Source organism: Phoenix dactylifera, chromosome 11 (assembly GCF_009389715.1).
Source record: "Phoenix dactylifera cultivar Barhee BC4 chromosome 11, palm_55x_up_171113_PBpolish2nd_filt_p, whole genome shotgun sequence".
Lineage (NCBI taxonomy): Eukaryota > Viridiplantae > Streptophyta > Magnoliopsida > Arecales > Arecaceae > Phoenix > Phoenix dactylifera.
In genome coordinates, this window is record NC_052402.1 from 5,564,782 (window position 1) to 5,708,960 (window position 144,179).

At 39.0% G+C, this 144,179-nt stretch overlaps 8 protein-coding genes, 2 long non-coding RNA genes and 2 pseudogenes across 17 annotated transcripts; 7 read left to right on the forward strand and 5 right to left on the reverse strand.

Moving 5' to 3' along the window:
• Nucleotides 1-16,062: 16,062 nt before the first annotated feature.
• LOC113463508 lies at nt 16,063-22,158 on the reverse strand. The gene is made up of 2 exons (XR_005513843.1): nt 22,074-22,158; nt 16,063-16,367 (listed from the first exon to the last, which is right to left on the reverse strand). It is a non-coding gene; the product is annotated as an uncharacterized LOC113463508 (long non-coding RNA).
• A 509-nt stretch (nt 22,159-22,667) lies between these two features.
• LOC103718801 (pentatricopeptide repeat-containing protein At2g33680) lies at nt 22,668-26,271 on the forward strand. Its single transcript, XM_008807778.3, has 3 exons — nt 22,668-25,135; nt 25,213-25,366; nt 26,073-26,271. The coding sequence occupies exon 1, from the start codon at nt 22,699-22,701 to the stop codon at nt 24,934-24,936; it is 2,238 nt and encodes a 745-aa protein (XP_008806000.2). The 5' UTR covers nt 22,668-22,698; the 3' UTR covers nt 24,937-25,135; nt 25,213-25,366; nt 26,073-26,271.
• A 996-nt stretch (nt 26,272-27,267) lies between these two features.
• LOC103711909 (40S ribosomal protein S15) lies at nt 27,268-30,372 on the forward strand. The gene is made up of 5 exons (XM_008798228.4): nt 27,268-27,373; nt 27,468-27,619; nt 27,723-27,780; nt 29,398-29,532; nt 30,036-30,372. The coding sequence occupies exons 1-5, from the start codon at nt 27,371-27,373 to the stop codon at nt 30,147-30,149; spliced, it is 462 nt and encodes a 153-aa protein (XP_008796450.1). The 5' UTR covers nt 27,268-27,370; the 3' UTR covers nt 30,150-30,372.
• Nucleotides 30,373-34,317: 3,945 nt separating this feature from the next.
• On the forward strand, nt 34,318-37,855 carry LOC103711910 (probable receptor-like protein kinase At4g39110). The gene is given in 11 exon segments (XM_008798229.4): nt 34,318-34,683; nt 34,685-34,963; nt 34,965-35,125; nt 35,127-35,238; nt 35,240-35,383; nt 35,385-35,572; nt 35,574-35,772; nt 35,774-35,965; nt 35,968-36,267; nt 36,269-36,409; nt 36,411-37,855. Coding segments are annotated over 11 exon segments (2,469 nt in total). The 5' UTR covers nt 34,318-34,512; the 3' UTR covers nt 36,993-37,855.
• A 1,365-nt stretch (nt 37,856-39,220) lies between these two features.
• On the forward strand, nt 39,221-45,362 carry LOC103711954 (annotated as a pseudogene).
• A 112-nt stretch (nt 45,363-45,474) lies between these two features.
• Nucleotides 45,475-51,132, forward strand: LOC120103946. The gene is made up of 4 exons (XR_005513844.1): nt 45,475-45,539; nt 45,618-45,699; nt 45,777-45,885; nt 50,709-51,132. It is a non-coding gene; the product is annotated as an uncharacterized LOC120103946 (long non-coding RNA).
• Nucleotides 51,133-54,691: 3,559 nt separating this feature from the next.
• On the reverse strand, nt 54,692-76,639 carry LOC103711911 (histone-lysine N-methyltransferase ATXR7). Of its 5 annotated transcripts, none has more exons than XM_039131378.1 (20): nt 76,428-76,639; nt 73,525-73,754; nt 72,879-73,437; nt 72,548-72,670; nt 69,411-69,740; nt 68,971-69,318; nt 68,435-68,842; nt 68,017-68,104; nt 67,539-67,918; nt 66,674-67,325; nt 66,163-66,566; nt 65,958-66,080; nt 65,799-65,879; nt 64,737-64,790; nt 64,472-64,623; nt 62,049-62,095; nt 61,844-61,896; nt 57,225-57,336; nt 56,097-56,188; nt 54,692-54,909 (listed from the first exon to the last, which is right to left on the reverse strand). In XM_039131378.1, exons 1-16 carry the CDS (start codon nt 76,491-76,493, stop codon nt 62,074-62,076), a joined length of 4,020 nt encoding a protein of 1,339 aa, XP_038987306.1. In that variant the 5' UTR covers nt 76,494-76,639; the 3' UTR covers nt 54,692-54,909; nt 56,097-56,188; nt 57,225-57,336; nt 61,844-61,896; nt 62,049-62,073. The 5 variants fall into 5 exon arrangements, with proteins under 5 accessions (XP_038987306.1, XP_038987305.1, XP_008796455.2 ...); XM_039131377.1 differs by having other exon boundaries at nt 57,129-57,336; XM_008798233.4 differs by lacking the exon at nt 54,692-54,909 and having other exon boundaries at nt 55,775-56,188; nt 57,129-57,336; nt 68,017-68,098.
• Nucleotides 76,640-94,604: 17,965 nt separating this feature from the next.
• LOC103711912 (probable cellulose synthase A catalytic subunit 5 [UDP-forming]) lies at nt 94,605-101,018 on the forward strand. Its single transcript, XM_008798234.4, has 14 exons — nt 94,605-95,044; nt 95,192-95,387; nt 95,501-95,712; nt 95,803-95,905; nt 96,056-96,227; nt 97,147-97,413; nt 97,501-97,846; nt 97,943-98,080; nt 98,186-98,311; nt 98,403-98,615; nt 98,754-99,042; nt 99,708-99,901; nt 99,995-100,345; nt 100,434-101,018. The coding sequence occupies exons 1-14, from the start codon at nt 94,964-94,966 to the stop codon at nt 101,016-101,018; spliced, it is 3,273 nt and encodes a 1,090-aa protein (XP_008796456.2). The 5' UTR covers nt 94,605-94,963.
• An 8,255-nt stretch (nt 101,019-109,273) lies between these two features.
• LOC103711914 lies at nt 109,274-114,481 on the reverse strand (annotated as a pseudogene).
• Nucleotides 114,482-125,989: 11,508 nt separating this feature from the next.
• Nucleotides 125,990-127,257, reverse strand: LOC103711915 (auxin-induced protein X10A). Its single transcript, XM_008798235.4, has one exon. The coding sequence runs from the start codon at nt 126,621-126,623 to the stop codon at nt 126,249-126,251; it is 375 nt and encodes a 124-aa protein (XP_008796457.2). The 5' UTR covers nt 126,624-127,257; the 3' UTR covers nt 125,990-126,248.
• Nucleotides 127,258-130,823: 3,566 nt separating this feature from the next.
• LOC120112337 (ribosomal biogenesis protein LAS1L-like) lies at nt 130,824-132,413 on the forward strand. 4 transcript variants are annotated; one of them, XM_039131382.1, is made up of 5 exons: nt 130,824-130,987; nt 131,079-131,172; nt 131,402-131,506; nt 131,602-132,004; nt 132,168-132,413. In XM_039131382.1, the coding sequence occupies exons 2-5, from the start codon at nt 131,161-131,163 to the stop codon at nt 132,296-132,298; spliced, it is 651 nt and encodes a 216-aa protein (XP_038987310.1). In that variant the 5' UTR covers nt 130,824-130,987; nt 131,079-131,160; the 3' UTR covers nt 132,299-132,413. The 4 variants fall into 4 exon arrangements, with proteins under 4 accessions (XP_038987310.1, XP_038987312.1, XP_038987311.1 ...); XM_039131384.1 differs by having other exon boundaries at nt 130,824-131,172; nt 131,402-131,510; XM_039131383.1 differs by having other exon boundaries at nt 130,824-131,172; nt 131,602-132,023.
• A 1,301-nt stretch (nt 132,414-133,714) lies between these two features.
• LOC103711916 (UDP-rhamnose/UDP-galactose transporter 1) lies at nt 133,715-141,322 on the reverse strand. The gene is made up of 5 exons (XM_008798236.4): nt 141,196-141,322; nt 140,528-140,712; nt 140,240-140,440; nt 134,534-134,695; nt 133,715-134,441 (listed from the first exon to the last, which is right to left on the reverse strand). Exons 1-5 carry the CDS (start codon nt 141,320-141,322, stop codon nt 134,085-134,087), a joined length of 1,032 nt encoding a protein of 343 aa, XP_008796458.2. The 3' UTR covers nt 133,715-134,084.
• Between the last annotated feature and the right edge of the window lie 2,857 nt (nt 141,323-144,179).

Genomic DNA, 144,179 nt, shown 5'->3' on the forward strand with positions numbered 1-144,179 from the left:
AATAGTATTATTTTTGATTTTTTTTGCTTAGCTCTGAAATTAACAAAGAAATTAATTAAATGTTAACAGGTGAACCTGATCCGCCTACCTGAAGTAGGAATTAAGCGAGAAATGTAAGTAACTTAATGCTTCAAAGTGCATTTTTCTAAATTATTTGGTAAAATAATTATTGCTGGATTAAATTTTGAAATATGTTTTGTATTTAGTAAAATGGATCTGGCATGTTAAGTTTTATTTGAAAATCATATTATATACTCTGAAATCCGTGAAATATAACTGTACAGTTTATGAAATCTATTTTTATATATATGTATTCTCAGCATGGCTATGATCTGTTCTGTTCTGGCCCCGCCAATGGGGATTATACGTTGGACCTGTCGATTTGTAATCTGTGAGGAACCGGTTTCGACACCGCACCACCGGTGATTAGAATAGTGGTTTCTGGACACCGTTTCCACCGGTGACTAACAATAGTGGTTTCTGGCACTCTGTGCAACCCATGCCACTGGGTTACGTGGCCGTAGCCTATCATGTTGAGTTTATGATATCGGAGTTTTCTAAAAACAAAAATGATATTATTTGTGATTTGTTTCAAACATTATCCTGTATTTTGATCTGATATGCTCTGACCCCAGTCTAGGGTATTTTGTTGCTTACTGGGCTAGCGTAGCTCATTATTCTGTTTTCTCCATTTTTCAGATCCAGAGGCTTGATCGCACGGGATTGGGGAGTGCGTTAGAGTTTCCGATGATTCTTCAGTTATTGGCATTTTAGTTAGTTTAGTTTGGACATTTGAATTATGTTGGCATATGTTATTTTGGAATTTTGTAAGACCGCTTTTGAACAATTTAAATAATTATGTTATCTTTGAAAAGCTGTATCTGCTTTGATATGATCTGCTGCCTTGCGCGCCCGTGCGGCCCGCCGCACGGGCGTGCGGCGTCTGCCGCGCCTCGGGCTCGGGGCGTGACAGTTCTTGATTTCTAGTTCGGTTTCGGTTGGTTCTTATCTGTAGTTTGGTTTTTGGGTTGTTCGATTTATTTAAATTCTTCAAGGTTATGGTGATTTATTTTCTTTTTTTGAAACCATGATATGTTGACTTCAGCAGCCGTAGGTAAACATGGTTTTAGATTCCTGCCCCCATGGCAATAATATCTAAAGTTGATAGGGATAAACATTCATATGATTCTTATAACATTTATTTCGTTTATTTTGATTCTACATGTCAATTGGTGACTGAATTCTTGGAGAGATTGTAACTTCCCTGTCGTAGTGAACTGTCTTGCAAGGATTAGAGTTGGAAAGGTGAGTAGTCTCTTTCAGATATTCTTTTGGGGATTAAGGTGGGTTTATTTTCTTCATTGTTCTGCCTGTTGTATTATTTGTTTTGAAGTTCTTGAAAGGATGTTTATTTCTTGTAAGACTTTTGGGTTTTGATCATCTTTTCTTCCCTATCCATTGATGATTGGGATCAGTTTTGAACAAGACTCTGTTTGTTATTTCAGTTTGAGTCAGATTTAGAGTTCGAAATGTGTTTCTGGATCAGGTTATTTATTTGCTGTGTCCTGCAATGACAGAGTTGTAAGTAATGTTGTTGAAGGCGGGGTTATTATTTGTTACTGTTACTGTGTAAGCATTTTGAATATCTTGTTGTTTGCTTTGCGTTGGTTGCTGATACTTATTTGAAGTATTTATTTGAGTTTGATTTCATATTTTTGGTGCTGATTGAAGTAATGATTTGTGATTCACGTTCAAATAGCTATCTCGTTATAATTATTGTTGTCTAGTTATGCTGCAATCCCTCCACGGACCACACTAAGCCTGTGTGAATAAAGTTATTTATTGCGATTTTTTTTGTCTTTTTTTGTTGTCTGATATACACATTAGAGGTCTGCTCAGAGGCTATCTCTTGCCTTGCCTTGAACTCTCAAGCTTCTCTCACAAGCTCTCTCTCTCCCAAGCTCTCTCTCTATTTCAGAAGCTTCTTCTTTACAGAGGCCAACACTCTTTTTTCTCCTTCCTTTTTTCACGAGTCTCCTCAGACTAATTAAAGGCCGGGGCTTAACGAAGCTTTTCCCGCAATCCCACGAACCTGACGTGGACCACTTCCTCTGGAGTGAGCAAGACGTGGAGGGGTTATGCGGTGCAACCACATGGAATGAAGAAACTGGCTTTCCATACTACTCCCCACATCCCAATTCCCACGTTCTCCCCAATAGCCATGCGTGGCTTAGAGGTCCTTCAAAGCCTCCCGGGTCGCACGTTGCATGAGATTATGCATGGCTTGGAAACACCCCGTGTCCCACGTTGCATGAGACCCATGCCAATAGGGCTATATATCTAATCGTCGCATCCTACCCCGCTAAGATTGCCACCGGTCACTCTTCTTTTATAGAAAGATATAGGATCCACATGATGGAATCTGATCATCTCTCCTTTTATGAAAAATTTTCATCTGCTCTGATGCTAAGCCTCAGCAGTGCAGCATGTTGGTGCTGATGTGAAATCAGGGGGACCATGCTGGTTGTGAACTTGTGATGTCTCAGGCTTGTGAACCAGAATCATTTAGCAAGCTTCTTCGTGGTGGTGGTGGTGGTGGGGGGAGGCTATGAGAATGCTTTGGGGGTCCCAGTGAGAATCTAATCTTAGATTCCTGAACCAACCCTCTCAGCAACAGCCATTCATATGCGGGGCTGTGGACAGCTCTTGTCCTTTATTTGAAGCTGGAAGCTTGAAGGAGATTAGTGCCACTGGTAGGCCCTATTGCAAACTGGTAGGCTCATGGCAGGGGTTTTGGCCATTTCTGGGGTAGTCCATAGATACATTATCCATCTAATTGTCGCTCCACCATTAAGCACAACTTCTCATTTTTGCCATGGTTTATGACATTTCATAGTTTACAAGTACAATATCGAGCCCCTAATTGGGCCAGTAGACTGGGAACCTCCATTTAGAGGCCCAACAAACAACCTAGTCAGTTGCTGCAGAAAGGTAAGCCAATTGAGCCCAAATTTTTTAGACCTAATCTGACCAAATTGAGATACGGACTAATTCCCACTGCTGAAGATCGGGGCCCAAAAAACAAAGCTCCGGGCCCAAATCTCTTGACCTCATCTTCCCTATTTAAACCCTTCCCCACTACCCACATTCCTTCCAACGTCTCTCTCTCTCTCCCCTCCCAACTACCCACATTCCCTCCAACGTCTCTCTCTCTCTCTCAGCCCAAGAAATCTGAAGGCCGGGAAAAATGGCGGAGATGGAGGAAGGCCTCCGCGACCCAGAGCAGCAAGAAGAGGAGCAGCCATGGGAGGAAAGAACTCTAACCCGCCTCCAAGACTCCAAGATCGATCAAGGTCCCCCTTTCCCCGTGTTTCCACCCCCTTTCTTTCTTTCTTTCTTCCATCTTGATTCTTTGATGGCGCTCTCTCTTTCCTTTTGGCGGGTTTCCAGAGCTCTCCGGGGCGAAGGACCGGAACGAGTTGGGGGCAAGAAGCACAAGGTGAAGTGGATGAAGAGGCCAATGACCATGCCCCAGGCCATCATCGAGTTCCTCGACGAAGATCTTAGGAAGAACGACTCCAGATACCTAAGCAACTACCTCGTCGAGGTCTCCATTTCTTTTGCGAATTTTCTTGGGTTTCTTTATTGATTTTGGGTACATCTGTTTCGAATTAGATTTTTCTCTCAATTTGGGATGGATTAATGGTTATCGTTGTTTTGAATTTTTCTGATTTTTTTGCGTTCTTCTGTTACTCCTCTAAGCTGAGATCTTTTCGAGCTTCTTTCTGGGATTATGGTCGTTTGTGATTAGCTTTTCAGGAATTGGGTTAAAGAAAATTGGTTCGGTCTTCCTTATCTCAGTTCTTTTTCAATGTTTGCCCTGCTTCTAGTCTGCATAATTTGGTTCTTTCACTGAACTGCTTTGACTGAATTCGATTAATTTCTTTTGCCACTTCATGCTGAAGTTTCTGGTTTTGGAATTCTTGCAGTCCTTTTCTGGATTCTTGGTGTTTGTGTCATTATTTTGGTTGGAATTCTTGGTGTTTCGAATTCTATTATTTTTGGGTTTCTTTTGTTTTCTGTTCCTCTAAAGTTGAAATCTTCAGAATCTACCCTTGGTGATTATGATTGTTATAAATTGGGTTTTTTCAAGGATGGGTAAAATCGATAGGTTTAGTTTTTCTTTTCTCATTTTATTTTTCAGTTTTTGCCCTGAGCTGTGGTCCCTGTAGTTTTATTTTTTGATTGGATGTCTCTCCCAATTATGTTTATGATATTTAAATTAAACATATTGTTATTTCTTTGTAATTTTCTTGTATAATCTACTATGTTCCGTAGGATTTGAATCATTTGATGTTTAAGTAATTCGAGGTCTCCATATCTGTTGGGAATTTTCTTGGGTTTCTTTATTGATTTTGGGTGCATCTGTTTCGAATAAGACTTTTTTCTCAATTTGTGATGGATTATTGGTTATTGTTGTTTTGAATTTTCTGATTTTTTTGCGTTCTTCTGTTTTTTACTCCTCTAAGTTGAGATCTTTTCAAGCTACTTTCCAGGATTATGGTCGCTTGTGATTGGCTTTTTAGGCATTGTGTTAAAGAAAATTGGTTCGGTCTTCCTTATCTCATTTCTTTTTCAATTTTTGCCCTGACTTCTAGTATGCATAACTTGGTTCTTTCACTGAATTGTTTTGACTGAATTCGATTAATTTCTTTTGTCACTTCTGCAATGACTCCTTATCCATTGATGATTGGGATGAGTTTTGAACACGACTCTGTTTGTTATTTCAGTTTGAGTCAGATTTAGAGTTCAAAATATGTTTCTAGATCAGGTTATTTATTTGCTGTGTTGTTCTGCAATGATAGAGTTGCAAGGAATGTTGTGGACCGTGGAGTTATTATTTGTTACTTTTTACTGTGTAAGCATTTTGAATGACATGTATGTTTTATTCTTCCCCCTAAATCTAACCCATGCTATCGTAATGGTATCTTGCACTTTATTTCCTATCATGGCTTGATCCATTGATCTTACATCTTGTCATATCATGTACAGTGCTCTTCTCTTAAAAAAACACTACAGCAGTTGTAATCTGCAAAAGATACCTTTTGCTGGATGCTGGGAAACACAGTAAGAACTCAATATAAAGGAATCTGTTGGACAACTTACCTACATATAAGACGTTTTGATGAAACCAGATTGAGGCATTTATATTTGCTTGTCTGGCTACTGTCTCCATCAGTTCTATTTATATATGACAACTTACCTACTCATTCTATTCTGTTCGTTACTTTCCTTTTCGGTTGACTAAATGTTGATTTATATTCTGCTTTCTGTTTTTGTCTTTATGTATCCAGTCTGTTCGTTACTTTCCTTTTCGGTTAACTAAATGTTGATTTATATTCTGCTTTCTGTTTTTGTCTTTATGTATCCAGTTGTTTATATTTGCTTTGGATTTCACTTTTAAACTTTTTTTATATTTTATTCTCTTTTTTCAATTTTATATCTGCTTTTTGTACTTCATTTGTATACCTTGTTTTTTCTCATTTCAATTTTTACTAATCTTTTTTTTTTTTTGTGTTTTCATCATATATCTTTTTTAGACTGAAAAGATTCCCTGGGGGTAAATATGTTTTAACTTGCGTACTCAAACATAACAGTCATATCCTATTCTACTTTAGGGGCTTCATATATGTGTGTCTTTGTAGAGAATTTAGCTTCGATAATTTGATCTAATTTATTTATAGATAATATAGCAAAATAAATAATATGTTATAAAATAAATAGTCATCTTTCTTGTAGTGCCACTTTCATGTTCAGATTTACTAATAAAAAGAGGAAGTAATCATTATATCGCAGAGCATCATATTATTCTGGCTATGTGATGCCGGATCTTTATCTTCTATGGGTTTTGTGACATGATAGAGATAGGTCCATGATCAAAAATTTCCTGGTTCTTCTTTTTATATCAATCTGTACATCATCCAGTGTTCGGTCTCGTCCTATGAGAAGGCTGGGAGCTGCAACATCCAGATTTTCTCGTTTTTTAGGTTAATTATTTAGATCACATATACATGATGCTAGATTATCTCTTCAAAGGATTTTTGAGAAACGTTATTGTAGAGGCTTCTGGGATGGAAAAGAGGCAATTGAAGCTATATTCCTCTAAGAATGGCCTAATCTTTTTTTTTTATTTATTTATTTTGAAGGGACCTTGTAGAAGGATACGGAGAACTGAAGCTCTGACCTTGTGATAATCATTCTGCTTTTTTGTTTTTATTTTGTCACATTTTTCATGATTTTTGTTGGGACATATTAAGAGGTTGGCTAGAGGGACCAAATCCTATAAATGGATATTATAAGAAATACACTGTTTTTCTATGTATGTATGTATTAAGTGGGTTAAATGTCATACTGTGCTTATATATCGCTAGATGTGTGATTACTAGACTTACCGTAATTTATTGATCTAGTCTCTCATAGTTATTTTGTCAATCATCAAAATCTTTCTCTATTGTACTGTAATTTTATCATTACGTTGCATTGTGTTAGGTCCTTCTACAAGGATGTTTGATAATTGAAATGTGTGCCAGTCACTGCATGCTATGATTACTGACTTTCCAGATTTTATTGACTCAGTCATGAGTGATAATCAAATTCATGTTCTCTACCATATTATAATACCACTATTGTCTTCACTTGTCTTTTGTGATGTTAAATGATTAATAAATTTTCTCGTTTACTCTATTGTGGAGTGGAAATTCTTGTTTTATCTGTTGCGGAGTTGTTCATGTTCTTGATAGGGTGTTTCCTTTGATTTTTTTTACGCACATATTGGATTTTAATTGTCTTATCAGTTGGAAACAGTGATCTTTTATATTAATCTTTTAATAAGAATTTTTTTCTTCAATTGTGATCAATGGAGTTTGTATAGATGTGCTTTTGGTCTCCAGATATTATAGATTATGATGACACCAATCCTTTGCTTTATTGGCAATCAAGGATGTTGCAATTGCTCGGGTTCATGATAGATTGTACTCTTTCAAGCATAGCCTGATAATGGTAATTTTGAGAAGTTGGTGTTGTTGTGGGTGAAGTATTGTTGTATTTTACCAAGTGAGCATGTGTGTGTCTTTTTGTTTTTTATTTTTTGGCATTGTTCCTTTACATGGAACAACCATCTAGTACGAGGTGTACCGTATCATACTGGAAGAAAACCGGTACGAAACTTAACTTCAAGACAGTACAAGCCCCGTGCCACCCATACCGAGGCATACCACCCTTTACCGAGGTGTATCAACCTGTATCAAGGTGTACCGAAATGCATACCGGTTCGTACCGGGGCGTAATGACATGTACCGAGGCATACCAAGATAAAAATTGAGAAAATTAGTTAAAGAGCTTTTCGGTACAAGGGTTATCATACTGTATGGAACCGATACAATATTCGGTACCGAGATTCCAAACCTTGCTATAAATTATGTGGAGGGAGATTTTTTTTTTTTTGCGAGCAGTTAAATATCTTGATTTTATTAGTCTATTATGGTTTTTTCTTTTACTTTTACCTTAATTTTTCTTAATGTTATTCAGCAATGTGGAAATCCTAATTTCCTCTCTGTGCTTGCAACTAATGTGACTGTGATTCCTTATTGATGTGTTTGCAATAATTTTTGAGTCTCTTAACGATGTGATGGTTGGTCTATTGGAGATTGTTTAGTAATTTTTTGATTATTTTGGTTCAAGTTGATGCAGAATCTATAGAGATTATGGACGATTGATAGTGCTTCTTTTGATTATTTTGATTCAAGTTGATGCAAAATCTGTAGAGATTATAGAAGATTGATTTTATCATTTACATTTTTAGCTGGCCCAATTGTTTTGGGCAGCTATAGCAGCCTCTATTGTCATAGAATATGAAGTTTGTGATATTCCGTATACTTCCAAAAACTTGAGGTGGCAGTTTGATAAGGTTTTCCACATTGCAAGCACAAAGGGAAAAAATATTGTCCCAATTCAACAGATGTGACAATTCTATACGTAGAAATCCCATATCCATCTTAACATCCTTTATTGTTCTGGAGCCTAAGCTGTTGGAGCAGTTTATTCAACCGAGCTGCTATTCTCTTTTTTTTATCCATTTACTCTGCTCATTTTAGTACTGCTCTGAATATATGTGCTCCAATTGGTAGGTACCATCAAAAATTTTCATGTAACTTGATGCCTTTGTTACCGTTATTTGTATATTATAATGGTATTGCAAGTTACAGTTTTCTAGATATTTTTAAGATATAATACAAGAATCTTTGCTACCTTGCTCTAAGTAAACAACAATAATTTGTGGTTTGGTTTTTGATATATCTGTGGATAGCTTTAAGCAGTAGATATGCCTTCTAATTTGTTGATAATTCTTGATGGTTGTGTGTGAAGTTTGTGGTTCGTGGAACTTTGTTTGCTGAAGACATCTCTTTTGGTAAATGGGTCTGTAAGTTTGTATAGGATCTAGCTTTTATGATCTGACCCTTGTGATATTATTCAAATTTCATCCTAACACATGTATCAGTTCTACCTTGCAGGGCCTTTTTTGCTTTGTTTTTTTTCAACTCTTCTAGATATTGATGATTTTCATATGCAGGTTGCAGCGAAATCAGCTTGTAAGGAGGGTGCTTTCATTAGCATGTTACTCGGTGATTGAAATTTTACCATGATTTTTTTTTTATGATTTAGGAGTTTATATACCTTCAATTTCATGATATTTTTTGTTGTTTTAGGAGTCTATTTGCCATCAACTTGCTTTTAATAAAAAATTTTTCCTTCAATTATGATGGTTGGAGTTTATATAGATGTTTTTATGGTCTACAAATATTGTAGAACATAGTAGCACTAGTCCTTTGCTTTATTGACAATCAGGGATGTTGCAATACCTCAAGATCATGATAGATAATACTCTTTCAAGCAGCTTGATAATGGTAATTATGAGAAGTTGGTGCTATTGTTGGTCAATTATTGTTGTATTTTACCAAGCGAGCATGTGTCTTTTTATTTTTAACTTTTTGGCACTGTTCCTTTGCAATTGATGCATATAGATGATGTGGAAGGAGATTTTTTTTCTGCGAACAGTTAAATATCTTGATTTTAGCTATCTATTATCATTTTTTTTTATTTTTACCTATTTTTTTTGATGTCATTCAGCAATGTCGAAATCCTAATTTTTCCTCTATACTGGCAACTGATGTGAGCGTGATTTCTTATTGATGCGTTCAGATTAATTTTGAGTCTTTTTAATGATGTAATGGTTGGTCTATTGGAGATTGTTTAGCTGCTTCTGATTATTTTGGTTCAAGTTGATGCAGAATCTATAGATATTATAGAAGAATGATAATGCTTTTCGATTATTTCGCTTCAAGTTGATGCAAAGTCTATAGAAATTATGGAACATTGATATTTTCATTTGCTTTTTTAGTTGGTCCCAATTATTTCGAGTAGTTGTACCTACCTCAATTGTCACAAAATATGAAGTTTATGATATTCATATGCTTCCAAAAACCTGAAAGGTACCAATTTTAAAAGGTTTCTATTGCGAGCACAGAGGAGAAAAAAAATTGGCCCAATTCAGTTGATGTGACAATGTTACATGTAGAAATCTCTAATCCATCTTAACAACCTCAATGTTCAGTATTTTTTTTCTCTGTATAGTTACAGCTGATGCTCTTGCCGAAACATTTCCTATTGAATGTTTTTTTATTTCGTGAATTTTCATTGTCTTCTCTTTCTGGACGCTAAGCTATTGGAGTAGTTTATTAAGCAGAGCTGCTTTTGTTTAGTCAAGATGGTCTGGGATTTCTACATGTATGTTTTTTGTGGTCTCTGTAGATTATGGAAGATGGTCTATCTTTTGTTCTGCTGGCAGTTTGAATGTTACAGTATAGTTGGTTCATAAAATATTATTCCTTTTCCAAATGCATGATCAGTGGTAATTTTGAAAATCTCATAATTTACTTAATCTCCAAGTAGTGATTATCGAGGATGATGGTACCTCTTTCACTTCCCTTATAGTTTGTTATTTTGTGGTTTTTTGGGTTTATGATAAATTAAACTTTTTTTTTGAAGTTTTATAAATGGTGAGTTTGTTCTTAATTTTATTTTGCTTTATAGGTTTTCCATCTTTAGTTTGCCTGTGACATGAGATGCAGTTGAAAGTTTTTTTTATGTAATGATTTAAAAAAGTTAGTTCCTTTCTTTTTTTTTGGTTGGTGAATTTTTTTGAACTTCAATGAGTTGCTTTGCTGATGGAAAATGTAGTCTTGCAGTCCATAAATCCTTGCGGAGAAGTTTTGTCAATGTGAATGTAAATGCAAAACACTGATCTAGCTACCGTCGTTGATTTATTAGATTTGTGCTTCTATGGATGTCTCCTTATGGGCTAATCTTTTTTTATTTCAGCCATTTACTCTGCTCATTTTACTACTGCTTTTAGTGTATGTGTTCAAATAGGCAGGTATTATCAAAATTTTCATGTAACTTGGTTCCTTTCTTACCATGATTTATATATTATAATGGTTGTGCAAGTTAGGGTTTCCATTGGATATTTTTAAGATATAGCACAAGAATCTTTGCTACTTTGCTCTAAAGTAAACAACAATAGTTTGGTTTTTGATATATCTGTGGATAGCTTTAGGCATTAAATATCTTTTCTAATTTGTTAACAATTCTTGATGGTTGTGCGTGAATTTTGTGGTTCTTGGAACTTATTGGTTGCTGAAGACATTTCTTTTGGTAAATGAAAGTTTAAATAAGATCTAGCTTTTATGATCTGACTCTTGTGATATTAATCAAATTGCTTCCTAACCTATGTATCAGTTCTGCATTTTAGGTTGCATGTTGTCTTTTTTGCTTTGTTTTTTTTCACTCTTCTAGACAATGACGATTTTTGTTCGCGGGTCATAGCAAAAATCAGCTTTTAAGGAGAGCACTTTCATTGAAATGTTAGTCAACAATTGAAAATTTTACCTTGACTTTTTTTGTGATTTAGCAGTCTAAACCTTCAATTTTATGAATTTTTTTTTTTTGTTTTAGGTGTCTATTTACCTTCAACTTATCTATTTTATTATAACTGTGATTCATATAAATTATAATAGGTTTCAAGCCATAAATAGTATGCTATAAAGGATGAATAGAGGTTACTGAAATTATTAATACTCTAAGAATCATTTGATTTTTTATAAATGACATCCAACATTTTCTTGCAGGAAACTTTGAGATGGCTAAGATAATTAAATTTTTACAACCTTGTAAGTTTTGTTGAGTATATGTGGAGCTTGTCTACTAATTTTCAATTGGGTTTTTTGAGATGTATTTGAGCTTATCTGCTTGTCACATGGCATTTTAATTTTCTTGCAAGGATTTCTAAGATAAATCGAGTAAAAAATCGTCACCTTTACTCTCACCATGTCTACATCTCACATAGAATTTTAATTTTCTTGTAGGGATTTTTAAAATAGATGGAGAGAATTTAAGCTATAAGCTAATTGTCGCCACAAGTGTCTCACATGGTTTTTGATCGATCTTTCCTTCTTCAGTATCCTCATGCAGATATTATTTTGATTGTCTGACTCCTTATTTACCATGTGCTATTTCTTTGATTTTTTTCAGCAACATGCAAATGCTTATTTGTTCTTTAGAGTTGCAAATGTTGTTCTTGAGAATGGGCATTTTCTATAAGATATTTTCACATTTTGTGATTTTTTGAGTATTTTCTGCAATAACTAATCTGTTGGAGCAATCTTTTGGTGGGGCCTCATCCAACTATTTCAGTTCAAGATGCATCTGGGGTTTCTCACATGAATATTAGTGTTCTATTGAAGATTATGAGTTATGATTGTGTATATTTTGCTATTCCGACATATCAGGTTTTTCAGTATATCTTATTCTTTCTTATGGCAAGATCAGTGCTAAAACCCTAAACCCAAAACCCCTAAACCCCTAAAAAGAGAATAGAATAGATAATAGAAAGAGATAATATAAACATAAAAATTACAAAACTGAATTCAACAAGGAAAGTAAATAGAAAATAAAAATATTAAAGCATACCAATGAAAAATTTACTTATTGTAACAGGAAAATAAAATAAAATTCTAAGCATAAATCTAAAACCCGAATACAAATGAGATATTAATTTATTAGGTGTATTTAACATAATTTTTTATTAGTTTACTATTTTCCATGAGATTTAATTATGATAAATTGTTTTTCAGTGAAAATTACATGTGTTTGTCATTACATATAAATTTGTCGAGACTATATTTAATAAAAAAATGCTAAAAATTACCCATTACTCATCACCACTTAGTTCACCATGGGTGTGGAAACCAATGATTAATAGGGGGATCAAACTAACATTGCCAACCACCCGTATATGGCACCAATTCCGACTTACCATGTCATGGCTAAATTTAGCACAATGATATATTATGTTATTTTGAATTAATTACATTGTAAAATATATGGACTTTAAGCAAATTATTTTAGGTGAAGGATTTATTAGATAAGTTTAAAAGCCATTGAGCGCGCTTCGGTCCGAAAGAATTGGTATTCTTAAGAAACCAGTTCTAGTGTTCATCTTTGATGTGGCATAAAATAGTCAAACAATTAATGAGCACCAAATAGTACAATAACACCACGACAATGTAAACCTCTATGATATAATGATTGCTTTATCCATTTTACTGGTAAAACAGCAAGTGGAAAGTGCACTTTAGAGGTAAAATGATATCTTTTTTATTATAAAACATCTACAATATGATCATAACTAACTATTAAAAAGATTAGAAATGAGAAAACTTTACCAAAACATTGAACCTCAATTTTTCTACACAACCCCCTGGGCCCCTCCCCACCAACTAACCGAAAGCAAAATAGCATGACTATGTAATGCTCAAGAAGAAGACTCAATATAAGCAAAGCAAGAAATATATAATCACAAACTTGATATACCGTAAAATAGCAATATGCCAGAAAAGAACATTGACAAGAGTATGAAAACTTGGAAATTACCATTGATCTTGCCATAAAAAAAAATAAGATATACTGAAAAACTTGATGTGCCGGAAGAGCAAAAGAGACACAATCATAACTCATAATCTTCAAGAGCACAAATATTTATGTGAGAAACCCCAAATCCATCTTGAACTAAAATAGTTGGATGAGGCCCTGCTAAAAGATTGCTCCAACACATCAGTCATTGCAGAAAACAATTAAAAAATCACTAAGTGTGAAAATATCTTATAGAAAACACACGTTTTCAAGAACAACATTTGCAACTCCATAGAACAAATAAGCATTTCCATGTTGCCAAAAAAATTCAAAGAAATAGCGCCATGGTAGATAAGGAGTCAGATAATCAAAAGAATATCTGCAAGAGGATACTCAAGAAGGAAAGATCAAAAACCATATGAGACACTTGTAGCGAGAATTAGCTTATAGCTTGAATTCTCTCTATCCATTTTTGAAACCCCTACAAGAAAATTCAAATGCTATGTAAGATGTAAACATGGTATAAGTAAAGGACATGATTTTTTCCTCGATTCATTTTAGAAATCCTTACAAGAAAATTAAAATGCCATGTGACAAGCAGATAAATTGATATACATCTTAGAAAATCCAATTGGAAATGAGCAGACAAGCTCGACATATAATTGCCTCAACAGAACTTACAAGGTTGCAAAAATTTAATTATCCTAGCCATCTCAAAGTTTCCCACAAGAAAATGCTAGATGTCATTTATAATAAATCAGATGATTCTTATAGTATTAATCATTTCAGTCACCTATGTTCATCCATTATAGCATACTGTTTATTGCTTGAAACCTATTAGAATTTATATGAATCATAGTTATAATAAAATAGCCAAGTTGAAGGCAAATAGACTCCTAAAACAACAAAAAATATCATAAAATTGAAGGTAAATAGACTCTAAATCACAAAAAAAAAATCATGGTAAAATGTCAATTGCTAATTAACATTTTAATGAAAGCACCCTCTTTAAAAGCTGATTTTTGCTAGCGAACAAAAATCATCAATGACTAGAAGAGTGAAAAACCAAAGCATAAAAGGCAACAAGCAACCTAAAATGCAGAGCTGATACATGGGTTAGGAAGAAATTTGATTAATATCACAAGAGTCAGATCATAAAAGCTAGATCTGATGTAAACTTTCATTTACCAAAAGAGATGTCTCCATCAACCAAAAAGTTCCAAGAACCACAAACTTCATGCACAACCATCAAGAATTGTTAACAAATTAAAAAACATATCTAATACTTAAAGCTATCCATTGATATATCAAAAACCCAACTATTGTTGTTTACTTTAGAGCAAAGTACCAAAGATTCTTATGTTATATCTTAAAAATATACAATAGAAACCCTAACTTGCACTGCCACTATAATATATAAATATTGGTAAGAAAGGAACCAAGTTGCATAAAAATTTGACAATACCTACCTATTGGAACACATACACTAAGAGCAGTAGTAAAATGAGCAGAGTAAATGGCTGAAAAAAAAAAAAGATTAGCCCATAAGGAGACATCTATAGAAGCATAAATCTAATAAATCAACAACGGTAGCTAGATCAATGTTTTGCATGTACATTCACATTGACAAAAGTTCTCCGTAAGGATTTATGGACTGCAAGACTACATTTTCCATCAGCAAAGCAACTAATTGAAGTTCAAAGAAATTCACCAAACAAAAAAAAGGAAAGGAACTAACTTTTTTAAATCATTACAAAAAAAAACTTTTTAGCTGCATCTCATGTTGCAGGCAAATTGAAGATGGGAAACTTATGCAGAAAAATAAAACTAAGAACAAATTGACCATTTATAAAACTTCAAAAAAAAAATTAATTTATCACAAACCACAAAAATAACAAACTACAAGGGAAGTGAAAGAGGTACCATCATCCTCGATAATCACTACTTGGAGATTAAGTAAATTACGAGATCTTCAAAATTACCATTGATCATGCATTTGGAAAGGAAATAATATTTTATGAACCAACTATACTGTAACATCCAAACTACCAGCAGAACGAAGGATAGACCATTTTCCATAATCTTCAAAGACCACAAAAAACATACATGTACAAATCTCAGATCCATCTTGACTAAATAAAACCAGCTCTACTTAATAAACTGCTCTAATAGCCCAGTGTCCAAAAAGAGAAGACAATGAAAATTCAAGAAATAGAAAAACATTCAATAGTAGATCTTTAGTCAAGAGCATCAGTTGTAACTATATGGAGAAAAAAATCGGAACAATAGAGGCTGTTAAGATGGATCAGGAATTTCTACATGTAACATTGTCACATCAGCTGAATTGGGCCAATATTTTTTCCCCTCTATCCTCGCAATGTAGAAAGCCTTTTAAAATTGCTACCGTTTAGGTGTTTGGAAGCATATGGAATGTCACGGACTTCATATTTTGTGTTAATTGAGGCAGCTACAATTACCCAAAACAATTAGGACAACTAAAAAAGTAAACGATAATATCAATCTTCCATAATTTCTATAGACTCTGCATCAACTTGAACCAAAATAATCGAAAAGAAGCATTATCATTCTTCCATAATATTTATAGATTCTGCATCAATTTGAACCAAAATAATCAAAAGCACCACTACTAAGCAATCTCCAATAGACCAACCATTAAATCGTTAAAAAGACTCAAAATTAATGTAAACGCATCAATAAGTAATCACCCTCACATCAGTTGCAAGTACAGAGGGAAAATTAGGACTTCGACACTTTCAAATGTCATTAAGAAAAAATAAAGTAAAAATAAAATAAAAAACGATAATAGACAGCTAAAAATCAAGATATTTGACTGCTCGCAGAAAAAAAATCTCCTTCCACATCATCTATAGGCATCAATTGCAAAGGAACAGTGACTAAAAGTTAAAAATAAAAATACACACACGCTCACTTGGTAAAATGCAGCAATAATTGACCAACAATAGCACCAATTTCTCAAAATTATCATTATCAAGCTACTTGAAAGAGTATAATCTATCATAAACTTGAGGGATTGCAACATCCTTTATTGCCAATAAAGCAAAGGACCAGTATCGTCATATTCCACAATATTTGTAGACCATACACACAACTATATAAAATCCATCCAACAGAATTGAAAGAAAAAAATCTTATTAAAAGCAAGTTGATGGCAAATAGACTCCTAAAACAACAAAAAAAACCATGAAATTGAAGGTAAATAGACTCCTAAATCACAAAAAAAAAAAAATCATGGTAAAATTTCAATCATCGAATAACATGCTAATGAAAGCACCCTCCTTACAAGCTGATTTCGCTGCAACCTGCATACGAAAATCATCAGTAGCTAAAAGAGTTGAAAAAAAACAAAGCAAAAAAGGCAACAAGCAACCTACAAGGCAGAACTGATACATGTGTTAGGAAGAAATTTGAATAATATCACAAGAGTCAGATCATAAAAGCTAGATCTTATACAAACTTACAGACTCATTTACCAAAAGAGATGTCTTCAGCAACCAAAAAGTTCCACAAACCACAAACTTCACACATAACCATCAAGAATTATTAACAAATAGAAGACATATCTACAGCTTAAAGGTATCAACAGATATATCAAAAACTAAACCACAAATTATTGTTGTTTACTTTAGAGCAAGGTAGCAAAGATTCTTGTATTATATCTTAAAAATATCTAGGAAACCCCAACTTGCAATTCTATTATAATATATTAATGGTAATAAAGGCATCAAGTTACATAAAATTTTTTGAAGGTAACTACCTATTGGAACACATATCCAGAGCAGTACTAAAATGAGCAGAGTAAATAGATTAAAAAAAAAAGAGAGATTAGCCCATAAGGAGGCACCCATAGAAGCACAAATCTAATATATCAATGACAGTAGCTAGATTAGTGTTCTGCATGTACATTTATATTGACAAAAGTTCTCTGCAAGGATTTATGGATTGCAAGACTACATTTTCTATCGACAACTCATTGAAGTTAAAAGAAATTCACCAACCAAGAAAAGGAAAGGACTTAACTTTTTCAATCATTAAAAACACTTTCAGTTGCATTTCATGTCATAGGCAGACTGGAGATGGGCAACCTAAATAGAAAAATAGAACTAAGAACAAACAGACTACTTATAAGACATCAAAAAAATTATAATATATCACAAACTCAACAGACCACAAAATAACAAACTACAAGAGAAATGAAGAGGTACTATCATACTCCATAATCACTTCTTGGATATAAAGTAAATTATGAGGCCTTCAAAATTATCATTAATCATGTTTTTGGAAAGAAAATAATATTAAATCAACCAGCTATACTATAACGTCCAAATTGCCAGCAGAACAAAAGATAGACCATCCTCCATATTCTTTTGAGACCACAAAAAACATACATGCAAAAATCCCAGATCCATCTTGACTAAGAAAAAGCAGCTCTGCTGAATAAAACACTCCAATAGCTCAGGCTCGAGAACAATCAAGTCTATTAAGATGGATATAGGATTTCTAGGTGTAGAATTGTGACATCTGTTGAATTGGAACAACATTTTTTCCCTCTGTGCTTGCTATGTGATAAACCTTTTAAAACTGCCACCTCTGAAGTTTTTGGAAGTATACAGAATATCACAAACTTCATATTCTGTGACTATAGAGGCTACTATAACCACCCAAAATAATTGGGCTAGCTAAAAATGTAAATGATAAATTCAATCTTCCAGAATCTCTACAGATTCTGCATCAACTTGAACAAAAATAATCAAAAGAACCACTATCAATCGTCCATAATCTCTATAGATTCTGCATCAACTTGAACCAAAATAATCAGAAGAAGCATTTACTAAACAATCTCCAATAGACCAACCATTACATCGTTAAAAAGACTCAAAAATTAATGTAAAAACATCAATAAGGAATCACAGTCACATTAGTTGCAAGCACAGAGGGAAAATTAGGATTTCAACATTGCTAAATAACATTAAATAAAATTAAGGTAAAAGTAAAAGAACAAACCATACTTGACAACTAAAATTAAGACATTTGACTGTTCGTAGAAAAAAATGCCCTTCCATATCATCTATAGGAAGGTCCACAATCTTAGTACTGAATACCATATCAGTTCGGTATGGTATGATAACCCTTTTCTGAAATAGCACTCTAACTAATTTTTATCTCGGTACGCTGCGATAGAGGCCGTTACGCCTCAGTACGGACCGGTATGCATCTCGGTACGCCTTAATATAGGTCGATATGTCTCAGTACAGAGTGGTATGCCTCGGTACAGGTGGTACGGAACTTGTACCGACTTGAAGTTAAGTTTTGTAGCCATTTTTTTTTCAATGCGATACGGTACACCCCGCACCGAATGGTTGTTCTATGCAAAGGAACAACACCAAAAAATTAAAAAACAAAAAGGCACACATATGCTCACTTGGTAAAATACATCATACTTCACCAACAACAGCACCAACTTCTCAAAATTACCATTATCAAGCTATACTTGAAAAAGTACAATTTATCATGAACCTAAGCAATTGCAACATCCTTGATTGCCAATATAGCAAAGGATCAGCGTCATCATAATCTATAATATCTGGAGACCAAAAACACATCTATATAAACTCCACCCATCACAATTGAAGAAAAAAAATCTTGTTAAAAGATTCATATAAAAGATCACTGTTTATAACAGATAAGACAATTAAAATCCAATATGTGCATAAAAGAATCAGAGGAAACACCCTATCAAGGACATGGACAACAACCCTGCAACAGATTAAACAAGAATTTTCACTCCACAATAGAGTAAACAAGAAATTTTTTTAATCATTAAGCATCACAAAAGACAAGTGAAGGTTTTGAGTCTATATCTTGAGATATGATTATCGAGATGGTTTTTGAGATGACTTGATTGAAAGAAAGCAAAGAAGCCAAGGTTCAGCTATCTTCCTCCCCTTCTCTGATATTTTCTTTATTTCTTGGTCTTCTTCTTCCCTTTTATTCTTCTTTCTTTACACTATTCTCTTCTATTTTCCCTTTTGTTGTCTAGCTATGCTGCAATCCCTCCGCAGACCTCACTAAGCCTGTGTGTGAATAAAGTTATTTATTGCGATTTCGTTTGTCTTTTTTTGTTGTCTGATATACACATTAGTCTTTTAGGATAGTTTGAATTTTGAAACTTTGAATGTGGTCTGTCAAATTACAAGACTGGATGAGTGGCGTTCTTATTGGGTCGGGTGCTTTATTATATTCTGGTTATTTTCCTCTAAGAAGCTGGTAGTCTGTGTTTAAATAGATATTATTTGATTTATCCATAATTTTTTAATGCTTGTCTTTGATGTGTATCTGGCTACAGATGGCAAGTCAGGGCTTCAGTAGAGAATTTTGATGATTTGCTGCTATAGGAATCTCTTATTGCCTCTATCTTGAATTAGTAATCATTTTAATAAAGAAACTGAAGGATATAAAATTGTCTTTTCATTTGCTCCAATAGTTCTTGATGTTGCAGAATCTATGTACTTCTTTGTCGTATATTGTAAGTGTGCGAATATCTTATACATTGATTGATCATGAGGTTGTCCATATACTTTTGGTACCCATGAGTATCTATGTGTTTTACGTTATTATAAATGTTGTCTTGATATGTAATATTTTGATCGAGGATGTCTGGTGCACTATATTTTTTAAATGTTGAAAAGGAGAAAGATATTATAAATTTCGAAAGGAAATATTTTTTTTTACTAAGGCAACCTTACCTTTTAGTAATGAGACTTTATCCAAAAACTATTCCAGAAAAGCTAGTTTTTATATGAACTCAGTTTATGATCTATGTGATTGATTAAGAAGAAATGGTATGGTTAATGGATGTTATCTCATAATCTTATGACATGTTATCCAGCTCATGGGATCCACATAATTTGTGTAAGGAGTAACTCCTCAGTTTTGTGGTTAAGGAATCCATGTAAGTGCTCTGCTTATGGATGTCCATTGCTTTGAACTTTTGATCTTTTGTCTTCAAGAAGTCTAATGAATGATCAACTACAAGGTTTTTATTTGACAAATCTTCATTCTTGATTGTAGACTCTCCATGTGATGTAGCTTCAATTTTATATTCATCGTGCAATGATTCTTCAGTTTTGCGAGTCTTGATATGTGGTTTTGCCTCAATTTCTTCAATACCTAATGCTATTATATGTAATGTAGCATTTGTTGTCATCACATCATTACTGAAAATTAAGTGATCTAGGGAAGGCAAGATCTTCTCTTTCATTTGTGGTTCGCAAAGGCTCAAGACTTTCTAGAAACTCAGCAAGCTTGCATCTCAAGACATCCAAATTCTCCATAATTCTTTGGATTTAATTGAAATATTGAATAGAACAGTTGATTGACTCAAAAAATGAGTTTTTTCTTCCTTGGCTTCGTGACAACTTCCAAGCGTACAGTTTCTTAAGGCGTGGAGAATCCAAGCGTTACAAGTCATGAACATGAATGGCATGAAGTCTGCGAAAATGTTTGCATGAGTGAAGAGGGATCTACTTGTGTCGTGACGATCCATATATTGAAGTGTTTGCTAAGAAAGGTTAGGTAATAAGTCAAGGATGTAGTCTACGAGGCTTAAGGGAGGAGTCTATTTTCTCATTTATGAGGAGTCTATTTTCTCATTTATTTACCAAATGCCCTTTGGCTCATAGTTTGTGGAACGCCATCAAAATTCAATTAAGACTGATAAGGTGGTCTTCAAGCATGCATGATCTTTGGACTGGTTGGAGGGGAAAGAAATTTTAGTCTTCCATGAGGAACTTGGGAGACTTCTTTAAATATCAAATAAATATGAAAGAGGTCTAAGGAAAAAGGGTTTTTGCCTGACGATATTCAAGACACTGTAACATTCTGTTTGCTGTTGCAAAATCAAGTCAAGCTCCAAGGATGATAAGAGGCTCTGCAACTTCTGATTTATATTTTTGCCTGATTTAAAGAATATGGAGACATCAATGCTGTAAGATTCTTTAATTGTTTGTAGAAAGAAAAGAATTATCTACTAAATACTGTTTTCACCTGATTTGCAACTTTAGCTAGCGTGGCAGCAACTACAAGAAGACATCATCACGTAGTACAGCTGAGTTTGTATGCAGAAAAACAAATTAACAATTGTCTAAGAATGCTCTCCAAATGGCATAATTGCTATTACTCAATCCAACTACACAAGCATACTATAAGAACAAGCAAGCTTAAGTCACAAAATTGTATGCTTAAAGAAGTTATATGACATATTGTGTTACAGTGGACGCAATATTATAAGTTGATGTGAAAAAAGAAGAAATCTTAATATTACAGGTGACCAAGGTATTAAAACTGGAAGGAGAACTAGTATAGGAATTGCTAGGGTAACTTGCCTGGATTTACTATCCCTTCTAAACCAATGAAAGGAGAACTAGGTCGCTAAATTTATCATCCAAAAAGCCCCTTCATCTTTTCAACAACACAATACAATGCATCCAAGTCATATCATCCTATTAAATGGCTGCCAATTTCCTCGAAGAATAGTGATGTCATCGTTAAGAAAAGCTAGCAAACAAAAGAAGGTCCTCAGAGCTCCTCATGGAACAGGTGGCATCTGCCATATCACTATAAACATGTTCTCTCACTCTGTACCTACAAAAGAAACATCCGTATCTCCACAAAATCCTGTTTACATTATCCTGCAATACTAAAGCAATGCAGCAGCCACCCTCCCATATAAATTAACACCGAAAGCATTAGCATAATTAGAAATCTGGGCCTCAATCTTGTCTAATATCAAATCACAAAGAGTGATTTTACGCTACCATATCCAAGCCTTCTCCAACCTACCCATTCCTTAGGACACTTTTCTTTAATCCCTTCCAGAAATTGAACTTCCATTTGGACATTTCATACAAATTCCACATTTGTAATGATACCAAACAAAGGAAGAAGGTAAGGTTTCAAACATTTCCACATTCAGAAGGGAAGGCAGATAGGGAGTGGAGTGAGCTTACAAGTCAAGCTCTCGGCATCATCATCTGCCTCTGCGCTGGGGGGTTCTGAATACCGCTTCCGTACACCACCTTGCCATACTTCTTGAACAAACCGTCGAACATCTCATCCGTGTCTTTCCCACTCACATTTTGCAACTCACATAACCACGAGAAATTGGAAATCTTAAAGAAGTAATCAGTATAAGAAAGGTGTGACGCACGCGGTCCGGCGGTCTCTGGCTAAGAAAGACATGAAACCGGGCACGCGAGCGCCGGGTAAACTCCTCCTCCTCCTCAAACCGAGCCTGAGGTTCGGCTTCTGGAATTGCCCATAGAATTGGCCGCAAGAAGGAATTGCCGCCGCTATTGCTGCTAACGCCCGCATCGTGTGTCGGCGAGCGGGGAGAGAGAAGGGAGGAGGGGCGCAGGGATAACGTCCCTGGAAAAATAAGGTTGAGCCAAAACGCCAAAAAAGCCGGGATAAGTGGTGTTTGGCACTCGATCACCCGCCGTCCATTCGAACAGGTCGAGGCCCAACCAATCTTCTAACTTCAAATAGAACTCTCTTTCATTCCTCCGAGCAACGATGCATTGTCGGCGACCCCAAGCGAAGAGCCGACGAAACCTCGCAACGTAGACCACGACGATGCCATCGGTAACCTCTCGCCGCCCAAACCAAGCCTTGGGCGGTGAAGCGGCCGCCACTTCGCAAACTCTCTTCCGGCTTCTTCTCCGGTGCGCGGAGCAAAAGAACCTCCAGAGCGGAAGCTCTCTCCACGCCCACATCATCAAAAGCGGCTCTTGGGCCCACGTCCTCCTCGCCAACAGCGTCGTCAACATGTACGCCAAGTGCGGCCGCTTGGCCACGGCTGCTGCCGCTTTCGACGAGATGCACTCCAGGGACGTCGTCTCCTGGAACTCCCTCATCAACAGCTACTCCCACGAGGGCCCTCCTCATTCCAACGCCGTCTTCAGACTCTTCAAACGGATGCGGGCCGACGGCGGCGTTCATGTCCTTCCGAATGCTTTCACCTTCGCCGGCGTCTTCACTGCTGCATCGGCATCGCACGCGGTACTTGCCGGTAGAGAGGCTCACTGTGTCGCGATCAAGACGGCGAACTGTGATGACGTTTTTCTGGGAAGCTCTTTGCTCAACATGTACTGCAAACTTGGACTTCTCTCCGATGCTCGCATGGTGTTCGATAGGATGCTGCAGAGGAATTCGGTCTCTTGGGCAGCCATGATTTCGGGGTATGCTGTGGACAAGCATGGGGCCGAGGCTTTCAAGCTGTTCAGATCGATGCTGGAGGAAGGCGAATGCGACACCAATGAGTTTGTGTTCACCAGCATTCTTAGCGCGGTGAGTCTTCCTGGGCTCCTTGAAATGGGTCAGCAAATCCATGGTCTGGCAATCAAGAATGGCTTGTCCTCCTTTCTGTCGGTGGAGAATTCTCTAATCACATTGTATGCAAAGTGCGAACGCATGGATGAGGCACTACTGATGTTTGAATCGTCGAGCGAAAAGAACTCCATCACATGGTCTGCGATGATCACTGGGTATGCGCAAAATGGTGATTCAAGAAAGGCGCTATCGCTGTTTTCGCAGATGCAGTCTGCAGGGATCAGGCCAAGTGAGTTCACATTCGTCGGCGTCCTTAATGCATGCAGTGATGTGATGGCTTTGGTTGAAGGAAAGCAAGCTCATGGTTTCTTGTTGAAGCTGGGATTCGAGCTTCAGGTATATGTCAAGACTGCACTGGTCGATATGTATGCAAAGTGCGGCAGCAGTGATGATGCAAGAAAAGGATTTGATCAGTTGCATGAAGCTGATATCGCCCTATGGACCTCGATGATTGGAGGCTACGTGCAGAATGGGGAGCATGAAGAAGCTCTGGCATTATATTGCGGGATGGGGAGGGAGGGCATCTTGCCTAATAATCTTACCATGGCAAGCATCCTTAGAGCATGTTCTAGCCTTGCGGCCTTGGAGCAAGGAAAGCAGATACATGCCCAAACTCTTAAATATGGATTTAATTTGGGCATTCCCATTGGAAGCGCTTTATCTACCATGTATGCCAAGTGTGGGAATCTCGAAGATTGCAACCGTGTGTTCAGACGAATGCCTGAAAGGGATGTTGTTGCTTGGAATTCAATTATATCAGGATATTCTCAAAATGGATGTGGAAATGAAGCCCTAAATCTTTTTGAGGAAATGAAGCTGGAGGGCACCAAACCAGACCATGTTACATTCATCAACCTCCTCAGTGCTTGTAGCCACATGGGCCTGGTTGACAGAGGATGGAGTTACTTCAGATTGATGCACGATGATTATGGATTAGTCCCAAGGGTGGAACACTATGCTTGCATGGTTGATATCCTTAGCCGAGCTGGGATGCTGGAGGAAGCCAAAGATTTCGTAGAGTCGGTTCCCACTGATCATGGAATGTGTTTGTGGCGTATCGTGCTCGGGGCCTGTCGCAGCTATCGCAGTTTTGGTGTAGGCGCATATGCTGGAGAGAGGCTGATGGAATTGGGCTCGCTGGATTCTTCTGCTTATATTTTGTTGTCGAACATATATGCCGCATGCCGCAGATGGGATGATGTGGAACGGGTGAGAAGGATGATGAGGTTCCGGGGGGTGAACAAGGAGCCAGGGTGCAGCTGGATTGAAATTAAGAGCAGAGTTCATGCCTTTGTTGTTGGGGACCTGCAGCATCCTGAAATGAAGGATATACATGCAGAAGTGAGAAGATTGCTAGGCCACATGACTGATGAAGGTTATCGTCCTGCTTCTGGGTTTCCGGTTTGTGATTATTTAGAATCCGATTTAGGAGGACATCAGACTAGAGAAGAGTTGCAACTGATAGCATCAGCTGCTTCTTGACCCATTCTTGGGAAGATAGTACTTTACAATATCAGATGAACAGCAAACATAAAGTCCAATTGCTTTTTCAAGTCCACAAGTTGACATTGCAGATGAGCATTCAATAAAACAATGCAACAATGACATTCTCTCAAAACATCATGCTAGCCAGACTGCTTGCCATCAGATTCTGCACAAGCTTGTTGGCTAAGATAAGATGGTAATTCAATCTACCTTTAAGAGATCTTGGTTCTCAAGAATGACATGGATAATAGAATTACTTATATGGTTTACCAGGAAGCAGATATATAAAGCAATTGGATAGGTGAAATGTGGAAAGCTTCCTATCAGATCACAGAGAACTGTTCATGCGGAGAAGAGCAGACCTTGTCATTGTGAAAACCATATCAAAATATCTATCTGCAAGCTGCAGAAACCAGTTTTTCATAAGGTATGTCCACACATAAAATTTTGGCCCATGGTTTAGCATATGTTGGCCCTGCTGTGTTGATTTTGGCATATAATGCTTGCTAATAAAGGGAAAATCTGGAGAATAACGAGGTGCAGTTTTCTTCTAAAGGGATGTGGATTCTTGTAACAATTATGCTTTGACTTTCCTTCAACTCCTTTAGCTGTCCCTCACCGTAAGCATACACAGTGAGGAGGGTAAGAGAATTAAGGGTGACATGCATTGAAATGTCTATTGTTTTTATTTTCTTTTCTCATGGTATAATTGAAATCATGGAGGTAATTTGCATTATTTCTTCTCAATGTCGAGGCACTAGCCATGGTAGGAAGAATGTTACTGATACTAGAGTCGACCTCCAAGAAAATTATAGTTATATGTTCTCCGTGCTGCATGGCCAATCTATCTTCAATGTTGTGTTTTTCTAAATTCCAGTACACAGGGCTATCTAGCCTTAATAATTTTCTTTTTAATAAATACACTCTCATTGCCATATTTTACCAAAAAATGATAAAGGCGTTATGCCTAAACCAAGTGTTATGTTATATACATACAAGGATGGTGATCCAGTGCATATATGATAATGATATCATCATTTTACCGTATAACATGATTTATAATTTTTATTTTTAAGTCTTTGTTCTAATTTTTTTTTTCTCTGGGTGTGTGTTTTTTTTGGGCCCTCCGCAAGGAATCCATGGTGATGAAGCAACTGGGATAATGGGCCTACAAAAAACTGATGGGAATTGGGAATAGGCCCAGAAGCACCAGCCGGCAAACACGAAAGAACGCCTTTACCCCTAATCTTTGGGAAGAATAACACCAAGCAAGGGTTATCGGAAATGCTTGAGGGAGGGACATAATGGTAAATTCAGCACACAGCATGGTACCTATAAATAGGGTGGTTCTATATACACCCCCCTTATTGCTAAGGACACCCCCAAAAACCAAAAAAAAAATACCCAAACTAACCTTTAGTGTAATTACCATATTGCCCTTAAAATTTTCTCAGTACACCCCCCCTTCCTCCTCACTGCCGCCTCCTCCTCCTCCTCCTCCGCCTCACTGCCGCCTCCTCCCCTCCCCCTCCTCCTCACTGCCGCCTCCTCCTCCTCCTCCTCCGCCTCCCCCCATCACCCTCCTCCTCCTCTTCCTCCCCCCCTCCCCCCTGCGCCCGCTTCCTCCTCCTCCCCATCCCCCACCTCCCCGTCCTCCTCCTCCGCCTCCCCCCTCCTACCCCTCCTGATTCCCCGCCTCCTCCCATCACCCCTCCCCCTCCTCCTCCTCCTCCCCATCCCCCACCTCCCCGTCCTCCTCCTCCGCCTCCTCCTCCTCCTCCTCCGCCTCCCCATCACCCCTCCGCCTCGTCTTCCTCCCCCCCTCCCCCCTGCGCCCGCTTCCTCCTCCTCCCCATCCCCCACCTCCCCGTCCTCCTTCCTCCTCCTCCCCATCCCCCACCTCCCCCCCTCCTCCCCTCCACCTCCCCGTCCTCCCCCTCCACCTCCCCTCCACCTCCCCGTCCTCCTCCTCCGCCTCCCCCCTCCTCCTCCGCCACCTCCTCTCACTCCTCTTCCCCCACCTCCCCGTCCTCCTTCCTCCTCCTCCCCATCCCCCACCTCCCCCTCCGCCTCCCCCCGCCTCCTCCGCCTCCCCCTCCTCCTCCGCCGGCGGGTGTTTTGGAGAGGAAGAGCGGGGTGGGGGGGGTTTGGGGGGTGTAGAGAGTAATTTAGGTGAGGGGGTGGGAAGGGTGGGAGGTAATTTAGGAATTTTTAATTTTTTAGGGGTGTCCTTAGCAAATGGGGGGTGTAGAGAGTATTTAATTTTTTTTTAATTTTTGGGGGGTGTCCTGAGCAATAGGGGGGGTGTATATAGAACCACCCCTATAAATATGCTTCGACGTCGGGCCCCCAAACCCTAGCGGTTCTCTAGCCTTGTGTGCTGCGCCTGCTGCGAACCCTAACCCTGCCTGAGAGGACGAGCTCGGCAGCCATGGTTGATCCTCAAATCTTCTCCTTCTTCATCTGTTCTAGAGTTTTCGCTGTTCGTTTTTTGTGATCGTTGTTCGATTTTTTCCTTGGTTTTTTAGGCGGATGTTTCGGACGCGGTGGACGTGGGAGGGGTGCAGCCGAAGAAGAGGACCTTTAGGAAGTTCTCCTATCGAGGGGTCGATCTCGACCAGCTCCTCGACATGGGTACCGACGAGCTCGTCAAGCTCTTCCCTGCCCGAGCTCGCAGAAGGTTTGTGGATTCTTTTCCGTGGCCGTTGAATTTCTCTTTTTCTTCACCCCAGGCCAGCTGTTCTAAGTCTTTAGTTATGTTTGTATTCTTTTTACTGGATTAGGTTTCAGAGAGGTCTTAAGAGGAAGCCTATGGCTCTGATCAAGAAGCTTCGCAAGGCGGTATTTTTCTGTCATTTTCCCCACCTTTTTATGCGAATGTTTATTTGGTCTCGTTGCTGATCGTTGGAATGTTGAAATTTGGTTCTTTTTATTTTGTTTTCCTTGATTTTTTTTTAATGTCTTTTGAAAATTCGTGCTTTTATTTTTCATCTGTTTCTGGATTGTGCTTTTTTAGAGGGGAAAGAAAGCGATGGGGTCCCTTAATTGTATAAAAGTTTGGGTGCATATTGTTTTTTTTGGTTCCATTTTTAAGCACTGATATATATGGGGAATGCAGGAATTGTTGTATTGTTTTCGTGCGTACACAGGTGGTGTGAATCAAATAAAAATTGTACAGGAAAGGGAAGGTGGGCATCCTAGAATTGTATAAGCAGGGGCTTATTGGAAGCGTAATCATTAGTCTAGATGAAGTTTTTTGTATATTATATAAAACAAAAAAAATACATGATGGGCTGAGGCTGATTCAAGGATGTGAGAAATTGATAATAATAGGTATACTTCGTCCAGAGGAATGTAGGCTTGATAGGAATGTAATGTTAATAAAATATTTTATGTTGAAAAGAAGGTTGGAAACATCTCATAAACTGAATAATATGTCATGAAATAGGTGCACTCATGAGTGTGAGATTCTATGGCTGGTTTAATGCCTGAACTAGAAAATTCCATCTAAAATCTAAGCCACTGCAGATAATGATTTTGTCACCAATAGGTAGCTGATCAAGTTTCTAAATTTTAAATATCCAAAAAATATGGAATTTATTTTTTTTTCTAGATATCCAAGATTATGGAATTTAAAATTGTTTTCTTTTCATGAGATATTCAAGTCTGAAATTCTAGTCCATTGCTTCCTGGCTATGGAGCTCTTGGCATTGTTTTGTTTTTCTCTCCTTTCCTATCAGCGAGTTCCGATCCTTTTGTTCGAAATTTCTTCGTTCGTACCAAACCGCTTGCAGGATCAAATCCTGTTCCACAAGATCCTCTATCAGCTATACATCCTCCTTGCATTTATGCCAGAGATGTCGCCAGTGCTAGCTAGATACTTGTTTTATCATTTATTGACATTCTTCTCATGATCTCCAATATATAGCTAACTCTCATAATCATTTGTTTTTTAATTCAAAGTATTTTGGGCGACTTAACATGTCAACCGTTATCTTGAATGACCAACTATGCATTATATATGCATGTTACGCACATTCGTACCTGCATGTGGATTGAACTTGTGTTATATACATTTATATGATCATCATCTGCTGTAAGTAAATGTGTGTGCAAGGTGTATGCAAAACCATGTATTTGTGCCAAATTCTTCTTTCCCTATCTTTTTGTGCGAAATCAAATTATATCGAACCATATGGATATTGGGGTGTTTTTGGTTTTTTGATTGTACATAATCTCTGCTTTCTAGCTGAATTATACATGAAGGGGCTGCTTGTTAATTTTAGATGTTTACCATATTTTAGATGTATACCAGATGAATAGCCATGATCCGTGTTATTGTTATGCCTTTCTTATTTTTTCTTTTGAAGTCGCCAGTATCACATGTTTCATCTTCCACGCTGCATATAAGTAAACTGATACAGTGTACATTTTTTGCTGCTGGTGGAATGTTTGCAGAAGCGTGATGCTCCTCCTGGGGAGAAGCCTGAACCTGTGAGGACACACCTTCGGAACATGATAATAGTCCCAGAGATGATTGGAAGCATAATCGGTGTCTATAATGGAAAAACTTTTAACCAGGTTGAGATCAAGGTAAGCTCCTTATTTAAATTTATGTGTTAGAGGAATGATGATATATAATGGCACTCCATTGAGAGATGATGCAGATAGGCATTCATAAGAGATTGTACTATGGCAAATTCTCTTTTTGCATGTGATTGATGTTTAGCAGCCATCTTTTTTGTGGAGGTTTCATCAATTCATTTCTTTGTTCTTCTTTGTTTATTATGCAATCACCTTATTCTTTTCTTCATGGAATCCTCCAGAATCATTTAGTTTATCCATGAAAGGCTACCTTGGCTCATTGCCTTGGTCATCCTTTCATTCACCTGGCTGTAGTGTACATGCAGCTGCATTTGTGCATGTGTCTAGACCAGCATTTGTAAATGATAACTCTTGTTGTTAAGAGTAAGATATTATCAAGCTTAAGCGATTTATTGATGGAAGTTGAATGAGACATCCTACAAAAATTGTTAGGTTTTTCCTCATACAACGGAGTTTTCATATGCTTTTTTTTTGTGTGTTTTATGGCACAGCCTGAAATGATTGGTCACTACTTGGCGGAGTTCTCAATCTCATATAAGCCTGTGAAGCATGGAAGACCTGGTATTGGTGCCACCCATTCCTCCCGGTTCATTCCTCTCAAGTAAAAGCCAAATGTCTGGCAAAGGAACAGAGACCCTGCTTCTATTCTTGATTGACTTTTTGTTGCTTTAGCCGATTCAAGTTTTAGCTTTCAGTGCGTCATTTCTGGGGAGTAATTTTGACCTTTTGCTACTTGCATCACGACTTGCCAACCTGAACTTATATTGTGTTCTCGAGTTAGTTTTGTCTTTTAAATTAGCTTACAAGCTCTGATTGCAGCTTCTGTCATTTTATGTTTTACAAATATTAGTTCGGTAGGAGTCATAGGAGCCACTATCCTGCTTCTCCTATGACTGCCAAAGCCGATTTGAGTGCATTTTCCAGGCGTTGCTACGTGGTTAAGGGAAATTTTGTTGTCTGATAATTACAAACAATTGCTCTGAAGTTTTAGCAAAAGGAAAAGATAATAAAAGGTGTAGTGCGTGCTGTGGTGGTAAACTGGCAATCACCTGACAGCAGGCACCATTTGTTTTGGGGCATTTTGGATGTCAAAGCAAGTTTGTCCGTCCGTTTTTCTCGTGATAAACGGATAAATGAGGGCATGGGCAGCTGTGAAGCTGCAGGTCTTACTCCAATGCTAAGACCAGAGCTTCTACGAACTCTGGCGCTTCTGTGATTAGTGGTGGATATTGTTGCCTAGGCAAACAAAAATTACATGGGGCGGGCATTGGTAGAATTTTTATTTTGCCATTTTTCTTCTAGCACTCATCTTAAAAAAAAAATTCAATTATTTTTCCACGTTTTTTTTAGCACCCATCTTAAATTAAAAATCCAAAAGTCAAATAAGAAGACTTGTGCTACTAACGAAATTTGTCAATTTTGATAAAAAAATATATTTCAAAAATTGTGTATTGATTTATCTAAAAATATATATTGAATCACTAGTATGTGTGTATCATATAAGCTTACAGTATATATAAAAAATCGATAAGTGTGTATCACTGGTGATGGAGCGTATATTAGTGAATATGATAATATGAAAATTGTGTGTTAATTTGTTTTGAAGTGTGTATTGGATTGCTAGATGACTAATTTGCTAAGTATGTATCATTTGATCGTATACTGTGTATTAGCGAACATCATGTTCTAGAAATTGTATATCGATTTACTTAGATATGTATTTTGACTTGCTAAATAACCAATTTACTTAGTGGATATTACTTGGCCATGTAGCATATATTTTTTTAATTACCAAATTAATTGATGACTCCATTAGCAGAAGAAATCTATGATATTTGAGTTTTTTTTAAAGTTGTGCACTAAAAAAAATAATAAAATAGAAAGCTCTTTTTTTATTTTATTTTATTTTTTATGGTGTCTGCCCCATATGATTTTTGTCCTCAAGAGGCTGAGGGCTCGCGTGGATCTGCCTCACAGGTTGTGGGTTGAGTTGGACCAAGAGGTGTTGCTCTTGCAAAATATTCAGCCTTACTGTTTGGATTACCGTTGCCTGGTAGGAGCTTGCTCGAATCCAGGGTTCGAACTTGATCTAAAGGTGTTTCTCTCGCTCTGACATTCAGCATACTTTGGAGTTAAAGCTAACAATGGATCCAGGAAATGCCTATTGAAACAGACAACAAAAACATTTAGAGGCAATGCATCCAGGAAATGCCTATTGAAACAAACCAACTTAAACATTCAGTTAACATGAAGCAACCAAACAAATGTTTGCATAAATTAGCCACGGCAAGCTCATAGCACCTTTTACTCATCGTGACCAGTCGAAGAACAAATAAATAGCGAATGCAAGAAAGCGTATCTTATTTCTAAACCAGAACTCTTGCATAATATCATTACTTCCAAATGGAATGGTTCAATCCAGCAAGCAGCTCAAGCAATTGTTGGTTGTGGGTGTTAAAAAGATTGTTTCTTCTTTTGGCGCTGAGGAAGGCCCGAGGCGGGGATGCTTCATATTGAGTCGCTTGGGTGGTGGCTTAAAATTAATTTCAGACCTGAAGTCCGTGGTCCAGCCTGATTAATTTTTTTTATTTTGAACAGGTCGTATCTCAGCTGAATCTAAACATGAAATTATTTTATGTTACTTGCTATGTACAAGTTCAGCTAGATTTGAATCGAGTATCATGTTTAGAGCCTTCTTAAACAAATATTTCCTATGATCTATTGAACTATAAAATTATCAAAACTCATGCTGTTTTCTGTACCGTTGTTTTAACGTTAATTATTGGAAAACAAGGAGAATTGGGACAAGTATATATCAATTGAAATGGGTAGAATATTTCCTATAATCTATGGGGACTCTCAAATTATCGAAGTTCGTGCTGTTTTCTGTGCCGATGTTTTAACAAGGAAATTATTGGGAACAAGAAGAATCGGGATAAGCGTATATATATATCAATTGGAAGGGGTAGAAGTTGGAACTACAAAGGAGCCGTATGTTAGATGAGCGACGATTGAATCAGGAAGGATGATAGATTGCATTGCTTGAGCCTATTAATTTTGATATCTGTTCCAAAATGATTGAAACTTTCAACAGAATTTTTGGGTTGAAATTCATCGAACTATAACTTCTTTCCACCAAAGTATTGCTAAATGACTCCGATGCAGCTTGATAAATTACGAATAGAAATAGTAACTAGAGTAGCTAAATAGGTAGAATTTACTTATGTTACTTTGTCCACGTATTGAAACTAATAACCCTTCCTCTTATGAGTAATGGATTAAATAAATGGTCCGTCTAGTTTGCGTTTTCTTTCCCATTTAATTTTTTCTACTATTCAATAAGAGCGATCCTTTGGAGAAAAAAGAAATAATTGTCGCACTCTCATCCTCTGCTAAATTTGAAGCTCTTACATTGCATTCATTTTTATAACCTAACCGTCTTTCTTAATAAATTTGAGCCACCAATTCTATTTTGTGACTTTAGATAGAGTAGGTCCTCACACTTCCAAGATTAACTTGAATGTATTCATTTTCATTAATAGATTATATATATATATATATATATATATATATATATGGTTAGTTGCCACCACTCAATTTTAAATATGAGCTCCCTCATTTGAAAAAAATGGGGTGCCAACTAAATGAAGTACGGGATAATAAACAATTTCACCGCCATGGATGATGATATTAAATACTTACCCCCCCCCCCCCCCGGGGGCATTCCTTCTAGATTGGAAGTGGTCTTATTTTCAAATATAGGTGGTGTGGCTTCCTAAGTGTTTAACTCAAGTAATTTTAATATGTAGTGCTACTATTGATATTTTGAAGAAAAAAACAGACAAAAATGTTTGAAATTAACTATTTATCTTTCTCTGCACTGCTGTTAATATGCCGCCTTTAACTCAAGTAATTTTAGTATGTAGTGCTACTGTTAGTATTTTAGAAAAAAAATCACATAAAAATGCTTAAAATAACTATTCATCTTTCTATGCACTACTATTGATATAGTGTTCAACTCAAGTAATTTTAAAAAATCACACAAAAATGCTCGAAATTAACTATTTACCTTTTTCTGCACCATCTATTATCATCCATGCAAGACCAGAAAAGAAAATGTACATATGGTAAAAAAATATCAATCCATTGAGATATAATATGCTACAAGAGAACAACCTAGAATAACAAATAAATACTAATTTTTAGATGATTGATTCAGTCCATCTAATATCCTTTTTAGGAGTTAGAAGAAATACAAAGGATCAAAATCAGATAGGCCAGGACAAATGATTTATCTATCCATTTAAAGCAATTCATAGGAGAGATTCTCACTAATAAATATATAAATTCCTACTAAAGAGCATGCAAAAGAGTTGTGGACAATACAATACAAACACGAGGGATTAACTATAGAATTGAAATTTTAATAAAAAACCTAGAAAATTAAAAATCAAGGATTCACAAATATAAGCATCCCAGATAAGATCGAATATGTTGCACTTACCTTGTGGGAGCTGGACATGAGTAGGGCACCGCCCTCCAAGTATTGTATTGCTTACACCGGAGCTGTCCATGAAACCGGCAGCGCCCTGCAAGTACTGCATGCTATATCCGAATCCGAATCCGGAGGCCCCGCGCCGGAGAGGAGAGGCAGAGAAAGAGAGTTGGCTGCGAGAAAAAACTTCGCCAGCCCAATGAATCCTGCCTCGGAAGTTGACCTGGTCATCATCCTCTATATAGCCTGAGGGCAGTTCCGTCGAGGAGTACGAGCCATCAGTCCCATTGTCAAACAGCGTTGAGGCCGCGTTTCTGGGATTCAAACTCTCTCTCTCCCCCTTCTCCCGTTCCCGACTTCCCTTCCCGGGACGGAAAGGCACCGAGAGAGATCCCGTTACCATCGCCGATCCCTCTACAAGATTTCAACTCAAACCCCAAGAAAACAGAAAAAAATTAGAGAAAAACTAGGCCATGATTCGCCGTAAAATGGAGTCGCTTCTCCCCGTGGTCTTCCTCATCGCCTTCGCCTCGTCCGCGAGCGGAGACTCGTCGGCGCAGTTCACGCCGACCGATAACATCCTCATCGACTGCGGCGCCACCTCCCAAGTCACCATGCCCGACGGCCGGACCTTCAAGACCGACACCGCAGGCCAATTCATACCTCTCCGCGAAGGACGAGATACGGGTGTCGGTCGCCAACGCCACCACCGACATCCCTCGCCGCTTCTACCTCTCCGCCCGGGTCTTCCGCCAGGAAGCTACCTACAGCTTCCGTCTCAACCGCCCTGGCTGGCATTGGATCCGCCTCCATTTCTACCCCATCAAAACTCCCGACTTCGACCTCACCAAGGCCTCCTTCGGCGTCCAGACCGACGAAAACGTCCTCCTTCACAGCTTCGCCGTCCGACAACCCGAACGAGTGGGTCCTCAAGGAGTTCCTCGTCAATGCCACCAAGGAGGATCGCCTAGAGCTAAGATTCCAGCCGCTCTCCGACAAGGTCGCCTTCATCAACGCCATCGAGGTCGTCTCCGCCCCCGATATCCTCATCTCCGACACAGGCTCCACGCTCGTCCCCGTCGGCGAGACAGTGCCTCTCGACCCACGCCTACCAGACTGTCTACCGCCTCAACGTCGGCGGGCCTGGGCTCACCTCCGCCAACGACACCCTCGGCCGCCGGTGGGAGCAGGAACTCCCGGTACCTGCAGTCCAATGCCACCGCCGCCAGCGTATCGGTGTCCCCCAGCGTCGTCAAGTTCCCTGACGGAACCTCGCCATTGATCGCCCCAAGCTTGGTCTACGCCACCGCCGCCAAGATGGCGGATGCGAAAACCGGGAGGCCAGAACTTCAACGTCTCATGGCGTCTCAACGTCGACCCGGATTTTAGCTACCTCGTCCGGCTCCACTTCTGCGACATCGTCAGCAAAACGCTCAACGATCTCACTTCAACGTCTACATCAACGAGAAGATGGCCATTTTCTGGGCTCGACTTGTCTACCCTAACCGGAGACCTCGCTGCGGCTTACTACAAGATTTCGTCACCACTCCGGCGCCGACCAGATCAGCTTGCAGATTGGTCCGTTCAACCAGGACACCGGCAGTATCGATGCATTGCTGAACGGCGTGGAGGTTCTGAAGATGAACAATTCGGTGGGGAGCTTGGATGGCGAGTTCGGAGTTGACGGCAAGAAGGCCGACGACAACACGAGCCGCAAGGCGGTCGCCGCTGTTTGGATTCGCGATGATGTTCGGGGCCTTTGCCGGGCTCGGGGCCATGGTGGTCAAGTGGTACAAGAGGCCGCAGGACTGGGAGAGGAGGAACAGCTTCTCTTCATGGCTCCTCCCCATCCACACCGGCCATTCCAGCTTCATGACCAGCAAGGGATCCGGTTTCGGCTCCCACAAGAGCGGCTTCACCTTCTCCTCCACCATGGGCTCGGCCGGTACATGTCTTTCGCCGAGCTGCAGGCCGCGACGAAGAACTTCGACCCGAGCACCATCATCGGCGTCGGCGGCTTCGGGAACGTCTTCCCTCGCGACCTCGACGACGGGACGAAGGTGGCCGTCAAGCGAGCGAATGCGGAGTCCGAGCAGGGGATCACCGAATTCCAGACCGAGATCCAGATGCTGTCGAAGCTCCGCCACCGCCACCTGGTGTCGCTGGTCGGATACTGCGACGAGAACAATGAAATGATCCTGGTGTACGAGTACATGAAGCACGGGCCGTTTAAGGGATCACATTTACGGGAAGGACCTGCCACCGCTGTCGTGGAAGCAGCGGCTCGAGATCTGCCATCGGGGCAGCGCGGGGCTGCACTACCTCCACACCGGCACGGCGCAGGGCATCATCCACCGCGACGTCAAGACCCACCAACATTCTCCTCGACGAGAACTTCATCGCCAAAGTCTCCGATTTCGGGCTTTCCAAGGATGCGCCGGGGATGAACCAGACGCATGTCAGCACGGCGGTGAAGGGCAGCTTCGGCTACCTCGACCCCGAGTACTTCCGGTGCCAGCAGCTCACCGAGAAGTCCGATGTGTACTCCTTCGGTGTCGTGCTGCTCGAGGCTCTCTGCGCACGGCCGCCATCAACCCGGCACTTCCCGAGGGAGCAGGTGAACCTCGCCGAGTGGGCGATGCAGTGGAAGAGGAAGGGACTGATCGAGAAGATCATCGACCCCAACCTCGCCGGCACCATCAACAACGACTCGCTCAACAAGTTCGTTGAGGCCGCCGAGAAATGCTTGGCCGAGCACGGTGTTGACCGGCCCTCCATGGGCGATGTGCTGTGGAACCTGGAGTATGCGCTCCAGCTGCAGGATGCGAACCCGCCGACGCCGCCTGCTCCTAAGATAGCCGACGGCAGTGTGTCCGCCAGATCTTCTTCTTCGTCGGAGGGGCGACTCTCCTCGGGCGGTGGCCGAGGAGGCGGCCGAGGCCCGTGCCATTAGCCATGATGTGGTGGAGAATTCGAGCACAGCCGTGACGAATGAGTTGTTCGCTCAGCTTGCGGCGATGAAAGGGAGGTGATGGAGCCTGTAAGCACGAGTAACTTCAGCATCTTCCTCACCCTCAAAAGGATATACGAGGATATATTATGTGAGGGGTTGCCGGGGTTGTGATTGGATAGGTTCAATTCTCTCTTTCTTCGTTTACAAATGGGAGTTGCGTGGTGTTATAAAGGCCGTTTGGTTTGCTTCGGTTAGTGTTCTGATATTTAATATAATACAAAAATTATTATATGTGATAGCTAGGGGGAGTCTGCTGAGATTGAGGACAGTTTTAAGGTACATAAGCAAACAGGAGGAAGGACCATTTTTTGGGCAACCAATTTACCTGAAGAAAAATAAAGGAGAGAGACTCATTTTTCATGAAACACGCCTACGCCCTCTTCTATGTAACTCTGAAGTGCTTGCGCTTCAGCTAGCATCAAGAAAAACTTCTTGGAACGTGACAGAAGAAGTGACTTATAATCCAGCTTCTCAGGTGGAAGGGCTTGGGCTATTGCCATTCAGATGCTGATCAAACTGAACATTGATTACTTGGATTTTATATCAACATGTAGAGCCCATGCCAAAACACGAGACTGCTTTTTGTTGATTGTTTGAACACAGGACCAGCTTCTGTGTAGACGTGCTTGATCATCAGGCAGGCAAGATCGAACCCCATATATATGTTCTAGACTCGTGTCCCTGGATAATCTACAGCACACTCGATATTGGTCTTACACATGCCATGTATGTGTGTGTGCATGTATATGTATATGTATACTATGGTTGACAAAAATATTAAATATGAAGATCAACATTAAATACATCTCACGGTATCAGCCTGCAGTTTTCAGGAATACAAGCGTGCTGTCGATGCCGAGCCAATGAATGGTATGGTTTTGTTCCATCATTCATATAATAAATATCGCCTCTTAACATCAATGAAGGCAAAATAGATCAGGATCACCATGCAAAATAAAATAGAAGTTATCATAATTGTGTGTAAACTGACATGAAACATGTTTGAAGAGTTTTTGAATTAGTAAGTAAGAGCATGGAGATTTCGGTAGGCAATAGCGATTTCGGCGGGCTCTAATCCAATAGTTAAGATATCCTATCTAAAAACCAGGCTTTTAGTTGAATGGGCCTAAGTATAAATATGCAAGAGTTTTAGACCAATCTTATGTAGAACTATTATTCCTCAACAGAGCGAGCGGAAAGTTGACCTAAGATCAGAAGTGGTTATGAGCTAGATCTTGTTTTATTCATATCCAAATCCAAAGTCCACCAACTGATTCATAGCAGGCTTGGGAATCAAGTGTTCCTTCTTTTCCCTGAGCATGCAGGTAAATTGCCAAACTTTGTATCCATTATAGGAGCAATGCAAAGCATGCCGATCTTTGTGTGTTCCATAATCACTTTCCAGTGCACTAACCTCAGATGCAGGACCAAAACATGCTAATTAATATAATTGCTCCCTTGGATGCTTAGAAAAGATCATGTATTGATGCACAAAAACATGCTTAGACAAGATCATGCTCAAAGAATCTAGGTATTTGTACATGAGAAAGTAAATGAATCTAATACTATGTACCAAATGAACCAAGGGCCGGTTCTTGCAACTTTAATCATTGTTGATGGCAAAACAAGACCTCGCCACTATTATAAAAGAGGTTGGACTTGGATTCATCAATCTAGAAGTAGATCTGACGAGGCTTATATCTAATTATGGATGTAATCAACCTCAAATTCGTATACCAATTTGAAGAGATTTAGTTTGCCCAAGTCGGGTTAACGGGTTATTAGTTTCCGTAGCCACCCCCATCCGAGTAGCGCACCAAAGTTACCGCAACCCGTACCCCACCACCATAGATTATAGCGTCCGCCAGAAATGGACCGTTCCGCATTCTTCATTTCTTGCCCCGGCAAACCGCCCCCTTCCAAACACCTTCTTTTCTTGGTTTTCCCTCCCAAACCCCCAAAGCTCTCTCTCTCTCTCTCTCTCTCTCTCTCTCTCTCTAGCTCAGGGAAGCCGCGTATGGAGACGGAGGAGAGAGATCCAGGCATGGATCCCAGCGTTGGGTCGCGGCGCCGTCGTCGAGGAGCGAGGCTCTTCATCGAGGAAATGGTGCTGCGGAACTTCAATCCTACGCCGGCGCGCAACGGATGATCCCTTCCACAAGGTCTTTCCCATTCTCCTCTTATTTACTCATCATTTAACTATGAATTCCGTTTCTTTGTTTGCTGCAATATTTGAAGGCGGACAATCCTCCAGATTGTTGGAACAGATCTTCTTGACCCGTGTTTGCCAGAACCATTTTTTCCTTTTTTTTGTTTTTTGAATTTCTTTCATGTTTTCGTTTTTTTTAATTATTGAGAGAAAATTGAAGCGGGTGTCATCTGCAAACCCTAGAATCATTTTTTTTGGGGGAAATCTTGATTTCTTATTGTCCGACCTAAGATGACATTCTATTCGGGCCGAACGGGAGCGGAAAAAGCAATGTCATTGATGCGACGCTCTTTGTGTTTGGGAAGCGGGTAAAGCAGGTAAAATTTCCAGTCCACCTCTAACTGACCCATAAAATGTGGAGATCCTGAAAAGCTTCGCCTGTTCTTTTTGTTTCTGGAATCTTCAGGGTTACTAGGTTTATCACCACTCACCAACCAAAGAGAAAAATAATCAACTATAAAAGCTGAATGGTGATCAATATTATTCTTTCTGCAATTGCTTATGAATTGTCAACGACTCTAATGCCTGCTCTTTTGATTAAAGATGCGCCTGAATAAAGTGTCCGAGCTGATACATAATTCCAGCAACCACCAAAACCTGGAAAGTGCGAGGGTCGCTGTCCACGTTCAAGAAATTATTGATATGGTATGCTTTTTGCCGTTTAGATATAAATTATCATACCAGAATCTCGTTTTTGGGTGCTGTGATCATTCAGGATGATGGAACCTACACTGCTGTCGAGGGCAGTAACTTTGTCATCACTAGAGTTGCATTCCGGGACAACTCTTCTAAATACTATATAAATGATCGTGGAAGTAGTTTCACTGAGGTCACCAAGAAGTTGAAAGCAAAACGAGTGGATCTGGACAACAGTCGCTTTTGATCCTCCAGGGTCATGGCAAAGCATCTACTAAACTTTTCTTTTTGCCTCTTTTATCGAGAGCTTGGGCCTATAACTTGCAAGAATTGTTCTCAAGAGGTACTTTGCCCAGGGCTTAGGCTTTAAAAGAAATGATAGGGAAATATGGCTCATACTTAAGATCCCAAGTAATTGGGGTGATACATGGATTTTTTTTCATGTTGATACGTGGAGTTTTTTCTTCCTGCTGGACATCTATATCCATATTTATGTGTTATCTATATCTATATCCCTATCTTTATCAATCAATTTCTCTGTTCTTTAACAACTCTTCTCCGTTACGTTAAACTGTAAGAGGAGGGTATGCTCTTGTTTGTGGATATCTTATATTAGTAAATTTGCCTCGCTGTAGGAAAATATGATGTTGCCATATCAACAGCATGTTCTGGGCTTGATATCATTGTGGTTGAGACAACAGCTGCAGCACAAGCATGTGTCGAGTTACTTCAGAGGAAAATCTGGGCATTGCAACTTTCATGATACTGGTATTGCCATTTGGTTTGCATTGCACTTCCTAAAATTTTTCTGTATGTTCTTTAAGTAACTTCTCTCCTCAAGTTGCATAGTTTAGATAGCTACAGAAATAGTTTGCCTATGATAGAATCATAGAAATCTACATGGTATTTTTATCCTGCTGATAATCACAATGTGTTTGCAGGTACTGTGTAGATCAATATACATGCTGGAACTTAAAAAGTACTTTTCTAATATTGGATCATGAATGTTCTTTAGCATTTGCTCTTTTCTGTTCTTTCTTTGCTTTTACAAAGCAGCTATTTAGAATCTCTTGACATCAAACCTAGATTCTAATATTATTGACCTCTTTTTTTCTTTCAAAAATAGTCCTTCTTTCTATCAAATTTAAACTCTTATTGGTACCTTTATTTGCCATAGATCCAACTCTTATTTTAGTTTACTGAATTTTTCATCTACCTTTAAAACCGATTCTAAATGTTAAATCCAGCCTTGTTTGGAGGTTTGCTTAAAGCAAATGCAATGTAGAACTGTCCGCAGATGATTCATGCATTGGCCACAGAAAAGTGGCAGGAACTTCTGTTTGTGATTTTAGATTGCAAGCAGTAAATATTTGAATATCCAAGACTCTAACGTCTGAATGATTTAGTCTTCTTTTGTGATTAGTAACGAATGAAATTCTCTAGCACCAATTAGTCAAGTAAATATTGTGCATGTCAGCAAGGAGGGGAAAGGTTATCAGGGTGAGGCGATCATCTGTTATACACCTATCTGCAAGTATTTTTATAGACATTCTGATTAGCAGGAAAGGCATGAAGGACATGACTCTATGTAACATCACCAAGGTCACTGTAATTGATGTTTCCATTGACATAGGCAATTCAAATTTTATTATTGATGTTCAGATTATGATCTTGTAATATTATCTTGAGTCATATTATATGATGAATGAGAGAAAGAGGTCTTTGGCCAAATAACTTTATTGGTGCAAGCCTGTATAGTATATGAAGTGGGGTGCATAGAATGGGGCAATTACACGGCCATTGACCGGGAAGGGATGGAGCTGGAAATAAATGAGAAATTATGGCCATTTTGTTACATGGATGCTTGGTTATTCTCTATGGACAACATGGCAGATTGATAGTTAATGAGCTTTTAGGAAGGTTTAACATCTTAATGTCCATTTGCAAAGTGATAAAAATGGTATCCATGCTCTTCCAATGCTTTAAAACATGTAATATGTCTGAATATAGCCAGAAATAACCTCTTTGAGGTTGAATTGATGGAATAGGTGGCACCTATGGATGATGCTTAAGATTGAGCTACAGTTGAAGCAAACTCAACTTAACATTTGGCTACTGAGGTAGAGAATTTTCTTATCGAGAGGTGTGAATCAAATGGCATAGGGTTGTTCTATTAATATGAAGCCAGCAAGAGAACTTTATGCCAGTAGCTGAAATGCATTTAAGTTATTACAAAGGAGACCTTACAACATGGATTATGGGATAGGTAAGGGGCAATAGCTGCCACTTCTCTGTATAAAATGTCTGTTAGTGTGATGTGTATGGCTTGCTAGAGGATGCAATTTTGCAATAAGAAGGATCGAGCATATGAAGTATAAGACGACCTACAACATGGTCATGGTTCTCACTTGTACTGTTTTTGAAGGATTCTAGAGGCTCAACTGCATTTTGGGTATGGTGGAACTGTCCCAAGGATTGTGTCAAAACTAACAACACCATCAGCAAGAGGATCTGCTTTTCTGCTTGATATTTTTGTCCTTTCAGAGAAAATGTTTGAAAATTTATGCTTTGTTTAGTAGCAATTTGCTACACTCTGTAAGGTATAGTAAATAAATCAGAAGGGAGCTTATGCTGCATAACCTTATTCAAAAGCAAAGTCATGAAAAGTACTCACTTGACCACAAACTATGGTATCTTGTCAAAGTTGCTGCTGAGCTGTCATGCATGAAGTGTAAATTGTTGCTTTATGTAGTGATGCAGGAAAAACAAGTAGGTTATCTACACAAGTTGAAGGAGAAAGTCAAAAACCCTGAGGGAGTTCCTCGCCTTTTTGATCTGGTTACAGTAAAAGGATGAGAGGCTGAAGCTAGCCTTTTTTGCTGCATTGGGAAACACTGTGGTAGCAAAAGACCTTGATCAAGTAAGATTCTCTACTCTTTTCATGACTAGCACAATTCTAGTTTCCTTCAAATTAGTATACATGATGAGACAATTTTCTTGCTTTGTATATTTGAGTTGACATGCTGTCACCACTTGGTCAACTGAGTGTTGTGATTTTAGTTTGGCCGCTAAGAGTCATTCATGTACTTATATTGTTAAGTAGTCCCCTATTTATTAGGATCCATCACCACAATAACTCTAGTATTTATTCACTGAAGGCCCTGCTTGAGTAAATATTACCTCGCTATTGAGCTGACATTTGTTAAATGAGAGTTGATTTTTCCAGGGCTTTATTTTAGGAATTATTATGCACTTGTATGTTGCTACTTGTCTGTATGAGTTTGGTGGTTGGTCCTCTGAGACTTCATTTTACTTTACATTTTCATTCTTGGAGACTTGGCCTGTGATGTAAAATCTTCAATCCTGACTGTATAGAATGAAAAACGTTGCTCATCTTTGAACAAAGTCCTTTTCCTTGTGTTGTTAGGCTACTAGACTTGGATATGGTGGAGACAGAGAATTTTGACGTGTGGTGACACTGGAAGGTGCTCTTTTTGAGAAGTCTGGTACAATGAATGGTGGTGGAGGCAAGCCTTGAGGTGGTAAGATGGGTACATCAATCAGGGAAAATGTTTCAGGAGAAGCTGTGGCAAATGCTGAGAAGGAGCTTGCACAACTTATTGACCAACTCAATGTTTTGCGTCAAGAATTGTTGAAGCTACAAGGGGTTATTAGGCATCGGAAAAAAGCTGAAGTTCATTTAGAAATGGAATTAGCAAAGAGTGAGAAGGAGGTAGGTATTTGCTGTGCTTGTGTTCACAGCAGATAATCTCAATACTGTTTCATGTGCCTCATAACATGTGATCTATGTCATGATCTGCTAATTTTCTCTTTCATGCAGATAGACAGTTTGAATGCTCAACACAGCTACATTGAAAAGCAACTTGATTCACTGAAGGCTGCATCAGAGCCGAAAAAAGATTAGGTGAAGGGATTGAAGGAGCTGCATAGAATTATATTTGTGGAGCAAACAGAACTAGAGAAGCTTGTCAAATGCTCTAGTAACCTTGAAAAGAGAGTAAGTTGGCACACATGAGTTGGTTTTGGAGAAATCTTACTAGTTCAAGTTGCCGATACATGGAGAATGACTACTGTCTTAATAGAGCACACTTTTCCTAAAAGCTTATTTCTTTTCTTGGGCTGTCATTGTAATTATCTGTTTTCTGGATACTGTCTAGCATATAATAGTGGTTACACAAATATTTCTACTAGTGGAATGATCTTCTAACTTTGGTTACTTGTTTGCTTCTTTATGTTATTCTAGGCCTCTGAACTTCAAAGAAAATTGAAAATGTGGGCGGTGAAATGCTGAAAAATCAAAAGTTGAAAGTCACAAAAATCCAGTCTGTGAGTATATGTTTTAGTAGATTATCTTGGTCTCAGAAAACATGTTGTTGATATCTGTGATCCTCCTTTCAGGATATTGATAAAACCAGTACTGAAATCAACCGCCACAAAGTTAAGATTGCTACTGGCGAGAAAATGGTAAAAAGGTGATGAAAGGATTGAGGAGTCAAAGAAAGACAGAGAAAAACTTCTTGAGGAGAAAGAGAAAATGATGTCTGTTTTTACAGAGAGAGAGCAGAAGGCATTTTCAGGTCAAGAAAACTATGAAAAAACTCAAGAGGTATCAAATTAGCTTTTGTTAACTTGGTGCTAGTAGCTAAAGTAGTCACTAAATGCATGGCTTCATCTCAAATGCACTGTGCTAATCTTATGTTTTTTGCAGCTCATTGACCAGCATAAGGATGTAGTGGATGAAACAAAGGCGGAGTACAACAAACTGAAGAAAACTATGGATGTGCTATGAGCTGCCGAGGTGTTGTTGGATGAATCCATCCATTCCTTGTCTGCCTGCTGTTGTTATAATAAATATCTGACCTTTCCCCCACCATTTACCCACAGTAACATTTACCAATAACAGGCTGATGTTGAGTACAAATTGCAAGACACGAAGAAGCTTATGAAGGACTGGGAAATGAAGGTGAAGGGCTTCAATAAAAGGCTTGAAGATATTCAAAGGGATCTTGTGAAACATATGGACCAGTAAGTTGGGATAGTTTTTGGATTCATGAAACTCTCAAGCTGATTTTTGTTATTGAGGTCTTTGAATGAGTATATGTGGTGGCAGAATTCAAAAAGATGCAGTTGACCCTGAAAAGCTTCAAGCAACATTAAGTGATGAGACTAAGTGATGCCTGCAATATGAAAAGAGCAATTGAGACAGTGGCATTACTCGAAGCTCAGCTGAAGGACCTGAATCCGAACCTGGATTCCATTGCAGAGTACGAATATTTTATTAGTTGGACTTTTTTATTAATATTTGCTCTAAATGCTTAAAATGTATTCTGGATAAACCAAATACCAGAAGAAGTCTCTCTTGTATAATGAACATGTTGCAGAGCTGAACACTGCAACACAGGAGCGTGATGATCTGAAAAAGCAATATGATGGATTGAGAAAGAAAAGGCAAGTACTTTTTCCCCTTTCCATTGCCAGTGTAAATCCATTTATGCAATGACCAGTTAATGTACTCCTGGAAATCTTAACTTCATTGTTTCCTGATTGAATGACATTTCAGGTTAGATGAATTCATGGCAGGTTTCAATATAATATCCCTAAAGCTGAAGGAAATGTATCAGGTACGGCAAGTAACTCCTTAAATTATATTTTTAGAGTGCATGTGGCTAAAAATTATATCCTTCTATTGTTGTTTTCAGTTGTGCGGAGGGCCTGTTTGTAATGCTGGATTTTAGAGAGACGATGTTAAGATGCATATCCATTTCCATCTTCTCATAATCTGTGAGTCATATTCATAAACCATATATATGCAAAATTTTAATTTGGATTGCAGATGATCACCCTTGGAGGTGATGCAGAGCTTGAACTTGTTGATTCCTTGGATCCATTCTCAGAAGGGTGGTTTTCAGTTTTAGGCCCCCCAAGAAGAGCTGGAAGAATATTGCTAATTTATCTCGTGGTGAGATGGTATGTTCTCGCACCAGATGCATTTTACTACAGTACTCCTATTGCTTACTATGGCTTGCACTTGGGTATATTCATCCCTTTTACCTGCCATTTCACAAGCCTGGTAACTTACCTCATTTTTGCCAGCACAAATTTTGAAAAGTAGAATACAACCTTATTCTGCATCATATGTATGCATTTTGTTGAATTACAATGTCAAAGTCTGTAACAGACTTCACCCTATTTAAATATACCATAGACAAGTTCTAAGCTTGAGGAGGCAACTAAATTTGTTATTTGCAATTATTGAAGTGTTGGTAGATGAGATTACTAAATTAGGGAAGAAAATGATTTAATAAGGGTGTTATCGGTGAAAGTTTTTTGAGTATAATTGTTGGAACAAAACAGAATATATAGGTGGTTGCAACTAAATGTTTATCATGGGAGAGTTGAGAAATTTATAGCAAGAGTTTCACCACAAAACTTGGCATTGACTACCTTGAATTCTATAAAAGATAGAACAGGATGTCTCCAATTGGATCAAAACATAATGTGCAAGTAAAAGTTTTGCTTAGTCGAGACTCAAAAGAAAAACCTTACATGAAGCTATTAAGACCTGTTCTATCATATGGATTTGATTGTTGGGGACTGAGCAGGGCCTGAAAAGATGCTTGCAAAGCGGAGGGATGATGTAGATGATAAAATTAAAGGAATACTAAAAGTGTCATCAGTCGATGATAAAATAGTAAAAAATCACTTGGGATGGCATGAGATTTAGTTTGAAATAAATTGGTTAGCTTGAAGCATCTTGTGTTGACCTATCAAAATAGACATGTTGTCAAAACTATAATTTGTCAAGTTCACTCTTTTAGGTTGGAAGTGCTGGATATTTATGAGTAATTTCTTCTCTTTTCTATTTAATGACATAATGCAAGTCAATATGCTTATCGAATGGATTGATCTGCCAAGAAAAAGTACATTTCATGGATTATAACAGAGACAACACTAGAAGAAGATTGAAGTAACATAGTACATTTTTATACATTAACATTCGTCATGAATATTTCACTTTTATTCTTATTATTTCGAAAATCTTCTTGTTTCAAACTGTTTCAGCTGAAAACCATGAGAAACAAACTGAAATGTCTAAATTATTTGATGGGGTAACATACCTTGATGCCATTATATGTGACCTTGACGAAAAGGGAGAGATCATTCTAAGGTTATGATAGGAAGAAAAATTGAAGGGAGCAAACAAGTATGAAACTATTTCAATAAACTTTCTTTTTAAGGAGACACTTTTTGAAAAGAAAGCATGGGTCAAGCAGGATGCTAGTCAGTGAGGTAGAAATTGTGTACATTTTTTGTTTATAATGTAAGTGCCTGATAAGGGTGGCTCTGTTGATTTCTTGGTAGAAGGCTGGGCGGGGACTACTCCTAGGATGTGATTGCAATCCAAAGGAAGTGGCATACTGGTTTAGAAACTTAAGACCACTTGAATGTTTTATCTAGCTTCCAACTTGACGGCAATGAGCTTATGAAGGAAGTAGCACACAGGGTATTCCTTTTATTATCGGCAGCACTTCTGCAAATTTCACCTGAAAAAAATCTTGGCCAAATTAATCTCTCTATCCCATTCCCCCCTCTCATGTTGAAAATGATATTGAGGTTTGTCATTGACTTGGAATTGATAGAAAAGGATACTGAAGAGACCAATTTCAAAAACGAAGTAGGGCTTTGCAGTTTTAAAACAGATACTAAGTTTGGATATTGACTATTCAAAAGAAGGCATAACCTTAAAAAATGCAAAACAAAACTTAAACTCAAGAATATGGAAAGGTTATTCAGTAAAGAAATCGTAGATTTTTAAAAAAGAAGATATGGTTTAGAAATTCAAAGGAATGCATCAGGTTGAAAGTGGCCAGATGACTTGAAAGCACTAGCCAAACATTAGATTCAAAGGCATGGAGAGGTATTTCTCTCCACTCTCCTGAAAGCCTATCCCAGAATTAGGTCTAAACTTCATGTTATTCTTTTTATTTCCATTTACATAAGATAATAAATATAAATTAGAAACACGTTCCCTTCGGAGTTGAACAAAGATACACAAAAATTCAAATTTCTTGAGAATAACAAGTTTATTTATCAGCTTTAATTAGAATTCCTGATTTTTGAGGTTGGGATAAAAATTTAATTTTTAATGCTATGGTATTCCTCAAAATTTATATGCAAGTAAATTCTATTTTGACCAAAGATTGGTAGCACCCAAATTCCGGTGAGAAAAATCATTTCTCATTCTCCAATGCAGGTAAACCCTGTATTTTAGGAAACATATGCTCTGCTTGCAGGGTGCACATTTTGTAGTTTCCTTAATGAAATAAGATTTTCTCTATAGACCGCCAACCTTTTTCCTCAATGTTAACCTAGAAAGGAAATATTCAATGAATACTTGCATGCTTATCTAGACATCTCTTAATAGCATTTAGGCCCTGTTTGGGGGAGCTATTGGCAGTAGAGCTGTTGGAAGTAGAGCTTTTATAAAAAGCTGTTTGCTGTTTGGTAACTACATTTCTAAAGTGCTGTGGCACTTTAACATTTGTTTGGTAAACAAACTGAGAAAGTACTTTTGTATGACAAAATGATCATAAAGGACATTATTAGTATTATACAATAGTGCATAATAAAATATAATATATATTAATACATAAATATATGATATAGTATAATATTAATGTAATGTAACATAATATTATTATAATATAGTACTATAACATTGTATACTATAGGATAATAATTTAAAATAATATTAAATTATTTAACATAACATAATATTATATTATATTATATTTATAGTATAATACAATAATAAATGTATAAAATATTATAATTATTAGTATAAATTAATTTTTTACTCTTTTGATGACCATTTATTTCTCTAACAAATTTTCTAACTAGGTGAAAAAATTGGTTAAATAATTACTAATATTTTTATTTATTTATTTATTTATTATTTTATTTCATTGAAATATATTTATTTATTATTTTATTTATTTATTTATTCGTTCATTTATATACATATTTATTTATTTATTTATTTTTCTTTATTTTTCCTTTTCTTTTTTTTCTTCTCTTTTTTTCTTTCCTTTTCTTCTTTTTTTTTCTTTTCTTTTTTCTTCTCTTCTTCTCCTTCCTCTCTTTCCTCCTCCTCCTTTCTTCTTCTCCCGCGAAGCCGGCGGCGCCGGAAGGGGGACCGGGCCGCGGGAGGGGGGGCGGGATGGCGGGCCGCGGGAGGGGGGGCGGGATGGCGGGCCGCAGGAGGAGGGGGGCTCGGGAGGGGGCCGGGACGGCGGGCCCCGACGACCGCGGGGGGAGGGGGGCTCGGGAGGGGGCAGGGACGGCATGCCGCGGCGACCACGGGGGAGGGGGGGCTCGGGAGGGGGCCGGGACGGCGGGCCCCGACGACCGCGGGGGGAGGGGGGCTCGGGAGAGGGCCGGGACGGCGTGCCGCGGCGACCGCGGGGGAGGAGGGGCTCGGAGGGGGCCGGGACGGCGTGCCGCGGCGACCGCGGGGGAGGGAGGGCCTCGGGAGGGGGCCGAGACGGCGGGCCGGCCGGGGAGGCAGCGGCCATGGCGGCCCCTTCCTCCCCTTCCTCTTTTTTTTTGGCTGTGTGGTGGGTCGCAGCGGCGGGGGGCTCGGGTGGGGGCTGGGGGGCGCGGCCACGGGTGGCCGGCGTGGTGGCTGCCTCCCAAAAAAAAAAAAAAAAGAGGAGGGCCGACGGCATTGAGGAGAAGGAGATAGAGAGGGAGAGAGAGAGAGGGGGGGATGGTGAGAGAGAGGGGGGATGGTGAAATAACTGAGAAAGTGCTTTTTGGCCCTCCAAAAGCTCCCCCAAACAGGGCCTTAGATGTTACACGTGAACACCTGTAGCAGCAAGGTGCTTTATTACTAGTTTATTTGTCACATGTCAACAGTAAAATCCATGTAGCCAGTATTTATTAATCATTAATATAGTCAGATGAGTCTGATGTATCTAACAGGCTTTTTTTGCCTAAAGAAAAATATGATCAACGAATTTAATATTAATCCATAGGATCATATTTGATATTTGGCAGCTGAATCGTGGAATATAGTGTATTATAGTGCCAGTATTGTTTGCTACTGATTATAGTGGCTGCATTGGTGGTGAGTGATTTTCTCCCAGATATTGAACAATGCACCATGCCGTCTTTCATGCTATTTTGGTCTCGGGGCATGGATTGCATGCCAACCAGGTAGCATGGCTTGAAGATGCTACCCTCATGCAAATGTCGCCAACTGGACATGGCATTGCTTTGATTGTTGACACGTGTTTATCAAAATTTTTTAAAAAAAACAATTAACAGTTACGAGCCTATATTTTAGGGGGACACGTATCTCAGTTATTTCAGTTCAAAACGAGAGCATGCACGGTGGGTAGCATCATGATGGTCCTACCTGAGTAGTATCTAAACTTCACCCTTTGGTCTTGTGATTGTTTGCACTGCATGTATTGTTTATCAATAAATTTTCAGACCAGAACTAATACTTGCAGAGGCGTAGCTCGTTAGCTCTTGTATTCGCACTGCACCATTACAAACCCACTCCGCTGTGTGTTATGGATGAGATAGATGCTGCGCACGACAGATGCACGGTTTATTATAATCATGTATGCTTATGCCTCTTTTTTACCTTGTGATGTATGTTCATGTATTGATATTAGCTTTAGTGTTTTCATGAATACTAGATCTATGTTCTCGATACATATTTTATCTTTCCCTCGTTAGCATGTAACTTTGTAATACTGATCCATTTGTTTTCCACGCAGTTTGAGAAATAACATGTTTGAACTAACTGACCGACTCGTTGGCACTTACAAGACTGACAACTGCACTAAGAGTATAACCATCAACCCTGGGAGTTTCGTGGATTGTGGAAGGGCTGCTTAAAGTCCACCTCAGACAGGATACAGGGCATGCATTGCAATTTGTACAGTGATCTTTTGAATCTCTTGTGAAATCAAGTTCTTTACAAATATGGGGCTTCATGATGCAGGCCATATATTCATTAAGCGTATTCCATTGTGGGCACAAAAACGTATCCTCCCGAAATACTTAAATCACAAGATCGATATGGATACCAGTAATGGGTGGACGAGTAAAACAATGTGCACGTAAAGGAGAATTTTCTACTAATCTTTTCTCTAGATTTCTGTAATGGTGGTTGAGAGAATAAGGACCTTTGCCCAAAAATCATTTGGATGGTTCCTAGGCATACTGGTGGTGCATCGTGACTTGTCTGCAATCCTCTGATGCAGTCATATCCTACAAGTTTCTACTGTATCTCGTTCGAAGGACCCCCCGAAAATGCTTTAAAGATGCCATTAGAGCACATGAGAAGCTTCTTGGCCCCCCAAGTGGTGCTGCCTTGTCAGCCCAGTTAAGCCATCCTTCCTGACGCATCAATTCCTGCAAGCTATGCTAATCTCATTGTGCCAGGCGGCAAGGAAAAAAAAAAAAAAAAACTAGATCAGGTTCTGGGGAGTTGGGGTTATCTGAAAGAGGACCTTCCTGATAAAATAAAAAACTACTAGCTTGTTTTCTCATCATGAAACAGTGTTTGGGACATGAATCTAGGACCACATGTCGCAACTGAAGCACAAGGGCATTTTCACTCTGGTGTCAATTAGGCGGTCTGCGGACTTCCGTTGCCCTCCTTTTTTTTCAGGCAGTTAGGATAACAGCTCAAACCGTTGGATCGGCCTTGTCATCTTCTGCTGTACCTGCCACAAATGCAGCTATACCTTTTGGGATATCTATAGGCTATTATTCTGAAGTCTCCCATTACTGCCAATGGATCTTGCTTCACCAAAGGAGACATTCTTCATTCTATCTGCAATACAATTCTTCAAGCTAGCAGCAGATCGGCCTACCTTTCTATGCACAGGGTCTTGTGGAGCTGACCATGGAAGGAAATTACCAACGAAGAGCCGTTATTCCTTGGGCCCCTGCGGTCACTTTGGTCACCGGTCTGCATCCAAGTAACTAGCTTCAGCGGCTTGCCTTATGCCAATGCGAAGGCTATGGCGACAGCTTAAGCTGAATGGAAGCAGTTTGCCTTCCAGACTACTTACATAATTCGCCAAGTCATGAGCGAATGGTGAATTTGAGTTCAGCTTCATGCAACATGTTATGAATTCTTCATTCATACCATTTTGCCGAAAACTTTTCTACGATATACATATTTTAATACCAAATTATATAAATCAATAAAATTAAAGTCATGTTTTCCGGTCAAAGCAAACACATTTAGTCAAAACGCTCGTCGACTTGTAAGCCTACACTGGAGGCCGACGATTCATGCTCTACACAGAAATTGCGTGCCAAGGCCCGCAGCTGACAGCTTGGCGAAGGTGAGACCAAACTTTTGCTAGTTGTAGAAATTCATCACTGGCGATCCTCCAACTGTCATAAATTCCAGCTCCCAGATATTTTTCGACGCAACTCTAGACAAGAGCATCAATGTTTGCATTGCAAGAAGAAGCATTTTGGGGTTGGAAACACGATTATGGAGAGAACACTTTAATTTTCAGTTCAAACAACTGAACATATCCCAAGTATGTCAGTCTTTTAACCGTCATACCAAACTGAAGAACCTAACAACCGCCTACCCTTCAAGTAGTTATGCCAAAATAAACCACATAGTAGCAAATAACTAAAAATCAAAACCATTAAGAATCAATGAGGTACTATTGGGCTAAAAATCAATAATCATTCAAGATTGTATTTATCCAGAATTCGAAACTGCTTAACATGGCCTGTCTCTAATCAAATGGGAGATGTAATACCAAAAGAATTATGAAAGTGAAAAGGCCTTATAATATAGAGACGTGAAGATATATGACCTGATAATATGTTTCATCTCAATACACATACTAGTACTAGAGAATTCATTTTGTTTTAAATGTAACCTAACCGAGCCTAAAGTCACGCACGTTTTTTCCTTGTAAACCTGCTACAAGAGAAAATGACAAATTGTTACTTTGAATGAAATTTCGTATAACAGAGCATACCCCACTTCCTTTTGCTTGGAGTGAAAGACTAGGCAAAGCCCAGTCAGATCCACTCAATTAATGAATGGAAAGCAATTAAATCAAATGAAATGGATTGGGCCAGGCCGCCCGGAGTTGAACCGTGGAGCAAATTGCATAACAATCCTAAACCTACATTTGATCAAAGAAGACCAAACAACCTTCTCTGCATGCATTATAAAATCCATGCAAGTACAAGCGGGTGAAGAACAAAATAATATCAACGAAGATAAGAAATTAACGACAGGCACCTCTTAGATCCCACAAGTTACTAATAGGGACATAAGACAAATGCGGGAATAGCGGGATCAAAATAAAATCCAATGAAAATCATTGCTCAAACAACAGCATATCCCTCTTTCAAAACAGCACGAGCCCGCAAAAAGGTTTTGCCTATTGAATTGACGTCACCCCTAGGGATTGATTACGTGAGGCACTGATGTTGTTTCTTGAGAATTTTCTGCAAGGCCTATTGTTCTCTTGAATTAGAGTTGAGAAATATATAATTTCGTCGAAGCTAACCAATGACTAATATGAAAGTCCTAATATCTGCAGGAATATGTCAGTGCCATAAACATTAAAAATATAATCTTGCCCGAGAAACAAATGCCAGCATCAGTAAAAAGGGCACCATGTCCTCTTCTTGATATGGAAGAGAAAGATTCCTGCAAAACATGATTTAGTTATTCATGGAGAATATTGCTCCAATGACAAGCAAAAGCAAGTGCATGAAACACATGCCCCGACCTGCCGGATTCGAACCGGCGACCAAGGATTTCTGATATTGGGCACTACCCCTCAGCAATCCATCACTCTTCCAGCTGAGCTAAGGCCGGCCAATGCTTGTCAAAGAATCCTGGACCTACGCACAGGAAACCCAAAGAAAACGAGCACGATATGAAAACCCCATTGGGCCTAATGGTTTGCCCCACATTATAAAATCGGTGCATGTTTATAGCATGCTCTACATTCATGCTATCATGCGCATGGCCGATCAGACCTTCAATGCCATTTTACCCAAGCAACCATGCAGACAAAGCACTACTACAGGCAAAAGTTACTCCGCTCCGTGGCTCGGAGATCCAAGGTTAATACGCATTGATGGGATGGGGGTGAGAGGCACCATCTGGATATCAACTAAAGATGAATAGCATGTACGTCAGCAAATGGTTGACTGAGCAAAATGGCCAGTAACATCAGCATTCCGTACTAACATAATAAGATACCTGAACTGTGGATGCAATGCATGCATGTAATTTTTGGTGCACCTTGCCCAATATGTCTGTCCTGCATATTACTATTTACAAAGAGTTGAAATAGGACTAAAAAAAGTTTGAACCAAGAAATCTTCCGTATTTTATTAAACAATTTATGTGCAGATATATTGTTTGTCATGTTTTATATTGTTAATTTTCCTGCTAATCCAGAAGGACGCTAATAATAACTTCCGGGGTTTGTAGGTCCACCAAAAAGATACACACCTTTAGAGCCACCTCTTCCTTAAAAACCTTTATGAGGTGGCTGCAGAAAATCTTGGGTACTAGAAAGATGCAGAGACGGGGGCTGGTCAAGTAGCAGCCCGGAAATAACCATAGCGGCCGCTGTTGGTAAAATATACAAGTAGGTTTGCCCCATCCGCTGGGCAACGGAGGGTAGGGCAATAGAATAATATTTTTCTTGCTGCCAGCACCTCGCCTTTCCCATTCAGTCCATACCACAAATAACAATCCCGCATCATTTTATTAGCTTGCTTCTGATTCAATTCACAACATATTTGATTTTATTATGCAATGCGGTCACTAGTAAGGTGGATGGCTGCTGCTTTCCTGTTCCTTGTTAAAAGTGCTGTATTTCATTAGGGTGAAAAGCGGCAAGTTAGGAATGAAAGACATACCACACAAATTTGAAGCTCCGGCAAAAAATTCCCACGTTACCACACCTGCATGCAGAGGAATCTCCATAAATATGACTAGGAAGCATAGAAAATCAAGAAGAAAGTTACATGCAATCAGCAGGCAATATACTGAAAAATAGTTGACATCCAATCTTAAATATTTAGATAATGTAGTCATCTAACAATTGAAATTACTAACTTAAATTTAAAAAAAACGATGGAATTTAGGGTAGAGATGTGGCAGCTGATATTGTAGCGTCAAGGGCCTTAGAATATACATAATCCTTGCAATCATATAACCTAAAAAGCATGCTTTAGAGAAGCTCATCCATCACTGCTCGATATCTATCAAAATCTTGCGTGTTTATTACCATTCCTACGTATCACTAAAAGATTTAGGCAGACAAACTCATGCACCAATACCCATACAACAGAGGATGGAATACAGCCACGGACCTACCGCAGGAATGCAACCACCTTAGCTACAGAATCCCAAATAAGCACTTCTTTACGTACACCAAGAACCGAAAATGGCAATAAGGATTGACCAACCAACAAGGCTCAACCATGATTAACCACCACCTCTAAAACCAAAACCAAATAAATCAAGAAAAGATCTAGCTGAAAGATCATATCTCACCACCGCGATGCCCGCTGGTAGGGAACCATTTGAACAGTACTTTATTTCCATAATTCTAAAATTAAGGGGGACAATTTAGGACTATTAACCCAAAAGCCCATCATCTCCCCATAAGTCTTGCTACAAAAAGTAGTCATGTTAGTAGTGATAATGCAAGCGGATGGATATTACATGACCTCAATAGTAAAGAAATTATAAAAAGAAGATAAATCTAACATTCAACTACACATAAAACAAAGGTTTATTACTAGATCCTAGCGAGCTTCATAATAATGAAAAGACGGCTTCAATCTATTTAGAAATCCTCAAACGTATCGACAGCAATTTCACCGTTCTGCAGATACACCCATTGTACTTGTATAACTCAACAAACTTCTCCATTGCATAGCAGTGGACTACATATTCTAAATTACCCAAATATAATCATTCACAAGATTCCTTTCATTGCGATGGCTTAAAATTTCGTAGTCAAAATGCACCAAAGACTTGGTGGCTTCCCATTATATTGAATGAATGAATTCGGCACAAGCCTGTACAGAGTTATTAAATTTCAAAACCCAGCGTATTTCTAAAAGACAAGACGATTATTAACCTTGGCAGCAGAGAACTCAACTGCAGCAATAGATAATAACAGTAGAACATAGTTGTGTAAATGTCCATCGACACTCCCAATGGGGCGATAACCTGAAACAACAAAAACTTCGGCCAATCAGGTCTTTTAACCTAAAATCAAAAAAACCACATTCTATATCATATTCCAAATGGGCAGCAATGACACAAGGCTAATGAGCAAACTAATGCTGGTAATGAAAGAAGAAAGCAGGGTAAATCAATTGCTCATCGATGTTCATGGCTATGGAGGGAAAAGAAGCTAATGAATGCACACAACAGTAATGCAAACATATTCAGAGATAGACTGGGGATAGAGAGAGAGAGAGAGAGAGAGAGAGAGAGAGAGGAGAAGAGAGTTCTTTAATTTTTTGATGATACTGTCATTAGTTTTTGACCTAAATATTCATTCAAGGAAAGGTACTCTAATGCAAACATAAAAATAAAAAGAATCACGTCCAATTGCTTACTTTTCATACTAGCCTTTGACCAATCTTTCCAAGATCTGGTCCACCATGGTCATCTGGATTTTATTAAATCCTTAAATCTTTTTGTCTAAATGTGCATTTGCACATGCACAAATAAAGGATGACACAAAGTCGCTGATTTTCTTTAGACTTCCTTTTCTGTCTCAATATGCATCTCCTATAACTTTTAGAATCTCAACTTTGTAATATCATCATATTATTTCCCTTTTACAGATGACGAGTGCTCAATGATGGGAATATACTTCAGAGAAAAGAAACATCTACAATGAGGTAGCTTAACAGCATCAAACAAGATAGACTGCAGAGTCGAATCACAGAGGTTTAATATTATCCAATTATTCCTATGTTTATACATCTAGAGCACTGCTTATTGCCACCATTACAAGAAAATTGTGCCAGGAAAAATATCGTGGTCAAATAATCGAAGTCATAGCAATGATAGAAATAATGAGAACCTGGAAACAGCTTTAGATGGTACAACTGCAAATATATCGCAAAAGAGAAGGGCAAGATGATTGGATACATACAAGAGAAATGCATAAAGCACAGATGAAGATATTCACTGCAGCTCTCCATGTTACATGCCATATTAACAATTACAACATGGATGAAACTGTGGAGACCTTGGAGCGCACAGCTTTTTGAACTCTGAAGAACAGCAAGTCCACAATGCATTGCAAAGCATTAAAGAGCGTCCAGAAATCTTTCTAAGTAGCTTCGACTGCAACCAGCAACCTAGGTCAAATGGAACGAATATAAAGACTGATGAATATTTAAAATCAATAAAAAAAGTCCTATAAAGCTTTTTAATTTACACGAACTACTTTTGATTTAAAAAAAGCAGTGAATCTTTCCCTTATTGCAGCCATTTTACATGGAACTGAGAGTTTCAAACTACCACATTGGGACATAATATTGCAATTCAAACCTCGTGTAAGATTGTTCTGTGTTTTTTTTTTCTTTTTTCTTTTTTTGGGTGGGGAGAGTGGTTGACGATGATGTGTTTTTTGTTTTGTTTTGTTTTGTTTTTGTGGTGATGGTGGTGGTTTGCGGGGGGTTGGACGCTCTCCTCTTAAGAGGAGGGCATATCTGCTTCTCTCAGATCTAAAATCAATAAGAACTAAAATCAAAGATCATACCATTGATCATGATCCATACCATAAAAAATGCCTCAAAATCAATAATTACTGTTTGGTGGTTTCTAACCTATGGATCAGGTAGACACAAAAAAGGTTGATTCTTAATTTAAAAGCTTTATTATGTATTTTAGCACACTAGCATAATGGAAACTATCCTTTTCTTCTATTTGTTGCATAATTTAAAGATCATCAAAACACATAAGTTTCGTTTCTACACATTTTTAATAATATAGATCATGATCAACGGCGTTGATCTTCAATTTCAGTACCCAATTATTGATTTGGGGCCTGAGAGAAGTAAATACCTTCTCCTCTTGAGAGGAGCACAGTCTATTCCATATGTGTGTGTGTGTCCATGCCATTGTATCCTAGCCATATCATTTCCAAATTTTTCTAATATTTGTCATTTGGACTTAAAATTGTATTTTGTTGTATCTGCATCTTGTATCCATGTTCATGCTCCGTGCTTCATAGCTTCCCTCTGAGACTGCCTTAAAGGTATAACTTTTATTTGCTGCATAAATTCTCCCTTTATCTAAGCCTCTCTGAATGTCATTCTTTTCGTTCACACTCCTCTAATAGCACTTGGAAGCATAACTCTTATCAAACTATTTATTAACTAATTGAGATAGAGCAAATGACAATTGTTAATTCCCTTCGAAAAAGTCCACCATTTGAAGAATATTGGAATGCTAGGATTTGTAAGGGCATCTCATCAAACAAGGCAGATGCTAACTATGATTAAACGTATGTACAGTAGGACGAAAGTATAGGTGATTGATGGGTTTTTCCTTGGATTTTAGGATATGAGTGATGAATTGCTAATTTTGACTAAGTCAAATAAAATCATGACAGCTATACAAAAGCAACAATGTTTTTTCCATGTGAACTTGGATTTTAGGATATGAATGATGAATTGCTAATTTTGACTAATACAAATAATAAGCCTAACAGCTATACAAAAGCGACAATGTTCTTTCCATGTGAACTTTCACTTTGGATTTGTTTGGTTTGTGGGAAGAGGGGAGAAAGTGGGTTGACAGAAAATAGAAAAATGCCTCATGTTTGGTTGGAATTTCCAAAGAAAAGAGATCGGAAAGTAGTTTTCTCATGAAAATAAAATCCCCATAGTTCATGGGAAAGAAAAACTGATATGGGACATGGGAAAGTTCAATTCCCACTAATTGAAAATTGGGATATTTTTTTTAAAAAAAAAGTGCCCTTAAGCTTTTAAATAAAATGGGGTAAGGCCTTTCCCTTTATCTCTTTATTAAAGGCATAACAAGCATTTTGCACAACTTTCCCATCAAAGTAAATGCTCAACCAAACATAAGCCACTCTGGAATGTGCCATTTTTCCATAGTCAGCCAAACATAGAATAACCACTTTTCCAAGCATCAGCTTTCCTGAAAAAATATTTCAGTAGGGATAATTCTTCCCGCAAACGAAACGAGTCCTTTATGCCCAACATAGACTTCCAAAGTTCCAGCTTATTCATGCCAAAAATATAAATAGTTTCAGCTGATATAAGCCCAAAATACACATTCAAGTCCAGGCTTATTTATGACCAAATACTTTTTGCAAAGTTTCAGTTTCTTATACCCAAAATGCACCCCAAAAATCCCAAGTCCTAAGAAACCTACCAATGCCCAAATCTCAGATGATCTAAACACAACCACTTGCAACATCCCAAAGCTTAATTTGTTTACAAGATATACCCATAAACTTTCAAAATATACTGTGTGGGTTGAAAAGTGCTTCCGAAATCCATGCATATGTGTGTTTCTGTATCTTCTTTTCAATTTCTTCTGTGCATCATATCTCCTCTTCCAATAAAACTTGGCAAGCAAGCCAGAAACCCATGAAGCAAAGACTTAAAACATATATTATATAAGAGAAAGCCAATTATTTTACACTATAAAAGTTTTCAATGATAGAAAATAGGCGAGCAACATAGTCAAAGCCATCTGTTGTAATATTGTAGTATATCATGACCTCATCTACTGTCTCACCCATTAATACATCCATTCAAGCCTATCATTTCCACAGCATTAAAATTGTTGTTCATGATATTATAACAATATTTTGGTACATCTCATATTACATGACTAAGAAAATAAAACTAGAAAAATAACCAACCAACTGGCATTATATCCACCCATGTTCTACTATTTCTTAATACCAGGTCATTTATTTAAATTTTATTAGCTACAATAATTTTGAGTGTAAATGCTAAAATTAGTTTTGGGGTTTATGTGCACATGAATGTGCAATTTAACTACTGTTTACAAACCCTGATACAGGGATCTGTGACCATCTCAGAGGCACCGGTATCCAAAAAGCCTAATGGAACAATCCCAACAAATAATTCTGTTAGGTTGCAATATTAAAATTCATGGAATATCATATAAACAGTCACCCAAACCATTCGGAACACAATCCTATAGCTCAAAAATTTTGTCAGCTCAGACTAATAGACTCCATGCACCTACGATAGCTGATTCGAACCAACTGATTCCATTCCATGTAAAATATCCTATTTAGGAACAAAAGAGAGTCCCAAAAAAGTGATGATTTGAGAGGTACATTAGTCTATTCAAGGCAAGGTGCAAGGTGAAAGCCTCCCTGGTTTTCCTAAAAGGTTTAGACATGGAAAATAAGCAAGATAAAGATTATTGGTGTTATGTGTGGACTTAGTGTTGAATTTGGCACAGGTAACAAATTTCACAGGCCAAATGTGCGCATACTTTCAGTATAAATGAACAATGACAGAACCTAATATATGTCAACCACAAATATGAAAGGAGATCCATTTCTTCCCACATATTCGGTTGTGAAAATAATTGAAGCCAACTTATATGTCATTCTGACTTGAAGTACAATGTGTGCACTTCACCTGAACCTCTTAAAACTATATACCCCATGTTATAAAGCCTTCTTAATCAACCTCAAAAGCATTTTTGGAGAGCGACATAACTAACCCTGAGATGCATGTCAAGATGAGAATCAAATGAGTCTTTTAGAAAAAAATGCAAACATACACTGGCCCAAAGACTTGACAATAATGTTTTATTCAACAGAGTTAGTGAAATAATCTTCTTACTTTATTACAGGTTTTGGCTTAAAATTAACGTAACAACTCATGTTCCTAAGTATAAAAGAACTGAATGCCTGACTTCCACCTCGAGACCTTGTCTAATAAACCTAATGACTTATCCTACAAAAATAACCCAACTTAAGTTCAGAAATCACCATCGAAAAAAATGCAAAACTAAAACATGTTTTACAGTAACACAACGATAGAAATTGTTCCATAAAACCCATTAACTGCTAGTAATGTCCAAAATAAAATCACTGTAGCATTTATAAATGTGAATAAACATTCTAAGGATACACTAAAAGTTGTCATCACTGCAACCTAATGCTCTTCAATTACTAAGCCACATGTCAGATTGGTCCGCATGCATCTAAACCAACCGACCATGAAACCGGAAGCCTATTTTCACAAAAGAAACACAACCAGCCTGTGTATGTCTAGCTTGTCAATTTACAACATTGAATATCAGGAAAGCAATATATCATAGTTCGCTTCTCCCATGAGAACTTCAAATGATCCAGATTGACAATATATCACAAAGTTGTAATTGATTGATTGGTGACTGTCATGACATATAACTAGAAGAATACAAGCTTCATTACATTCTTACTATACCATCACTATCATAACTGAGGCACAATTGCTTCTCCATTATCTTTTTTTTTTTACTAAAGTTTTGCTTCATCAAAGATATAGAACACTCAAAAGATGCTAGAATAAGAAGCAGAATGCCAACTAAAAACATGTACCATACAAGTCTACAATGCAAATTAATGTATCATACTATCATCAAATAATTGTCAGACTTCAAAACTTGAATCATGAATGTAAACTGTGAACTAAACTCAACAAGCCTTAGCACATCCATTTAAAATTTACTTCTTAATTGTAGCCTAAGCCCATTAGTTGCCCAGAGCTTATCAATAGGAGAAAGAGGGTGGCGTAATTGCATCACCAACCAAGAGGAAAAAATCCAGGAGAAAGTACTGGGTATATAACCTCATACCTCATCGATTACAAGCCGATCACTGGCCCGTCCAAGAGCAACAAATAAATGACCTATAAAAATTTTAGGTTACCAAAAATGAAAAATTATTAGAGAACAAACAAGATGCACCACCACTGATTTAACAGAATTGGTAATTCAACACAAGATTAAGAATCAAAACTATCAGAAAATAGAAAATAGTAAGGCAACAAGTCAAACACACCATGAGCGATAAGAAAATACTGTTACTAATTCAACGATCCACGGCACCTACAGAAAATAACAATAGGTTAGCTCATCGCCAAAAGAAGGTAATACAATTAGCATGCAAAATATAAGTTGCAACTTACTACTGAGTCATCAAAGATTTCTCATGAACAACAAAACATGTGTCTGTCTATTACAAATATTACAATAGAAAAAAATTCTTCACCTATTTGTTACAATTTCATAAAGAGTGCATATTAAAGTTAAGCAAATATTTCCTTTAAGGACAGATCATCATAGCTTCATCATAAAGAGTGCACCCACAAAAAAATTCTAATTCTAGGTACTATTTGCTCCTTTTTCTCATCATGTGCTGAGAATATTTTCATATTTTCTAGGCATTCGCAACTCTTGAATCAATAATTAGTAAAGAAATTCCAGGTTTGCAAAAAGGAGAAGAGAGCAATCCTTTCATCCCATGACTCAAAATGATGATATACCATTAACTCTCTCCCCCGACCATATTTTGTTTCCAATTTTAAAAAAACAAGTGTTTGGTAAATGCAATGCTTGTATGATGGTCATGATTGACAGTGGTGATTTTTTTCTTTGAAAGTGGATGGGTCAGTAGGTGGGGGTGGCGGAGAGGGGACAGAGCACAATGTGTTATCATTTCATAACGTTCCATTGTTGAGATTCGCAAAATCCATAAAGATTTAATAATAAACAGGAAAAGCAGTTACCAAGTCCAACAGGCCTTGGTGCGTCCATTATATATAAAAGATTTCTACTACTTAGATCTGATTTTCTTAAACATCATGAGGATCAAAAGGTTTATACAACCACCCCTTCCAATAATTATGCCCTCATCATCTCTAGCTCCAATCTAGCATGAAAGTTTTAGAAAATTTAACCCTTCAGGGAACCCTTCCCCCCCCCCCCCCCCAACCCCACACTAACAATAAAAACCATGCCACCTTATTTTACTCCGCCTCTTAATCTCCCTCTCATTAACATCTTCCACTCACCTCCAAATTGATAAAAAAAAAAAAAGGAAAGTTAACTTAGGCAGTTACAAATTCCCCCTCTCTTTTCAACTATCAAGAACAAAATGCCCACATCTCTCTCCATCCCTCTACATCATATCATTTCCTTTCTCCCCTGAACTCCAAGACTCGCAACAGCAGTTGGCCGATGCTTTTAATATCAGAAGAATAACAAGATATTGGGAAAAGTTTGCATTGCATAATTTTAAAAATGCAACTGCCTGTATTTCCTTCCAATTGTAAATCGTATCTCTATTTTGCAATTCAAGCCAAGCTGTTTTGAATTTTCAATGCACATCAACAACTTTACTTCATAATACAATAAAATAAGATGTTTTAAAATCTGATTTATCTATTTATATTATTTATGTTGCTTTATTATGATAAATGCCTGATTGCCTCCAGTCTACTGAATATAGCATTTCTAATGTATAAAGTACCAATATAACATTTACACTAATATTTCATCTTATGATGCCCTCAGCTGTCTCACACTTTATCAAGCTCCCATCCAAATGCATTTACTTGCAAGGATTTGGTTGGAACTTGACCTTCTCAAGAAACAAAGAAGTGCAAAATGATACATTTCTTAAATTTTTGTATACTTAAATGATTATTATAATTCATCCCAAAAGAATAACAAGTGATATAACAATATCTAAAAAGACACATTATTATATGAAAATAATTATAATCATCAATTTAAATTGCATGTGTTTATATCAAAAAGCAATTTTTGCAACAAATCTATTTAACTCGTGCATAATCTTTTAATCTTTTTGTCATGTTGTGCATTGCAAATAGCTGTGCTAACTTGACAAATAGCATAAATCTACTAGAGAATGCAGAAAGAATGGAAAAGCAATGAGCTAGTTAAGTAAAGTTGTTGATTCTAGCCAGCTATTACCACAATACACAAGGGCTTAATCCCACCATTGCAGGATTTGTAGAGGGTCAGATTTATGTAGCCTTACCCTAGCATGTGGAGAGATTGTTTCCATGTTTTTTCATGATCTCTAGGTCACAATGGAGCAACTTACTGTTGCGCCAAGACACACCCTCATGTTTTATTTATTCAATTAAAATGGAAAAAGATTTACAGATTCATAGATGCTTCAATTCAACATATTACTAGATTCATTCTCCCTAATAATGTATTCATATATGTTCTTTTCCTAGAAAGCTTTGGTTGCATTCACATTGACATTCAACTAGGCAGCGTGAGCTCAAATATCACAGAGACCATCAGAAATATCAGAGCCTCAATGAGGCTTCGCCACAGAGCATAGGCATGGAGTTAGGAATTGTACACAATAAATTCGACAAAATGCATCCCAATTGACTGAATTAGAAGCGTATAATAGTTTAATAATCAAACCTTCCCCAAGCATACCTTCGAGAACCACAGTTGCACGGAATCTTTTGTTCTTCCAATGGAAACTTGTAGTTGTAAGTGAGCTCTTCACCAGCAGATATATGTTTCTTTGCATAAATGAAGATTTTCTTCTGACCATCAACAGTGATCACCTTTGTATAGCAGTTTGGCTGGGAGGAAGAACATAAAAGGAGGAAAGGAGGGGGGAGGTGAGTTAGCAAATATTAACAAGAATAGACAGAAGTTATCAACCAAATAACATCTGACACTCTTATGTGGTTACCTCACATGAGTGATTTATAAATCTTGCTATTCCACCACGTTTAGTAGCATCAACCTGCAGACAATAAGATAAAGTAAATTATAAGTGCAATACTAGCAGATGAAAGACAATGGGATGCAAAAAATATTTAGTATGTCACTTGTACTAAGTTGGATCTTTCATAAATGACAATTAGTTTACAGATTGATGTAGAGTTGTTATTCACATATTCACATCACAATATTAAAAGAGTTTATAAAGAAACAGGTCATGCAGGCAAGGACAGAGCTGCATAAAAGTATGAAACGCTGACAGGACACAATTCAATATCACCAACTAATGTGGAACTCTTCCATTTAAGTTGCTTGTATCGTTAACAAATAACAACACAGTATTTTCTTCAGGGAAGCGAAAATGAATAATTCCAGTATATGCACATGTAGACACAAGTGATTATTCCAAGTAAAACTTAAGTTTTCAGTCTCCAGCAGGGATCATCAACAACAGAAAACCATACCCCAACGTTTTACCTAAACTGAAGCATACCATTAACAACATTCTTCTGTCAAGGATCATTTCTAAGCCCTTATATCTTTATGCTTTTCAAAGATAAACAGAATCTCTGTAGCTACAAAGTAAAATAGTGTATGACATATTGTTGATTGAAGTGAGGACAACATTAACGGCAAAGTGGAAAAATAAAGACACATTTAAACAAGTCTAAAAAGTACTTACATATTAGGAAGTTTCACATCATCATAAACATGATCTAACAATAACATAGTTTACTGTACTTCAAGCAGTTTTAATGGTTTTCAAGAGAAAGTAAATAAAAATGTAAGATTAGAAATATGGCAAGTGGAAACCCAACAATGCCACACAAATTCATAGTCTGTCAAGCTGTATTTTAATGAAATTACTAAAATTATTTCTTTTAAAAAATAGATGTGGTAATGCAAACCATGAAAACTATGCAAGAATTATTCTACATGTTTCCCATGCTAGTGAAAAATTGGGGGAAAATATATCCATACAAAATACCCCTGTGAAGATTCAGAAAGGTATTGCAGTTCCTCCACTTACCACATAATCATCGTCCAATCTAAAGAGGTAACTACTACCGATTCCCATCTTTTCGTATTGACGTTCACGTATATCTGATACCTGCAGGTGTCATAATATTAAGCTGGTGTTCAAAATTAAGAAAGTCAACATACAGAAATGCAGAGGAAAAAGGCTGACCCGGCGACGGATAACTTCGCCTACATATTCAATTACAAAGTCTTCAGCCTCGACAGGCTCAAGGGCCACAAGACCCCAATCATGTATCTTGCTCCTTTGAAAGCGCAATCGTTTTTTCCTTGCCTAAGAAAGAAATAGAATGATAAGCAAAAAAATATGTGAAGAGAACGAAAATTACCTGAACAAAAACTCATATTTCAATTACCGTCAACTGAGTGACTTTTAATAAGTCAGCGCCCTCTGCAGCAGCCAGAAGGTTTCGTAGCTTGACCCTATTTGTTCTTGCAGAAGGGCCTTTAACATTTGAACTTTGAGATGCATTAGACATAGAAGCAAAATAATTCGTTTGAACACGAATTCCTCTCACACGAGCCCTGTCAGATGGAGGTGCATTCCGTGACCATTTATGCCACTCCCATCCATCAATGGAAGTCCGAGCACAGCCATCTGACTTGGGGCATGGAAGCGAGGGTTTCACCCTTCGGCTTGTCAAGTGCTTGCGCCTTCCTTTTTTCACTGAACTCATTGTTGTTAGTTTTGAAGCTTTAGATGGGATATCTGATGCTTGATCCATCTCAACTCTCCTTTTCAGACGAGACAGTCTTCTAGCTGTCAAAATGCAACCAATTAAACCAAGAAAAACAGGAAATATAGAATTTAGACAAGTGAAATGACTTAGAACAGTAAGAACACAATAAAACAGGATCTATACTTACATTTTGGAATGTCATTGGAGCAGAATACTTCTGATCCTTTCTGGACACTCAAATCACAATTATTCCCACACACAACCTTCTCATATTTATTTGAATCCTGTTCCAAACTTGAAACTTTCTCCAAGTTGGACTTAAAAACACCTGAGAAAACCACTTTAACTGCATCATGTGACTCTTTACTACAAGTATTTGCATCCCTTGGAGAAGTTGTTGCTTCAGGATTACCAAAACTAGGCAAAGTCTTTTTTCGAATCTTCCGAGTTATTTTCCCTAATTTCCGAGTTCTTTTCCTCGTTAAAGTGCAAACATCCGGTGAGGGCAGAGTTTCAGTCTTCCATTCATCTAACTCTTGAGAAATCACATCCACAGTCCTGGAATCTACTAGCTCAGTCATTGATCCAGGCATCCGCTGATCTCCTATGGTGTCCCTAGGTAGCTCTACCGATCCAGCATTCTCCGAGGCAATGCACATGGATGAAGACCCAGCCTTGTTCCTGCCTAATTTTTTCTTCCGAAAGTAAGTGTACTTTCCAATAAGTGAAGAAGTACCAGCCAACTCTGAATTGTTTGAGTGCCTCGATCTTTCTCTAAGTTTCTCTAAAGCTGCAGAGGAATCACCATCATTTTCTTGTTCGACATGATATGCTCCATCCTGAAATGGATGAACTCAAGCATGATTCGGTGCAGGACAAAAAAGAAAGAAAGAAAGAACTATTGGAATCATATAACAGAAACAGGATCAGCTAATCAGCGAAATCAACCACATGGAAGTCATGCAAATAATATGATAAGGGGCGGAAATGAAAGACAATGAGAAAAACATAATGCATACACACATGGAGAGAAGAGTACAAGAGAAGTGTACCCCAAATAAGCGATTCAGGTTTGTTTTGTCACTGTTGACACCTGTGGCATTTAATTCAGAATTCCTTATAGCACCCCAAGAATCAACACATTTGTGAAGAATGCCAGTCATATGAGAGGATTTCCACCCATTAAGAACCTCGTCATGTAACTTCTGTCGGCAAAGTGCCAAAGTAATATATTTCTGAATAACAGGAATATGCCCCTCTAATTTTGAAGGTCGGAACTTGGTTTCTTGAACTACATCCAGAGATGTAGGCCACTCCTCCAGTCCAGGGGGCGGTGGTTCGTCAACATTTACATCATCAGGGCCAGTTGTCATAGGCAGGTCCAGTTTTTCAAAGGCACTTACATAACTTGTAGAGGGCACACTTGGTGGTTCTGTTTAGAAGAATGAAGAAAGCATCTGCTTAGAAATGATATCTTTACTTCTAGGCTGTACTCAAAAAACTAAAGAAAATACTATAATCCAAAGTTACCAGGAAACTCCAACGTTATATCATTATCCATGCCAACTGATTTGGGCAAATCTGTCTGGCAATCAGATTCTCTCACATCAACCTGTTGCTGCAATCAAAAGATATTGCCAATTATGCTAGAAGCTTAACCATGAGGATCAGGTACCTGCAACCGAAGTTTCACACCAACTCTCACCCAAGATGGTGTCAATTTCCAGTATCAGCACACCCTTATTGCATGTCACTCCATTGAAGTGCCATGGAGGCAAGACCTATAGGCAGCATAGGTGTGTGACACTGGAGGCCATGTCATCTTGGATGGAGCTAGGGTGAAGCACTAGATGCAGGTTAATTCCTCTATCATAAGAACAAAGCTATATTAATGAAAATAAGCAAAATTATAAAATATTGCATAATGGGGCATCATGAGCAAAGTTACCTGATTCAAATTATCTTCTAAGGCCAAATAAAACAAATTTGTCATTTCCTCTTTTATAACCTCTTCAAAATATTCAAATAAAGATGCCTTTGCTGATATGTATAAAGCATTCTCTACACTTCGCTGAGTCTTTGTTAGAGCACCAGACAATAAATTGACATGATATATACTGTTTTGCTTTGTCTCGACTTCTTTGGCAATGGAACTAACATCTGAAATTGATGGAGAATGTGCAGAAATATCTGCACTTCCTGTTGCCGGTCCAAACCCAGGAGGAGCACAAGTATCTGCACTTCCCATCACAGGTCCAAGCCCAGAGGGAGCGGATGTATCCCTATTTTCCATTGCAGGTCCAAAACCAGGGGGGAAATCCATGTCATAACCAGAAGTCTGTGGTTCAGAGACGACCTGGGAAACCATGTACAACAAAGAAAAATGTATAAGAGGCAAAGAGAGAAACCATTATTAGGAGCAAAATAGCTTATCTACAAAGATGTGTTCTAAAAAAGGCACACGGTGTCAACTATTTTAATAACCTTTGCTTGCATCTCACTGAGGCTTGGCATATCTTGCTCATCATAAGAAACAGTAACCGGTGAAGGTGAAATTGCAGACCAGCGCTTTCTTTTAAGCCATGCACTGCAGTAATCTGCAACAGGATCGTAGAAGACAGCATTCCACAAAACTTTCATACAATCATAATAAAAGATTTTGCGGACTGCTAACAGTAACTCTGGAGAGTTAACAGAGCTACAAGAGATACAAGCACTTGTAGATGACTCTGCATGAGATGCCTGAAATGAATTTATCTCCTTTGACATGTTAGAGGAAACAGCAACCTTGTTTCCAACTGTGCCGGACTTCCTCTGAATCACAGTGTGAGTCTGTAGAAAACAGAAACCAAAAGAGTTAAAGCCTTTTCATGATATAAAGATCATGGTATGACAGTGTTCTTCCTTCTCAATGGTAGCATTACCCTTTTGTCAGATGAATAACACATCTTAGCATTCTGTTCTGGCCTACAACTTCTCTGAGCTTTCCTCAAAGAAATAAATTCCGGTATGACACCGCTAATTATTTCATCTAGCAACATCCGACGGGCAGCTTTCATTATGCCAGCATGCAACTGATTAGAGACGTCTTCTAAAATGTTAGATATGAAGCTGTTAAAAGAACTGGCATCATCATTGTTGGCGCCCTCTTCTCTTAAATCAGCATCCGACACAGTCTGCATGCTTACTCTGCTCCATTCGTCAATTAAAGATGCAAGAGTGAACGGCCCAAACTTGTTACCAACATGGTGTATCTAACAAAAAAAGAAAGAAAAAAGGAAAATGGAAAATAATTAAGCTAAGATAATGGCACATGACAACCATGAAAAGTCAATTGCTAGGCAGAGCAATACTCAAGCAAGGACTTGCTTAAACCAGAAACATCATAAAGGTTGTGATATATGTATTGACAGCTCAAAACAAGTAGACGACATAAACATGGGGAACCAGCAAAATATTGTCAACGCAACCGGTAATTTTCTCCTGATTACTTTGGAGTGTGCACATAATATATCTTTTGACATCCCAATTTAAAGAACATTTTTGAGATAATTAAGTATTGAAATGTTTGCTTTTTTGTGGGCAAATTACCAAGAACGAATAAAAAAACTTAAAAAATTCTCTCTGCAAATTGCACACATTCCCATTGCAGAAGGCCACTCTATTTAGTATAAAATTACAAAAGCATAGTTCTTCTAATGCAAAAAGTATGTTCAGGATTATGTCCTCAAATACTTAAATGATGCTAACAGCTGCAATCCATGGAGAGGATGGATCTTATCAGGAAAGGAAGAAAGAAAAAAACAAGCCGCATATAACAACAGCTAATGGACAAAAATATCACCATCGCAAACACATTATCAGGTTGCTTGAAAACAGCAGCCAATAGTAACCCGTGCCAAAGCTTTTTTTGGAGACAATTATAATTTTATGCTCATAAACCATACCAACTATCTAAATTAGCAGTGTTAAAATGGTATACCTCGCATATGTAAGGGCCTGTTTGGCTATTTCTTCAAGATTGGGCTGAAAATCCTGTAGGATCTGTGAATTAGGCCGTCCATTTAAGCATGGCCATGTATCAACGAAACTCTACCCAGCCCAAATCCTATAGAAAGAAGAAAAAAAAAAGACCTCCATAGGTCCATTTTTTCTCCCTGCAGCCCAAAAGGATTTGGGATGGGGTTGGATAGGCTTTTATAAAATGGAAGCTAGAAGGGCCAACAAGCCCGATTCCTACAAGATTTTCAGCCCAATCCTATGGAAATATCCAAACAGGCCCTAAGGGTTTTATCACATGAAACATCAGATCATCAAGCTTCGCAAAGGATGCACAAAAGTGCATTGCCATCAAACTACTGTTCTAAACTCCAATGAATCAAAATATTTTACAATGGCACGTTTTAAAATTTTCCTGCTTCGACTAACCTTCTGAGTGAACTTTTTACCTCTAAATCAGTCTGATTCAAGCCAAGCATTACAACATAGAATCAGGAGCCCAGTTTATGCAAATGAAGCCATCAGAAGCAAAGAATGCAAATCCAACAACAAGCATAAGAACAACTTTGCATATAAGCATGCCTTAGACATCTGCCAACATAACAGCACACATTAGAGGAGCATATCGCATGTGCACATTTTGAGTATTGAAATTGTTTGCAATTGTTATGATTTTCGACTGAATGCTCTTTAGAATAATGTAGATCGTCTGAAAAATTGTATGCAGTATGTTATTAATATTCAAAGGTTTAGGGTTATAGTTCATAAGTTATAGTTCACAAGTCTTTCATAACAAAGAAGAAATCTGCACAACCACCAGGTTTGTGAGAATGAGTTTAACATTTTACTTAAAACAGAAATGTTGGCATAAGAAACTCAGAAATCTTAAATTAGGTTAAAAATATATCAAGTATTCAACATGTTTCTAATCCAACGAAAACCACAACCATTTTCCTCCCAAAATTGGACACCCTCAGATGAAAATAAAGAGAGAATCCCAAGGGAATTTCAGTTTAGAGAGAAGAAATTTGCAATGCAGCCACACTTTTATCCAAAGTTTGCTGTTTTAGTACCAGAACCATACCAGTACCATCCTATTACTGTGTCGATACATCCGGTATGGGGATTGGTCTAGCATACCGACATTCGATAAGCCCCACGTACCCGTTCGGTACTGGTACGGTACCAACTGGTACAGCAAACCTTACTTTTATTAGTAAAAAGTAGATCCACGATGAATTTGCTCAAAAGAAGTTTTGCTGACGCATGATGAATCAACATCACGAAAAGGTGGTCAAATATTGTTGTATGCTTCACATATTGCTAGGATAAAAATGCTTTAGGACCAGGCTCAGATAGAGCATACATGCACGGAAAAATGAAGACTACAAGCACCAATCCTAAGCCTAGCCAAGGAGGTCCTATCCCCCATCTATCAAGCTTGAACCCAGCCTGAAAATGTAGTAACCAAGCTGAACACTTAGAGCCAGCACCTGCAAATAAAAGAAAACAGAGAGAGGTACTTTGCAAGGAAGAACACCATGTGATGTACAAGTTCTGTTTGATGGAGTAGATAACTTTGGATAAAAGAGAGAACTACTCCATTCAATCAAGCAACAGCTTTCCCTCACCTTAACTAGCAAGACGCCGGGTCCTCACTTTCCCTAGGGGTTGCCAGAGGACAAAAGGACAGATTTATTTTGGTGAGAGATAACCATGACCATGGCCCATCATTGGAAGTTCTTAATTCATATCACAAATTATTTTAAACTTTTCAAGTAACTAGCATTGTTGGAGAATGACTAATCTCAGCTCAAAGTGAATGCACATATATTGAGATGATCTAACCTTTATTGTATTAAATATTTATTAGCTTGCCTATCCTTAACACAAGTTGATCAAAATAAGTAATCCTGCCTAAAAAAATTATTTTAAGCCTAAACAGCATCGCAATGTGTAGATATTCCAAGCCGGAGAACAGCAAAACACGGTGTTTATAGAAAAAATAAGAGATTGACCAACCAGGTGACCATGATCTATCAATTCTGCATGATTTTCTTACCACCAATGAATCATGAAGATAACTGCTGTGATGCCAATAGTAAAGTTCTGCAAGTGAATGTGGGCCATGCTTTCGACCTTCCTCATCCTCAAACATCCAGCATGACTCTTCACTTGAAAGTGACTGAACCAGAAAGAACCCATCAATCAGACAACAATTATGCAGTGGACAGTCCAAAAAATAAGAAGTATGAAGGAAAAAGAATCATTACTAAATGATGTTGGAAATATAGATAAAGTAAATAAATGAAGCAAAGTTACTAATCGATGCTGGAAATGTAAATAAAGTAAAGATTGCTGCTTCTGGTTTCAGAAGGAAAAGAAGTAAATACCGCTGGAAGCACTGATGATGCACGATTCACTATTCCATCATTTGTATTTTGCACTTCAGAACCATGAGCTTTATATGTAGAAACTGGATCGGATTCTACCTGTTTTTTCGCATGTCCACGAGACCATGACCGGCAGCTTGCAAGGTTGCTAGTTTCACTCGATACTGCAGTTAAAAAATTTAAAGCACCACATGCATTGCTATGAAATTGCTTTAAATATTTCAAGGGCAGCGGATTGATGAGACTTCCATTTACAACAGGATAAACTGGAAGGTCTTCTGGCAAAAACCCTGTAGATAAGCCCTCATATAGCTGTTCTTGAATATATGGCCCACACATTTGCCCATGTTCATTGATGTACATCCATCCGCTCACAGAGAAGTTTTGGGCATATCCACCATAACTTTTGTCCTGGCCCACTAAAACACCTGAGCCATATTGTTGGGAATTCTGACAGCTATTGTTTGTAGACCTAGAACTTCCCTCCATTGCAACATATGAGTCAATTTCTCCAAGTGGATGACAGACACAGAAGGAGCCGTTTTGCTTATCTGAACACCTAAGTGTAAGAGTACATACAAAAAAAAAAGGGTAAGATGATAATTTTAAGAAACTGAATGGCCAGAGCAGCAAGCAGCAGCCATACCGATAAGATGAGAACCCTCCACTGTGTCCATGTGACAAATAATCATCAAAAACACCTAAAGAGGCTTGCCCTTCCATGCAAGACAATTCAGTTCCTGATGATTTCAGCCTTTTCCTCGATGCAAAGAGATGACTGCCTTCATACAAGTATGATTCTGCAGTATCAAGCTTGGCATCGCTACTGCAACAAGTAACGGAAACCATGTCTGGCAAAAGTTCCTCGAACATCACCTGAATGGCAAAAGAGTCATCTAGGACATCAGCTTAAGATGTTAAACAAAAGACTGACGCTGGAATTCAGGTTACCACAACACTAGGACAAAATAATTTGTATGAGGGTTTTTAACACATGATATAACTTTAACTTTAGTTCAAACTTGAATGTTAAGAAAAACTAGAATAGCTCATGAACCCTTTATTTCCTTATTACTTTGTCATGAATTGTACGAAATAAAAATTTCCAAACTGAAAATGGTTCATTGCCACAACGAAGAATTACATATCAACATGTATGTAGGCATCAAAGGCAACAATTCCCACAGTAAATACAGGAGTCCAGATACAACAGCAGTAGGGTATATGAATATGCAGATAAAAACATAGTCAAAAGCATAAAATAATCTTAGCGTCCTAGCCTCACTGTCCAACTAATATAAATGTCAGACATGCATGTCCACAGAACAGCACAAGCTCCTATGTCCACCAACTCATTGTTGGCCTCACAAATACAAGAAACATAAGTCCCGGGAGCATAAGATATTAACGCTACATGGATTACAAACATAACGCTACATGGATTACAAACACAACGCTACATGGATTACAAAGATATAGAAAAATCGGAACTATAAAATTTATACATGTAATGCAAAAGTAGAAGCATACAGTGTGTAGTCTCAGGTATAATATCCAAATCTTGAATAGCAAATTTCTTACATTTCATGCTCCAGATTTGTATGAATTACATGGTTCATATGGTGGGGTTTGCCAATTAAAATTTTTAATGCTCCCATACCAAACTTTTGTGTTTAAGTCCACATACAGCAATACAGCAGTGATGAAAGACTCAAGCTCCCTCTTATTGGCTGTCGAAATGGTCCAGGTTTTATGTGTGTGCCTCCAAATAACAGCCCCAAGGCCCCAAGGAATAAGCTGTCTACCTTGCATGAGCCTCTTCATGAAATGTATATAGCCCCTTTCATATAAATCTATAATAAACCTCAAGATGCTTATCAAGGGCCTTGCCTCTATGTGCGAGGTGTGGGTAACCTCAGAAAACCCTTTAAAAAATGCAACATATATGGACAGCAAGGCTTAGTTGCAAGACAAAGGGGAGGAAGATTATAATCTAAAAATAAATAACAAAGGAAACAACAACATTTCATGACTGTAACTTAAGAATTTGAGTGCACATAATAGGTTCCCAAGCATGAAGCAGAACAGAAATAGTAGAGACTGCACCAAAGGAAATCCACACATTGTCAGATCTAATAGAAGAAAAGTAGCATATTTCAAAAATACATTACAAAGAAAGAAGAAAAATAAGGGCAACATCTAACTCGTATACCCGATATTATTTCAAAAGTAAGAGGGAGAAAGAATCCAAGGAGAATCAACTATCAGAAACATATTATTTCAAAAAATCATAGAATAGTAGAGACCAGAGTATTTAGAAGCTCATAGAAACTGAACAATAAGCAATAGGAAATAAGGTGAAATATGCTATCCACAGTGATTTTGACAACAAATTATGCTCAACGGCCAAAGAGTAACAAATAAAGTAACAAAACGGAGAGGTAATCTATAGACCAAAGCACACTTATCAGAATAAGGATGCACGGCATTTTGAAATAACCATAATACGGATAAAACGGAGAAAAATGCTTTAAATGTCACCATACAAGGATCACCGCAAGGTGAAAAAATGAGAAAGATCCACAAAAATCAGTATATAGAGGCACAAAAATAACTAAATGCATATACATAAGGATAAAGAGAGATAAGACCATATTTGCATAATTGCATATCATGCAGCAAAGTTATATGAGGATAAAATTAAGCATAACCCTGTAATAATCACAGCACGTGTCTATAACAATTTTCTTTATGGAATGAATGAAAGGTGAATGGTGTTAAGTCGATAGAGGGGGCAATTATCAGGTTTTTGAGCTTCAGCTGACAGAAGCTAAGGCATATCAATACACAGGACGTTGGGGGGTATCGAACAATATATGACATATAGGTCCCCGGCAAGGACAGAGTTTAGGATAACAGCCATAGTTAAAAAGAGGAGTGAAAGCAGCAAGAACTTGGACACAGGTGATGAAGAACAAAGCATGAGCATCACTTATCGCTAGTGAGGTAGGTTACAAAATAAGAGAATAGTTGGAATATAAGGGGTTTCAATACACGTCTCATTATGCAAAATTGGCCTTCCCTAGGAGCTAGAGGCAAGACATTTACCAATCCGGCTGCAAATCGTTACATAGCACCTTTAAAGGGCAAATGTAAATGAGGAATAATCAAACATTAGCTGCAGATAACGGTGGCGAGTAAATAAATAAATAAACAATTCTTACTAATCTTTAAAAGCAACATTCCAATCATGCAAATTCTACGCCAATAAGATGAAATTAACGATAATATCAACGTCAAATGACGAAAGAGACCTGAAACCGTCGCCCTAATAGATCCAAAACAATATTTGACAGGTTAAACAAGAAAACTTATCACGATAATCGATGGCGATCTAGGGTTTTTGTGGAAACAGATTCTTTTTCTTCGATATCCCTATATAGGTTACCTTTTATGGCGGACTTTTCCGCTAGATTAATAAACCAAACACATATACACCTTTTTCTCGCAGATACGAAATCAAATACCAAGAATCGAGAGGGAACTCACCGAAGCCGAGGGGGAGGAGCCGATCCGAGAGTCGCCGTGCGGCCGAGAGAGGCAGATCTGCGGCATCTGGAGATCGAATCGTCCACCGATTCTGAGACGGGGAGGCGATCCCGACGCGCAGCGAGGCAAGAAGGGGGCCTCAAGAAGACATCGGCGTTAGGGTTTGGAGGAGAAAAAGGGATCGGAAGGGACGGGAGCTTCTACTTCGAAAGAGGGTTATTAGAGGGGGCCGGATATAGGCCCATTAATAGCTTAGGACTGGGCGCGGGACAGGTGGACCACACGGGCTTGGTGGCTCGGGGCAGGGTCTTGTTCATATCCGTCCGATGGGAATCAGTGAGAAAACGAGTGGCTGAGATGGGATAGGATGGATCAATTGATAAACTTACCAACCGGTCCTTGTTTACGCTTCTACGCTTGACATTCGCATTCGCAAGAAAAAATCTGAAAACTCATTAAAAATTCCGAAGTGTTTATCTGAAATTCTGAACCCCGCTGCCAATGATGGGAGCCACAGCTCCTCCACGGTACAAGGAATTCAAGAGCGAACAAAAATTATACAGATAAAACAACTATGCAATGGACTCCCTATTTTATCGTACTTTCTCTTACGCTTATAGGGGGGAAAAAAAAAAAAAAAAAGCTATAATCATTATCTTATGCTTAATTCCAAAGTTTCTGATACATACTACAAATATATTTAATACACATCTGATCCAGTACGTATTTTAAGATAAATCGATATACAGTTTTCAAAGCATGCTTTTAACTAGTACATACTAATGGCCAGATAATACACACAAAATATATTAGTTATTTAGCAAGTCAATACGCACCTCTGGATAAATTAATACATAATTTTTAAAATATGGTGTTCATTAGTACCGACACAATTTTTTAGCTTTGTCTAACATAAGAAATTATATACATATCATTTTTTAGATTTTATGAACTCTTACATGTAAAGATTCCAAAAAAAGAGGGGGATTCGAAGGAGGAGAAAGAAACTCGGGAGGAGAAGGAAGATCCGAGCACCCTTCTCCCACCTTTTCCTTCTCTTTTTGTTTTTATTTTTTTTCCATTCCATTTGTTTGTTATATTACAAATGAAATGCGTTCTAAATGATTAATGATTTTGAAAAATATATAAATATATGGCAAGTCAGAGTTATAGAGATTGGGGAAGTAATTCTAAATTTGTGTTGAATTAGAGAAAAGATATAATATGTTGATATTATATGTTCTCAAGCAAAGATATAATATTGAGTTTTTTTCCTTTTCCTCTCTCTAACTGTAGGATAGGGGTGTAAACAACAATTAGCTTGAGCTCCCTTTGTTCCATGCAATCTCTAGCTGCTTACATACCAAGATAAGAGATTTAAGTTGTAGGGAAGCTCTATGTAAATCTTTACAACTGATATCAATAGATTGCGATCTTAATCTAATATTGATACTGTATAATTAAATTAAATTACAAGTTATTATTAGCAAATAAAAATTAAATTATATATATTTACATGCTTATTTGAGCTTAATCAAGCTGAGAACAAATGGAGATAGGTTTTTCTCAAGGTTGTCTCATTTACTACTTTAAGCAAGCCCTTATCAAGGAAATATCAGGCTGTTTGGGAATGGCTTTGCTCAGTTGACAAGCTCATGCACTACAGGAGAACCTACCTTTCCCGACGCTATTTAGGGCCTTTAGCAACGCTTATAAGCGTCGGCTAAAGACCCGGCCACGCTAATCAAAGCGTCGCAAAAGCGTCGGCGATACCGGAGTGGGAAAACTTTTGCCGACGCTAAGTGCTTTTTGCCGACGCTTTAAAGCGTCGGCAAATACTAGGCCAACGGTTTTTACCGACGCTTTAAAGCGTCGGAAAATGTAATTATTTTTAAAAAAAAATAAAAATATCAAACTGCATAAATTTACATATATCATAAAACACACATTATACAATATGAACCAAACATTCAAATTACATTGATATTGATACAAATATTCAGATCATTCGAAATATTTATATTGTCATATCTGATTAAATTTACATAAAAAGTTATGAATTACAATGTACTTTGAAAATATAAAAAATATATACATATCAAACTCCATAAAAAAATAATCTACAAAGTATCAGGGATGGGATTCAGCTCCATCATCATCATCTCTGCGAGCATTTGAAGTATCAGGAATCTACAAAAAAAAAAAAAAAAAAACCTTAGATATTTGTAAAAAATGGGATACATTAACTTATACATCATAATTGATAATATGTAAAGTATTCAAAAATATATAGTTAGTTACCTGAGAAGGGAGAAATCGTTGTAACAAAGATGAAATATTCGTAAGCTGAGACTGCAAATTTTCTTGGTTCGGCACTGGATTTCGACTTATTTATCCAACTTTTGTCCATTCTATTAAAATACTAATTGAGCTGCAACTAATATAAAAAAAAATTAGACAACTGAAAGGAAGAACATGCTCAATAATACATACAATTGCATGTGACCCATATGCAGCCAGCATGCCAACGAAGCTTGGATCAGCATAAGGGTAAGGAACGCAAGCCTGTTACAGAAACACCACAATAACCATCAAGCATATGCAGAAGCATACACACGAACACAGAAATATGTGATTACAAACGGTCTAAAGCAGTCAAGACCACTTAAAATTTTAAGAATATGGCATCAACTTACAAAAGGCCAGCTATAATCGGGTCTTGGAGGTACAAAGGCAGCTTCTGGAGTCCCCAGAGATAAACCTGAGTTCATGTGACCCTCAACCCGCTTTCCTAAGTGGAAAAAAAAAAACACCCAGCATCAGATGGCTCACATCTGGGGGCACAATGGCAGACCTCATTACATTGCGAAAAAAAAGAAAGCCTAAGATATAAGTTTCAAAAAAATATATTTCACAACAATTACCACCTTATATATGCACACAAGGTTAAATCAGTGACTTAGAATACCATTCACAATTGAATAAATAATAATGACTGCCAAGCTGCCAGCTTATTGCCAATAAATTGGCCGCAAAACTTTTTTGTATCGTGAGAACTCCCCAGATCAAAACTTGAAGAACATATTTTGTACCATTGATCATCTCTAAGATTGCATTAGGCATTTAGTCAGGATTTTGTCAAGTAATGTTCTTCTAAAGTAAGTACATAACAAGAGGAAAAAGTAAAAAATGGTAAAAGAATTGGCTACACAATTATCTACACAATTTGATGCTGAACGGACTAAACTACTCTCTGAATATTTGTTGCTAAAGGGTTGCCTGTCATAAGCCTTTACATTATTAAGAGGCATCTCTCAGTTCCACAGATATTGCAAGTCCTAAGAGATGTTGCACGCTTCTTGCTTTTACTGCAATATCGTTATAATAAAAAACCAAGCTATTTAAATAATCATGCACTGAAAGGAACATAAGAAAACTGCAATCCAGAATTTAAATCATCCTAAACCATTGTCACAAAGAACTTGATATACATATTCCAGCACAATTGAATGAATTTTTATAAACAAGAGGGCAGTATCATTGGAAGGCTGAAATAAACATATTAAACCATACATCAGGAGTTACCAAAGTACATTAGCAACTAAATAGAATGGTAAGAAAAGGCCCAATAGATATCAAAGAAAATTTCTGAATTTGAAAGTTAGAATTGAACAAATACACAAAGAGAAACTAATAAATGGCATAAGTACCTAATCTGGGAAAAAACATCAAACTAGATACTAACGATCAAAATCAAAAAAAGAACATATTGCAGGTATTAGTTGTAGTTTTTAAAAGCAGTCCAGTTGGAAGCCTATACAGGCCATATAATTTTTTCTAAAAAAATTAGGAATAAGAATGACTAATACGTTATTTTTTCAAGTTGTATGTTTGAAGCTTTGATATCAAACCTCTTGATTTATTAACTTGGAAATCACATAACAAAAATTAATTATGTGCAAGACTCCTTTGCTATGAGCAAAAAAAAAATGTGGGCTCTATATTCAAAATAAGAGGAAATTAAAGGGGAGTGTGGGCACAAAATATTCATTCATTTAAATCTTAAAGTGTCCCAGCAACTTAACATCCAACATCCGGACAGAAAAGATTTCAAATAACTTGCAATAAAATCTACAATAAATCTAAACAAATCCAGCGTTGTTATCCTCGATGAAGCTGATCGTCGAGTTGATCAGAAGCAGGGTAATAATCCCCACGAAATCCTGCCAGTCTGGGGGCTTCCCTGTTGAACGGAATCAAGAACCCATATGGGTTCGTCACAGAAAAAAAAAAAACTAAAAAAGAAGAAGAAAACAATCAGATTATGGTGTTTCCAGGATTCACCCCTCCGTTCGCGAGGGCGATAGCCATGATGGCCGCCGCCTCCATCACCCACGACAGCGGATTCCACATAAACCCTAAGAATTTCAGAAACTTGCTCTCCTGCAACCACAAACAAATTCAAAAAATAAATAAATAAATCAACAGCTAGATTAAAAAACAAAAAGCACATATAAGAGGGTTGTCTCACAGATCTATATCAGTTGAAGTGGTGAGGGAAAGAACACATCCCCTCCCACGTGCATCTTAGATTATTAAACACCTCCTTCAAGGGTATGTTGTTGTCGAACCACATCCCGCCCGCCACCAGCACCGTATCCTCAGCTCGGAGGGGTAGAACACCTTTCTCGACGGCGTGGGGTCGTCCTCGAAGCTCGAAGGGGGAGGGGGATCCGGAGGGGGAGGGGGATCCGAAGCTCGGTGGGGGGTTTGGGGGGAGATGATCGGGGAGGAAGGAGGGGGGAATGATGGCGGCTGGGGATGAAAGGGTTAGGGTTTTTTCCTCCGCACGAGAGAGAGAGAGAGGGAGGGAAAAGGCAGGGGATCGGGAAAAAGGCAGGAGATCCGTGGGTTTGGTGGCCTTTTTCCTCCGACGACGCTTTGAAGCGTCGTCTTATTTTAATTTCACCCAACGCTATACAAAAGCGTCGCAGTATGCCAGCGCTGTTTCGAAATTTGCCGACGCTTTCTGTTAGCGTCGGCGAAAAAAAGAGTCGGCAAAACCCTATTTTGTTGTAGTGTCACTTGGTTAATCCTTTGAAACCAATTCACTCTTTGGGAAGACGAGGAAGGAAATACGAGTAAAACTTAGTCGGCACTTCAAACGGCTCATAGGAGACCCTGGAGGCACACCTGGGGTCTCACTTCCTCTGGGACTCATTGATCTATTTGGTGCATTCTTCTTGATATATTGTGACCCAGTGCTGGTGAGTTTCATATACTTAAACGACATCATGTCTGTATGGAAGCAAGTTCGAACTTTAAGAACTTTGGATATTAAAAGGATAAATATACATGCCTATCTGCCGATTTTGTGAGGAATCACTTTGCAGCAAACAGATTTTCATTTTATTTTTATAAACTACATGCTGTAAATGTTGCTGCAGAATCCCCTTGATGAAGTGTTCTTTATTTTTGTTAAAAAAACGAGGAGAATCGATTTAGCATTGGTTTGTGATTAATAGGAGCTTTCCTGAAACCATCAAGAATTAACTTTTCCCTCAAGCCTCGGTCTATGGTGTCTATTCTTATCTTCTCCATTACTGTGTTTGCTCACATTGACTGCTTGCCTTGTAGAGATTGAAAGGGTTGCATGCCAAAGAATAGTCTGCTGAGGGGAACAGGAGGATGTTCTGGACTCCAGTATGTCTTTTTGCTGGATGCCAAAAGAAATGCAGATGATAGGTTCTCTTCATACACTAAGAGGAATGCTAGTTGCTTATGCACAACAGTTAGGATTGTTCTCCTTTTTCACAATGGCATATCTTTGTCTCATATATGTTGTTGGAATGCTTGTAGTCTTTGAGAAGGATGGTGTTAAGAAGCTGGCGATTGACAACATCTCCTATGACTTTGGGAAAGGTGCCACCGCTGATTGTGTCGAAGAATCGATTCGTTCTGCATTCATGGCTGGCCTCCTCTCTTGGTCACCGAATGCACTCTTAGATATACATAATTATTTTACACATCATTTAGTTATAAGCTATATATGCTCCATTTTTGCTACTTCTGCCGATAACCGTTGCATGCAATCGTTGTTAGTTTGAAAAATGGTCACAAAGGAGTTGCGATGCTCATTGCATTTGTTTTATGTGTTGAGGGATTATTAAAAAGAAAAAACAAATCTAAAGCTAAAGTTGATAGATTTTATTGAATTTCCAAATTCCTTTTTTAAAAAATTGCATGTAAAGGAAAAGAGAAAGGGAGGAAGAGAAGAAAAAAAGATGTCCCAGATGAGAAGAGAGAGTAGCATGCGAAGAGAAAAGGAAAAGGAAAGGAAAATATATAGTAAGTATGAAAAGTTAAAATAGAGACCTTTAAGGTCCTTGGGTCTAATGACAATTGCCGAAGTCCCCTAAAGGGCTGCTAGGCTCAACGAGATTCATGATCCACAGGCAAATGGACAGCTGGTAGAGGGTGCTTGGTTACCCTAGCATTGAAAGATTGAGTAGGTATCAGGTAGAGAGACATAGGGGAAGGAATGAGCAAGCTGAAAATAAATCTTACACTGTTTATTTCAGTCCATAAGCCTTTCTTAAAACTGTAGTTACAGAATAGGTGAGCAGTTGATTTCTTCTTGACCTTCACAAAGCACATACTTTGTGTCTGTTTCTACATTTATCCGGGTTAAATTATCCTTTGTGGGTGGATGATTTTGTGTTAAGGCCCAACAGAGAATTCCAACTTTTAGTGAAACTTCAATGCTTTCAGCAAATTGAATTCTGCCTGAGTTTATCATGGCATATGTTGAGGCTTGGGTTGTTAATCCATGGATACAACCAACATCTAATCTCAGTTCCCTCTGCTATGTAGGAATCTATAGCAGCACATAGATGCATCCTTCACTTTCCTCAAGTCCTGTCAAAACTGTGAGCCACTTGCCTGCTGATCCAACAGCAAACCTGTAGGTTTCCTGTATCTTGAGTGAAGCTTGATTGATTACTGGGTCCTTCCACAGACTTTCTTTGAAAAGATTGTTAGGTACTTGATGATTCTCAGTGACAATATGTTGCCTTGCTAAACAAAAAAGGTGTAAAGCCCGTTCATTTTACTTTTTTAAAAAAGATGGCAAATATGTATTGTTTAGGCCAACTCAATGGTGCATCAGAAATGAAAACCTATGGGATGCTGATCGAGTTAGATATTAATGAAACAAACTTGAGGGCGACTCAACATTCAGCTAGTAAAACGATGACATTTAATGCGATAGCCTACAAGGTAGAATCCTATAAAATTTGAGGGTTGAATCATCATTTATTGCTGAGGAAATTTATCATATAGTTATTTCAACTCATATCATTCTCCTAATTAAATTTTAAGGTAGGTGACTAGTACCATATTTCTTGTGCTTTCTGATCCTTAAGAAAACGTGAACTCACGGAATTTATGGTTAAGACATTGATTCTGCTCTCATGCTACATTTCTCCCCATTATTGCACAAACATAAAGCAACTTATGAAGTCCACCAGTTCTGTCTCAAAAAATAACATTTGAATGGTTACTATAACTGAATCAATTTTTTTAGATAATAATTTGTTTTCTTTGAACATTTTTATGCCAAATCTACATCCTTACTCTAATTGATCCATGTTGAGCATTAATGCCTAACATGAATTGAAATATTATGGAAGTTAGTTGGCAAAAGATGAACAAAAGAATCAAACGAGTTCATGTTTTATAAAATATTGTTAGACACAAAAAACAATATTACCAACTGGCCTATTTAGGCAAAATTGGTCCAGAGGGACAATGGTATGGAAGCATGCTAATGAGTCCCAAAAAGATTGCCATAGATTTGTACAGAGTCCCTTATAAGTCTAAGATGAAGACACCAGGAAAAAAAAGGGGAAGAAAAATGAATGGAGAGCGAGGGTAATTTTTCCAGTCTACTCACCTCATACCCCAACTCCAATTCCAAACAGTTAGTAGGTGACCTCGACTTCCAGTCTATCAACTCAAAAAGTTCAGGTCCATGTCTTCACACGCTCAGTAGGCAAAGCAGCAACGACATCGACAGTTTCATAAACCTTAACTATGGATCAACATGAACAAGCTTGGGCCAGCAAGGATTGTCCATGTCTTTCGCATACACAGTAGGCAAAGCAGCAAAAAACATCAACTGTCTCGTAAAGCTTCACATGATTTCTGTTGTGTTGTTTCAAGCATCATTAATATGAGAGCTAATAGACAATAATGAATGCAGCTTGGTGCTTTTAATCTCCTTTTCCTTGTAACCATTATAGGAGGGAGGATAATTCTTAAGTGTAATTTGTTAGAATGGAGATCCAGCATTAAATTTCTGTTTCTGGTTCATATCATCATTTTTTATGTATGTTGTTTTCTTTGAACTCCCTGTGAATGAATAACTGCTCCTGTAGATACTTTTGTTTACTGTCCTACTTTATCAGAAAATGTACTTAAATGTTCTCTTCCAGTGCATTTTGTCAGCAACAACATTTTCTATCAATCTTACTCCATTGGCTGAACTGTTACAAGCTTTACCTATCCTGTCTTTAGTGCTAATTATATGATATTTGGTTTGTGGGGGATGGTGCATTGCTGCATTGGAGTCTGCATGGAGAAAGTTTCTTGATATATATGTTTAAAACTGCTGCATAGTAGTTGATAAAATTCAGTGTAATGTGCAGGTTGGTAACCAAACCCAAGTGCAGTTGGGGGGCTGCAGCTATGAAAGCTTCTTTATGGTCAAGTAAGTGCTAGGCTCCTGGGGGCAAAACACCTCCTTCCATTGCTGCACATATGTTTTCCACTGCTTTTGACTGAGATGCCATTTCTTTGCTGCTGTTATTGATAATATCAGCATGTTCAATTGAGTTGCGAAAGAAGACCAATCAATCATTCTTTCCTGTGATGTGAATGGTTACATGCTCTTGCCTAGTCTTATGTGGTGATAATTTTGAAGGGGCAGGTTGGATCAAGGTGAGACTCTTCCAAACCCATTTCCATCCTTAAATCCCATCAGATTTGCCTGGGCCTATATTATTTACCATTGATAGAAGTCAGAAATGCCAGACTTCTCTCTCATCTTAGGGAATTCTGTGGAATAGCGCCAAAATCAAATTATAATTTTTTTTGCATGTTCTGGTCCTCTGGATGGTAAAGTTAAACATAGAGGTTCTGATCTTTCATTAACAAAACAAAATACTGTCTCGTAAGTGTCAACCAAGATAGTTAGTAAAGCATGTCTAATGCAGGTTACTACTTATGGTAGCCTTCCCTCTCTCTCTTTCTCTTAAGACTCGTTTGATTTGCAAAAAAAATGAACAATAAAAGTACGATCAATGAAAAAAATGAAGAAATATCTCAAGTTTAATTGGATTTTTTTTAAAAAAAGAGATGAAAAAGTAGCTTTTCTATATAAATAAGATTTCCATATTTCATGTGAAAGAAAAATCTATATGGGATATAATAAAGACTAATTTCCACCAGCTAGAAATTGAGGTATTTTTTTTTTCAAAATTACTCTTGAACTTTTGGATAGAATAGGATAAAATCTTTTTCTTTATTAACAGTATAATAGGTATTTTACATTACTTTTTCCAAAAATTAGATATTCAATCAAATATAAGTAATTCTCTAATATTCCCATCTTTTCATTGTCAACCAAACATGCAAAAATTATTTTTCTAAATATCAACTTTCAAAAAAAAATATTTCATCATAAAATAATTTTTTTTATGAACTAAATAAGTCTTTTTTAACGTAAAAATAAAATAAAAAAAAACAACCTTTTAATGTAACTACTCTCCCTTGGTGGAAGCTCAGAGGCAGGGGGAACGTCGGTAAGATATTTTACCAACTCACCGCGTCGGCACAGGCTGTACTGATCACATGATTACCGACTCCAAGAGTCAATAGTAGGACTCAAGTCACGCAACAACCCGGACTAGGTAAGAGTCGTAAGACGTGATTCAATTGTGTAGCTGATGCAAACAATGCCAGCCTAAGCGCAAGCTTTCATCGACCACGGATGCTCTCTATTTTCCCATGAGTTGCATGCTTGTTTTCTTTAAGATCTGTGCCTTTCTCATCATGTTTTCAACGTCTAACACGTGGCGGAAGTGTCGCCTGAGTTAGATGGCGAGCCCCATCATGGTGACGACTCCCATCGAACTGATTCGCGTGGGATGCCCATGCCTTCCTCTCGAATTCTCTCTTCACCACCCAAAAAAAAAAAGGCGCGCGCCAGAGAGGCGCATATTTCATTTCGCTCTTCCCGCGGATTCCTGGTCAACCCGCCAGCTGCCGACACTGCCCGCTGCCCGTTTTAAGCTCCCATCCACGAAACCCAACCCCGGAACCAATCAGATCGTGCCACGTGTGTTTCCAAGGCGGGATGAGAATTTTCCCTGCATTACATTCGGAACGTGACGTCTCGTGTCCGTACCAACCAGAGGCATTATTTACCATTATCTTGTATAATTTTATAATTTCTTACCAAAAATAATAATTTTAATTTTATAATCAACTGGGATCGGGAGTCGAGACAAGAGAACAGCGACACGGCCCGTGGAAATTATTTGGTCCGATTTTTTTTTAAACAATAAAAAATATAAAATAATACGAAAAGAAAAACTCCAGGTAAAGCCCGAGTTGTCGGCAGGAAAAGTCCGGATCCTTGCCAGGCTGTAACGAGATTCCGACCGTTGGATTCGTAGATCGGGCGGTCGCTTGCGAACCTTGCTGAGCTGGATACCTCCCGCGTCTGGGGCCCACGTTCGTCCTGCTCTCGCTCCTCTGCCTATATTGTTCTGTGCTGCTTGATATCCTCACGCAACTCTTGTTGTAGATTGTACTCACCTGGGCCCTCAAGAACGGAGGAACGCCGAGGGGAAGAAGCTGCGGTTGGGGTGTCAGTGGGCGCGTATATATTTTTGTTCCACCTCTTCTTCCGTATCTTTTAAGACTATTTATTAAAGTCCTTCTTTCCATTCCTCTTCTCTTCCCGAACTTTTATTAAAGCTGAGGTCGGGGTGGCCCTTTCAAGTGCCTCTCCTTGCTCCTCTCTCTCTCTCCTTTCTTTCAGCTTATCAAAGTTGACCTCCTTTAATATCTTTTTCCGTGATAACAACAAGTAACAGTAATAAAGATAATAACAAAAGTTCTTATATAAAACATCAATTTGATTTTACGAAGCATTGTATGTATAAAAACATTAGTTTACATTGATTTCAAGGAAACATTTTACTTTATTATATTTGGGAGTGGCAACTTTAATTCTTCAGCAAGAAGGTGTTAACTGCAGTAACTCCAATATTAGATACTTGAATTTGATGATAATAATAGTAATACTAATAATAATATTAATAAAATATTTCAGAAAAATAAAAGGTTGAAAAAAGATTAAGTTAATGGAAGATGAGTGGGATTGAGAGGACCAAGTGAATTAAATGGCTACTAGTCAATATCATGCATGAAGGTTGGGCTTTCAATATCAGCACCTAAAATTGGACTTATATAATTAAGCTTTAAGATGCATTGTTATGAGTAGTAAATCACTACCTAATGATTTCTGAGTCATGATCTTTCTCCAATATTTCTTTTCCTAGGTTTCTTCTCCCGGCGGTGGAAACAAGGAGGAGGCTTAAAAAAACTTAGAGGAGGGGTTGTTGTCAACCAAACAAGGAGAAAATTATTAGGGAGGCTTCCATAGTTCTATTTGGTAAACAGGTATCACACATAGCATAGGCCATTAAAACTATTATTTAAGAGTTATTTAATGGTAATTAGAAACTTAAAAACATAAAGGTGGCGGCTCAACAGGTGGGGGCGGAGAGAGAGAGATGGAGATGAAGTTTGGGTATGAGAAGAGCTAGCCAGCTACGTTAAACTACGTAGAGGGGTGTATAAAAATAATAAGAAGAAGAAAGAAAAAAGGTTAAGCTAACTTTTAGGCCATTGATTGGAGAATCTTCTTGGGAAACTTCTATCAGTAGTGGGGAATAGCAATTATTGGGGTTCAACAAAACCGCTTTCCTTCTACTAATCCTATAGGCTCTCCTTTGAATACCTTTATCCGTGATTGAATGGCATGGATTGGAGGAGGAAACCCAAGCAAAGAGAATAAACATGGAGCTACCGCTGATAAAAAAAGTGGCACACAAGACTGACATGGGCTAGCAGAAATGTTGGAATGGTTTAGTCGACTAAATTCTAGCTGCCTTGTTCTCTATCTCTGTCTCTCTCTCTCTCTCTCTCTCTCTCTCTCTCTCTCTCTCTCTCTCTCTCTCTCTTGCTGTGCTGAATAATAAAATGGCAAAGAATCCTCTACAGCTAAGTTGCAGAAATTCATGAGCCGAATAAAATTTTTGATAAAAATCTCTTTCTATTTTGGTAAAGAATATTGTTTTTTTGGTAGTTTATAACAAATATTGTTTTTTTGGTAGTTTATAACAAATATTATTAACTTCCATATATATCTGCCATAACTGATGGAAAAGCATGACGGTGCTATGTACTTAAGTCACTGATCATAAAATTATATGTCTTTAATTGCTACTATGTTACAGTTTTTGGAAAAAAAAAATCTGTGTTGATATTATTTCTCATAAGTGGTCTTATCTTTTTAATATAACAAGCAACAAGAAAGTAAAACAAAGGCCTTTATTATATTTTTGTGCATTATATGAAGGTCGACGTTCAGTTTTATATATGTAATACATGGCGAGAGGCCTGAAACTGAAAGGTGACGATCGATTACTATAACGTAATTAGGATAGCTGTTACTTGTGATTCTTGCTTGCTACAGTTGAATGGAACTCCCCTGCTTGGAAATGCTATCGTTGCATGTCGCCTCTCTAATAAGCAGAAAACACCACAACCAAATAGAAAAGAGAATCTAACACAGTTTCTGAACCTTGCTAATACCATCGATGTCTCTGCCTGGAACTGGCTGTTAGTTAGGACCTGGGAATTGAAGATGGCAGAGACTGCCTTCTGATCTTGCCAAGAATACATGAATTATAAATAAAGTAGAGATGCCATGCAAGCCCAATTATATTAATTGCTTCACTACTGTTGAAATGTTGCTTTCTACACGATCCAGTTGGAAGCAGCACTATATATAAATCATGCTGCTGCATTAAAAATGTTTTGATTAAAGTCATTGCCGAAGGAAATGGGAGAGGAAAGATCGTAAAAAGAAAGAAAAGTCTTCCATGCTTGTTAATGAGAGCACTCATCCTTTTATCCACCAAAGCATGTGCATATCAAGGGTGGAGTAGCATCTAATCCTAACCTCCTCATTCTTTCCTTTTCTTATTTGACAGCAAAGTTGAGTTCGTTTTACAAAAATCTCCAAACCAAGCACAATGACATGTAAATTAAGAGAGAGAGAGAGAGAAGGTTAGCACATATACGTGTCCGCGAGTGCATCATGGTGGTCCTGCATGGGGGCGAGCGCACCATCAAAGAATCCTTCTGCTTTTAAGGGGACGAGTGGAAGACTGGCTACCAACCGAGCCCCCCATTGCCTTGATGTCACCTAACTAGGGGCCATATAAGGAAGCATGAGGGGCATCGAGCATTACTAAAGGGAGATAAGGTCTCATTTGGGTTCCAAGGTACATGAAAAGGCTCCCAAGCTAGTCCGGAGTTGCAGTGCTCTTCTTCAATTGGAGAATATTTAATGAGAAAGCCGCAATAAGATAAACCCCCTCGCCATGACCTTCAGAAGAAATTGCCAAGTACCAACCCCCTTTTGCTCGACATGCATCCTTTTCCTTCTTATAGAGTTGCCTGTCCAAAATCTAGTGATGGCCTGTCCATACTTTACAGTGTCCTAAAATTAGTTTTTGTGGTGGGATGTCTCTCTCTATCTTCCATGGCCCGTTATTTTCTGATGAATAATTGAGCCTTGGTCTACTCATGCAGGTTGATCGATCATGTTCATGGGATTCAAATTAAGACATTGTATGCATGAGTTTGATGGTGCAATCCAACTTGCACTTCTATCCTAAGTAGTCAATCTTCACCTGAGGGGTACTTGGGATCGGCAGAGAGCAGTTAATCTTTGCTATACTTGTTTATTCTCATCCAGCATTCTAGTCTAGCAATGGAGAGCAATGTATGTACATGCAGTGGCCTGGGAATAATCAAAAGTTTGATGGGGCTAATAATGTACAAATCAGACTTTGATTATGCAGATATTTTGGATACAAAATTAATAAAGATAAAGAATGTCAGATTTTTTTGCTTCTTGTATATTTATTCATGTGCAATGACCACAAACTTGTATAAATTTTGGATATTCTCTTTACAATATCTGTATATTGATAACTTGGCATGAATTAATCATGAATGATATATAAATAAATTACAATCCATGTGTTTTTGCTTTATTAAAATTCCTCTTCATGATCGATTGTGGCTTAGATCTATTAGAGGATCTTTTTCATACCTCAAGTGAGAGGACTTAATATTGCTAAGTGATTGATATAAAAAATAAAACATAAGAGACAGCGAAAGAACAAATGGATTTGATTAATATGATTATGATTCAATATATACGCAGGCTAATAAAAGGGACCTGTCCACCATCAAGGAATGCTTCATATCTTAAGATCATAAGAACAGGATGCATAGCGCATGATAAACTCTAGAAGATGTGGAATTGAGGTAGAAGGATGTTCCACATTAATGGAAATACGCAGTATTAAAATTATGTAAGACAAATCTTGAATGAAGCCTCCTTCCCTTTATGACATAGATTGGTAGTTATTTCCCATAATAATTACCTTTCTTTATTTTTTTTCACTAAAGAATAAGTAGGTTTTTTGGCAGTTTTTCCATCATAGTAGCTCCCTTTTTGATGGTTACTAGTGATCACCTATATAAATAATTCCCTATTATCCCTATTAACTCATATTAAAAAGTTAATTTCAGTAATCAACTACCCTTATATGCTCTCTTGTATGAATGACAAGTGACAAATTGTAAACTGACCACATCCATGCACGAATAATCAATAAAATTTAGGTTGATGTAAATGTTATTTATTATTACTTCTAGTTTGTCATTCCTATTTTGTTTTCTAAATGTAAACACCATAAATAGATGAAAAGTTATTTATTAATTCATGAAAAGCAGAAATGCTGAGAAAAATATTTGGTCAGCAAAAGTAAAAATAATTTAATGTATTAATGATTTATAAAATATTGTTATTATGATCATATTGGGGCATTCATCGATTTAATATATATAAGACATCGGTACCAAATATTTTGCCAACCACAACTAGTTTAGTCTGTGTCCTAATTGAAGCACATCAGGATGCGATTGTATCACCTTCCTTTTTGATTCTGTTGGATTAATTATGTCATCCCTATTCAGCACACTCTAAACGAGGACATGATTGCAAAGGTTAATAAACCAATTTAATGAGGTCAAGCACCAAATCTATATGCAAAATAACAGTTATAATTTTAATTTTATCATGTCAGCCAATGTACCAATATATAATCCCTATCTAGTGTGCACCATGCGAGAACAAGTTTCACAAAGTTCGACATACCATGCCATGGGGCATATGAGAAGATGACTACATGCCATGTTGTTTTCAACTTTCCCTTCAAATTTCACCCCACTGGCCAGTTCACACTGGACGAAGGCATGACTCACAAACGTTAGCGAATCATGACATGATATAAAGGCACGTATAAAGGTGGATGCGTGTCAAGAGAAATCCAACGAGTCCCTTGAAATGCACCTCAAGATTCACCTGCTTAGTGAGTGCACGCTAGATGCGGGCATGACTCCTAAAAGTTGGTGAATTTTGCCATGTTACAGACATGATAAAAGGTGAATGAATACACGTTACGTCATGAGAAATCTAACAGTTCCATAGAATTACATCCTTCCGACACGTTGACACGACAGCCACAGCTTGCAAAAGCTATTGGTATTGCTGTGGCGTGCATACAACTCCTAATCTGATCAAATTATAAGGTAGAATCAAAGCAATTTCAGGCTATCTCAATTAGTATGTTTAAATAGATTTATAACATATCGAAATCTTTTAATCTTTTTACTACTATCTCTATGGTTCTCAAGTTTATTACATATCAATGTACTGATATATCATCCTCAAACAGGATGCTTCAGAAGAGGACACGGCTCACGACTATCAAAAAAACATGACCGGGGGCATGTACAGAGACGGCTATTTGCCATGTCGCTTCCAACTTTTCCTTCAAACTCCACCCTCCAGGCTCCAGCTGGGGTACATTAGGATGGAGGCATGGCTCATAAAAAAGTTAGTGAATAGTGTCATAATATTGATAGGCCGAAAGATGACTGTATGTCAGAAAAGCATCCTACCCCTCCTTGAGTTTAATCTTTTCCAGTTAATTCGTAGGAGCCGTAAACAGTATTATTGTACACTTTAGTCTCCTGACCCAACCTAATCGGTGGGTTGGATTTTTTTTTTTTTATCGGGGGCATACTTGACAAAAATATACGCGGCCAATAAAATAAAATAAAAATCATACAAGAGCTCAGGCACGAACACATATTCATCCTAATAAATTTTCAAAGTAGCGAACCGCAAAAAAAGCAACTCAATCTGCAATGTCGTTTGTTTTCCTATAGACATTAGACATGCATGGCTTGAATGGAGCAGCGACATTTCTCCAGCAGCGCATCTCTGATTTCGAACCCACTCGATCACTATAATCGAGTCATTTTTGAAGAGAATGCAATCAGCATCTAGCACCAGCTTCGTATAAGTGATACTCTTCCATCTAGTTTTAAGCTCGGTTCCGAATTCCGACAGACGTATTAAAGATTCGTTGTGGCGTTGTGGTCTCTAAGTCGGATTGTATCTTTCATGTGAAAAAATGGTTCATCTTTGTTTTCCCGCAATATACACCATTGAATCGCATAATAGTCGATATGAGAATAGATGAAAAAAAGAGTTCAAAGTACTTTGAGATTTATACAAGAAGACATGATCCAACCGTCATTCTATTGTATGCGGAAGATACAATCCGAACTCTTAATTATTCAAAGCCATTCCTCTCTCTTCAGTCTGCATTCTAAAATTATCAGCTAGCATTTGCTTTCTTAATGAATTTCTCACTCATCAAACACCAAATCAAATACCTAAAATTAGCACTTAATCTTTCACTTGCCATATTGGCTAAGACACCGAGATACCTCTCTTCTATTTATCATTCCCTAGCTTTCCATCTTGATGGACATGAGATCCTTTGGCCAAAGACAGCTCTAAAAGATGTGAGCCAAGCCACGCACTTTCCCGCAGGCATGGTGAGCTGGAGGAGGGAGCAAGAGACGGGGTTTGGTGGGACCAGGAACAAAGAGAGAGGAGCAGCGACCCGGAAACAGACGTGACCGCTGGAACCCCAAACGTGCGTGCTGAACTGACCCTTGGGCCTTTCGTAGCAGCAGCAGTAAAAACAGCGGTGGTTTTTTTTTTTTTTATCTCACTTTTATCCCACCCACCACCTCTTTCGCTGGTTTTGGATCTCATATCACGCTCTCCTCTGTGTCTGTTTCTCCATTATTTCGACCTTGCCACCGGCTCTCCTCCTCTTCTTCCTCCTCCTCCTCCTCATCCTTTTTCCCATGTCCTTTTTTTTGGGTTTTAACCCAAATAAGTGCGTAGCCGTTTCGGGATTAAAGAGTCCACGGGGCAATCTCGGTTTATCTTTTTCCTCTCTCGCAGCTCCACCTCACCCCCTTCTCTCTCTCGGCAGAGGGTTAGTTTTGACTCTATTAGCTGTGTCGGCGGAGGCATTGAGATAAAAGCTCTCAGAGAGGTGCAGGTGAGAGCTGTGTGAGAGAGACAGAGAGAGAGAAAGATAGGGAAAGAATAGAGAGAGAGAGAGAGAGGAGGAGGAGAAAGAGACAGAATATTTATTTAATTTCTTCAATGATTTCGATTAGTTTAGGTTGCTCCTAATCCCAGCTGCTGGTTCTAGTATTATTTCTTGGTTTTTAATTTATTCTTCTCGTTTAGCCTTCCACCTACCGTGCTTTTTTTTTTATTGAATTAAGCATTCTTACCTGTCGTTCCGAGGGGTTGCTCTCGTGTGTTTTTTTTTTTTACTGAAAGTTGGGATTTTTATTGTTTTTTCTTCACCTTGGTCTGTGTCTGTCTTTTTTTTTCCCGTTGGGGGGTGGTAGGAAGCAAGGAATAATAAGAGAGAGAGAGAAGAGAAGAGGGCAGGGGCCTCCTGCCATATCTCCCACAAGGCTTCCCCGTCTTAGGGTTACTTTGATGGGGGAGCTCTGATATCGGCCCTGGGTGCCAAAAGGGAGTTCCTTTCTCCGAATCGAGGGTAAAAATCGCTTCTTGCTTCGTTCACGCTCCCGTTTCTCAAGAAGTTTGGATCTTGTAGCTCGTTTGCTGGGAAAATCGGTAGATCTAGAGGGAATTTGGGTTATTTTGGAGCGAAAGTGAAGCATCTCTCCGGCACTTTCTGGTTTTCGAGGAAATGGAGGCTAGCGCTGGTCTAGTCGCCGGCTCTCACAACAGGAACGAGCTAGTCGTCATCCGCCGCGAGGGGGAATCGGGGGTAAGTGCGGGTCTTTGTTTGCTTGGGTTTTAGGTTTTTGTAGGGCTGGTGCATTCTTGGGTTTGGGGTTGGATCAAACTGTGGGGATTTCGAAGGTTCTTTTCTTTTGGTCATCCTTCCTTTCTTACTTTCTTTCTGGCCTTGCAGCCGAAGCCGTTGCAGCAGCTCAGTGGCCAAATCTGCCAGATTTGTGGCGATGATGTCGGCCTCACCACCGACGGCGAGCTCTTCGTTGCCTGCAATGAGTGTGCATTTCCTATCTGCCGGACTTGCTATGAGTACGAGCGCCGGGAGGGGAATCAGGTTTGTCCCCAGTGCAAGACCAGACTCAAGCGTCTCAAAGGTAATGCCTTCCTTCGAGATCTTATAGTGTTTAATGAACATAAACAAGATTGCTGCTTGTTTGTTTATTTTTTTTATTTTGGCTCAGTCTTTAGGAATTGTTTGTGTTGGCAGGGTGTGCTCGAGTTGCCGGCGATGAGGAAGAGGATGACATCGATGATCTTGAGAACGAGTTTAATTTCACCGGAGGGGATAAGAATGACATGCAGTACATGGCTGAAGCCATGTTGCAGGGCCACATGAGCTATGGCCGAGGGGGTGATGTAGATATGCCTCAAGTTGTTCACACAATGCCTCAAGTCCCTCTGCTCACCAATGGCCAGATGGTGCATAGTTTGTCCCATTCTTTCCATTGACAATTGGTTGGATCTTTTTCTCCTGCTGGGTTACTCATGAAGGGGTTTTCTTCCTTTCAGGTTGATGATATTCCTCCGGAACAGCATGCTCTCGTCCCTTCTTTCATGGGTGGTGGAGGAAAGAGGATTCACCCACTTCCTTTTGCAGATCCCGGTCTTCCAGGTATATGGTTTTTGCAGTCAAAATTGGATCTTTAATTCTTGTTGAAAAAAATTATGACAGATGTGCCATCTTTGGAAGCTCAAGTCCTGATCCATTGCGCATTCTAATTTATAAAGTCCCCATTGGAAAAAAAAAAATCTTTTCTTGCAGTGCAACCCCGATCCATGGATCCTTCTAAGGATCTGGCTGCTTATGGCTATGGAAGTGTGGCATGGAAGGAGAGGATGGAGAGTTGGAAGCAGAAGCAAGAGAAAATGCACGCGAGGAACGATAACCGTGGTAAAGATTGGGATAATGATGGCGATGGGCCAGATCTACCACTGTAAGCTCCTGAAGCTTCTTTGATATCAGTTAACTTGACGAATCACTTTGAGATTAGTTTATAGCAATGGTGTGCTCTTGCCACCAAGTTCAATAACTGTTTTGAGATTATATAGATGATAATGTACATTATTTATTGCTCGACCATAGACCTCAATAGATCTAGAAAGGGCTTACAGAATTGAATAGGTCCTGGAACTATATCTTTCAAGTGTTTCATTCTGTTACAAATGATAATTAAACTGCACTGCATCAACCCTTTCCAATTGATATTTCTTCCCTAGTTATGGACAATCTGATGCACTTTATGTCTGTAACCTCTCCATACTTAATTCTCTTGATCACATGGTTATTCTCATGCCAACCATGTGAATTCCTATTGTTTTTGTTGTTTGTGCAGTTATAGTCACTTTCATTGACCTCTAATGGTTCTGGCTTTTCTATGGTCCCGGACTCCTGAAAACCATCTTCATTTTTTTAAATATGATGGATTATATGATAATGTTGGTACAGAAAATATAACATAAGTTAGAAACTTTTCTGCAAAGTGGCAGATATTTATTTTTTCTGGTTCTTTAGTAGGATTGTTAGGGGAATGATGGAATGGGGGTGGACACATTGTTCAGGAGGCAGAATGAACTTGTTCAGTAGGCCAAATTTCTTTGACCAAGACATGCTGGTTACGTGTAATGAAGCAGTGAGGATAGACCATAGATTTCTTATCATAATTTATGTTATGAACTATTATATGATATTTAGGGCAATGATGATTTTTGATTTTGCTATTTTCTTTTGTCAAAAATTTAGTCGAACTAATTTATGTTTCATGCTCGATCAGCTATAATATTTTTTTTTCCTTTTCTCATTTAAGCTATATTTCCTGATGCTGAATTATTGGTCTTGATATGTTGCTTGTCTAGAATGGATGAAGCTAGACAACCATTATCGAGAAAGCTACCCCTTCCTTCCAGCCAAATCAACCCATACAGAATGATTATCATAATCCGGCTGGTAGTCCTGGGCTTCTTCTTTCATTACCGAATCACGAATCCTACTCCTGATGCATATCCATTGTGGCTCACATCTGTGATCTGTGAAATCTGGTTTGCTATTTCATGGATTCTTGACCAATTCCCAAAGTGGATCCCAATTGAAAGGGAAACTTATCTTGACAGACTGTCATTAAGGTTAGTTGCAGTTACCAACTTTAATTATTCTTGTTGTTTTAGGTGGCTGATTGAGCTATTTGCCTAATTCGTTTCCTTTCTCTTCAGGTATGAGAAGGAAGGCCAGCCTTCCCAACTAGCTGCAATTGACATATTCGTGAGTACAGTGGATCCTCTGAAGGAGCCGCCTCTGGTCACAGCAAATACTGTTCTCTCCATTCTTGCAGTTGACTACCCAGTTGACAAAGTATCTTGCTATGTTTCTGATGATGGGGCTGCGATGCTGACATTTGAAGCATTATCAGAGACATCTGAATTTGCGAAGAAATGGGTCCCTTTCTGTAAGAAATTCAATATTGAGCCTCGAGCACCAGAATGGTATTTCCAGCAGAAGATAGATTATCTGAAGGATAAAGTCTTACCATCATTTGTTAAGGAACGGAGAGCGATGAAGGTGCAAGAAAGCAGAGTGATCCTTCAATTTTTTCTGTTGCAATTGTGCAACAATTCGTGTGATTGACATGCAAACTGAATGTTATTCTGACTGCAGAGAGAATATGAGGAATTCAAGGTACGAATCAATGCTTTGGTTGCAAAAGCTCAAAAGGTTCCTGAAGAAGGGTGGACAATGCAGGATGGAACTCTTTGGCCTGGAAATAATGTTCGTGATCATCCAGGAATGATTCAGGTATGCAGTTTATAGGTTCTAGCGTTCTGCTTCTCAAATAACAACAATTCTTGCTCCTTTCATTGCAGTTTCAATTGAACATTTCATTGCTATATGAACTACCAGGTCTTTTTGGGCCAAAGTGGTGGGCATGATATGGAAGGAAACGAATTACCACGCTTGGTTTACGTCTCTAGAGAAAAAAGGCCAGGGTTCAATCACCACAAGAAGGCTGGTGCTATGAATGCTCTGGTAAAAATCTATCCATCAGACTCTTATTTTTCTTTATCTGACTGATTTCCTGATGATAATTTTCTCTTTTTGCTGTCATTGGTCTCGACAGGTTAGAGTCTCTGCTGTACTCACAAATGCACCTTATTTGTTGAACTTGGATTGCGACCATTACATCAACAACAGCAAGGCCCTAAGAGAGTCAATGTGTTTCATGATGGATCCTTTAGTGGGAAAGAAAGTATGTTATGTGCAATTCCCACAGAGGTTCGATGGTATTGATCGACATGATCGATATGCTAACCGAAACATAGTGTTCTTTGATGTAAGCATGCTTATTGCAGCTCATGAATATTTCAGCTCTTTGAACATGTGTTGTTTTCTCTGTTGAATTTTCAGTTTCTGTTTTCATATTTATAGACCAGCTATCCATGGATGAATAACACCAAGCTTTGTGATATAGATCAATATGAAAGGTCTGGATGGTATTCAAGGGCCAATTTATGTCGGAACTGGATGTGTTTTCAGAAGACTGTCACTTTATGGTTATGATGCTCCAAAATCCAAGAAGCCACCAACAAGGACTTGCAACTGCTGGCCAAAGTGGTGCTGCTGTGGGTGCTGTTGCTCTGGAAGGAGGAAGAAGAAGAGCACGAAAGCTAAACAGGAAAAGAAAAAGAAGGGTTTATTTAGGAGAAGAGACAATCAAGCACCTGCATTTTCTTTGGAGGGAGTTGAAGAGGGAATTGAAGGTAGGGTTGCCGTTGTTTTTTTAACCAATAAATTGCTGTACATTTTGTTATTTCCGATGAATGCTTCTTTGCAGTAACACTTAATCATATACTAGTGACCTGCTGGATTCTCTAGTTATCTGATGCGCCCTTTTAGATTTCTAGTAATCACGGTTCCTAAATAACTCTGTACATACAGCATTTTAATGGACTCTACTTGGTCTCGCAGTTACTATTCAAGGAAAAAAGAGAGAAAATTCTCTAGCAGTTAGACAATATTATATGACAATTAGAATTGAATTGTCTGTAAAAGAATTTTTTTGGAATTCTTAGAGAATGAACTTGAAGTAGATAAGCCTAGCATGTTCCAAATCACAAGTGAAAGGCTGCTTTATGCATCTACCCTTGCTTTTAAATTGCATGGAGAGGACCATCATGCTCTGACAGATTAATTTTTAGACCATATTGACTACGAAGTTCTGAAAGTGCATTGAGTTAAGAATAAGCTGTCTTGTCTAATGCTTTTTTTCTGATGGTTATTCTTTATTCCCTTTTTGTGTAATAGGGATCCATGTAAATAGCATAATTATGTTGTGTCCACTGTTTGTCAAACATATGGAAGTTTGTCCCTGGTTTTTGATTCATAAATTTCAACTTCTTAACTTTCAAAATAATATTTCTCACAGGAATCGGGAGTGAAAAATCAATTCTGTCTGAACAAAAGTTGGAGAAGAAGTTTGGACAGTCTCCCGTTTTTGTAGCTTCCACTCTCCTTGAGAATGGTGGGACACTGAAAAGTGCTACTCCAGCATCACTACTGAAGGAAGCTATCCATGTCATTAGCTGTGGCTATGAAGACAAAACAGACTGGGGAAAAGAGGTAATTCTTCTGAATGGACTTATTAATTCTTTGATAATGATCTCCAAATGTCTCAAAGTGTGTTCTTAATCAACTGCCCTGCTATCTCTTTAGGTTGGCTGGATCTATGGCTCAGTCACAGAAGATATATTGACTGGCTTTAAAATGCACTGTCATGGATGGCGGTCGATCTACTGCGTACCAGACAGACCTGCATTTAAAGGTTCTGCGCCCCTCAATCTTTCTGATCGTCTTCACCAAGTTCTTAGGTGGGCCCTTGGGTCTGTGGAAATTTTCTTGAGCAGACATTGCCCTCTCTGGTATGGATATGGGGGTGGGTTAAAATGGCTGGAGCGCCTATCATACATAAATGCAACTGTTTATCCTTGGACATCAATCCCCCTTCTGGCTTACTGTACCTTACCCGCCGTCTGCTTGCTTACCGGGAAATTTATCACTGCAGAGGTACAATTTTTTGACAAATAATTTATGAAACATAACCCCCTGGTTTGGTATCTGCTTTCCATTCTCACACTCTTGCTGTTCCCTGCAGCTTAGCAATGTTGCTAGCCTGTGGTTTCTGTCGCTTTTCATATGCATCTTTGCAACAAGCATCCTGGAAATGAGGTGGAGTGGTATTGGCATTGCCGACTGGTGGAGAAATGAGCAGTTTTGGGTTATTGGAGGCGTTTCTTCGCATCTCTTCGCTGTGTTCCAGGGTCTTTTGAAGGTCCTTGCTGGTATAGATACCAACTTCACGGTGACATCGAAGGCTGGTGATGATGAACAGTTTTCAGAGCTCTACACATTTAAATGGACCACACTGCTTATCCCTCCTACCACGCTTCTTATCGTAAACATCATTGGTGTGGTAGCTGGTGTCTCAAATGCGATAAACAATGGATACGAATCTTGGGGACCTCTATTTGGCAAGCTCTTCTTCGCATTCTGGGTGATTGTCCACCTTTATCCTTTCCTCAAAGGTCTGGTTGGTCGGCAAAACAGAACGCCTACAATAATCATTGTCTGGTCCATTCTCCTTGCTTCCATCTTCTCTCTATTGTGGGTCCGGATTGATCCATTCCTGGCGAAGTCAGATGGCCCTGTTCTGGAGGAGTGTGGATTAGACTGTAACTAAGCACGCAGAATGGTTGCATTCTCGGATGGCCATGACCTGCAGCTTTTCTCGTCGCCAAAGCACATACGGAAAGGTATACGTCCCCTTGAGTTTTCCCCAAGTACGTGAATGAATTCTGTGTTCAGTTGTAGATAGAAACACCGGTTGTGCCGCATTTTTTCGTTTTTCCTTCATAGTTGAGTCCAGCTCTTGACTCCAGACCTCCAGTTGGGAATCAGGAAGTTGGCGTCACCTTGTGTAGTTTGTTCGTGGAAGATAGGCAGTCTGCAGCTTTAATTCTTTATTAGTTGGACGAAATGCAAGTGGAGGAAGGGTCAACATTGTCCATGTACTATTGCAGTTGATCTCTATATATTGATTCTTCACAATAAGGGCAGGCCTTGCCTGCTATCTGAACATGATGAAAGTTTTTTTTAAAAAAAGGGTGTTCAGTTGATTCTATTTATACCATTTTGGGCTGCATGTTCATTCCTGCCATCTGGAGCGATACATTTGCAGCAATTGGAAAGCAAGGCGTTCGAAATTGTAATGCATCAATTGGAAGCCTCCATGTGTTCTCCCTTGAGATGCTTTCTGGGTGTGTGTAATAATAGCGTCGTCGTCCTTGTTCAGGAGATACTTTTCTAATGATATATTAATCTTATGTTCCTTCATTTTGTTTCAACTTTGCTATCATGCTGCTCTCATTCATCTTTGCTGCAATGACAACATTGAATCAAAACTGTTAGTTTTCATCCCACTTGCCATGGCTGGCTGTTTCTTTTTAGTTCTTTATAACTTGGTGCTTTTTATGCTGTAATCCTCCTTTGGCGATGAGAGAAGGGTGAGACACCCTTTGTTTGTTTATTTGGTGTGTTGTGGCATTATCTTTACAGGCGAGGCCTGGCTGTCTGGGACCGTTGGTTGGATGCAGGACATGGCGGTAATGAACTGAGGGTTCTACTGTTGAGCTGTAGTAGTACTACTGGTGGATTCCCTCTTCCTTTAAGAAGAGCAAAGGGCCAAGCGAATGCGACCGGGGCCATCAGCCTGCCAGTGTCCTCTATTATGTCTCATGCCCTGCTCTGTCTGGCCCCCCAGCTCGGGCCGCTGCTTTATATTCTTTGCTTCTCTCTGCATGTTTTGTTCTGCAATCTTACAAGTAACCCGTGAACAGGGCGTCAAATGCTGGGGTTTTGCTTTCTTTCTTTCTTTCTTTTTTTGTTGTTTCTGCCATTGATCATGGGAACTCAATGGAACCCAACTCAACACCCACACCATCCTGTGACGTAGTGGTCTCTTGATGATGACTCTGGGTCATGCCTTCACGCCCCTACGTGGGACCTTTGCATCATCTGAATCATGTTAAAATATGTGCTTCCAAGCAGTACGTCATCTTCTAGTTTCTTGTGAATTTATACTTATAATCTTGGAAATTACTTTTCCCATCATGTATTGTGGAATGGCTTGTGATTTAAGCAAGGTACATAACATACTCTGTATGAAGCTGTTCTTAACATATATATATATATATAATATATATATATATATATATATATATATATATATATATATATATATATATATATATATATATATATAGAGGATGATATGAAACTTTCTTTAAAAATGTAATCTCGATTTATACACCCATCTTTGAAGACAAAAGTTTTAAAAAATTATAAAAAAACGCCAAACATAACTTTTGAAGAATATTTTATGCTTTTTGTTTCTAATATCCACCAATGGCATAAGCAAGCAATGCTATCCTTTTCATTTTATTATATTACTATTATTTTTGTTCCTTTCTAATATCTACAAACTAGCAGAAGTACGCAGCAACACCAACTGTTTGGTATCATATTATCATGTCAAGATTTTTTGTTCCTTCCCCAGGTCAAGTGACCCGTGGGTTCGCTCATTAAACCGCAGGGAGATGCAGTACTCGATGTTTACGTACCGTGCTCTCGTGCAGGCGCGTCCTTAGTCAGTGCGAGGCCATTCTGGGGGGGCGGTGAGAGGGGAAGAATGGAGTTACGGCCTTTTCCTCGCACTGTCATATAAAAAAGAAGGAAAGGTCGGTGGTGGCCAGGCGTCCCATGTGAGGTGGGGAATTAATTAATCAACCAATTACATAAGGAAAAGAGGAGATAGAGAGGGAAAAAACAAAGGAGAAAAAGAACGAAAGCAAAACGAGGGGGAGTGGGTGTAAGTCCGAGGCTCCACAAAAAATTATATGCAGCAATAAATGATCCAAGGTCATGGCCCCCCCCCCCCCCCCCTAGATTCCATTTCTTCAGCTCCAAGGAGAGGGTAAAAGGAGAGAGAAGCTGGCTTTGGAGTTTCCAAAGCAATCCACCATCCCTATCTCCGTCACAATCTTTATAAAAACAATATAAACCAAACTAGGGACCAAAGAGGTAGAGAGAAAAGAGAGAATAAACAGAAAGTAAAAATACAGCCGGCAAAGCACGTAAAGACAGTGCATGACCTGGAAGTATTTAGTCACCTATCCATGTCCTTGCCAGCTTTTCAATCATGAAACGAGGGACCCGGTCCACTGTCGCAGGCCAAAGTATATCTTGCATGTACTAAAACAGATAATAACACAATGCCTATCATGTGTGACAAATTTGCACGGAGAAGGTGCTTTAATATTACTTTGGCGTTGCACCAGGGATCTGTGAATGAATTAAACTTCATCGAACAGGTCAAATGGAAGATCTACAAGCTATATGAAAGTTGGTTTCTTCCCTGCAACGGCAAGGAACTCTAAAGTTCTGCAAAATTGGCTGGAAAACTGTTCAACAGGCGATTTTGAACTTCTTTTTGGGTTCTGTTCAACAGGAAGCTATGATAGCTTTGGTTATTATGTTGAACTTCCTGAATTTCTCTTGGTGGTTGCAGACCAACGTCTGCAAGCTATGATGGTTTTCTTCCTATCGTTCTTTTTGAAAAGAATTCATGTAAATCCAACTTCTGTAAATTTAATTTTTATAATAAAGCTTCGGGTGGCTCTTAGCCTCCCTTAAAATAAAAAAAAAGGGAATTAAACTTCATTGAAGCTGAGAATCTATGGTAAAAGGTTTGCATGCATGCACTTGTAGACCTCAATTTTTTAACGCGTTTCATCTACATAACCACCCAATGAAAAAAGGTTTGCATGCACTTGGCCACCAAGTGAAGGGATGTCCTACCTAATTCCTGGGGTTTTATGCAGTCATCAAGGCAGCCGAAGTGACTTGACTTGGTGCACAAAGGGGCCCAGAGACAGCTAGCTCTGCTCAAATATCCTCCAGCGACGTCGGCATCATCCCAAGCACATACCAAAATCCTGCATGCATTCATGCATGGATCTTAAGACATGCGTCATCGCATGAAGAACTGCACATACATCAAAGATGGAGCATTGATGAGATGTGGTGATAACCATGGCCGAAGACTAATTACTTGAGCTTTGCTGCCAGTACTGCAATCACATGCAACGCCTGAAATGTAGGCCACCAGAACGGGAACATAAATAAACGACCGCAAGCTGTGCTTGTGCACGCACTCATTTAACAAATAGTTAAGTGCTGGACCAAACCCTTTGATGGTAGGTCCCAGGAGAATGCCAGCTCCCATGGCTCTGCCAAACATTACACTGCTTTGGGCTCCAGTCACTTCAACAAGCATGGTCATGAGAAGATGCATCATAACATGTGTTGATAGCTGTTTCAACTCTCTGGAGATTACAGCTCAGCAGTGCTCAACAACTATCTTGCTCTAATAAAAGACTTGGATCCAAAGTCCACTCAGAATACTACTTTGGAGTTATTGTCATCACCAACCTAGTTCGGTGTCAACTAGATCTTGGTATGTGATTTATTTGCAGAACTTGGATAGAAATAATAATCTGTAATTCAGAAGAGCACACATGGTTATGACCAACCAAGAGGCCAATACTTTATGGCACCATTCACAGCTGCTGAAGTTTACTTTCAACTTAAGATGGCAAAAGAAAAGATGCCTTCAATAGAGAAATGACAAATATTGCTAGTCTATGAGAGAGCATTGCCAAGCATGTAACCTTGTTGAAGGGAAGTTTGAGCCAGTATTTTTATCCAAAGGTACACATGGACTTCTTGGAAAAAGAAAAAAAAGGGAGGATCTTGACCAACATTTTAGCTTGTGGGTGAGCACATCGAGCAGGAATTAATGGGCATCAACAAGTCTCGACCAACATGCTAAATATGATACATCGTGATCAGTTTGTTAAGGAGCAATCAGCGGCAGAATTTTGTGGTCGGCCTCCGGAAACAGCTTGCATCTGAACTGATTCTTTAGTTGCTGAGAAATTTTTTAGTTGCTGCAGTGTTGGATAGCATAACAATAAGAAACAAGAAAACCACAAACAATAGATCACTTTCTGCTTTTATGGTCGCAAAATTTATAAGACTTAGTACATCTCCCTCCCTCCCTCCCTCTCTCCCTGAATGTCCATTATGCCATGGAAACCACTGGGGTTGATCAGGAAAACTACCTGCAGCCACTGCTGATCCATTCATTCCCCATCTGGCAGACAAACCAAACCTCCTCTTTTGTGTCTGTTTATGTGCTCCAAGACTAGGGGAACTGAGTCACCCCATGTGTATCCATGATCCTTTCAGCAGTAAGAAGGGCCATACCAGGGGTTGCTGTCCCTGCTTCACACTTATTTCATTTGAGGTGGCAGATGGGAGATGACAGAATCCTGTCTACCTGGTAATTAACAACATCAATTGAGTATTTGGGGCAGAGAGAGATGCTTCCATGCATCTGACTGTAAGGTATACCTAACATAGCACAAGAATTTCATACCGTATGACAGTATGAGCATGGAGCACGGCTAGTTTAGATGGCAACAATGCAATCAACTGAAGAAATGTGGAGCTACTGTTGATCTTTTATCATTTCCTTTCTTGTTTGTTGTTTATATAGAACCCTTCTGATGGTCACAACCTGAAAAAATATGGATCCTAACAGGGAACTGTTTGGACTACACTCTCTAATAAACAACCAGCAATGGAGCCACCGGATCTAATCCAAGTTGCATTTTACCATTTTTGAACTCCTAAGAGAGCCATGGCATGAAGGTAAAAGACATCAACAAAATCCAGTTCTCACCACCTTATGTTTTAATTTTCATCCGAGGTTCCATCTAATTACATGTCTCTTGTGGGAGACCTTGAGGTAGGCCTCAACTGATGTGCAGATCTCGGAATGTAAGAGTACTCGGGAACTAAAATAACACATCGAATCCAGACAGCACCACCAAAATCTAGTTCACATGCAAGCAAGTTCTGAAGCGAATCCTTCCAGCATTGGAGGTCAAACAGGGCCACAATCTCTACACATCTCAATACCTTCAAATTTCCATGTCCATCATTACATCGTGTCCTCGATGCAGTGAAAACAGTTCAAATTTTCACGCAAAGAAATTATTGGTCAAATTTTATTCTGAACAATACATACATACTTGTGTCATGGAAATCAAATATAGGATGGTCGCATATAACAAGGATCTCCTCAATTGATTTAGAATCAAGCCCAAGAAGTTAACAGGGCAACTTTTAGCAAGGAGGAATGGCCTGCTAATAATTTTACTGATGTAAAAACTCATGACAGATTACTAAGAGAGCATGCTTCTCTGGAGATGTGAATAAATGGCTCATATCAAGTATAGTGGATGTTGAGGACATGCTAGAGAGAGCAATGCCAAGCATAGGACCCTACTCGTGCATAGAACACAATAAGCCTTTTCCAGAAAACATGCAATCCTTGCCTTCTCAAAATTGCTGCAAACACAAATAACATTTGACACCAAGAGGCATTTCCTTGGTGCATGTTACATGCATATAATAGTGTTTTTTCTTTTCTTGAGAAAAGTAAAATGTGACAATAAAACTAAAATCTGAAAGGGTAAATGCCGACGATTTAATTGGACTAAATCTATCCGAGAGAGAGGGAGAGAGAGGGGGAGAGAGAGAGAGAGAGAGAGAGAGAGAGGGGTCACGTTGGTCCAGCACAATTGACAGAACTCATGAACTCGAACGTATCGAATGCAGCTTTTCTAACATAAGCTTGCTTCCCCGCAAGCATGAGAGTGACAGCTTCCACCGTTGAAGTGCTCGTCAAGACAGCAGCATACTTTGTTTTCTGAGACTGTCAGATTCTCTGCCAAATTTCCATGGATAATTAACTTCCTGGCTTTCATACAGTGGTGGGTCTTTATGCCATTGACTGTTGCCTTTTACTTTGAAGTTGTCCTCTGCAGCATCTCTTTTCTAATTTTGGCTAGATGAGATCCATACAAACCTACAGCTCCCAGCAATGGTAGAACCATGCGAGCATTATGTTAAGATCCTATCTAAAAACATGGGCATTTAGATAGATGGGTCCAAAAATATATAAGCACCACAAGAGTTCTCAACCTGTCTAATGCGGGACTATCATTAATAGATGGATATCCCTTGTTTCTATCTAAAAATTCGAGCAATTAAATGGACGGGCTCAAAAGTATATAAGTACTATAAGAGTCCTCGACCTATCCAATATGAGACTTGGAAGACCATGCATAAATTGGCAGAGCCAGGATGTTTGCACAAGGTGGGCGACGATGAATCAAAAGAAACTCCTCGTTCTTATCCATCACTACATATAAAATAAATATTTATTACTAAAAAAATTAAGATATCAATGTTTTGAGAAATATAGAGTGATAAAGAAAAATATATACACGAGTGAGAAATATAGAGCTGCGGCTGCTGCTGCTCTTACTAAGCTTATTAATATTGGGGTGAGCAGCAGGGCGGGCCAAGCCGTCCTCGTTCAAATGTTCACAGGAGTGATAGCACTTGTTTATTTATATACAGGGGAAGAGGATTTTTCCTTTTCTTTTTTTTTTTACTCTCTTTTCCTTCAGAGAAAGAAATAAAAGAGTGGAGATGGGGGATAAGGCGATGATCATTAAACTTCTAGTACAGTATGGTGATTAATTAATGGACTTCGGCGTGTGGTGAATGCATGGTTGATATTTGCCGGGTTTGGCATTTTTTTTATTGATGAACCAAGAAAAAGAGGACCCCTGTCCAAGTAACAACCAATTTCTAGGTTTGTTTTAGAAAAAAAAAGCAATAATATTTTTTGTTTTTCTCCTATTTGATAATAATTGCATATTATAGTATAAATTTTAGACAGACAATCGACTCTCCACTCTTTTCTTATAAAAAGGATTTTACTATTGTAAAAAAAATAAATACTGTGTTTTTCATTAAATTGAGAAAAAATTAAAAAAAGTGAGATCTTTTGGTAGGCAAAAGTTTTTTTTGTAATCTATGCGTGAAATTTTTACGAAGACTAATCTTTTTATCTCTGGTGCAGCTATCAGCATCTTTCATGGATGGGGTCATGTTACGTGGATGATGGTTTTTCATGATAAGAAAAATCCATAAAATTACTATATACATTAAGTATTACTTTACTTATTATGCAAAAATACAATCTATAATACTAAGACTTATATTTAATTAATAAAACAACAAATTATACAAGGAAAAAGGCTTATAATTCCGAGAGATGTATTTTCTTGTTTTTTCTCAAAGTGACTCTTTCTAGTTTCTCCAATCATCATATTAGAGTACTTATTTTCTGGTTATTAATGTATTATAGAGTTTCAAATAAGATTCTCAGACAAGTTATATCAAAGGGGGAAAAACCTAACAACAAACAAGTTAGATTGGAGGATAAAAATTTAGAAGTATCTGGGCTGGACAATGGACACAATATTTTTTCTGTTTATAACTCAAAAGTAATTCATTACTTGTATTGATAAAAATACAACCCCACTTCTCTTTGAAAATTCTCTGGTGTGTCACATGAGTAATCTAACTGATTAACTTGAGACATTCAACATATTCTAGACGTAGATATTAATGTTTAGAAAAAAAATAAAGTTTGGGTCATATGAATTTTAATTAACTATACTTCTACGATCGAGCCAATTATAAACACAACACACACAATTGTAATTTGAGCAATAATATTCAATATTTGCACAACAATTATATTATAGTCTAATTTATCTTGACTCTTGAGCCTCGTTGCGAAGCATAAATTACTTTATATATCATGTAGCTCTGAAGGCGCTTGCGTTGTTAAGAGTACCTGCATTACTGCAAATGATATCTTACAAAATATAGAGAAACCTGAACTGCTAGATGGACGTAATCGACGTAATTTTTTGTTAGAACTACTAGTGAATCATAGAAAACTAATCTGATCTGATTGCAAGAATTCTTCTTTTGAGATCCAAATTTCGTCTAAGCTGGAGTACATGACTCAAATAACCCGACCCAAACCCGAACAAAATAAAGAACTCCCAACCAAACAAGTTTAGGCGTTCAGTCAGCTTTTGCTACCAAATGAAAGCAAATGGAAGTGTTTTGAGGCCCGTGTCACCTGTGCACAGTCGGGAAAGAACCCCGGAAGAGTAGGGATAGAGAGAGAGACCTGGCCCGGTCCATGATCCGATTTCCTCTCCTCATAGACCGGATATTGGTGGCAGGAGGTGCACACGTAGTGAGCGAGCAATCTTCTCACCGCATGCATGCTATATATACAGGAGGCCCGCAACCTCATCGACCTGCACCATTCTGCTTCAGCTGATACTTTGAAGGTTTAGACATTTCAAAGGTATTAGGAAACACATACAGAGAGAGAGAAGAGATCATGGATGATTTACTTCTACGAGGGACCGAGAGGCGTCTGCTGATGACTCCAGCAGGGGCTGGCACTCTTCATTCATCAGAGATGCTGTTGGGGAGGCTGGACCAGATCGACCTCCGAGTGGGTGCATGAATGCAGATAGATGCTCTTTCTGTTCTCTTCCAAAGCCCTCGAATTATAAAGATTTTTACATGCGGAACGAATGTTAGCATAAGTATACAATCCACCTGACTTGGGGTATTTCTGTTTTTGATTCTGAATGCATGCAGCTAAGGCATCTGGAGGAGAAGCACTGGCAACCTGAGAGCTACTTCGCTGCAGACCTGCGGCAGGCCGCTGCAAGGCCTGGCCATCACCAGTGCATGTCCTTGCCGTCGGCCCTGCATGATGCCCATCTCAAGGGGTCCCTCATGGATCGCCTTCAGTTACTTGAGAGCAGGATCCGACAGGTACTTGTTAAGAAAGAATTTTGGAAACAAAAAAAGAAGCCAAAAGCAACACCAAGCAGACCAAACCTTTTATCACTAAATGCAGTTGCAATCTGACATCCTTCCTCTGCCCTTCCTTTCTGCCTCTGATTCGCAGCTGAGCTTCGAATTGGATAAGGGCAGTGGAGTTTATGCGAGCACATCCACAACGAAACAAATGAATGAGAACGGATGGAGCGAACCCATTCTACTAGAGAAGAAGCAACCTGTGATGCTGGAGAAGAAGCAGGACAACAGTCTGAGCTCGAGCAGGGTTGCCGGCGGGGCCTGGAGGACTGGAGAGATCATTCAGAGGGGCTCTCGTGACCTCCAAGGCCAGAAGACTAAAATGAAGGTTGGCTGGATGATTTTGAGGTGCTAGATTTTCTCTGCTGAGGACTCATATTTGTGTTCCCCATCTGCTTTATAGGTCAAGGAGCCAAAAGAAGCCATTAGTGATGTAGAGAAGAGGAGTTCCATGTACCAGAATGAGAAGAGGAAGCTGGAGCGCACCCGGCTTTACAGAAGATGGTTTCCAGTTGGATGCTGAAAGATGCTTCCATCCTCCTATGTAGTCTTCTAAAATTCCTGAATGTATGTCCACCTGCAACCATCGATATCGAAGTTACATGGTCAAAAATTGCTATTATTTATGTATAATGCTGTTCCTGTGCGAATGGTATATGAGCCTTTCTCTAGAGGAATTTCTGAACTATGCTCTTGAAATGTTTTCTTGATCCAGCCATGGCAAATCAGCTTAGTTCCTCGTGCTTCCATTTTTTGATCTGAATGAAAACATTCTGCATTAGCTTAATGTAATTGCACATGTGAAATCATGGCAGCGAGAGACACGACCAATGCGGTTTCAACAATAACTACGTGAATTAACCCAGAACAATGAACAGACCAACATTACATACCACATATCCTCACAATAAAATTCATATAAAATCAATCGACAGCTAGAATTAATAAAATATACGGCTGAATTCTAGAATTGCACTGCATAAGAAGCTTCTGAGCAAAACTACAGAGAGCGAAAGATATGCCATATAAGATTTGATCTTGAATGTTTTATTGAGATTCTGATATGTGCAAATCATCCAGAGCATTACAGTCTAAGCTTAATGAAATTATAGTTACAAAGTGACTCAACTAGAAAATTAAACGGGCAAAAAAGAAAGACGCCCAAACTCAAATATAAACAAATAAGAAGAATAAAAAAATCTCAAGCTGCTTCAGATCTTGATTTAAGAAACAAAAGGACTTGCTCATGCTAACAAAAAAATGCCTAGAAAAAAATTGGTCGCAACTGAAAATGATTGGACTCTGATCTACTTTTGAAGAAAAGTTCCATTCACTCTGGCAAGTCTAGAACGTCGCACTTCAGACTGGATGTCGATATTACCAGCTACAGTGGTCACCCACTGGCTACAGGCACTTTTAAAGATGAAGCCATTTCAGCTAAATGCTCACCTCCAAGATCGGCAACACACGTTATGGAAACAAAACAATCCAATGTCTCCTCCTTGTCTTCTGATTCAAGGTGATAGGCTTCTTGAAGCTCCCTTGCCTTGCATTCTGTGCTTTCAGCCTCCTCAAGTAATATGTCGCGTTCTTTATCATCACCTGTTTCAAGAGCTGCTGCTCTCTCTGCCCTACCACCAGCAGCAGCTACCAATTGGAGCCTCTTAAAACTTGTCATAGCTGCCTCTTTTTGTTTCTTTGAAATTAGCATTTCGCTCTCCTGTATTTTGTTTAGGACACCTTTGATATCCTCCTCTAACTTCTTCAGGTCTAAAACAGCCTTCTCCCTTTTAATTCGTAAGTCTTCCTTTTCAATATTCAGTGCCTTCACCTCAGCAGCTATTCGCCCTGCTTCCTTGAAATTTCTTGCAGCAGCAGCAACTTTCTTTTCAGCCTCCAGCTCGGGCCTCTTTTGTCAATAAAGCCTATTCTCTGCTTAAATGAAACAATTTCTACCTCGATGATTGCCCTTGATGATAATAGTTCCTACAGAATAATAATAAAAAAAAAAGAGCAGTTAAGGGAAGGCATCACGGTCCACTGACAGAAAGCAAAGGTTATGTAAGCATGCGCCCATGTGGAAGATGCACAATGCATTTTCGTGTATGATATGATTGACAACATAGGGAGGACGCATTTTGATGGTATTAAAGGGAAAGAAGATTTTTCTTCTGCTACGAAAAACAAGAGAATTTCTCTCTTTCTGGGCTTTTCCTCACCTCCTCGTTGAGTATAGATACAAATGCAGTCATCGCTAATGTTGATATGAGGAACTCAATCTCTCCAAACTTAGAACATAATAGGCTGATCAAGAGAATCTCTAAGAATTAAAAATATTCAAAATTGTCGAAAAGCTCATGGTTTCATTTAATTTACAAAGTCTACAAATACTTCATAAAAACATATATTTCCAGCTATGCATAAATAGATTCAATCTCCACTAACAAATCCTGACTTGCAACCACATGTACTGCAGATAAGGGATCGCATTATCCCAGATGCTAGTCATGCATGTGCCCTTAATTGAGCGAAGGTGGTCCAAAGCACAAGCAACTGCTTACACAAAGGGAACAAAATTGGAACGGCCAATATCACTTCTATGACTCAATTGTCACATGTCAAAATGGATAAGATCTGCTGCTTTCATGCATGGGACATTTTTCGTATTTGGTCTGTATCCATAATTACAACGGGCTCTAGTTTAATGATTCAGTACAAAAAGTCTAATTATTTGGGGTTTTTGAACCTGATTCTGGACTAATCTCTTTCATGCAGTCAATGGGACTCTTTGTTTATCTACAAGATCTATTTGTGCGCTTGTCTCAATCCAGTTAACAATGAACTTCATGAAGTTCGATTTGGCCTCAGGTAGCCATACTTCAACAATGTGCAACAATGGTGATGAGGTAAGTTAGTAGGCAAGTAAAAGTGGTATTCGTGGGAAAAAAACAAAAGAAAATTACATGGACTCAGCCATCTTGGAAGTAGTGGCAGCAAGGTCCCACAAGGTCACGAAACACAAGCTAAAATGATGGTGATCTAGAGATCCACTAGACCAGTGACATTGTCAAAAGACAATTGCAAGGTGAAGAGAGAGCCATCAGCTGAATATATTCTACCAGTTCTTTTTGAGTCAAACCATGCCCAAAATATTCTACATCGTCTAAGGTAATTTCAGAGTATCTTTATAATTTAAACATCGTGTTTGTTGTTTAGTATCTTAATATTATTTTTCTTTTGGGATTTGTGGCATAAATTTGACCCAACAATAAACATGATCTGTTTTACGGTCAGCTATCCTTCCAGATGTGTGCATTACATGATCCTGAGAAGTTCTAAGCTAATCAGATGCATGACAATGGCATTAGTGTCCCCTTACGGCCATGGAAAGACTCTTGTGCAGTTGGTAGACTTGCACAAAACTCCAGAACTAAGTCTTGCACTCAGTAGGGCATTCAAACAATGTTTTCAGTTCCAAGCCTCATGCCAACTGAGTATGTTACTAGAAAAGGATTCATGTGGATAGAAGCTTCATATACAATAAACGCTAAAACTAATATAAATAAGTATAAAACAACACATCTGTAGACATGAAGCAGAAGAGATTTTAGTTGTAATTTTAATTCAAATAATGTAGTAGGGTTCCTATACTTACTATACTGATAATCTCTACCAATCTGAACAAATCTCTTTCTGTATATACATAACTTGATTGAGTAATTAGTTACCCAATCCAATGTAACCAATTAACTCATGATTTCAAAGGACACGGAGTGATCCAGCTTTCAAATGTACAAGACATACAAGTGTTCATTAGTTCAAGCTAAGTTGGGTATAGAATGCAAGCAGAAGATGTTAAGAGGCATGCACCATACCTTCGCAAACTGCTCCAGCAGAGCCACACGCCCACACTTTCCTTCTCTGCCGCTATCTGTGACTCCAGCAGAGCCATCAGCAGAATCGCACTCCAACTCCACTTGCCTCAATCTGACCAGCGGCTCATCCTTCTCCTTCTCGAATGCCGCCAGGCTCTCGCTGACCCTCTCTGCCCGCTCAAAAACCCTCAGCCTCACAGGCCCCCTCGAGCTCCCTATATCTCCCCGATGCCAAATTCACACTCTCAATGGCTTTCCTCCGCCTCCTCGCCAGCTCCTTCCTCCCCGCTGTCACCGAAGCCACCTTTTGCTTAAGCAAATCCAGCCTTTTGGATACCGCGTTCTCAGTTCTCACCAGCTCCAGTTCCCCTCAATTGATCCAAAGGCGTCATCATTTGTCAATGCCCCGTCTGCCAGAGGAACCATTTCTTCTTCGACCGACCGAGGATCATCGTCCTGATCCCTGTTTTCTTCAACAACCGAATCCAAGCTCTTGTCATCTGATTCTCCTCTGTGTTGATCGGGAAATTCCGGAATTGCGTGATGCGAATTGGAATCGGCTTCAAGCGAGAGGATGGCGGCGATTCGGCCGGCCACGGGGTGGTGGTGATCACGGCGGCGTCGACGGAGTAGGAGAGGGAAGAGGGGGGGGGGGGGGGGGGGAGGCGTCACGGGCGTAGCCGATCCGGACGGCGCGCCTCTTGTTGCGGGAGATCTGGCGGGAAGGGGGAGGGTGGTGGGGATCGGAGGCGAGGGGATGGGGGGGCTTGGAGAGTGAGATCGGAGAAGAGATCTTCGTCGAGGGGCTGGGAGTGGGAGGGGGGAGGCGGCGGCGGCGAGGAACAGGTCGGAGGGGGTGAAGAGGACCATGCCCTCGAAGAGGGAGCCGTCGGAGTCGCCTTCGCCCCCGCCCAACTCCAACGTCATCTTAGCGAACGAGGCTGATTAGAGAATTATACGACCGACAGCGATAATGACAGAGGAGGACAAATTTGTTCGCCACCAAGGTGGTAGCCTAGTGGTACTGGGCAGCAATTCTAACTGTTCGAATCGCTGCGGCGACGATTAAATTATGGACCGAAGCTTACTACTTTGGCCACTGCTTGAACTTGTGGTGTAGGACCACTCTTGAACCGCTAGTAGCCGGGGTGGTGCCGGGTGTGACGTACTCACACGTGGGACTCGAGCCAGAGCTCAGAGGAGTAGCTGAGCCGGGCCCACGGGTGGGGAGGATATGAGTAAAACCGGTCGGGGTGCCCAACACACGGCCATTTCTGCCCGCATCGAACATTCTCCTGGCGGGGCGGGGGCCCAGTTGGGGGCTGCTATGCGGGGGTGGGCTTGTCCCTTCCTCCCCCTACCCCTTTTCATTAGAAGAAAAAAAAAAAAAAAAAAAGAAGAAGAAGAAAGAAGAAGAAGCAGCAGCAGCAGCAGGGCATTTGATCTATACGCACCCCTCGAGGGTGTTTTTGAAAGATGGGGTGGGGGACTGCAAGTAGTTTCTAAAAATATTTCTTTTCTAAAATAATAGCTATCGATCTAGGGCAGGGTGAATTCTGCACATTTATTATTGCAAAATAAAAATTTGTATAGTATGTATAAAAAATAAATAGAGCGGCTAACTGAATTGTATTTTTTATTGCTAAGCATTCTGACGGCTTTTATGGGACAGCTACAAGATCATTCCTCTCTTCCGAACTGCCTTTTAGTTTTTGGTTTTATTAGTAAAAAAAAGAAAATCCTACTGCTAAGCCTTATAAACTCTATGATCTTTTTTTTTTAAGAAGAGGAGAGAATGATGAAATTATTAGCAATAACGAAAGGAAGAAACAAACATAATTTTTTGCTCGGGGGAGTCGAAAGGTAATAAATTTGAATCTTCTAAGCAGAAAAAAAAGCAGAAATAGTAAATGTCACGCCCCCGAATCCCGTCACCCGGGTTCGGCACGCGACCGGCCGCATGAGCCCTAGAGCAAGACCCTAAAGATCATGCAAGGCCTAAGATAAACAACAATTCCAATAATTCCATAAATGCTAAAATCAAAGATTGATGTAATTCAATCAAATCCAGCTACAATGTACTGATTTATTACATAATTTCAAATGTCCATAAATAAAAGATAAATTGACTTCTAACTATCTAGCAGTCTGACTCCAGATCGAGCTCACTTCTTGTCCCATCCGACAGATTCTACGAATCCAGTGCCTCTGAAAAAAAAAAATGGAAGTGTAGTATGAGCTTTTCCAGCCTAGTAAGAATCCCAACAGCCACACACAACAAAATCATAAAATAATCAAGTATCAAAATATATATATCATTTCATCATTTCAAAAGCTCAACAAACAACAAATATATGTAATCAGTACATATACACAAATCCTTTTTCACATTATGTGATCCATTCCTGTATTACTCAAATTCCAAAGTTTTCAAACTTTTCATTTCTGGCGTTGGACTAACCAAGATCATGTCCCAGTCCAAGACTGCACAAATCCCACGCATAAGCTCGTGGCAGCTATCCCACGCGTAAGCCCGTGGAGGCTATCCTACGCATAAGCTCGTAGAGACTATCCCACGCGTAAGCCCGTGGAGGCTATCCTACGCATAAGCTCGTAGAGGCTATCCCACGCGTAAGCCCGTGGAGGCTATCCCACGCATCAGCTCGTGGCCGCTATCCTACGCATAAGCTCGTAGAGGCTATCTCATGACAAGGTTAGTCCAACCCATATTACATGTCTAGTTTTACATATTCAATCACATTCCCATCACATCACATATTTTCATAAATTTTCAAAAAATATGTTATTTCTTCCCAAATGAATTTATCTCAATATTTTCATTATAAACAACATGCACGCCTCATAGGTGCCGCATCAACTCATAAACAATAACAACATAATAATGAAAATATGTTGATAAAAATTCGTCTCATATGTATCATATCAACTCACAAGCAATAACATCAAAACCGTAAATAAATCCAACGATAAATCAATATATGCATAGAAGTGCTCAGATGTAGGGATTCTTACAGAAATTGTAGACTGACTCAAACACAGTCCGAATCACAACCTACGCGCTGGGGTACTGAGTCCCCTGATCAAAACCTCCTGGCTCTGCCGACTCTTCCTCTACAACATCAATTACAAATCACAAACTAAATCATTTAATATTTAAATATTCCAAACCATAATTGATATTTACTATGGGGTCCATAACCAGATCCCCAAACATCTCAATCTCTCCAAGTCTAGGGCAGTCGGGGTGGCCCGACTCCCACCCTTGTACCACCGGCCCATGTCGTCGCCAGCCGTGGCCGCTGCCACGCCGGCGACGATGGCCGGTCCCGATGAAAAGACCAAAAGAAGGGTGGATGATAGAGAAGGGTTCTTCCTCCACCTCTTTGGTCCAAGGGCAACAGCCGGGGTGGCTGTGCCCTCACCTTCCCCACCCTCGGCCACCATTGGCCGAACTATCGCCGGCCGCCCCTGCTGCAGTCACCGGCGATGGTGGCCGGCCAAGAGAAAGAGAGAAGAAGAAGTCTCTTCCTCTTCTTCTTCTTTTCCTTCTCCTCTTATTATTATTATTATTATTATATTCTTATTTCTCCTCCTCCTTCTTCTTCTTCTTCTTCTTCTTCTTCTCCACCGAAAGCCTCCTTAGAGTGGCTCGGTGCCCCCACTCGACAGCAACCCCCGTGGCCCACGACCGTCGCCACCGTCGCCGCCGGTGGCCTACTGCCGTCGCTGCCGCCGACGTGAGGGAAAGGGGAAAGGAAGAAGATGGAGTCACGAGGAAGAAGACCTCGGATCCATCACTTCCCTTCTCCAATAAACCCTAAAAATCCCTCTCTGACCTCCTACAGTCCCGACCGACCCACAATACCATGGATCTCGGCCCATCTCGGCGGCCGACGACGGCCAAAAAAATCCGGAGGAGAGGAGCCGAAACAGGGGTACCCTGTTTCGGATCCTTCTTCGGTGATTTCATCGGCCATAACCCCACCAACTTGACCCAAAAATCTAGCAAATGAAATGCAAGGGAAGGAGCCATGCTTACCTCGGTCCGATGGGTGTTCCGGTGACCTTTCCGGCGAGAAATCGGAGGAGGAAATCCGTGAGCAAACACGCATGGGTCCAAGATCTCTTCACCGATTTGTGGGGATCTTCTTGAAGTTTTCCGGCTTCCTCCACGGCCGGCCGGCTCTTGGTCGCCTCTCCCCGGCGCTCAAATCCCTCCGGCGAGCCCTCTCCAACGCCGCCGCTGCCCCCCCCCTTTTTTTTTTGTGTGTGTGTTTCTTCTCCCACGATCGTGCCCTAGGCACGATCGTATATGGTGGATGGGCCCGGTCTTTTCGGGCCGGCCCGTCCACCTCTCTCTGTTTTTTTTTCCTGGGTATCACATACTCTCCCCCTTAAAAAATTTCGTCCTCGAAATTAACTTACTTGAAGCCTCAAACTTTAAAAATATGCATCCGTTATATCATCCCCGAGATCTCAAGTAGTCTCCCTCTCGGAGTACCTACTTACAAGATTTTGACATACAAAAATCATAGCATCTCAAAACTTGATCCTTTCTATTTACCACACGTAGTAAGTTCTTTTGGTATCCTTCAGAAGAATTCCAAACTCCCAACCTTGGATTAAAATGCCATAATTATATCCCAAGAAATTAATTTCTCTTGATTCTACACAGAGATCATAATTGACTTGACAGAAATAGGAGAAATCTTTAGTATCAAATACTCTTAATATTCTATAATTATTTTTCTTTTCTTTCTCCCACATCATTCCAACAAATAAGAGATCTATAGAATCAACAACATTCTCCCGAAACTAACTCAAGTATTTCATCATAATGTCTTTTAGATCAAATATTAATGATCTTAACCAGTTTCAAAATAAGTCAAACCACCACACTTTCGCTGCACACTCTGATTTAATTCATTTAATTGCTCTAAAGCCTCTAAAGATTTATGACCAAAACATCACTTTGCACTAGGAGTAAGAAAATTCAAATTTCAAAACTTTAATTGAGCAGAACCTTCAGATCTCTTTGTCCTCAATTTATGCAGAGTATACCAACCATAACTAACCTTCAAGGCATTAATCAAGTTTATGGTCACTACATGATCTTCACAACCATTTTAGAATTCGAAATATCTAAGTTTAATTTAAAATAAGTTAACCGTGGATTTCCTCAGCAATTCGATTAAACAATCTACGTTGATCTTCTTTCCAAAAGATTTACTTCAAATTCAATGGTTTAGAAGTCATTGAGCCAATACACTAGAATTTAACTCGATCGATCTCCAGATCTTCCTTCACCAAGATTCTTAACATCCATTAACAATGCTATATATGATAATTCATGTAAGCATCTCATGACCGAAGTCTCTACTCAATATGACATTTATTAGTGGCTTCATCAACAACGACAAAAGATCCCTGCTCAAATCTTAAACCTAGGCTTGAGTTTTAAATTAACACATCAAATAGTCTTCTACAATTATAAGTAAAATCCAGTAGCCCAATCCAAACATGAGAATTCAAATAATTAGAATTCTCCCATCAATACGCATACTCTATGGCCTCAAAATAATCAAATACATCCATAGGAAATAGACCTATTTGCAATATCCAACATGCCAACACCAGATATAATCCACATACATTTTCAACTTCGAAGAACGTTCCTTTCAATATTATGAAATCTCCTTAGCTTACTCCAATACTAAATCAACGTACAAATCCCACTCTAATAATTAGCAGCAAAACCAAAAGTATGATCACATCAAAACCCCCATCAAATTTGAACTTTCAAATCATTTAAATAATATCTGAACATGGTATACTCGATATGCCATTGTTGACCTACACTTATCTTAGGTCAAACCTCTCTTATCATGATCAAAGACAATTTATACTTTCCTTCCGTATGCATCGAAAACCAAACCGATGCATACATTTTATCACAATGCCGAGTGATCTTACAGCTTAAGCACTGAATTTAATTGTCATGTCCAAAGTGATCATAACCTTAAGCTATGATATATTTCTGTCACGATCCCTAGTGATCTTAAACATATGCTTAGATTCCAACTGGTCACATTTTCCAATAATCTTAAACCTCAAACTTTAATGCCTATAAGGCCACAGTCCCTAGTGGTCTTAAACCTTAGATTATAATATCATTCTTGTTACAATCTCAAGTGATTATAAACCAAATCTCTGATAGTTTTTCTATCATAATTCTCCACTGATACTCACCTGAACATAAACCCTAGGATACCTTAACCTTAAGCTCTGATACCACTCTGTCACGCCCCCGAATCCCGTCACCCGGGTTCGGCACGCGACCGGCCGCATGAGCCCTAGAGCAAGGCCCTAAAGATCATGCAAGAACTAAGATAAACAACAATTCCAATAATTCCATAAATGCCAAAATCAAAGATTGATGTAATTCAATCAAATCCAGCTACAATGTACTGATTTATTACATAATTTCAAATGTCCATAAATAAAAGATAAATTGACTTCTAACTATCTAGCAGTCTGACTCCAGATCGAGCTCACTTCTTGTCCCATCCGACAGATTCTACGAATCCAGTGCCTCTGAAAAAAAAATGGAAGTGTAGTATGAGCTTTTCCAGCCTAGTAAGAATCCCAACAGCCACACACAACAAAATCATAAAATAATCAAGTATCAAAATATATATATCATTTCATCATTTCAAAAGCTCAACAAACAACAAATATATGTAATCAGTACATATACACAAATCCTTTTTCACATTATGTGATCCATTCCTGTATTACTCAAATTCCAAAGTTTTCAAACTTTTCATTTCTGGCGTTGGACTAACCAAGATCATGTCCCAGTCCAAGACTGCACAAATCCCACGCATAAGCTCGTGGCAGCTATCCCACGCGTAAGCCCGTGGAGGCTATCCTATGCATAAGCTCGTAGAGGCTATCCCACGCATAAGCCCGTGGAGGCTATCCCACGCGTAAGCCCGTAGAGGCTATCCCACGCGTAAGCCCGTGGAGGCTATCCCACGCATCAGCTCGTGGCCGCTATCCTACGCATAAGCTCGTAGAGGCTATCTCATGACAAGGTTAGTCCAACCCATATTACATGTCTAGTTTTACATGTTCAATCACATTCCCATCACATCACATATTTTCATAAATTTTCAAAAAATATGTTATTTCTTCCCAAATGAATTTATCTCAATATTTTCATTATAAACAACATGCACGCCTCATAGGTGCCGCATCAACTCATAAACAATAACAACATAATAATGAAAATATGTTGATAAAAATTCGTCTCATATGTATCATATCAACTCACAAGCAATAACATCAAAACCGTAAATAAATCCAACGATAAATCAATATATGCATAGAAGTGCTCAGATGTAGGGATTCTTACAGAAATTGTAGACTGACTCAAACACAGTCCGAATCACAACCTACGCGCTGGGGTGCTGAGTCCCCTGATCAAAACCTCCTGGCTCTGCCAACTCTTCCTCTACAACATCAATTACAAATCACAAACTAAATCATTTAATATTTAAATATTCCAAACCATAATTGATATTTACTATGGGGTCCATAACCAGATCCCCAAACATCTCAATCTCTCCAAGTCTAGGGCAGTCGGGGTGGCCCGACTCCCACCCTTGTACCACCGGCCCATGTCGTCGCCAGCCGTGGCCGCTGCCACGCCGGCGACGATGGCCGGTCCCGATGAAAAGACCAAAAGAAGGGTGGATGATAGAGAAGGGTTCTTCCTCCACCTCTTTGGTCCAAGGGCAACAGCCGGGGTGGCTGTGCCCTCACCTTTCCCACCCTCGGCCACCATTGGCCGAACTATCGCCGGCCGCCCCTGCTGCAGTCACCGGCGATGGTGGCCGGCCAAGAGAAAGAGAGAAGAAGAAGTCTCTTCCTCTTCTTCTTCTTTTCCTTCTCCTCTTATTATTATTATTATTATTATATTCTTATTTTCTCCTCCTCCTTCTTCTTCTTCTTCTTCTTCTTCTTCTCCACCGAAAGCCTCCTTAGAGTGGCTCGGTGCCCCCACTCGACAGCAACCCCCGTGGCCCACGACCGTCTCCGCCGTCGCCGCCGGTGGCCTGCTGCCGTCGCTGCCGCCGACGTGAGGGAAAGGGGAAAGGAAGAAGATGGAGTCACGAGGAAGAAGACCTCGGATCCATCACTTCCCTTCTCCAATAAACCCTAAAAATCCCTCTCTGACCTCCTACAGTCCCGACCGACCCACAATACCATGGATCTCGGCCCATCTCGGCGGCCGACGACGGCCAAAAAAATCCGGAGGAGAGGAGCCGAAACAGGGGTACCCTGTTTCGGATCCTTCTTCCGTGATTTCATCGGCCATAACCCCACCAACTTGACCCAAAAATCTAGCAAATGAAATGCAAGGGAAGGAGCCATGCTTACCTCGGTCCGATGGGTGTTCCGGTGACCTTTCCGGCGAGAAATCGGAGGAGGAAATCCGTGAGCAAACACGCATGGGTCCAAGATCTCTTCACCGATTTGTGGGGATCTTCTTGAAGTTTTCCGGCTTCCTCCATGGCCGGCCGGCTCTTGGTCGCCTCTCCCCGGCACTCAAATCCCTCCGGCGAGCCCTCTCCAACGCCGCCGCTGCCCCCCCCCCCCCTTTTTTTTGTGTGTGTGTTTCTTCTCCCACGTAGGGCTGTCAAACGGGCCGAGCTGCTCGGGCTCGGCTCGGGCCCGGCTCGGTAAAAGCCCGGCTCGAGCTCGGCTCGTTAGTCAAACGAGCCTGAGCCCGAGCCCAAAATGAGGCCCATTTAAATCTGAGCCCGAGCCCGAGCTCGAGCCCGAGCAGCTCGCGAGCCCAAACGAGCCCAAAAGAGAGCTCCAAAATCGAATTGGATTGGTTTGGGTTGGGACTTAGCCCGTTAATCCAAACCCAATCCGTTAATCCTTCCCTCCCACCTGACTGGCTGACCACCTCTTTTTTTTTTCTTTTTTTCTTCTCCTTTCTTCTGGGTTTCTCCAGAAGCTTCCGGTGCCCTCCCCTCCCCTCTTCTGGGTATCCCTCCCCTCCTCCCCTCCGGGTGTCCGTCCCCTCCCCTCTCGCCTTTCTCCTCCGCCGCCGATGACTCGCTGCCTCCCTCCGCCGCCGATGCCGAGCTCGGTTCCGTTTCTCCCCTCTCTCTTTTCCCCTCTTTGCCGACTCCTCCACCGGCGATCGTCGCTTTCGCGAGCTCTCCAGATCCGAGCTCCCTCCGCCGCCCTTCGTTCGTCTCAGAAGAAGAAGGCACCGGTCGTTAGGGCTGTTAACGACCGCGAGCTCTCCAGATCCGAGCTCCCTCCGCCGCCCTTCGTTCGTCTCAGAAGAAGGCACCGGCCGACGAGGTGCGTCTTCTCTTTTTTTATTTCTTTCTTCTGAGTCGCCTTCGTTCGTCTCTCCCTCTCCCTCTCTCCAGATCCGAGCTCCCTCCGCCGCCCTTCGTTCGTCTCAGAAGAAGGCACCGGTCGTTAGGGCTGTTAACGACCGCGAGCTCTCCAGATCCGAGCTCCCTCCGCCGCCCTTCGTTCGTCTCAGAAGAAGAAGGTGAGTCATTCTTCTCCTTTTTTTTAATTTCTTTCTATCCTTCTTCTCTTCTTCTTCTCTTTCCTTCCTTCATTCATCTCCGACGAACCGCCGGAACTGAGCTCGGCTGGCGGCTGCTCGTTCTTCTCTCCGACGGTCGACGGAGACAGGGACGGGGATGGCCGGATGGGGCTGGGGATGGGGCGGGCTCGGGCTCGCCGCTCGGGCTCGGGCTCGGGCTCGGGCAAACGAGCTTCACGAGCCCGAGCCCGAGCTATGCCGCCCGAGCCCGAGCCCGAGCCCGAGCCCGAGCCGGGAAGTTGGTGAAACGAGCCGAGCCGAGCCTGCGGAGGCTCGGGCTCGGCTCGGCTCGTTAACAGCCCTACTCCCACGATCGTGCCCTAGGCACGATCGTATATGGTGGATGGGCCCGGTCTTTTCGGGCCGGCCCGTCCACCTCTCTCTCTTTTTTTTTTTTTTCCTGGGTATCACAAGTAAATCAATTTATGCCTCCAAATTACTCTTGACTACATTATGAATTACTATTTTTTATTAATTTATTTGTCAAGTAAATTTTCAAAAAATTTAGTCAAAGAAATATTGAAAATAATTTAGTAATTTTTAATGATTCAAAAAATATAATTACCCTGCTTATGATGTAAAAAAAAAAAAAGTAGAAGGAAGAATATTTATAGAACTTGTAAGCATACTAAAAGGGGGCGTTTAGTAACCCCAACAGGATAACCACGGTGATCGAAAATCCCTTGTGATCGGAATGCTGGAGTGATTTGTCTCTAGTGATCTAAGATCATCGTGTTTGGTAGGCCATGGTTCAGTGATTAAAAATCTCTAGGTATCCATGAGTAACTTGTTTGGTATGGTACGGAGATCCAAGATCACCAACCACATAATACCACAAATACCTCTGATATATCTTAGATTGATTTTTTATATATTTTTAATTCTCATGAATAAAAAATGTAAGTCAATATATTAATTCCTAAAATAGTTCTATAATTTTGTCACATATTCTACTTTTAGTAGCCCTTATCACAAGAAAATCAGACCATATTTTCATTCTAACAACAATACTCTTCATGACGTCGAGCTTGAACAAATTGAATTATAGTTAAATTGTTACAACATCCAACATGTTCTTATTATTCTATTAAGACTACCATGACTAGGCCCAAATGCGGTAATCTTATTACCTCCACCCAATATCACCTTTGATTCCTAGGACGATCACTCCATACCAAACGCCCCCAAAACTTTTCTCAAACCTACTAATAATGCTTGGAAGTAGAATATTTGACTATCCTTGTGTGTCACATCAAATCATCTATGATTAAACCCATTTTCTCGAACCATGGGGTAAGAGCTTTTAATATGCACGACGTGGGCATCCTCTAGCAATGCTTAAACTATGACCATCATACTCGGTGCCATATGTCAAGCAATCGTCTGAATGAGAATGATCTAGACAAGCCAAAAGGTCTACTAGTCTGGTTTAAATGAAAAAAAAAGACCATGAAAGAGGCATCATTGGCCACGGTGGATTGACCAAATGGCCAAGCAATCATGTCATTGAACTTAGATTATAGTAGCTATGTTCATATTTAATTCATATGTCATTATCTTTAAACTTTATACATAACATTAGATGGTCAAGATTTTATTCTTTCTCAGCGCTCCTCTCCATCTAATAAAACATAGTATTAGAATGCAAGTCAAAGTTCCATCGATCGCGAGCTGGGTGTCATACATGTCGAAGTTTTTGATTTATGCGTAAGGCATTTGATGCTGGGAGGTATGTTCAAAAGAGCATTAGAATCTGACATATTTAATCACTTCAAATCTCTGATATCAAAGTTCTACATGCACTGAACTCATCCATACTATGATGCATGCAGTGTGCTTCTATTTTGAGCTAAATTGATGATTGCACTTTTAAATGATTCCTTTGATTTAGCTGCATAGATTTCTCTGTTTTCTATCCAAATCAGAGAGATGGTAAACCTAAAAGTGTAATCGTAGGAAGTGAGAGTCATAGCAAATGGAATCACGCCTGTAATTCATAGCTGGATCTACCTTTTGGCAAGTAAGTGTTGCATCCTCGTCAATTCCATGAAAACCAATTTGATTACACAGAAAAATTAGTGCCAGCAGGGGGTGCAGGCAGAGACTTCCAAAGCAAAGTCCGACCTCTAGATTTTTATTGTTGATGGCTCCCTATGGACCATAACTGGCTAGAAAAGATCAAACCGCAAGAGAATTCAAGATGAGAGAAAATTAATTTAGAGAAAATTTTTTCTCCATATCTCTTCCAAGCTAGGAGGATAACTGATCTGAAATTAAAGTTACAAGATTAAATCCCATCAAGGGTTCAAGAATAACAAGTATCTTTCTATACAAAAAATAACAAACAAAGACCTTTCATGGCCTTTGGAAATCCAGTTCTGTTTTCCTGTTTTCCTTATCCTTTAGAACTGAAAAAAAAAAAAAGAAAAAAGAGAGGAAGGAATTAGCAAGAGCAGGACCATTAGCAACCCTAGTGGTGATGGTGGTGGCGAGGCTTGTCATGGTGGCCACCGGCGCCGGCAGAGGCATGGAACTTGTCCATGAGATCCCGAAGCTCCATGTAGTGGACAGAAGGGTTGCTGCTTCTGAGAAGATCGAGGAGGTGGAGGAAGAGGTCGGTCTCGCATGCGATGCGGAGCGCTCCCTCGTACGAGTACCCGAACTCCGGCGCCGACAACCTGAGCAGGTCCTCAAACAGTGGATGATTGAGATAGTTTGCCTCCAGCTCGAACCTCTGCGCCTTCTCATCCCGGCCGACGCACACCCAGATGCGTCCCTCCGGGAGCTCCGTCGTCGCCAAGCTCTTGGCACCGCAGAACAAAAGCTTCTTCACCAGCCCTGTCATGCCGAATGCCTCCTTCCTCTCCAGGCTCCTTACTGTTCTACCTGATCTATATCACTTAACTATGTTCCTATAGCTAGTTTCTTGTTTCTTTTTTTCCTTCTAGGATGCTATATTTATATAGGCGAATGGGTTGCTGCTGATTTAAGTTGATGTGCATGGACAAAGGAAGCCATGGTTATCGGATGGTGGGAGGAAAGTGCTGAGGAGGGGGGCTGCTCTTGATGCAAGCATCCGGGGCCACATGCTGTGGTTTTCACGGCCCCAGGGGTCTCTGTTTCACCGTCAACTTGAAGACCACGAGACAGCAACCCGTCTTAGCCGTTGCATTTGAACTCGCTTCCTCGACGCATGGTTTGGCCACCTTAACTCACTTTCATTGAAGAAGACACTTGGAATCGCGCTTGGCATTAGCCGTCAAATTTTACTGCTGAAGTGTCATCTTTTTTTTCTTTTTGAACACAAATCCACAATGGCTTCCCAGTCAAATTCAGGACCTTGTCCGATCTTCCTTGCCGACTTGTTTTTCAGATTTGCTTGCGGGGACCAAGTATAATTTTTGTTTCCTACGCGAATACTTAATGTGGAAAGCAAGAGAGAGAATCGTCATGAGGTTAACTGGATCACGACTCCTGGGATCATCCGCTTTGTGAAAGCAGAGTAGGTCTTCAAATTTCTGGTTAGAAAGATCATGCTTTTTGCGAAGGAAGCAGACCTTCTACAACCCGAGTTGGCTACATTTAGTAAGATAAAATCTTCTTCCATGTAAGTCAAAATATGTCGAAAACTTTTGACATTATGTATACTTTGATTGCAGAAATTTCCAACAACTAAGGGAAATATTTGTACAATTTTTGCATGGGATTTTCAGAGTGTTTCAGATATTTTACATACCTTTTTTGAGAAAATTCTATGAAGCCATATTCTTGAAAAACAAATATATATATATAGTTAATTACCCATGATGATCACTTGCATTGCAGGTGGAAGTGGAATTAGATCATTTGGTCCCAATAAATTATTGGAAAAAGGTCTAAATGGTAAAAAAAAAAAGGATTGTCATGCAATTCCACCCAAGAAGGGTATGGAAGGAAGATACTCTGCACCGCAGTTGCACAGAGGTGATGCTCATTTTCTAATGGCATAATAACCTCGACAAACTTATACTCTTATATATTCACAGCCATATTAAAGTCCCCGGAGAAAGGTCAAATAGTGGAACGTGGCAACAAATGCATGCGACCGAGTAGAAGTGATCTGGTACTCTCCAACGTTGCAATATGAAACGTATCATCCTCGACTCCGGCTGCCTGCAACTACTTGTAGTGTGCCAACGGTCCAATCACTGGTATTTGTATTTAAATTCCGATCCTCCAGCTCATACCATGTCCTATACGAGAGATCCCGCTTCATCGAAGGACTAAAATTAAAAATTATTTGGTCATCTTTCTTCCAGGAAGAAGCAAAATATAATTAATTTGAATTCAGGACAGCTATTCGGTCGCAAACCAAGCTTCAAATTTGACGGCCTCCTTTTGAGTGAAAAAAAAAACATTCACTAGCGAGTCCTCTAAGGATTTAGACCATAAACTAGAAAACAAGCTTGTGTATGAACAGACTTAATTATGTCGGCTGGTTGGTACCTATCTCTTCTTCCAAAAAGAGGTACCATGTATGGGGCGTCATCTTGGATGGTAGCAAATGAAATATGATCGATAAATCTAATTCTAGTATCTACCCCTCGTAGGATTGTAGGTTGAAATCAATATTATAACCTATTACTTTACTTTAAAAAAAACTAGTATTTTACTTTGCAGTAAAATTTATACTCGTGCGATCCATGTAGAAAGCTTTGCGAGTTAGATAATTCAAACCCGGTTGCTTTGTTGTCGAAACCTTTCATTTGTTCTCTTCTTATTCTAAAAGTAAGAAAAAAAGAAGGCAAAAAATATTGTTGCAGCCATTTACAGCCAATACAATGGAAAATAATAAAAATAATAATTGTTTTTCGCATTCGAAATATACATGATTAATTTTTTTTAGTTGACATAGAAATGCTAATTTCTGAAATCTTAATATTAAGAAATGAACTGAAATATATTCAACAATGGTCATTATTCCATTTAGAAATGGTTATTATTTAAATTGTTATGTGTTACAGAACTCAAGAATTCAGTCAGTCTCAGATATTATTGTAATAGCTATTGCACAAATATGACAGACGGAATTCACTCCAAGCCGTGTGATTGCTGCAGTATGAAAAGAATGCAACGAGAGGGAGGAGGAAAGAAAGGCACCACCGCCATCCAACAGGTTCCTACATACGTACATTGGACGTCCATGCCAAGGACATAATAATTGAGTGTCGATGAGGAGATAACAGAGAAGCAGTACAGTTTCAGTCATGCCATGGAAACAGAGAGAGGGAGAGAGAGATGACCATGGTCATGTGCTTGCCTTTTGGTCTCCTACGGCTTCGGTGCACAGGTCCTCGCCCAGATAACACGGCACCATTTATTCTGGGTTTGGTCCCACAGAGACCCCATAGGGTGCATGCACCTATTCCTGTTTGCTGTAAAGGCCATGGCAGCTGAGTCTCCATGGAATAATGCCGCGAGCCATGCACATGGGAATTCAGGAGCCTTGGAGACAAAGGAAGGAGGCAAGTGAAGTCAGCTGAGGGAGAACCGCGTTCACTTCATGCTTCGTTAATGGAATGATGGGTGAGAGGAGATATTGTATTCGATAATGTAGCTAGGATGGAACATGGCGCATTAAAAGAGGGAATCCGTTGCCGCTGCCGGAGGTCATGTGGAAGGTGAGGCGGGAGGAGGTTGCTTCGGTTTGGTCATTGGTGCAGCGTGAAACATAACAGGGAAGTTTTGCCGGAAAAGAACAAAATAATGAGTCAACTGAAAGAGTCCTTAGCCACATCATGTCATGTGGTATCATATGGTCTTTTCCTCTGACCGTCGGTGGAAATGTGGAAAAATATCAAGAACAAAATGCAGGTGTAGGGTATGGATTTGGTGTAAGAGGCGTCAAGACATCATACATATGCACTTATATATATATATATATATATAATAAATTAAAAAAATATTTTTTTTATTTTAAAAAAATTATTCTTAATAATTTTATTCTAATACATACATACATATGGTCCTGATTAAGCTACTAGCTAGGTTATAGAATTTCCTGCCAAAAGCTCCAATGCATAATTTGGAGATTGCACTCCACCCAAGTAGACAATCCTTCCAAAACTATATATTGTTTTGAGTTAATTCCATACATGCTAGTGGGCAGCAAGATAATCAAGCAACTTTTGGCACTTGATTACTGTTCATGAAATCAGATAATACTGGATGACAACTTTACACTCACGAGGTTTATTTATTCATTGATTTATTTATTTTTGCTGAAGAATTTGCTCAGGGGCTTCTCATGACTTAAATTGGTACAAGCAAGGCAAATTATGAGGCTACATTTGGATGCTAAATAGCTAATCACTCCCATGATTAGTGGGATTAATATATGAAAAAAAGTGAAAGAAGAAGAGAGGGGGGGAGAGCTTTGCATGGTTGAAGTTATTTCACTCCTCTGCTCGAATAAATTTATCCAAGTATAGTATTTGTTTTGGAACTTTGACCAAATAAATTTATTCATCACCTTTAGGGTGAAGCTTGGCCAGTTAACCAGATATTATCCATCCATCAACCATCATCCAAACCCAAAATGAGTCAACCTAAGAGATCTTTCGCTTGCCCGAAAAGGTCTAAATAAAGATATGATTTAGTTTGAGTTCTCTGAATTCATCATTCCAGGCGGCGGGTGGGATGTTGTCAAATTAAACCAAATCTTTGACGAGGACCTTGTTCCTAGGATCATCTCCATGCCTATTGGTCCTCACATGGATGACCAGTTGTCACTACAAGAAAATACACTTTTGGCGACTATATGAATCGTGGTCGCGGCAAATAAGGCTATTTGCGACCACTATCCTTGTTAGTTACTGAATGATTGTCCTACACCGGTGGAGGTAAACCTTTTGGCGACTAACGTTTAGTCGCGAAAAATAAGGCTATCTGCGACCAACATCCTTGTTAGTTACAGAATAATTATCCTACACCGACGAACTGCATATTTAGTCGCGGAAAAGCAAAACCAAGTTGGCGGATGGAGGTAAAACTTTTGGCGACAGAAAATGCTACAATATTCACAGAAATTGGAGGCACAATATGAAATTGCATTACAAGCATCTTAAGAACGTCTTACATGTGGACCCTTATAGTCATCCATACGAACATGTGACTCAAGAGGATTGGCGCCACTTAATTGACGATGTGTGGAAAAGCAAAGAACACAAGGTAACTTACATATTTAGTGCTTCAGAGTTTATAAGTAAAATATTTGATCATAATGTTTTCTTTAGATTTTTAATTTGTATTTTTTTTGAAGGTGAGATCAAAAGCTGGCAAAAAAAAAAAGGAAAAAGGTTGAGTACAATCATTGTTCAGGATCTCGGTCATTTGTTGCAACAATGACTATACAGGTAATATGTTTTTGAGTATGTACTGGCTATATTTTTAGTGAATTGCCTGTGAAACAATCTATGGGATAGTTTTGGCTATTGTAAAATAGACAATTTGCTGCAAGTAGATTTTTTATTCTAGTTTGCTGCAAGTATATTTTTGGAATCCTTTTATACAAGTAGATCTGACAGTTATTCTAGTTTTCTTATTATGTAGTGGCTATATGCTAATCTAAATTACACTTTGCAGCCGGAGTTTAATGGTTCTGAAAACCTTGAATTTCCAGAATTCTATAAGAAAACTCATACCAAGAAGAACAAAGAGTGGATTGATCCTATTTGCGCCGTGAAACATGTAGGTATCTAAAATTTTAATAATCATTTAAATCACTTTCTGCTTTTGCAAGATTATATATACATTTAATTCTGTTGTTACCTTTGCATTGACAGTCAAAGATGTTGAGCTTGCGAGAAGAATCTTCCCAATCCGGTATGCAATTAACATCAGAGGAGATGTCTAGGCAGGCACTTGGAAAAAGGAAGAGATACATTCTTGGATTTGGGGATGGGCCGAAGCTCTCTTCATCTTCTTCCACACCTAGTCGTGTATCACAAGATCATGTTGGGGAGTTGCAGAAACTTAAAACTGAGATGGAGGAGATGAAGATGGAGCGTGAGGAGCTGCGGAGGCAATTGGAGCAGGAGAGGAGAGAGCGAGAGGAGGAAAAGAAAGAGCGAGAGGAAGAACAGAAGCAAATTGCATATCTTACAAGTTTGGTGACAGAGTTCTTAAAGGAAAAGACTCAAACACATAAGTCATCTATCCATCATGATGGGGCCATGTATTCAACTGGTGGCACAAATACTCGTTGGTATGTATTCTCATTTATATTACGTAGGTTATTTAGAGATTTGGACCAAATTAAGCGAAATGTCATTGTGAACTTATACTTGAATTTTAGTTTATTATTTTTCACATGTGGTTTTTGATTGTGTATTCTTTTTTGCTTTCTCAGATACATGGTGGAGTTATGAGCATGTGAAATCTAGTTTCTGGTACATGGATAGCTTTTGTTCAGATGATCATGGTGGAGTTGTCTACAAGCAGAATCCAGTTTTTGGTTTATTCATATTTTTGTCTACATGATGGTTGTTTGGATGAATAGCAAGATCAGATATTTTGGGATTTTTAATTTACATTTTGATGTGTTTGGTGATGATTATCACCTTAACATATGGTATGGATGAAACATTTTGATGAATGGTTAATAGGTTTGTTTGACTTTAGACTTATAGATGATGATATTTATAATGAATGATTATGGATTCTCTAACATTGTGTATACTTGTATTTGGATGGGCAAATGTATTGTGCAATATGGATAATGGATAGGCTGTGTTGGTTGTACAGAATTTGGAACGAGCCCCAAAATAAATATTAAGCTTATAATTTGAATTATTAATTAAATACAGGTTAATACTTTCTGCCACCAAAAAATGTTTGTTGCCAATGCATTCCAATACATTCTACGACCAAACTATTGGTGGGGGAAGATAGACATTCAGTGACCATTTTTTTGGTAGCGGAAGACAAACATTCCATGACCAACTATTTGGTTGGCGTTGGAATTAGCAACAACAAATTTGGTCGCTGAAAAGTTTCTTCGGCAACCAAACATTGGTCGTTGTTGGTGTACCTTAGGTGACCACACAATATTGGTCGCCAAAACCTTTTAGTGACTAGGGTTCGGCGACGAAGAGTATTCTAGTCGCGAAAAGGTTTCGGCGACCAAATATGGTTATTCGGCGACTAGAATCTAAGTCGCTGAATACGTATTTTCTTGTAGTGTGTTGAGGTAGCTCACGTAAAACGAAAGTGGTTGCTAAAGATACCAAACAGGATTTAAAAAACAGGAATCCGAGAACAAATAACTATTTTGCACCAATCCTGCTTACTCATGAATTATAGGAGAGTACTATAATATTATACTTGAAATAAGACCAATTCCTGTCTGCATTTCTTATTAGTGAAGACAAACACCGTTGGCCCTGCAACTATTCCCGTATAGAGATAAAAGGCTTTAGTCAGAGAAAAACAGAAATTACTATTCCTTTGCCATTCTTCACAAGATCAACAACTCAAACTTCAGAGATGTATAGTTGAATTGTACTTCTACTGCTGATAAACCAATCGCAGCCTCTTCAATTACACTATTAAACACCTATAATTGAATTACAGTGCATTGACTACATTCTGATGATCAGACCAACCTATGGTGACAAGTTAACTCGCTAGATTCATTTGACAGTAGAAAAAGCCCTGTAACGACTCCCACAGGCACTGTAAACTTGATGCAAAGAACTTGTGAAAGTTCTCGCCACTTGAAAATAGCACCTGGCAACACTTTGTATTCATACAGCAACATTCCAGACAGGAGCTTGATTCATGCTCGCCACAGTTCGCACAAATCAAAGATCAAATATTCAAAACATGGTAGTACAAAGCTCGGGCTTCCCTGGAAGGCAACCATGCCCTACCAGGGAACATCTTAACACAACACAATTAGAAACAAAAACCAGATCATAGAACATCATTCATTTCAACATCGAAATGAACAAATTTAATTTAATAAAAAAGATTTGCTAAATGTCATTCTATGAAGATAAATATTACTGTGTTTCCATAGGATACTCTATCCTACCTTGGAAACCATGCATGAGAAAACAAATAAAATGGAGTGTTATGCAGCCTAGGATATTATGGTAGTAACGAACACAACCTTTAGATCTCCACCTTCTGATGCTGGCAAACTACCCCTATTACAAAGAATTTTAACAATATAAGAAGGGGCTGACCTTTCATGGCCTGAATCCCTCAAGGCTCAACCATACCCAGCCCAATATTGGATGCTTCATTAAACCACAAGCTACAATTAGGCCTTTGTTTCCCCAAGCTCTACATCTTTTGCAGGTGCAATGTCCACTCCATCTTTCAAAAGGCGGATTTCATCTTCGGTTAGGCTAGTTTTGGTGAGAGCAATCTTAGCATTTGCTTGCTTCTCCAACTCCACAGCCCAGCTGTAGATAACCATCCCCACAATAGCTATCACCATTCCCATTATATTTTTCAGTGTCAGCTGAGAATCAAACAATAACCAACCAAGCATGAGCACGCAGATGGTTTTCATATGACCCAGAACCTGGAATGAGGTTGCTGAGAAACGGCCAATGCAGAGGTACTGGCTCATGTTGCAGAATACGGCAAGTGCACATGAGAGAAGTATGAAAAACTGCATGATTTAGTTCAAGTGTTATGTTTCATTCCCTTATGGATCAGAATAACAACAATAATAATAACAAAGACAGGTATATTGGAACTTACAATAGCACCAGAAGAAAAGTTGTATTTTATTATAGATTTGCCATTAAGGTAGTAATCTATGAGAGGTCCAAGAAGCAGAAGAGAAATAGCTTGTATTGGGGCCGTCTTACTCAGCAGTTCAAAAGAACCGATTGAATACTTCTTCTGCAAGGAACCAATTGACTGCACAGAAAATACAGTAGACCCAAATATGAGCTGACAGGAATCAGAAAAGCCAAAATCCTAGCCAATAGACAACAGTTATTCTTCTTAATATTTATTAGGTCATTTCAGAAAACAATTAGGCTATGCACTTGGCTACTATCAATCAGAAGTCTGCACCAAGGTGAAACTCCATACCAAAAGGATTAGACAAACCTACAAGGATATTCCAAAGGCACCAAAGGTATAATTGCCTACCCTTGCAGAAGTAAAAGTTTGATTAAAAGAAACTGCAAGTTCCTAAGACATTATTAAAATATAAGAAAAAGAGGGATGTGCAATGGGAACTCTACCAAAATCTGGATGGTAAAGCTTCAAAAATACAAAACAAACAAGATATATACGTTTCAAGAAATGCAAGTCCTTTCTTGGCAAAGAGTAGATTCACCATTTGATTTACTCTGGTTGCTCTTAAAATAAAAGCTATTTACTCTGCTTTTTATAATCATAACAATAATTCTCAATACACTATTTGTAATGTTCAAAATTTTGAATCTCCACTAACATTCCTGTCAAAACCAATGTGCATATCCTCCATCAAACTGGACCATCATCATAGTTATTCTCCAGTTAATTCATTGGCCACCTTTTCTTACAAGATTCTTTGACTCATCTGCCTAGCAATTACCTTCCTCAAGTCATTTTACATACTATCAGCCGACCCCTTAAGCAAATGAAAGAGATCAGTCTGCAACCGGAAAAAGAAAAACTCGATAAATAAAATCAAAGTCCACCTGTTTAGACTAAGCCATAGCCATAAATTGTAGTTTTTTACCTTGAGAAGGAATGCGTGATTTTGAAGACGTGAAACACAAGAAGAGATAATGTAAAACATATCCACTTCATCCCTTTCCAAACATAGTTCTGATCGTCATCAGAATAGGAACATGGTGGCCTCCGAACTACCACAAATTGCAATATCAAGCAACTAAAACAACAGGATCCCCACCTTAAATCATGAAAATCAGGTGTATGTCCCTAGCTTCCACCACATCAAAAATCCACCTTTTGTGTTGGAGAGAGGAATGGCTCGTGCATCCCTACTAGATTCAATTTCCCTTGTTTATAGTGATATATTTATTGGTGCCTTCTGAATGACCTAAATTTAACTATTCAGTTCATCATCCTAAAACAGAATGGATATACTTAATTTTTTTTTGAAGGAAAAGAGCAAAAATCATCAGGAACATGTCCGAAACATCCTTCAATTTACCTGCAAGTCTGCCCTCTCTGGTAAAATGAGCAGTAGGGCATTCTCATGATTACCATCTTTCGAATAGCTATGGACAACTATTTATTAGCCAACATTCAAAACCGAACAACATTTATAGCTCTATTACTGCTATTAAAGTCTTACAGAAAGTTCTGCAAAAATGATGACTATTAAATCATCCAACAAGTTACACTGACTTTATGATTACAGAGTGCAGTAAAAGTGCATTTTTAGAAATATCCACCCCATCCTTTATTCAGTAATAACATCCACCCTCTCTTAACAGTATTGAAAACATCGCCATCCATTTACTCCTCTTATATCCTGTGGCAATAACTTAGTTACATATTGAGGTTTCTCTTGAATATCAATTTAGACTAAAACTTTGTCTACATGTATATCCACAAAAATTGCCAAATCATGTTGCATTATATATGTCAATTGATTTATAATGTGTTATATGTACAAAAGAACTCGGCATTGTTGAAGCGGTCACTCCCGCCACTTAAAAAGAGGATTGTCTTGGTTCAGGCCTTGGGTGATGAATCCCAAGATACTTGAACCTAGGTGATACACATCAGGTAAGCCTCCCTCCTTTCTCTCAAATCATGTCATTGTTTTTACTCTCATCCAGATGAATAATAATAACTAAATTATGACTGAAGTGATACATTATATTGTCTCACGTTTCACGTATTCAGAAAATCCTTCCAAGTGTTAGAAGCAGGTCCACCATGACATTTTAACTAATTCCGACAGTGATCTAAGCTCTGATATAGAATAGTTCTCCTCTTCAATTAACATGCTTCAAAATCCTCTTGGCAAACATATCAACGTTCTGAATACACAACTTATAATATATATACTTGTCCCACAAAACAGTCTATTATTTCTTAATTCACAACTAAAGTCAAATAAATACATATAATTCTAACACCCTAACCTCCATACCATAAAAATGCTCTATACCTGAGGGCAAAACAGTTATAACTATATGCAGGCATTCTTATGAGAAAAACCGTATCTTGCAATTTCTGAAAAATGTGTCTCGGACATGGCTTTTGGTTCTCCATGGGGGCACAAACATGCAGGAAGGCATGAAATGGATGCATAAAGTACACCAGCAGGAAATTTCATCAAAAGATCATAAAAGTACTAGGAATGAGCAGCAGGATGATGCTTCAAATCAGTTTCTCAATGGTTCTGTGGTTTTTAGTGTGTTTCCTATAAGTTTCTGACCTTTTTTCATATATTGTTTCATGATTCCACTTCAGAAATATTATCTAACCATATTTCCCATCTCAATTTCCCACAATCAGGACTACAATCAAAAAATGCGACAGAGTTCAAGTATCTAGAGCTCCAGGAAACAATTGCGATACTGGTTTTACCCCAAAAAAGTATGTAATTAGTTGTTTATAAAGGGAATTAACATTTAATGGCTTATGCAAGAGTTAAGAATGGTCTAAAAGTCTTAAACCTTGTAAATTAGTTGTAAATTAGCAGAAAGTGTGAGATCTTGCACTGGTACTGACAGCAACTACAAAATGATAAGAAAACCCTATTGCATGAACCTAGCATAAGTGTAGATATCTAGAGACTCATCAATTGTTTTAAGATGCAAGTCAGCCTCCAGAAGGTACTACAGCCTATCTGATGGAATTTTCTTGGTGTTGGCATGTTCTTGTTGCAATATCAGATTCCTATGGTGCTAAAAATCTTGTGTCGATCCCTGAATATGAAGAAGTATCATGACATAAATAAATAGCAGTTGTTGTCTAACCTAAAATAAATAATAATAGCATAAGTAGATGTTGTTGCCAAACCTAAAATCAATCAAGTGGTGAATGATATTTGTAACAACCCAAGATCTCACCTAAAAAACTAGCTGAAAGATATTATTTGGGTTTCCTGATCCTATATGACTACCTAAGATCTACCTAGTGCATAGCCGATGTAGGACTAAACAAATGCTTGCACAGATTCTCACATACTCCTCCCGTTTTAGCCCTGGCGTCATCACTAGGCTAAGGGTACAAATCCATTCAAATCTAATTACAAGTACCATGAATCCAATCTAAACTCGTCCTGCAGTATCCCTTGGTTTACATAGGCAATGAGCCGAGTTCGCTCAGATATCATTTGTAATAATTTAAGACCTCACCCAAAAAGGCTAGTCAAAAATATAATATTTGGGTTCTTTGGTCCAGTATAAATATCCAAGATCTACCTAGTGCATAGTCGATGGGGAGTAAACATACTCGCACGGGTCCTCACAATATCCCTCCATTTTGGGTCTACATTATTTAGGTAAAGACAAGACAAAGGCAACCATGTAAATTAGATAGATAATAATATGCAAACAAGCAATGTGATTTTGCCGGCCCTAGTTTTTACGTCTCCAAATACTTGCACTTGCAATGCTTCCTAGTTTGCAATGCAATGAAGTTACAATATGCTTCAAGCCAACAACTTTTGGAAATTGAAGATTTTCTTTACAAGCTGCAGTCAAAATTAAACAATATTCATCACATTCTTACCTACTTCATGCTACTTCTGCCAAAATTTTCTAGCAGCTTTCAAAGCAAATGCATAGATGACCCATCTATTCCTCAAGCATAGGACAATCTTCATACTAATAGCCTTATTTCAAGTAGTGAGACTACCATAGAAAAGAAAGATATCGAACTCAAAAATGAGCATATAAGTTGTTGTCGAGGAAAATAGAACATGTTGCATTTAAGGATTGCATGGACAAAATCATTCATGAATCCACAAAGCTAAAGAGATCATGTTCTCCTACAAGGGCTGGCAGGGCTGTAAATTGGCAAGTCAATTAAGATTGAACCATATTGAAGCCCTCCAAGACTTCACTCTTGCCATTCTCTTAAACAGATCATTCATGAACAGCTCAAACCCAGCTCATATTTAATGACCTAGTCCAAAGTCAACTTGATTGCCTCAATATCTCTTGACTCTTGCCAATAACAAGAAGATTTTGAAGGGATGAAGATGAATGATGGAAACCAATATACAAATCTCCAACTCAACAATAATGGTTCAGCAAGGCGCATATGCTGTTGTTGAGCATGAAACCCCTATTGACCCACCAAATCCACATATTCTAACCCAATAATCCAAATATTTGGTCAAGTACCTCGACCTTTACTAGCACAATAAGATAAGGCCTTCTAGCAAACTATCACCTACACATGTTTCTGCCAAAGGCATCAGAAGTGATCATTATATTCCAAGTGTTAACGTCACCCATAGACTGAAAACAAATATGGGAAGCATATCCAAGGAATAGAATCTAGATGAGACAACAAGAAACTTCCATCGCTTACCCTGTATCACTATGGTCCTCTCTAAGTACAGGGTTTCACATAACACAATCTACTAAGGGAAAGTACTACGCAACACTAGTAACTTTATTCCTAGTAAATTAGTTCAAATTTTGTAGGCTCCAGAAAAAAACACTTCCAACCACTGGTCATATCAAACACCTAAATTTCAAAGGTTCATTTGGTTTTAATATTCTCACTATGTCATTTTAGAACAAGAAAACATCACTATACCAAAATAAGTATCCAATTCCTCCACTAGCATACTTCTATATCAGGGTATAGAGCCAAAAGAATAGTCCTGTTTGCTGGACTTCTATTAAGATAGTCTTCCAGCACCTCCACCTATCCCACTTATACATCCTACTAATCCATGAAAAAGAAAATCCCTAGCTAAGATCTCTGAAATGCACATTAGATCAGCTTGGTAACCTTTCACATATGCCATAACCAACCTCCATGTTGAATAAATGATTTCAATTACTGAAAAAACATTACAAGGACATGTAGCTTAGATCTTGATACAAAGAGAAGCAAACTTCATTAAAGCAACTAACATCATCTAGATACCAATGTTGAAAGACACAAAAGTGGACCGCTATGGCATATTCAATTCCCATGGGATGGAAAGAAAAGGCACATTTCTATTTCGAAATCCTCATTCCAGACAAGTAATAACTTATCATTCTACTGCCACAATAATAAAATCAGCCAAATAAACAAAAAGAGTAACCACAGGGCAAACAAATTGAGTGATGAAGCAATTAGAAGCATTCACTTTGCATCACTCTGACATGCTTGTTCTTTTACTCCCTCTGAGTCATAAACATCTAAGCGAGAATTTTCAAATTCTGGTAAACAGTTAGAACCTAGCGAACAAGAGAGCAGGGAATTGTCAAAATTATAGATCACACAAGGTGAAATTAGAAGCAACAAGAAATAACTCACAATTTGTTGCAAGGATGTTGACAATACTGCAACACAAGCACACAGAAACCCTTTAGCATTAACTTTCACATCCGTCACCGTGCAGACACCAACACCAACAACAACTGCCACCACAGCCATCTTCACTTCTTTAGAGTAGTTTTTACTATGAAGGATCCACTCCATCACACAGACAACTGGAATCATACTCAACTTCGAGATCTACAGCACAACAAGAGAAATACCACTCATTCGATGCCATGATTTATGTAATTTTATCAGATTGGAGAAGACGAGACTCTATAGCACCTGATAAAATCCAACAGAGTTGAGCATGAGACTCAAGTTCATCCCAGTGATGGATGTGTTGGCAACAATAGAAAACCAGAGAAGTTCCCACAGAGGAACATGCTTTGCAGAAGAAAATCCGGTAGCATTCGACACAAAACCCACAAATGCAGTTACGCCAAAGTGGAACCCAGTTAGCGTTGTGGCTGAAGATAACCCAAAAAAAAAAAAAACACACACACACACAATAAACATTAATAAAGGCAGAGGAAAAAAAAAAAAGAAAGAAGAAGATACATCAAATTGGCAAGGACATACGAAAGAAACCCGTTCAATTAACTGCTACCAAAAATAAAAAATTCCCTTAAAATAAACACCGGTTTGAACCACAACGTTAGGCGGCCAAGAACATTTTTAAATGCGAACCGATACCAAAAGAAACTAAAAGTGAATTCAGGAGATATAGGACCAGATCGGGCTTCATCTCCACATACAACCAGATGGATGAGCACGCAGCACAAGAAAGGGAAGCAACCTCCATTAAAGCGACATTAATCCTAACAAATCAACCGGTTGGGAATAAAGCTCAGAGAGCAAAAGAATGGAAGGACAGATCTGATTGAAAAAATGGTTCCATCGACCGCTGATGAGGGGAACGGTGGTGAGCGGGGGGTGGAGGCGATACTGACCGAAGTAGAAGGCGTAGCCGGCGGAGGACATGAGCTGCTTGTTGGCCATGATGAGGCCCACCGAGCTGACGACGTTCATGGCCCACGCCCCCACATCTGACACCGCCGACTTCTTCCCCTCCTCCATCTCCCCTCCCCTCTCTCTCTCTCTCTCTCTCTTTCTTTCTTTATTCCCTCTTTTTCCAAGAACCAGCAAAAGAGGAAGAGAGGGAAGAGCCCTAGAAAAGGAAGGCGGTCGGTGAGACGGTGACAACCGACGAGCGACAACAGATGTCTGCAAAAGGAAAGGGCTGGCGATAAACTGATGAGAGAGGGGATTCAAAAATAAATTCGCTTCTCAAGATATAATTACTCCTCCTTTGTCCGTTTCTTCCTCCTCTCTATTTCTATTACTTTTCCTTCCCATTTTTATTCATCATTCCCGGCCATTGCCCTCCCCTCCCCTCCCCTCCCCTCCCTCTCTCACTTTTCTATTTAAGAAACAAGAAATTTATCTGGTCCCAGAAATCAAGAATGGCAACAAGAGAGGGGGATAAGAGGGAGAATGGGAGGAGCGAAGCGGACGAAGTAGCGTTGGCTTGTAGCCTTTCCTCTCCTCTCCTCTCGAGAGGAAGGGGCCAACGGAGGAGATGGGAAAACAGGGGACGCATGGAGCCAGGGCTGGCGAGATTTAAAGTAGCCGGCGGAAATGCCCACGGGCTTTACAGAACTTTGCGTCCCCTTTACTGCTAATCCTGCACGGCAATAGTCTCAAATTATTTTTATTCTTTTAAATTACCGTTCTACATAATAATAAATTATTTATTCGATATCTAAAATAACTCTATAATAATAATTTCGAGCTAAAATTTTATAATAACAATATATTTAATAATAATTTTAAATCATAGTTGAAATATATTATTATAATTTATATTTATATTATAATTCTATAATCACATTTAATATATCTTTATAAAAATATATTAATAAATTTATTAATATTTTATTGTAATATATTTTTTTATAATTAATAAATATTATATGGTTAATGATTTTAGATTCTCCAGTAACATTAAATAAATTACTTATAGATATCCCAAAATAATAGCAAGATAAGGAACTAAAATCATCTTGGTCAATCACCAAATATCATTTAATCAATAGCTAAGTTGCTTATATTTGAACTTTTTATTGTAGGTTTTTTTAAGTTGTGCGTAGTAAATTTGATGGCGAGCTGTACCGTAATCCGTTGATGTATAGTAAAATACAGAGTTTTATGTTTATCGGACAAATTGTTAATATTTCTTCCTCCATTTTTATTTTATTTTTATTTTTTCTGTGTTCAAACATTTTTTTTTTACCAGTTTTTTTTCTATTTTTTTCTTTTTTCCTTTTTTTTTACTCCTTTCCTCTTTTTGGTACAATTCCTCTCTTCCTCTTTTTTTTTTTTCGTTTTTTTCTCCGGCCCTTTCTTTGTTCCTTCTTATTCTCTCTCTTTCTCAGCCTCGCCTACCTCGGTCCCGTTTTGTCTAAGATGCCACCCGTCCTTTTAAAACATGGACCAGAAAGATATCGTTTTGATGCGTCTGTGCAAACAACAATTATGGATTGATCAGAAGTAAGCGGCGGACTGAAAAACTAGGTGCTGGTGAGAGTAAAACAGCAAATCAAAATATGATCTATATTTTTACTTTAGAATGCGTTTGGCTTGGGATTGAACCGAAATAGTTATTTTCTTCATATATTTGTTTCGCAATTAAAATTTTAAATCAGAATCAAAAACCAATTAAATAACAAAATAATTTTAAAAAAATCAATCACACAGAAAAATATTTTTAAAAAATAATTTTTTAAATGGATTGGGATTTGAATGCTGAACAAAAAATAGAATAGATTTTGGTGGATTGAGTATTCCCATTACCCATAGAATAGAAATAGAACTCCACCGACCAAATATATCCAAAAATTAGAGCATATCTAAACAGTATACCAAAGTACGGTTCACTTTTATTAGCAGGAGGTTTAGGTTTTGATGAACTTTAACTAATTATAAGAATGGGAGGACGCATGGCGTTTTCTTCTATACTAGTTGGGCTGATTTCCACCTATTTATACAGGCAAAGTTAGGGAGGTCGAAGGTTTGGCATCAAATATACTGCAGAAATACCGAACTTTGGAAAGACGGCCCAATATTTACTATCCTTGACATATTCTATTTCTTAGGCAAGTGGTAAACCACAATGCTGTTCTCACTGGAATGCATGGAGAAGTGGATGGGCTTCAAACTTGTCTCCAGTGTCAACCGTCAAAGATCATGACGTCGATTCATAGACATAGCGCCATCATAAGGAAATTGGGGATGACTTTTTCCCAAAAGTGACAGCATACGCGGGCAATTGGGATGGCTTCACTTGCATGGAAATTTCATTACATGTGTTAAGAAAATATCCTTCTTTAGAGCGCCAAAAGTCAATTTGTGATCGGAATTGTAATCAGAATTAGAATGGGCATATTTTTTGCTGCGTCTGGTTTGTAATTTAATTAGAATTATAATCAGAAGTTTTTAATAATTTTTTAGAAAGTTAATTAAATAAAAAGGTATTTTTGAAAAATTAATTTTTAATATAAATTGGTGGAATGAGATTTAAATAATAGGAGGACAGCAGAGATTCGGTCATTTCTGCCCGCATCGAATATTCTCCTGGCAGGATGGGGGCCCAGTGAGGACTGCTACGTGAGGGTGGGCTTGTCCCTTCCTTTCCTTTCCCCTTTTTGTTTAGCAAAAAAAACAAAAAAAAAAGATTGGAGCACATTCCTGATGAGAATTAGATTTACCCTAGCCACTTATTCATATTCTTATTCCAAAATCCAACTTCCTCCAATTAAATAGGGTTCAAAAATTAACCATTCAATTTTTTTTGAGATTTGGCCACCCTAATTGTCAATAAGTCCTATATGGTTAAGATCAGCATTAGCCCTTGAAACAACCTAAGAGCGTCTAT

Coding starts and splice junctions, on each gene's coding strand:
- LOC103711912 (XM_008798234.4), top strand. CDS start 94,964: ATGGAGGCTAGCGCTGGTCTAGTCGCCGGCTCTCACAACAGGAACGAG. Junction 99,043..99,707: donor AGTTGAAGAGGGAATTGAAG/GTAGGGTTGCCG, acceptor TATTTCTCACAG/GAATCGGGAGTGAAAAATCA. Junction 99,902..99,994: donor AAACAGACTGGGGAAAAGAG/GTAATTCTTCTG, acceptor CTATCTCTTTAG/GTTGGCTGGATCTATGGCTC.
- LOC103711916 (XM_008798236.4), bottom strand. CDS start 141,322: ATGGAGGAGGGGAAGAAGTCGGCGGTGTCAGATGTGGGGGCGTGGGCC. Junction 134,696..140,239: donor CAACATCCTTGCAACAAATT/GTGAGTTATTTC, acceptor TTTTCTGTGCAG/TCAATTGGTTCCTTGCAGAA. Junction 134,442..134,533: donor ACTTTTCTTCTGGTGCTATT/GTAAGTTCCAAT, acceptor TAAATCATGCAG/TTTTTCATACTTCTCTCATG.
- LOC120112337 (XM_039131381.1), top strand. Junction 131,507..131,601: donor CTATTTGCGCCGTGAAACAT/GTAGGTATCTAA, acceptor TTGCATTGACAG/TCAAAGATGTTGAGCTTGCG. Junction 132,005..132,167: donor TGGGGCCATGTATTCAACTG/GTGGCACAAATA, acceptor TTGCTTTCTCAG/ATACATGGTGGAGTTATGAG.
- LOC103711909 (XM_008798228.4), top strand. Junction 27,781..29,397: donor TCAAGAAGCTTCGCAAGGCG/GTATTTTTCTGT, acceptor GAATGTTTGCAG/AAGCGTGATGCTCCTCCTGG. Junction 29,533..30,035: donor TTAACCAGGTTGAGATCAAG/GTAAGCTCCTTA, acceptor TTTATGGCACAG/CCTGAAATGATTGGTCACTA.
- LOC103711911 (XM_039131378.1), bottom strand. CDS start 76,493: ATGCCGCAGATCTGCCTCTCTCGGCCGCACGGCGACTCTCGGATCGGC. Junction 69,741..72,547: donor ATCTTCATGATTCATTGGTG/GTAAGAAAATCA, acceptor TTTTTTTGTTAG/ATACACCATGTTGGTAACAA. Junction 65,880..65,957: donor GCGAAGTTATCCGTCGCCGG/GTCAGCCTTTTT, acceptor TGACACCTGCAG/GTATCAGATATACGTGAACG.
- LOC103711915 (XM_008798235.4), bottom strand. CDS start 126,623: ATGACAGGGCTGGTGAAGAAGCTTTTGTTCTGCGGTGCCAAGAGCTTG.
- LOC103718801 (XM_008807778.3), top strand. CDS start 22,699: ATGCCATCGGTAACCTCTCGCCGCCCAAACCAAGCCTTGGGCGGTGAA.